Source organism: Netta rufina (genome assembly GCF_964035555.1).
Source record: "Netta rufina genome assembly, chromosome: 4".
Classification (NCBI taxonomy): Eukaryota; Metazoa; Chordata; class Aves; order Anseriformes; family Anatidae; genus Netta; species Netta rufina.
The window spans coordinates 4,513,839-4,658,017 of NC_140127.1; the positions used below are offsets into that span (position 1 = coordinate 4,513,839).

General features: G+C 44.7%; 2 protein-coding genes across 2 annotated transcripts in view; one reads left to right on the forward strand and one right to left on the reverse strand.

The window, feature by feature from the left end:
* Window positions 1–25,933: 25,933 nt before the first annotated feature.
* Window positions 25,934–83,179, forward strand: ELOVL6 (ELOVL fatty acid elongase 6; the record flags this gene model as incomplete). Its single annotated transcript, XM_084285981.1, has 4 exons — window positions 25,934–26,022; window positions 61,337–61,468; window positions 79,822–79,973; window positions 82,755–83,179. 4 exons carry the CDS (start codon window positions 25,934–25,936, stop codon window positions 83,177–83,179), a joined length of 798 nt encoding a protein of 265 aa, XP_084142107.1.
* Window positions 83,180–118,005: 34,826 nt separating this feature from the next.
* EGF (epidermal growth factor) overlaps window positions 118,006–144,179 on the reverse strand; it is a gene marked incomplete at its 5' end in the record, with an annotated part of 58,561 nt that continues 32,387 nt past the window's right edge. The window contains 13 exons of the mRNA XM_084285888.1: window positions 118,006–119,212; window positions 120,760–120,862; window positions 124,595–124,697; window positions 128,223–128,387; window positions 130,679–130,829; window positions 132,747–132,866; window positions 134,721–134,846; window positions 135,823–135,939; window positions 136,513–136,662; window positions 137,725–137,874; window positions 138,635–138,802; window positions 141,793–142,016; window positions 143,042–143,146. Of these exons, the coding sequence (XP_084142014.1) occupies window positions 118,989–119,212; window positions 120,760–120,862; window positions 124,595–124,697; window positions 128,223–128,387; window positions 130,679–130,829; window positions 132,747–132,866; window positions 134,721–134,846; window positions 135,823–135,939; window positions 136,513–136,662; window positions 137,725–137,874; window positions 138,635–138,802; window positions 141,793–142,016; window positions 143,042–143,146 (1,906 nt within the window). The 3' untranslated portion in view covers window positions 118,006–118,988. The remainder of the gene's footprint in view (window positions 119,213–120,759; window positions 120,863–124,594; window positions 124,698–128,222; window positions 128,388–130,678; window positions 130,830–132,746; window positions 132,867–134,720; window positions 134,847–135,822; window positions 135,940–136,512; window positions 136,663–137,724; window positions 137,875–138,634; window positions 138,803–141,792; window positions 142,017–143,041; window positions 143,147–144,179) is intronic.

Consider the following 144,179-nt stretch of genomic DNA (forward strand, 5'->3'; position numbering starts at 1 on the left):
ATCCGGGTATAATCAGCACCAGTGCTCCCGGGCACTTTTATGTGCACTGTCCTGCTAGAGCAGCTAATTCAGCTCTGGCACCAGTTCTGACTTTGTTAAATTCAGCTGTGGGCTGTGACTGTGAAAACCCCTTATTTCTGAGCACAAGTTGTAGCAGTGTCTGTCCTGCGACGCTCGTTTTACATCTTTTTCCTGGCGGTGGGAGTGGAACTGGGCCAACAACAACAGAACTCGGCTTTTTGGTTGAAGAAGTTGCAGTAAGTGGAGGAGTAAAGTGCTGGGCATGCAAACTTCTAAATAAGTAATGAAATGTGCTTGTATGATATGGTCTCAGCAGCAGGTAAGGAGAGAACGGGGTCTCCTGCAACGTGTTTGTTGAGGCACAGGCAGCGCTCCGTGACTCGGCTTCCTTGCCGCTGGGAAGGCACTGCGAGTCCTTGGTAGATACAGAGAATTATTCTCCCCGTGTGCCTCGACAGCTCCAAAGGGAAATTCAGCTTGTTGTACGTGTCAGCTTCTGCCCAGATGACAGTGCTCCCTCCTACCCATGCAGACAGAAGACGGGCTGCTGTCAGCGTTACGTTGTGTAACTGGCACCGTGTTTTTCCCATGCAGCTACTGCCAAAGCAAAATTGTTACTCATCTGTAGAGTAAAATGGTAACTCAGGGGTCTTCATCCCCTTAGACTGCTTAAGCTTCTTGCTGAAAATGAAGTATGCAGTCTGTGTGGGCATGGGCATATGCTTGCTGGTGCTACCAAGTGTCCAGAGGTAAGCACCATGCAGGCTTTTAGTTGGTAGCTGCTTCCAGTTGCCATTAACAAGCAGATGAAAGGATCAGCTGGAGTCTTACCAGTGCTCAAAAGCCAAAGGCAGTCACACAGTGACATTTCCATGAGCTGCCCTGTTTCCAGCAAAATGATTTTTCTTGTCTGTTCTGCCAGGCAGGCTTCCAGCGAGGTGCCTCAGCCCAGCCTGCAGAACGGGAAGAAGAGGTCTTGCAGCAGGGAGTGATGCTGAGGTGATCACTGACCACGAGCAGAAAAGTTGATTGCCATACAATCGACAAGAGAGAGCAATCTAATTCAGGAATTAATTCTTAGCTAGGCATCCCACTTACTTACAGCTGTGAAGTGGCCCTACACTGAAATATGCAGTAGTTCAAAAGTAGCCAGCCCCTGTCTCATCCAATCCAAATTCTCCTGGTGTAGGATGTCTCTTTTTTTCAGACTGAAAGTCAAACAGCAGCAGCCTGATTTCTTTGTGACTTACTCAGGAGTCTCAAAATTTCTCTGAGAATTTAGCACGATTTGTAAATGGTTGTGCTGCTATGAATGGTTGTTTGTAATGGGAAAAAAAAAAAAAAAAAGCACAGACACTGGGATGGTTTGGAATTCAAGCACGCAGGTTATGGCAGTTCTGTTTATTTTAAAAAGGGATTTTCTCCTTTTCATTTGGAAAGCCCCCCCCCTCTTCACCTAGCATTACGTATGCCAAGGCCAGGCTAGGAGTGAATCCCAGCCCCTTCCCGTTCTGCTCACAGCCCTAATGACTGCAGGCAGCACTTTGGCCTCTGCTAAGGACAGGTTTTTAAAGCAATACAAAGGATCGTTCGGGGAAATGGCCAGCAGAAGTTCCCGTGCACGCGTGCAGGGGCTCGGAGCAGATGTCATCGTTTTGGGAACGCTGCCAGCATCCACCTGAGTGCTGCGTGGGGAGCAGGCTCCCACTCTGTCCTTTTGCAAGCCTCGGGGCAGGGGCTGAAGGAGCTCTGCTGCAGTGCTGTGCTCTCCCAAGCAGCCTCTCGCTGCATGCACACAGCACCACTTGCATAACCAACACACAAGTGACCACCAGATGGCATTCACAGAAGCAAGGAGATCGGGTCAAGAGTTTTCTTTCCAATTCGTGGGTAGACACTGCTTCCAGTCCTGCATAATCAGATTCCCTGCGCACCAGCTGACTTCCTAAAGCATAATACAATTGATGAGTAGAAAATTGCTTATATTATTATCCTCAGAGCACTCCAAAGGTAAGCAGCAGCCCCTGGTATTCTCATGGTACAGAGGCAGGATGATAGGGACGTGAATTATTAGGCACAGACGCTCGCCATTCACGTGGCTCTGCAGGGCAGAGGTGTCCCCAGCTGGCTCTTCGTTAGCCACAGAGCAGGTAACGACCCAGCCACGATGTGCTGCAGAGCGGCTCTGAAGAAGCTGGATGAGTTGTGGAGTGGTGGCTTCAAGCTGGGATTCACACCACAGCAATGAAACCTCTGCAACGGGAGCTAACCCAAAAGATTTCTACCTGAGGAGCGTCTGCGCTCCTCTGTTGGGGCAGCGCTGCCTGCCCGAGTGGAGCAGTGCTAAAAACCCAGCTCGTCTGTCTTGTCAGGAGCTAACCATCGAGGTGTGCAACAGCCGGCACTGGTGGTGTTAAATCTGGTCCTTCCTGTGCCATCCCCTCAGGTCTGCAGTCTCAGAAAACCACCCTCACAGCAAAGGAAAGGGTTGTTGCTCGTGTGCTTCAGGAGACAAGGTGTTCCCACAATGTTTCCTGCTACGTGGGTTGAGAATTCAAACCCAAATCTTGACTATTAAATGAATAAAGGTGGGGATCCTGGCAGGGACTTTGGGAACAGCTGGATTCAGAGGTCAGATCTGCTTAATTCTGGGCCATCACTGATTGCTGCCTCACAGGGTGCGATAAGGCTCTGGGTCAATAAAGCCTAGAGCAGGGTCTTTAATTAAACGTTGCATTTTGCTGGGGGCAGGTCAAAGCTCTGTAGGTATTTATACTCTTTTTCAGCTCAACCTAGAGCCCCGTTTTGGCACAAAACCAATGTTGTCATCCCAAGACGGGGCCAGTCTCTCAGATATTGGTTACAAGAGGCCATCCCTCGTTCAGATCTTTGGCCAGCCAGGAAATTGCACTTTGGGTGTCTGACCTAGCCACAGCTCTCCCTCATTTCTTTTCCCTCTCCCAGCCAAGTTTCAATTAGTGCGTCATGGGCAGAGACCCAGGGTGGAAAACTCAGAGGGACTGCTGGATGCAGTGGTCCTTGGGAGCAAGCACAGAAAGACCTGAGGAGAGATGAGGAGGTTTTTGCAGCTCGTGTTCACACAGCTGCACAGAAGCCTGTTCCTGCTTGCAGTAGCTGCAGTTGTTCCTGCTAACAAGTCTCAGCCTGGTTTTACAATGGACAAAGGCTGCTTGTGCAGTGCCTGCTAGTTGAAACAGAACTAGTTTGGATATTTTTTTCTTCGTTTTAGCGCACTGTATGTTTTGTGAAGGCATTCCCCTGTAAATCTCCATTATGTAAGACTGTTTTAAAACACGCTTAAGCTCCAGGAGAAGAAAAAAAAAATAAATCTGTTTTAATTACATGATCAATTTCTTCCTTTAGTATGCCTTTTTTTGCATGTTACAGACCTCTCCTTCTACCCCATTATCTTCATGGGAGGGTAGAGAGTAGCGCTATTACTGCTGCAGGATTAGGGTTCTATAAATAAAGCATATAGTGAGAATTACCACATCTAAATAGGATTAGCATTATTTTTCCACTTATTTTTTAGGTGGATTATTTTTGTATAATTTATTCTCAGCCGTAGAGGCAAAACAGCTTCAAGCTTCTCACCCTCTTCTCGCCTTCCCCTGCCTGCTGAATGTTGTCTTGACGCAGAAGTCCCTGGATAAGGCCAGAGGCCAGGTCATACATGAAATGGGATCTGGGTCTTTTATTTTATTTATTTAATTATTTATTTATTTTTAACCACTGGCCAGGCCATCAGCAGAGGGAACAGGCTCCTTGCCTTGTACCCAGCTCTGGGGATGGATGTTTTTATGTAGTGTGGCTGGAATCCTTCACCTCGTTTAAAGCCCAGGTTGGTGGAAATCCATTTGGGATGCTCCAGGCAGGAACCTCCCCTGGAGGCGAGGACCACAACCACACCCGTGTGAGCCACACTTGCCACTATGTAGACAAGTGAAATGTTAGTTGGCTTGTTCTGAGGGGATTAGTCCCCAAAAGAGGATTGCAGATGCAGTGGGGATACTGCTGCTTGCAGGGGCAGCTGGGGAAGCCTTGAGGGCACCTGCCTGAAACGTAGAGCACCACGGGTCCATTAGTGCCACCGCGTCCCCTGGCAGATCCGAGGCATCTCAGAGAAAAGCTTTGTTAAACGTTAAAGTGAGAGAGAGAGAAACCGCTCGGCTTTCTGAGGACCCAGGAGTTTTAAATGAGCTGGTTGAAGAGCTGGGTATTTCTAAGATGGATTTTAAATAGCTCTTTAGACAAAAGAGGAATCTCTGGAGCTGTGCCAGTACTTGCAAACAGAAGATGGTATGCCCCAGATGCTTTCAACCGCTATTTCTCATTCTGACATTAATTCTGGGTAAAATATTTTCAACGAGATACAATAAAACAAATGGAGGGGGGAATTAATGGGTTTGTAATTATTACTTATTACTATTTATTAAACAGCTTCAGTGGGTGCTCTCACATTTGAAACAGATTGCTAGAGAGACTCTCAGCTGGGGTATCACCGAGGATATATTGTGCTTAGACATCTGGTAAGGATTTGGCTGCATCTTAGACAACGTTGTGAATAATAGGTAAGAATGCCACAAAATTCCCCTAGTGCGTGTTAAAAATAAGGTAGCTAACAGCTCTTCAGTCGTGGCCGTGGCACAGGTAGCTGTGAGCAAGGGTCTGTGTCTCCAGCGTAGTCAGCTGTGACTGCTTCATGGCCCTGCGCTCACGGGCTGTAGATGTGTGTCTGGAATGATATTTGTTATTGTGGATATAACCGATATGGCTTAAGGGTCGTAAGGAGCAATGTGGTTCTCCAGATAAAGTAAGAATAAGCTAAACAACGTAGTCACGAGCTGAAGTTTATTACACACATATATAATCAGGGTGGAATTTAGACAAAAATCGTGAGGGGAGGAAATCTTCCTGCTCCCCAGGCAGTGGTGTTTCTGTGAAGGATTGGAAGCAATAGTTGGTAAATCTGAGCTTGTCCTTGACAGGGCAGTCTGTAATGCAGCCCCTGGAGGTACAGACACCTCCAGCAGCGATGGCGTGAGGACTTTGTCTGTGTGCTTGGTGCTGGAGAGAGCATCGATGGGAAACTGCGTCCGCTCCTCCCACCCACCATTCAAAAAGGATATTGGCAAGCTGAAACAGGTGCAGAGAGGAGCTATGAGGACAATTAGAAAGCTGGAAAATAATTATTATGGGCAGAAAATCCTGAATCTGGGGGCTAGTCTCTATCTCATCAAGTGGAAGCTGAAGGGTGAGTTATGGGCAGTTCATAAGAGCCTACGAGGGAGGAAAGCTTTGGTAATGGTTCTGTGCTGCCATCTGGAAGCCAGAAAAATGGGACTAGAAACAAGACAGAGAATTTAACAGTGAAGTTAAAGTTTATGGCAGCAATTTGTAAAATGGTTTTATTTTTGTTGTTGTTTTGTTTTTCTTATAGCCACACTTAAATGAGAATTAAGCTCAGAGAACTGCCAGCAGTATCTCAAACAAGATGTGAGTTAAAATTGCATGATCATTCGCACGCTGCTAAATACAGGCATTGGGTCAGGGCCTTACATAAAATCAGTTCTTTTCCCTGCTTTGAAAGTTGAGGAAATTGTTCTACGCTTCTCACACGTGTATAGAAAAGAGGCACCTTTCCAGCACGCTGCCTGTTTTGTGGGATATAAGAAGGTTCGGGTGTCTGAGAGCAGCATGAAAAAGGAATTGGAAAGGATTGGCTGGGCAAAAAAAACATGGGTAAGGATTGGGGCACCATGGAGGAAATAGAAAAGAAGAGACAAAAAGGCTGTAGAGGATACAGCATGGGCACAGAATAACCGTGAGATCTGCAGAGAAAATATGTGAATCACCTCATTGAGGCAGAGGGAAAGATGGAAATAATCCAAAGGAAGGGAGAACTGTACAGAGCAGTTAGGCTGCAAGATAAGAAATGTGCAAAGATGGGAGCACAGAGCAAGTGACATGAGCCTGTGGTGTGACATAGGGGTACTAAGACTGGCAATAGCTCGGGATTTCAGGTGTAGAAATACAACTGAGGGGCCAGGCTCCACCTCTAGGAGGTCTGCTGCACATTGCCAGGCACAGCACCTGCTTTTCTCTGCTGCTTTCCTGGGTACAGAGATCCTTCTATCCCATCATCAGCCCTGTGAGCTGAAATAGCAGCCATACAAGGCAAACTTGGAGAGGCTGAAGTGGGTCTCGTAGGGCTACTCTCACCCAGACATGGGTCAAAGGACATTTGGGTCAGAATTTAGCTGGGGTGTTCTGGTATTTCCCTGGCTTTATCTGAGCTGACCTGTGAAGTGATTGTATGAAAACTGATGAGGATTTGTCTGAGACGTTGCTAGAAGTTTTGGGTGGAAACTGGGGGAAAATGAGCCCCAAAGTGATCTGGAAACCTGGGTGTTGCTTGGCTGCCAGACGGGATTCCCCTGGAAAACTTCTAGTGACATTTGTACCAGCCTTGATGAAGTGCCAGTAAAACGTGCCATAAAGGAAACCTTTCAGATGCAGGGAGATGGATTGGATGACCTACTAGGCTTTTTCCATCTTTAACTCGTGATGACTTTATGAAAGCACTTTGTCAGCTCCTCACTAACTACTGTGTACTTAGCTCTGATCAGCCCTGTCAGATTGCTGTTTGGGAAGTTAGATTTAGCTATAAATTCCTGTCTGAGTCTCTCTGAAATCCCAAAATAGAATAGTTGAGAACGTATGGGCTGAGTTATGGCTGAAATGTGTCACTGCAGGAACCAAGGACAAAATGTGTGACATTAAACTGATGTCAAAGAAAATGCCTCTGCTTGACTGTTTCTCTGCTCGCGGAGTACATTTTTCAAGCACAGAGCTCTGCCAAGACATTAGCTAATTAATCCTCACAGATGTCAGGAGATCATTATTTACACCTCCATTTTCAGACAGAAGAAGCAAGTTTAGAGAAGTCTTCCATGTTACAAGTGGAACGAGGAGCACGAGCATCCTATCTTGCCTGTTGCCCCATGCTGAAGTCTCCAGCCCATACTGCCACCTAATGCCTGTCTGATATACGTGAGGAAGTGCAGCAGGTGCTTTGTTAGGAAAACGAATGAAGTAGGTATCTTCTAACCAGTCGCAATGTATAATTAAAAATATTTGACGTATAGAATGAAAAAGAAATACAATGAAAGAAAGAAAAAGAACCAGAGCAGGTGATATAAGTCTAATTGTATTTGCATGGGAGGAATTTCTCCTGCTGAGTTTGTCAGAGGTTGCAAACAGCCTTCCCGTGCTGCTCTGGTGCAGACGTGGCCCCGAGCAGCTCAGTGCACAGCCCAGGCTCTTCCCTGCCTTTTTGAACACCGCTGATGTACTACCCTGATACCTGCTGGCTGGGGCTGACCAGGGTTTCCTCACCACTCCAGGGGCTGCACGCCTGATGTTCCCCGCCACGGCCAAGGTAAGCATCAGGGCATGAGCTCCTCCTTTCTGCCAGAGGGGGAAACTAGGCCAGCCTGTGAATCTCAAGTCATTTTGGAGACCTCAGGAGCCCAGGCACCTCAAGCCGTCACTTGTGATTACAACAGCTGCTTTGCCCGACGTGCTGATGAGGCCGCAGACTTGTCATGGGACCGCAGTGCTGAAATGCTGCTCCTTCCGTAGCAGTAACCTCTATCGCATCATCAGTCACAATTTCATCAGTTTTCAAACCTGCCACACAGAGTTACGGCCTCTATTATTCACAGATTCAGCTGTAGCAGAGCAAAAACGACAGCTGCACAGGCCCTGTGTTGCCTCTAACCAGCGTGCAGCTGCTGAAGCAGCCGGATGCATCCACACGGGTGCGAGACCAGCAGCAGAGAGCTCACACAGCCACCAGCTGGACATCTGCAAGACACCGGTGCCCTTGAAATAAAGAGATGTGACACACTTGTTGCATTGAGTTACCATTACAGCTCACTCTCAGTACACACCTACCCTCTGCACTAGCTAAGGAAACGTGCCTATAACTACGGTACACAATTAGGGGGTGCCCAGAGGCAGTAAAAAGCAATCACACCACTTTTTTCTCAAGTGCTGTGGTGGCTAGAATATTCCATTAACAGTAATATCTGCATGTTCTTGCCACTCACTCAGCAATTTTCCCATGACTATTAGATTTTAATAGTATTAGTTGAATAAATCCTGGTAGTTTGTTGTCCAGGGAGCGCGAGCAGCTTTGCCACTGAAAGAAAATAACAAGGAAAAATAAATCACTTTGTCATCTTGTTACCATTGTTATGGAGGTGAAATTCTATTTTCCTCTGGTTGATTAACCTTTAATGGTGGAAAAATCAAGGCTATACAAGCAGTGTATGTATTTAAATACAGTATACTGAATGTAGGGCTTTGCTGACCAGCAGGGGAGCCTTTCATAATGAAAGCCAAGCTTTTACCATCGGAGAATATTTCTGATTGCCTTTCTGGCCATCATTCATAAATCCCTTCTTAATGCAATTAGGGATTCATCCAAAATCAGAAATCTGTGCAGAGAAATGCAATCCTATGCCGTTGAGGATTCGGAGATTTCACAGTTTGGTTTTGCCCTAATTCTCGAGGAAAGCCAAGCCACCCTGAGTCCCCACTGCTGGCACCGAGGACATCCTTACCCTTGACTAACGTAGGCTGCATAGCAGGCTCTGCTCGAGCCTTCAGCCGTGGAAGTCCCCAGAATTTTTGCCCACCTGTCAGAGATGTGTATGCCAGGCAGTCTAGTTTCCCTGGCATCTTTTCCCCAGGGAAGAGAGCTGCCAAGTGACTGGGAAGTGGGGCAGGCAGCAGTCCTGCCTAAGAGATCTTGCTTCCCTCCTTCCTAAATTTCTCTGGCACAGGCACACATTTGCAAAGCATTTCATGTTCAGTTACTTCAGCACTGTGTAGTGGGAAAAAAAAGGGTTTTGTCTGCTCTGCCCTCCCCCCACTGGTTTTAATCTTACCAGAAAACAGCTGCAATTACTGATTATGAACTTTCATTAGAAAATGTCAAAGAGAAAAAATCCGAAGCCTAATTTTTTAAAGGTAATGACTGCAAACTTTCCCACTGGAATGTCCTTACACCAAGAAATTAGGTTATTTTCCTGTTTCAGTGTCTTTTGAAATAGGCCAAATCCAGCTCTGGAGGAAGTAACTGTATTTATTGCAGGAGAGCTCAGGCTTCTGATTGCCGGTGGTGTTTGTCCAGGACAGCTTTGTATGATGACGATGACAATAATAATTAACAATAATAATAATAGTAACAACAACAATAATGATGATAATAATAATAATAATAATGTAATAATATATTTCTTAACTCTGGATGGCAGTCCCATTATATTATGTTACTATTTCTTAGTAATATAAGAGCACCTAAGAAAAAATAGTCCCTATCTCTGAAAACACAAAACCAAACAGCCCTCCCCAGAAAAAGGGCAGAGAGAGGGCAGGAAGGGAGATGGGATCCTTGCTTGGGATGATGTGTAAAGCCAGGTGAGCAGTCATGGCCAGTAGCTGTATCCAGACCACCTGTATCCCATGTCAGGCTGCCCCAGGCTTTGCTGGCAGGATGTCTCTCTAGGGGCAGTAAGTGCACCACAGAGGTAAGGAAGAGTGGTTTAAAATCCTTTACCCTGACCCTCACTACCACGCCGAAATGGAAATGAGCACAGGCACCACTGTCTTCTCCGTATCTGTCACCTCCCTGCCACCTGAGTTTGAGAAGTCCCTGATCATTGCCAGCACCCAGCCGTGCCTCGGAGAGCCGCGCTGATGGAGCCGCCGTGCTGCTCTGCTGCTGCTGCCTTCCCGAGCGCACTCCCAACAAGCCAATTAAAGCAGACAAGATGGGTACCAAAGGAAAAAATAAATATTATTCAGCTGCCGCTTCGTTAAGGAACACCACTGAGAGGTTTCTGCAAATGTGGCTGCGCGACGGCAGCTACCTTTGCTCCCGGAGCAGCACAGAGCATGCTGCCAGCTCGCGTGGTAAGCGTAGCACTTACAGGCATAAGCGAGGGTCACAAGAAATTCAGAGATGCTGAAATCAGAGCACAGACTTTTTACAGTCTTAATGGTGCTGCCATCGTCCTTTGCCAATTATTCCCATTCAGTTGTTCGCTGCTAGACCCGAGGCAGGCTGAATTCGGGAAGAAGCAAAATGCTGTCGTTGCCTCAGAGCAGAGACAATTTCTTGCTTGCACAGTCAGGTAGCAACAAGAGTCGCTAATATGTTGGGACTTCACTATGCTAAAAAAGTCAGAGATCTATCCCTCAGAAGAACAGCCTTTACCTATAAGACAGTTTAAATATGTGTCCAGGATCAGTAAGCACAAGGGTTATGTGCTGGGCTTGATCACTTTATCACCAGCTTTATGTTGATGCTGTATTTGTATAAAGGGGTTACTAGTTTTTTTTTTTTTTGCTTTGTTTCTAAAAAACAGTCCGTAACAGTGGGATTTATGGAAATGGCAACACTGGTGTGCAGCCCCTTCCCTCCCCACTGAGCCCAAGGTGGGGCAGAAGGTATTTGGGGCTGTAATTTCAACCAAGGCCTGTAACTGCTTCTGTTTTGTGCTCACGGGTAGATTAGAAAGAACACGTACTTCTACACCTGACAGACGAAACTGAGATCAAATGATTGATCTCCTTTTTAGTGCCGGTGCTGCAACTACGTTACCTAGCAATGCAAGGGCAGTAGACACGGAAAATGGATCAGAACTTTTCCCGGGATGCCTTAATGAAACTGGGAACAAAATTGCAAACCAAACTGAGCCAGAGGCCAGTTCGATGGTGCACGCTACTTTTGCTATTTTTCTGGAGACAGAGGACTGGCCTTCGGTCCTGAAGTCAGACATTCTCGAGGACACCTCACCACCTCGCTGAATGGGAACTGCGGGTGCAGCAGGAGTGGAAGGAAGAAGCCCATTTCACTTGCAAGAGTGCAAGAAATCTGGCTGCTAAGAATAACGCACACAGACTTTTACAAAACGAGTAAAAACACACTTTCTGTTCCAAAATTCAAAAGCCAGTCTGGGTTTTGTCTTAAGTGTTGAAATCCAGGATATACTGACCAATTCCATCAGGGTCCAGCTATGAACGAAATGGAAAATGCACTTGCTTCCATCAGCATTTAATGGCATTTGGGTGACCATTAAAGCTCTTCCTTGCTTAAGCTCCTATGTCCAGTGAAGACCAAGGTGGTTTCTCCCACAGGCTGGCACCTCCACCAGCGACACCCTGCTCTGGAAATTTGGCTTGCTGCTGCTCTTCAGGCAGAGCCAAGGAAGCTGCCTGTGGCGGAGCTCGTCAAGTGAGGTGCTGGGATCATCGCTGGCACGCTCCAGTGCACACCTCACAAATTGCAGCTGTGCCTGCACACGGGTTTAATTAGGTGTGTACAGGAGAGCCCAAATATCTCAGCGCTGGCTCTGCCAGTACTTATTCCCAGCACTCTGACGTGGAGAGAAAGAGTAAGAGGGTTCATTTTCATAAGAGGGAGCAGATGAGCCAGAAAGGCCAGCAACAGCTAAAGCTGGTCAGTGCTTCCCATGTTAATATCTGCAGTGCAGCTTGAATGCTTCGAGGTAATAGCAGGGATCAGAGCCACGCACAGGTGGTGGGGAAGGCAGGAGAGGGGAGCCTGCAGTGGCACGGGGAGCACAGGACAGGCACTGGGAGCAGAGCCAGGGCATGGCTGGGTGGCCAGGAGGAACAGCTGGGGGCTTCCTCCTCTGTCAGAGGGCTGGCAGGGTGACTGAGTTTTCAGTTCAGGGGCGAATCAGGAAATAAAGATTGCAATGAGCTTGAAGCTGATCCACACCAGTCTTTCATTCATTTTTTATTTTTTTTTTTTCTAAAGAAGAATATAAAAAAATAAGAAAGAAAAAAGAAAGAAAAAGAAAACACTTCTCAAAATGAAAATGCAAACCTTCATGTTTGAAAGGTGCTGAGATGAAATGTTGGATTTCCCTAAAATATGTTACCGGGGACAGACGGGAGCATGGGATCCAACCTAATAACTGAATTCAGCTGGATGCATGTGGCTCAGGCTGTCTCGGACTGAATGCTCTATTACATTTAGCTGCATTTGCTAACAAAATTTCATCCAGGCTTGCTCTTTTTTTTTTGTTTAATAATTGAAGTTTATGGTACAAGTGTGCTCATACTGTAGTCTAGATAGGTCCCACATAGTTTTGCCTGCCTTTAATGCTACTTCTATAATTCCATAAATTTGCGTGCCGTTTATTTTTTATTCCTTACTACTGAAAAAAAAAAAAAAAAAAAATTCTGATCTGAAATAATTTTTGCTTTTAAAGAAAACAAGTTATGAAAATGACAAATTGCATGTTTGAAGACTTGATTTTGGTAAAGAGAGATGGCTTTTAAAAATGTTAGTACTGGCCATGGTCCAATTAGACAAGTCATAATTAGGATCACCTGGGCCTTTGGTACCAGAAGATCACTGAAATACTCTACCCAAGGAGTAAAAGCGCGCTTATAATCTATAAAGCAGGATTTGACCTTGAAGCGTCTTCTGCAGGTAAAGTCCTTATGCCACTTCTGGTTACGTAGTATTTGAATAAAAGAGATATCAACCAACAGATGACGGCTTCAGCTCCCCAACATCTGACTCAGGTCACCATTTGCCAGCCAGGTTCTGGAAACGTGAGAAGAGTGAAGTAAGATGCTGGATCAAGCTGGTGATTATTATGGCCAGCAGGAGGACACAGGCTAAAGATATGCTATGAAAGTCAGAAACCTCCATTTCTGTAATCATCGTGTACTTTTATTCAGTTTTCCCTGCAGCTTGAGCTACTGCACAGGTTTTTGTAGAGAGGGTTTGTCCTGCTAGAAAAACAGGGTGATGACCTTCCAGGCTGAAACTGCAGGTGAATGCCTTCTGAAAATCAGTAGCAAAACTGTTGTTAGTTTCAGCTGTCAAAAATGAAAGGCATGTCTATGGTAAATTCTGATTTATATACATAAATACATCACTGAATTCATCTCTGGAACTCCTTTATCTCAGTGTTATAAACAGGTTACGAAGTACAAAATATTATTTTATCGCACACTACATTGTATTTAACAAAATACCTAGGAAATGCATTATATTAAAGATAAGTGTCGTTTACCTTTAATAAGGTGTATCATAAAGAAAGATGCATGTTTGTCTATCACACAGGTATAGAAAAGAAATCGATCTCTTCTCTTAAGTATTTCTATACAGCAATGCTGACATAGCTGAATGAATATAGTTGTTCAAACAGTCTCCCAGGAATAATTCCACTTTTCCTTCGGTCTCCTTTCTCTCCTCTCTTCATAGATCTTTTGTAGTTGCTGCTGCTGGTCTTTGCTTTCAAACCCTGAGCATAGGTTCCTCTGTGAAGAAGACACAGGTGAGGCGTTTTGACATAGATTTCACAAGGGTGTTGATTTCATTCCAGATCTTCTTTCTGGCCACTGCAATACAAGAGTGAGGGCTGGACAACAAAGCCTAGGGGCTTCTGTAGAAATTCAGGGCTTTACTGTAAATGCACTTAGGTAGAGTGTTTCACAGGATATTTCCAAAGGTCCACCCAGGCGATACAAGCCACAAGTACAGTCTCACAGCCACTTTGCCTGAAACTGAGAATGATGAAGATCTCCTCTGAGCAGTGCTGATTCCAGCAAGTGCATTACACCTTTGAGGTTTAATGTAGCCCTTGTGAAAGCCAGGCATTAATGCCACTGGAGTTACACCAAGAATGTATTTAGGCCAATGTACTCACAAAAATTTGTGGTGCAGAAGTACAAAATGCCAAGCATGTTTGAAAGGTTCTGGGGCATGTGTGTGCAGATGGGTAGAAAGATGTGATTTCTTTCTGCTCTGTTTGGTGTTTGTTGTGTTGGTTTTGTCGTCGTTGTTTGTTTTTAATTTGGAGTAATAATTTAATCTAGAGTATGTAGTTCTGTTTGCCATCTTCATTTCCCACCTATTCCAATGTCAAGACTTGCTAGTTTGGAGTGAATTGAAAGTTGACAGGTGTCAGATCAACAAATTAGAAAATGAAATGAAACGGGAAGGGAAAGGGAAGGGATCCTAGAATACTGTCACTGTCTGAGGACTGAAGAACAAATAAGGAAAATATATTTCTGTTTCCTATTTATCTGAGTGAATCTTATCAACTAGGACCTACACCAGCTGTGGGACTGGTAAATTTCCAAGTCTGTTTATCTAGGCAGCATCCACAGCATAGACACACATAGCACCAGCTTCAGGGCTCCAGAGGGGACACTTTAGACTGTCCATAGACAGTCGGTCTGGAAGCTTTCACTTATGCTAGGATGCTATTAAAGCTATTAATATATGTTTATATATTTATATAAAGCTATTAATATTAAATTTTCCAGTATCAGCCCGCAATTAGATCAAAATCTGTCCCATCGCTGTGCACGGACCCTATAAATTGTGAGTGTGCATGAGTATTAACTGCTGTGGAGCAGCTTTTCTGTAATGAGAAGTCTCTTCTCGGAAATGCTAAACTATTCTGAGATAAATTCAAGGTGATCCACACCCCTTCTTGTGAGAGCAGAAGCTATCCCCAATTGCATATTATGTGCGTCAATAAAGGCAACTCAGAGAGAGAGAGACAGTAAGACATGTTTTATTATTCATTTTGGTCCCTAGGAGGTCTTTGCAAAACTATCTAATGAAAACTTGACTTGGCATGCTTGCACTGGATGTGAAGTTTGTAATACACCATAAATGTTTGTTCATTGTCTTTTTTATTATAAAAACAAGGAGTTCTGTTTGAGGAGCGGGAGTTGCAAGAGCTCCCTGCTGAAGTAAGGAGCTGTATAATACTTGGCTAGACACTATGAAAATTCTTTTTCTTAATGTAGCAAAAAAAGAGAACCCCCTCCCCTTCTCTCCTTCTGCATCTCAGTTGCCTCTTTTGTTCAAAGACCCTGCTGCAAAGCTCATGTAACCATCTCCTGATAAATTGCTAACCTAGTGTATCAACATCCTGCCTTCCTGTCTCACGCTGGGCCAACATGACCAAATAAAAAAAGAAGTTGAACCACAACGCTGAGGAAGACTACGGCCTTCATCTTCACGACCACCAGAGGGGCAGAGACGACCCCCGAGCAACAGAGCGCGCAGTCGCAGAATATACCAGGATGTGCTGCGTAATCCTGGAATTACCAAAATATAAAAAGGGAGGAAAATGCCACCTCCGCCGCCCTCCACACAGCTGAAGCGCTTGCACCAGAGTAAAAGTCAACCCTGGTGACTCCAGCCCTTAACCCAATTTGTCTCTCAGGAGCAAAGCGGCTTCGTGACGGACATCTCTTGGCCTCCCCCCCGACCCCTGCTCCCAGCCCGCCATTTTCCATGGCTGGGTCCAGGCCTGCTTCAGGGCCTGGCCCTTCCTCTGCTCCCTCCTCAGCTCCGCGGGCTCCAGCAGGGGGCACAGCCGCCCAGCTCAGCGGCTGGGGCTGCCTGGTTCCCGACCCGCCTCGGGGATTTCTGGTTTTCACCGAGAAAATAAAAAAACATCAACTTTGACCTCGGTGGCTCGGCTGCCACCCTTGCTCGCAGAGGGGCACGTGGGCTCTGCCCCTTTCCCCTCCATCAGTCCCCGTGGCAGCTCAGAGGGGCCCAAGCAGAAGAAGGGGACAGATTTGTGACAGCGTGTGCAGGGACACCGATACACCGCTTTCGGGGACACACAGACCAGGAGACATGCCTTCCTTACTCAGGGAGCCATCCCTCCTGCGGTGCCTCCCAACACTCGCTTTAGCTCCGTGGTCCCCCCCCGGCAGGGCTCTGCCTCTGCAGCATGATTAAAAGCCTTGAGTTTTCTCAGTAGATAATCATGGTAAGCACAGCACTGACATTACGCAACGTGGTAGTAATTAACACCTTGCTGCAGTGCCTTGGCATCTAGATCTTTCTTCACTGATGACCGCAATCACGGACAAGCATTTGGACTATTATCAAGAGGTGTATGACGCTTCGTCATTTTGTGGACAAGGCATGTAGCAGATAGGCAACTTTATAGTTATGCTTTGTACCTCCGTACCAAAAGGAAACATAACAATTGCCTTTTGAGGCTTTCCAAGCTTTTAAAACTTGATAACGAATTTAGTCTCACTATATCCGTTGGTAGTTTTGGTTTTCAGAGAAAAACTGAAGCAGAGAAATACTAGAAGTGTCCTGGAAACTTTACCATCAACCCATTTTCGGTCAATGAGTGCAAATCTTCGTTTCTCAGTTTTGTGGAATAAACTCATATATTGAGTATATTGTGCTTGTACTTGTCTGAAATCTGACTGAAGTCCAACAAATATTCTGATGATTTCAGTGATTAAGAACTCTGACCTTTGGAGCTTGGGCCATGGACTTCTAGCGACAAAATTCATGCTCATGAAGCAAGTGATAAAGTCATTTTCCTTTCTGTGTGGTGTTGGTTTGAACAGGTGAGGTGCTCAGATAAGAAATGTGTGTGTGTTCACCATCCTTTCCTCAGGGACCTCGTGAAGAACCCTGGGCAGAAGTTGAAAGACTCTTCCTTTCTCAGCTCCTCTTGGTGATCAGTGGTCATGCCTGACCTCTGCATGTTCAAACCTTCCTTCGACAATCATGATGATTATCAGAGTGATAATCTGATAATTGTGATCATGCTGGCAAACTCTTCTCTCATTTTTGTATTGTCCTGGAAAGGGGAGAAGGAAATGACTGGAAAAATGAGTACAGGGTCAAAGATAGTGATATATTTCTCTGCCTTTCTGTAGGAAGGCAGTTCTTATGCCTAGAAAGATTTTTTCCCACTATGTACACCTAGACAGGTGGGGAAAAAACATAGATTACTGAGGAAAAAATAAAAATTAAAACAAAACAAAACAAACAGCAGTTGCACATTTTATCATCCTTTCTTCATATTCAGTAATATTTAAACAGTTGTATTCACATCCCACCATCCCACCTTATGCCCATAGGACAATTTATGGCTTAATCCACAATATGAGAACTCTGAAAATCCTGATTTCCAAATCAGGATCACTTGCAACAGGGCCCTCTCTCACACTGAGTGCAGGTCAATCAAGCCAAGCAAATCCAATTTTACCTCCTAGTTGGAATAGTTGCCCCAGGGCTAATCTGTTTCAAGCAGTTGTTCCTGCTGTAAGTTTATGCTACTGCAGACTTGTCCTTGGGCAACACCAGGCCGATGCAATTCACTTCACAAGCTGTTTACTTAATTTTTTTTTAGGTGACTTATCCCCTTTAATGAGCTGAATCAGCTCATGGAGGGACCAGGGGAGTGCCAGAGGTGGGGGAGCAGGGCCGGTGCGTGACCAACAGGAGAGCAGGCAGCAGAAACTCCCCTTCTGTGGCAACAAGGCTGGCTCAACCCTTCCACCCAGGCAGTCTTCTCCTGCTGGTGTGGCAATCCATCGGGGCGCAGAGAGCAGGATGACCTGTTATTTCGGAACGCTCCCCAGGTAGCATTCATCCTCCACATGACCGGCAGCCTCCAGAGGAGTCACTCCTGTGGCACCTCTGGTGGAATGCGAACCACTTGTGGTTGGCAGGCCCAAATTGTCCCCAAATGTAGAGGTCTGCTTCCAGAGGGCGCTGGGCTAGGGCAGCCAGCGCACCCCTGGGGCTGGCAGAATGCAAGATTCAGAGGAACAGCTGCAGGAGGCCAGGTGGGATGCTGGAGGACATCTCAAAGGCTGCCATGAGACACCCATGTCTCCGAAAAGTGCCTTGAACCCAACGTGACTGATAGGACAGCTCTGACACAGCACAGCTCCATCCACACTGATAAAACTGCCTGGGAGATCGCATAGTACTGGGCTGGAGTAGAAGTGGCAGCACCTCCCCACAGACTTCCCTGTGCCTCTGAAATAATAACAGACTGAACGTACAACTGGGTACAAATGCTTCCTCTTGACCCCACTGACTTCCCACAAAAATTCTGGCGGTTATCATCTTAATTTGCTCTTATTTCTTCATGTCTAGTGCTAACACAGACCTTTTTTTTAAAAAAAAATCCAATAAAAAGTACTCCTGAGGCCAAAAAATACCTGTGTGGTTCAGAAGGTGTTCAAAGACGTATTTAAAAATTAAAGGCAGACCTTTGAAATGAGATTCTCTGTGCAACTACTTTTCTATACAACTACTTTCCTGCGTGACTTTTCTTTCCTGTACTCTAAAGAGCACATAACTCTAAATTGCAAAGTAAAGTTCTTTTATAGACTATTTTTGCACAGATTCCAGATGGCATGGAGCAAGTGACTTTGCTATGTAAAGCTAAAGATTTTAAAGGAGGTGACTATAAAGATATACTCAGCTTTTGTATCCCCTTCATCACTGACTGCGGGATTAAGCTAACCGATGAAGCAGAAGAACAAGAGAAAAGCTTAGCAATCACTTCTCATTTTTGAAGCAGCAGCCTAGGCATTTTTTTCCTTTTTTTTAATTTTTTTTTTTTCTTTTGGGGGGGGTGGAGGGGAATCACTAAAATGGAATATAATCAATATTTGTACCGTTAAACATTGCATTGTTATATAGAAGCGCGAGACCTTCTTTTTGCCCCTTTCCAATCAGTGAGCCTTTGTGCATACCTGTATGCTCTCATCAGCCCCATCAGAGGGATTATGCAGCATGACTGATGGCTGAGTCCTGTCCTTCGTTGTAATGGTCTCTGCATGGGATTTGTGTAGCACGTACACACATACACATTTGATTTAATAACAAGTAAGTAACAGTAATATTAACCATAACAGTTAAGTAGTAATTAACAGGAATTAATCCTGTTATTGCTTTCCTGCTGAGGGATTCCAGGTGATGGCTCTCATTACTCCCTGCATTACTGCCTCCGTTGCCTCAGACAGCAAGCACATTCTGCAACACATTCTGGCCCTGTCGAGGTCAGCAGGACTTTTAGGGACCACTGCGAGATACAGCACAAAAACCCATAGCAGAATCGAGTTCTCTATGTACTACAAGCTGTGATAGCTGGGATAGAGCCTGTGGGCAGTTTGGCAATACCACTCTTGCATATTATTATTATTATTATCATTATTTTTATGGAAGGGAGTGTAGAGAACTGATTTATTCAGGAGAGATAGCAATATCAGTTGTGCTGGCTCTGGAAGCAGATAAACCTGTACAGAGCAGAAGTAGGTGAAGAGTCCAAGCCTGCTCGATGACACCTTCCTAATCACTGTTGGCAGACAAGCTCTGTGCTAGACTGAAACCATGAGAACCAAGAGAAAACCCCAACCACAAGATTTTCAAGATGCCCTGCATTTTGATACACAGCCTCTCCATCCAAGCACCGGGCAGCCTTTTATGATCTCTTTCAAAAATTGTGCAAGACGCAGAAAAAAAAAAAAGCTTTCAAGAAGTTTAAAGTGTGAGAAAGTATGGGAAGTTAAGGCTGAGGTACACACACGCATCGGGGCCTTTGTATCTCTCCTCACTCCTCGCTCCTCACCCAAAATATGCACATGCCTACCCATACAGACACATATGCAGTAACAGCACCGATCACTTGAAGCGGTCCCTTCTGCTTCTGTGACCTTATTGTACTGCTGTGTAAGAATGAATTAGCCTTTAGAGCACGGCTGCACAGACCCCACTGTTTCAACCACCCTTCCCATTTTTAAGCTAATACAATTAGAAAGTAACATGTGGGGATGTCAAGCTAATACAGGTATTGCCATCCAGCACCAAGCACCATAAAAGCTGATTCCTTGTCTAACCTCTTCTGTAGACTCAGCATGCAGATTTAGGTGGTCCAGCATAAGTATCCAGCTCCAGACTTGTGTGCTCAGGTCTGAGCTTTTTGCCTTTCACTGCTCTATCTCACCTCCTTCCCTCAGAAAATAGAGCAGTTTTGTTGACCTCTTAGCAAGGAAGAGGAATTTATTTTCTCTCGAATCTACTGGTAGCATCAAACCCAGGAGTCCAGAGAGAAAGCAAGATTTCGGTGGTGTTCTCTCCCTGGCTTGTAGAGATGAGACACTGCAGATATATTTCCAGAAAATGTAGACAAAAAAAATAAAATCATGCCTTTTGCCTATGAATGAATACCATCTGGGGCATCCTCAGAACTGCTACTCATGTATGGAAAGATGGGAAATACAAAATTTCGTGATTTAAATGGAAATGGCTGTAATGTGGGAGGTCTTGCTGTTGGACTGCATTTTATGCACAAGACTTTGCACGCTTTGCAACCACACAAGGTTTTCCACTTCTTGCCACAGAACTGTGGCCCGTAGCTGAAGCACGAATCGAAAAAATGCTTCTGCTGCTCGTGACTGAAGAAAATACTGAGGGTGGGGACTGAGAAGATGAACCGTGTGAAGACGCTGCTATAATTGCCCTGCCTGTAACCACAGGGAGATGCTATCTGGCCAGTCTAAGCCATTGCCCTGGCCATCAGGAGGGGCAGATTTCCATCTGAGCCACCCAAGAGAGCTGCACCCTGGAGCTGGTGCCTGGCCCTTAAACTGCAGTTTACCCCTGTCTGTCTTCATTTCTCGTGTAACTGGCACGAGCTGCACTAACATTAAAAATATTGCAGGTGAGATTAGAGCTTGGTGGTTTCAGAGAAGTCAGATGGTTTTTAAGTATGTGATCAGGCTGTTGTCTTTGGCAGCTGTAGTGCAAGAGAACGGGAATATGTTGGGACATGGGTTATTTTATAGATCCGAAGGATGACACAAGAATTCTGCTTTAAATTCCTTTACGACACTTTAATTCTGGTTGGGGCTAGCTAGTGATTTATTACGAGCCGATGCTGCCCAAGTACAGCAGTTTATTCATGGGATTTGCTCAGCCCCAGCACAGCCTCCATCCAAGCAACTTCCCGGCTGTCAGTGGCTGAGTCCGGGCGTAATGCAGTGGCACAACACTAACCCGATTTGCAGGCCTGCTTTGACAGAGAGACTTGGGCTGACGATAAACAGCCCTTGGCCATTCTTTTGTTTATTCCCTGGCACTTGATGAAAGCTTTCATTTTGTTTCGTAGGACTGGTCAGGACCGGCTAGTAGTCCTAGGGAGGCCTCCCTTCTTCCTTCTCCATACCAGCTGCCATTGCCTTCATCCAAGAGCACCAGTGATTTTTTTTCTAGATTATGGGGTACGCAGGAACCCCCCGTTTTCCATGGCTTCCATTATTTGCACGTCGTTTTGCTTTCAAGTGGAAAGGAATTAAATCCTTTAATTGATGCAGCTGGAAAAAAGCCTTAAACACACAGGCCTCCTTCACATTTTTGTTTGTTTTAGTAATCGATGCTATGCTTAAATCACGATGCCATCTCTCATTGCCACTTACTATACCTTATGTTGGCTTGTCAGCAATATAGCACCTCATTTTCCAGCAGCTGCTAAGAGTTTAGTCCAGACTTAGCTATACATCGGTACGGCGAACTATTCAAAATTGCTCCTTACAGCAATAGAAGCCTAATGGTTTCTGTAATAATTTAACAGCGTGACAGGGAGGAAAAAGTATTTGCTTAGCAATGGCAATGATGATGGTAAGGTGCCCAACCTGATTAGACAGTTCTTTGTAAATCCTGAATGAACCTGCTTGCATTATTCAACCAAAGGGTCTTGGGCAAAATGGAAATGGCATTAATGTCTATCCGGTATAAAATGCAGCATTTAGCTGCTACACATTTTGTACAGCCTTAGGAGACACACTGAATGAGGGGAATAAAAAGTGATTCTTGATAACTGGCCGTTTACTAAATGAGACAAGGAACCCATAAGAAAAAAAATAATACAAGTATGTACGTGAATGTGCACAGAAGGACTGACTAAGGTTGTGTGTTGTCTGTCTTTTGGACATTTCATTTTGAAACTTTATATTCTCTCCACATCCCTTCTCACGCAAGGCACTTGCAAGTTTCACTTCAAGGTGCTGCTTTCATGTGAGAAGTAATTAAATTACTTTAAAAATGGTACGTAAAAGTTATATTCCCCTAAAATAGGCTATATATTTCTGCTTACTGTTTTCAAATACAACTGATATAAGCAACTAGAAGCAGGGCTTACAAACTCCTTAAGGCCATGGAGGTTTTTATACCTTCTTCCAGTGTCCGTGAATATTTGTAAATGCTGGTGAGGTTTACTTCCAGATAGCCACGTGGTAGGAGGATCTCTCAGGTAGCCCATATGGGACTGGGACAGCAAGGGAAGAAGGATGCACTGCAGATTGCTTGACCTAAGTAGAAGTCCTGTGAGCTATGGCAAACCTGGAGAAATCCCCACTGTGCGTTGGAGACTCTTCTGAATCTCAGAGGAATTTGGCATTTTGTGGCTCTGTTTCCTGAAATGGCAGCAGCTGATTTTCCAGCACTGCTGGGACTTGAATGTCAGCGCTCCCAAACGAGCCCCAAACACCACACACATCCTCTGCCAAGCCTGGACAGCAGCTGGTGGCCTGGAGATGCTCCTTCCAGGCAGAAATTGCAGGCGCATTACAGCCTTCAGCTTAGCTCTGTTACATCTTGCCAGCTCTTACATGGCCTTGGGGAAACCTTTGGCAAGGGAGCAGGTCTCGCTCAAAGCTTCTGGCTAATCTTACGCTTTGGGGCTGCTGAAGCCCATCGATGCACTCTGGAAACTTTGCACACAGAATACTTATGTTCTGAACAACTGTTTCCATGGGGGAGAAACCCCAAGCCATCAACTTCAACCCAACAGGTACTCATGTAATAATCAGATGGGATAAGCCATTAAGCCGCTCAAGTTTCTAAAGCAAAATATTTTGGACTTGCAAAAAGGGGATATTGATATTTTTTTTTTCTCAAATTAAAATTTCTGGTAACTCCAGAAATTCAGTCCAATACATTTTCCTTGTAAACAACCAAAAGGACCTGTATGGGGGTTTATTTTGGGCAAAAAGTAGAAGCGTGGCACTGTTGCTGTCTCAGAAAGTAAACAACAACAACAACAAAAAACAACTAATAAATAGGCTTGACTCAAGAATTATCGGACAAGGTTTTGCAAGAAATCAGGAGGGTGTATTACATCCTTTGGATCTATTCATCAAGATTGCCTGCCTGATTATAAAATGTGAGTTTAAGCTTGCTAAAAGAAAGGGAGTGGATTTGCTGTAACAACTCCATCTTTTAGACAAAAGAAACGTATTTTGCTGCTCATAGGAATAAGTTTACATAATACCCAAACATTTGCTCAAAGCTGGGGTCCAGATTTACTTGTTTAAGAGTCACTCCACCTAAGGAACCTGCAGGTGAACAAGTCCATGGGACCTGATGAGATGAATCCATGGGTCCTGAGGGGACTGGCAGGTGAAGTTGCTAAGACACCGTCCATCATATTTAAGAAGTTGTGGCAGTCTGGTGAAGTTCCCACTGACTGGAAGAGGGGGAAGCATAACCCCTGTTTTTAAAGAGGGAAAAAAAAAAGGAAGACCTGGGGAGCTACAGGCCCATCAGTCTCACCTCTGTGCCTGGCAAGATGATGGAGTTTCCTCCTGGAAACTATGCTAAGGCACATGGAAACCATATGGAAATACTCAAATTTTTGTGGTTAATGGCTCAGTGTCCAAGTGGAGACTGGTGATGAGTGGTGTTCCTCAGAGGTCGGTTTTGGGACTGGTGCTGTTTAACATCTTTGTTGGTGACATGGGCAGTGGGATCAAGTGCACCCTCAACAAGTTGGCCGATGACGCCAAGCTGTGTGGTGAAGTCAACGTGCTGAAGGGAAGGGATGGCAGCCAGAGGGACATGGGCAGGCTCAAGGTGGGCCTGTGCGAACTTCTTGAGGTTCAACAAGGCCAACGGCAAGGCCCTGCATCTGGGCTGGAGCAATCCAAAGCACAAGTACAGGCTGGGCACAGTTTGAGAGCAGCTCTGAGAAAGACTTGGGGGTGTTGCTTGACAAGAAGCTCAACAGCGTGTGCTTGCAGCCCAGAAAGCCCGGTCTGATGTAAGGTGCTCCTGCCCACGACAGGGGGTTGCAACTAGATGATGCGAAAGGTCCCCTCCAACCCAAAGCACTCTGTGACTCCATGATTCCTGACAAAAGAGTTAACGTACACCAGCATTTGTTGTATCGCAAATGAACGTCTCCACATATCTCTATTAAAGATATGATTCAGACACATGAGTAATATCACCTGCAGCCTTTCGTGGCGCCCGCCCTTGGAGTAAGTACAGGCACACGCCGTGATGAGGGCGCTGCCACCCCACTGTTCAGCTGGAGGTGGCATTTCTCCTCCACCGTGACGGCAAGGAGCAGTCCCATGGCTCAGAGCCCGAGCATTGCAGCTGGAGGAGCGCTTCACCCCACAAAATGTTGTCCATGGCTGCCCTGGAGATGTCTCTCTCCTTCTTCCCTCCCCGTCCACCGAAGCTGCCTGCTGGTGGACACCTGGAAGACCACTGTGCTCCTTTAGGGGCAGGTCGTTTGGAGCAGGAGTGCACACGAAGGCAGCTTTACCCAAACCCTGCTCCAACAGCCAGTTTGGTGGCTGTGGAAAGCTGATGTGAAGCTGTCCTGAAAGCTCCTCCAGCTCTCTGAGCTTCCCTTCTCTGTCTGGAAAACACGAATTCCCCCTTCGTCACGTCTCTACAGACAGTAACCTCTTTGAGGACAGGACTGCTGGACCTTGGTTCATCAAGGGCCTCTGGGTGCAGTAGTAATAAATAATAATTTAGCACCGCCTTGCTGTTTCAGTGTGAGCCGTGTGTTTTGTTTAAAACCCAAGTCAGATGATGATGTGATAAACACAGCCCACATTAGGAAAGAAGAGTTCTAATTGTCAGGGGGAAAAAAAAAATAAAAAAAAATGTCGAAAAACATGACTGACAAGCATGATAGTCAAGATGCAAACATCTTGAACATCAAACCGGTTAGCTGTTGATATCCCACAACCTGAGGGATCCTTCTCCTTTTTTTTTGTCCCAGTGGGGTCCCAGTGGGGACTGTTTTAGCCCAGCTCTTGCAGTAAAACATGCCCAGGGTGGTTGAGGAGCTCAGCTGGAGACACCAGCGTGTGGCAGATGAGGCAGGAAAGACAAAATTAAGGACACGTTGCGTGCCCAACGAGGAAAATTAAGGATGTATAAACACATTATGTGCCCTCTGAGGAGCGGAGCGGGAGATAGCTCTGCACTTAGGGTCTCCCTGAGGCGAGGGTCCAGGCTCCACAGGCCCCATTGACCCTATGGCACCCAAAAGCAGGGCTGGGGGCGCGCAGCACGTCGCCCACCTCAGGGACACCCCCTTCCCTTGCAGAGCAGGTGCATGATGAACGGGGACACCAGAAGGGCAGGGGGCTGGGTTTTATTTTGGGGAGCTTTTTTACTATTTTGGGTGTTGGTTGAGGTGTGTGTGGGGGGGGGTGGGGCAGGTGCGGCTTCACCTCATCCCGTGCTGTTTGATTTTAGGGTGGGGGGGTGAAGGGGTGTCTCGCTGTTTGGGTCGGGGGGTGAAGGGGTGTGTGGCTGCTTGGGTACGGGCTGAGGGGGGTGTCTCGCTATTAGGGCGAGGGGCTTTCGGGGGGTGCCGGCGGGGAAGAGAGGGCTGGCGTTGGGTGGTGTCTGTGGTGGCGGCGGGCGGGCACTAAGACCGCGCCGCCCCCGGGCGCTGCGCGGCGGCTGCAGAAGAGGAGGAGACCGGCGGGCCCGGGCGGAGAGGCGCGGAGCCGAGCCGAGCCGAGCCGAGCCGAGCCGAGCCGAGCCGAGCCGAGCCGAGCCGAGCCGAGCCGAGCCGAGCCGAGCCGAGCCGTGCCATGCCAAAGCCGGGGTACCGCTGAGGCGGGGCGGGCCAGAGCCAGAGGCGGGGGCTCCCCGGCGGGGGCCCGGCTCCCGAGGCGGAGGCAGCATTCGGGCGCGGGGAGCGGCTGCGCAGCCACCGGGCCAATGAACATGTCCGCGTTGACTTTGCAGGAATACGAATTCGAGAAGCAGTTCAACGAGCATGAGGCCATCCAGTGGATGCAGGAGAACTGGTGAGTGGGCAGCGGGCGCGGCCCCGCCGCCGCCGCCGCTTCACCTGCCCCGACCCCGCCGGGCACGCGCGGGCGCTGTGCCCGCCGCCCCCCGCCTCCTCCTCCTCGCCTTCATCCTCCATCAGCCTCCTCTCCAGCCTCCCTCAGCCCCCTCTCCATCCCCTCTCCCCCTCCTCTCCATCCCCTCTCCTTCTCCACCTCCTCCTCCTCCTCCTCTCCGTCCCCTCTCCTCCTTCTCCTCCTCCTCTTCTTCATCCTCTCTTCATCCCCTCTCCTCCTCCTCCTCCTCCTTCTCCTACTCCTCCTCTTCCTCTTCATCCCCTCTCCTCCAACTCCTCTTCTTCATCTCCTCTCCATCCCCTCTCCTCCTCCTCCTCCTCCTCTCCATCCCCTCTCCCCCTCCTCTTCATCCCCTCGTCTTCTCCATCCCCTCTCCTCCTCCTCCTCCTCCTCCTCCTCTTCCTCTTCATCCCCTCTCCATCCCCTCTCCACCTCCTCCTCCTCTCCATCCCCTCTCCTCATCAACTTTCCCCGACGGACACTTGCAGATGGACGCAGCCCTGTCCCGCTCTCCCCCCACCCAGCACCGGGGACCTGGCACCCCACTGAGCACCCACATCCCCCAAAGGTCCCAGGGGGGGACCTGAGAGCATCCCGTCCTTATTTCACGAGGGTGGCTTGGATTTTTTGGGGGTAGGCTAAAGGGAATGGGCACCAAAGGCTCTGTTTGAGCTCGGTAGGTGGTGAGGGGGACCCGTGGCTGTTTCGGGAGGGATGGGGGCACGTAGGTGTGCACGGGCTGGGAGTGCTGGATGCTGCCCGGTTTGCCCATGTTCCGGGAGCAAACTGGTGTGGGAATAGGGTAAATGGGTACAAGAGGATGGAGGGGGGGGGGAGATCTGAGCGTGTATTAGCTGGGTAACAACCCACGGGAGGTGCAGTTTAGGTTAAAGAACACGAGTAGGATCCAGGACTCCCCGTGTCATCGCCGGGCTCTCCCGCACCTCGTTATGTGACCTTGAGGAAATTACATAACCTCTCCTGGGCCTCAGTTTCCCCAGCTGGGAGAGACCGTGGGGGTAGTAACGCTGAAACGATGACTTAGGTAGCGTTTGCGGAGGGCCTGGAGGCCGTGGAGCACTGTCTAAACGCTAAGCAGGGCGATTAGAGCCTCCCTCGCTGCCTCGTGTGCTGCAGAGGTTAGCCAGCGGGGACTCCAGCAGCGCGAGGCTCCCACTTTCCGGGTTCAAAGCAGGAGACCATCAGCTTTGCGCCTCTGAAGAGGCACGGCGGTCTGTGCACGCATGCTTTGCAGTCTGGTTTTGCCTTCTGTAAGGGAGCCAGTGAATCGGTACGTTTCGTTCGCCTGAAAGTAGAGAAGAGCAGCCTGCCCGTGGCCCCGGAGCGTGTCTGCAAGTGATGTGGTGCTGTGCCCGTTGAGGTCTCTGTCACAGCACTCTTCTCCTGAAAATGCAGGCGAAGCTTCTTCCGAGTTTCAAGTTAAACTGTGCGTTTTTATCCTCAGGAAACTTCCTCTCTCAATGGAACAGGTCCTGTTCCAGCAGCTGATATTACAGGGGAAAACTAACAGGTAACACACAGTGGCTAAGGGCCTTGCAAGAAGGCTTTTCTGCATCGTCTCAGGATGACGCTGTACGTTCACCTGCACTGGCATCAATGGCAGTCCCTGGCTTTGTGGGCATAACTTTAATGTATGCAGCATTAACGTGAGATGAGGTTCCTAAGCAGTAATTTATCGGGATAAACACAGTTGTTTGGACTGGAAGATGGGCTAGGTGGTCTAGCTTCAGAGAATACTGTGGCAAGATTTTGTACTGTAATAGGCATTTAAATTAGAATGCAATGCAGCACCCTAGCGTGGAGGTAAACAAGCTCTATAGGTGTGGCATTTCTTATTTTGCTTCTGTTGTAGAGAAATTTCCTGATATCTTACAAAGCACCCCCAGAAGAAGGTCTGTAGCACGGCGGGGGTGACCAAGTGGCCCTAGGTGTTGAACGTGTCTTCTGAATTTTGAGGAGCATCTTCGGAGCCTGGCTCCATCGCATATGAAGAAGTAGCCCAGATTTAGGCAGGCCGTGAATCCCTTTATGTACCCTCTGGGTTCTGGGCTGCTGAAATCCTCACAAGCCCCTTTAATTATATCCGAGCAAGCCAAGAGCTGGAAAAGCTTGAACGGGAAGCCCGGGGGTAGCAGCGTGCCCCTAGGTACCAGCGGGGCTGGTCTGGGTGGATTATGGTGCGAGGAATGAAATGGCTGCTCCTCACCAGCCCGGGCTGAACCTCCTCTGCCTCCATCCAGCCTTCCCCGAGCTCCTTGGCTCCCTGGGGCCAAAGAACATCCTGCATACCAGATACGCCACCGCTGGCTGGTACGTGAGCTTTCCTCAGCACGCCCTCGTGCCAGGGTTGCTTTCCTCACTCCCACATCTTCCTCTGGACACGTTCCCTCTGAGGCCGGCGTGAACGTGGCCCCTCTGATGGCGGAGAGGTCTCATAGCCATAAATGAGGTCCCTCCTTGCTTGGGTCCTCCTTGCTTGGGTCCTCGTGTTCTCCTTCACTTCACGGGGCCCTCATCCTGCAGCGTGTGTCATGTAGGGACCTCTGTCGGGCTCGGGCCTAAATCAGCAGTGCTGAAAACACGCTGCTGGTCTGGCACCGGGGGAAAAGGGACAGCCCATGCCCCGGTGCCTGGAAGCAGATGGGTTTTGTGCCTCCCTCTGTGCTCAGCTCGGCGTGTGCCTGGCCCTGGTGTGGAGGCAGGAGCTGAGGAGCGGTGCCAGGGGCTGCAGGGGCGGCCCTGCCGCTTGCTGCTCTCTCAGGGGAGGCAGCACGAGTCGCTTCTCTTCCCCAGGAGGCTGGTTTTGAGGAGACCAAAGATCTGAGAGGTTCGTTTGCTGCCATCCAGCTCCTTACACCTCACGTTGTGGGGAGTCTCTGCGTCTGCCTGCAGTGCCACCCGTGCCACAGCTCGTGACGGCAGGTGCAGCACCTCGCTGAGCATACTGTGAATGCCCCATGGGAGTGAAATCGGGGTGAAGTCAGGCATTTATTAAAACCATTGCTTAAAAGATTCCCAGATCCAACTCGCCCAGCACCTCCTCCCAAACTTCTTCGGAGAGGGGTGAAGCAAATGGGCTGCAGGTGGATCTTTATTCCGTTTTGAACCGAGCTACCGCCTGAGGGGGGATGCAGCCCCAGCCCCTGGCTTCCCGGGGATACAGAAATCGGGATTTTTTTGCAGGAAATCTCACGGCTCGGGCCGGCGGCGCCGCGGTGCCAGCTCCCGGCTGCAGGCCGTGGGGTGGCAGAAAGCGGGCGGCGGGTGGCGGCAGCGCCGGGGTCCCCCCGCCTCGCGCCAGGTCGGGGCACGGGCAGCGGGTGCCAGTTGTTCCTGTTATAATTGCCTGGCCAATAATCATTATCTTCAGATGTCTGCTGACGAGGGGCTCGCCAATGGGGAGGCAGGAGGCCTGTGCTGACTGCGCCCGGATTATCTGCCCGAGGTGACGTCACGCCAGGGCTTGCCGAAAATCGCAGAAACTTTTCCTCTGCTGCTGCTCCGCCGGCTGCGGCACAGCCCCCGGGATGCTGTCCCCAGCTCTCGGTGCCCTGGGGATGCCGGGTGCTGCTTTTCCCTTCTCTCTCCTCTTCCTTTAACCCTTGGCAGCCGGCAGCGTGCTCTCAGGTGGCAGCAGGAGCAGGATGAAAGCCCCGTGGCTGTTCCCCGGGGATGCCGTGGGGCTGAGCTACAGAAAGTCCTTTTTTTTTTTTGTTAATCAACCTTTGGGACAGAGGGAAGCACTGTGAAAAGCCACTAGTTTTTTTATCATTATTACTATATTTTAAAAGCACTGGCATCTCAAACAGGACTGTGAAATTAACTCTGTGAGCCTCAGATGAGTAGAAATACTCGGGTATTTAAAAAGCCCCACACCCTAGTGCAGTAAGTTGTTTTTAACCTCTTGCTGCCTGAAACTTTCATCTACAAGAGTCAGCGAGTGCCTTAGAAGTTCATGTGTCGTGATTTGTTTCCAGTCAAGACTGAAAATAGTTGTGGGAGAGCAGAGGGTCAGCTAATTCGGATTTGAAGATGTGCTTGCCTTTTAATAATTCACGTAGGCACCGTCGTTCTGGACAGGTTTGTTTCCTAAATGCAGAACAAGCTTCTCTCATCCACTTAAGCTGCTCTTGCCTCATGCAAAAATCAAGAATGAGAGGCTGTGCCTGTCTCTCTCCAGGCATACGTGTGTGGCAGCCAAAAACTGATGCAAATTTCTATTTATTTATTTTTTTGTTTCTTTCCCTGAGTGCTGTCTAAATGCCAGGGGAGGACACAGAGGGATGCTGCAGTCACCCTGTCCTTCTCTCGTGTGCCACAGCGAGGACGCACAGGGCAGACGATTCGCTGCTCCTGGCCGTGGAGGCTGTTTTACTTCAGCCAATGCAGTCAGCCTGAGAAGGCAGCCCACCTTTACGTTGATTGCAGTGCCCAAAGGGGCTTTTTGCTGTGCTTACGTGCCAGCTGGCCATACAGCCGACAGGCTGAAGGATTTCTAAGGGTCCTCCTTGCAGTACAGAGCAGCACAGGTGCCACAGGAATTAGAGAACACCCCCTCCTTCGTGTTTCCTCCATCCCTTCCTGAGCAAAAGGCAACGTAGTGCAGGATCACAGCGCTCGGCCGCCCTGAAAGCACAAGGACAGAGCCAGCAGGGAGTAGCAGTATGTGTCGTTTCAGGGTTCAGATGATCCAGTATTTTCTGTGTGTTTGCTTGGAGAGGAGGAAAAAAAAAACAGAAGGGAGGGCAGCACAAAAATGTCATCCTCAAGATAAACACGTTGGTGTCCTCTGGATGCAGTCTGCTGCTGAAAGGTGGGCGCTGGCCCTTCACTCACTCACCCTGTCCCTGGAGTTTGAGCACAGCTCTCGTCCTGGGGCTTCAGGAATTGTTGAGCCTCTGGGAGCGAAGCCATCTCTTCTGCTCGGTGTGATCTGGGGATCACAAACTTGTAAGAATGGCCAGCGTGACGTAGTTGAGGAGGTTGTCGTCGTTTTCAAGAGTGAACGTGAACATTTAGGAACGCTTTCATTGAGGAGGAGATGCGGGATGCTGAATTACTGCGGCGTTTTGGAAAACGCAACTGGCGTCCTCAACCAGCCCCACGGTTTGGCAGCAGAGACAGCAAGCGGGGTCAGGAGTCCCGGGGTTGAGGGGTGCTTGCGGAGACAGACAGACAGACAGACCTTTGGCCAGACAGACAGAAGGAACCAGCCTTTGGCCTTTGCTGTCAAAATCCGGGCAGAGTTGGTAGGAGGAGGCTCCCCCAAGGCGTAGCTTCACGAGGATGGGCGAAGGCACAGGCTGCTGGCAGCTCCTAGGGGTCCTTCTGCGCCCCGGGCGAATGCAGTGGGAGCACAAAACCCTCGCTCAGCCCCGGTTTCCTTCCACTTGGAGAAGGCAGCAGCTGACGTGAGTGCAGGTGACCTTGTGCTGTACGTGCATGCCTTTGGGCTCTTCCCAGACGTTGCAGCAGCATCCCTTTCCCCACTTTCCTCTTCCAGCCATGCGTTGGTCATGTGCTGCTGTGGTTTGGGCTGCTGCATGCTCTTCTCCTGTTAGTTTTTACGAGACAGAGACTGCCTTGCTCCGAGAAGAATAAGTACAGAGGTTAAAAAGGTGGAAACTTTGTAAGGGAAGAGCTGCAGTGAGCGTGCGGGAGGTGCAGAGCTGGGATTCCTCCTTTTGCTCCCTTTGTGAGTGCCTGTGGAAGTTTCTGCAGCTTGGAGAAATATCACAGCACCTGAGGAGCTTGGCCAAAGCGGTAACACACGTTGCTTTCTGATCCCAAGTAGCGGTGCCACGTGGTACTGCCTTTCCCTCTGCCTCTTGTAGCGTGCCCCACTGCAAATCTTCAATTTCAGCCCTTGTTGACTCCGCTGGGGGCTTGTGGTTGCCGTAAGGCTTAGTTACGGACCAGGAGCACGGTGAAAGGACTCGAGAAGCAAGCTGACGTCAGGCTGGCCGCAGAGGTGGCTGCCGAGCAATCTTTGACCTCCTCGGAGCGGGGAAGAGGAGGAGGTAACACAACTCAGCAGCTTGCCCCACGCCAGGGATCTCGGGGCTTCGCAGAGGGCACGTCGTGGCTTCTGCACCAAGCAGCGCGCGGGGCAGCGAGGCCTGCTCAGCGCAATTTTGTTCGTTTTTATTTATTTTTAACCATCTCGCAAAGAGGTCCTGAGGTGGTAAGAGCCAGACGAGTAATTACGTGGTGAGATTTCAGAAACCGTGACTGCTTTACACTAATACTGTGAGCTTTACGCTTGCCCTAGCGCCGCGTTTGCCTCCGTGGTGGTGGCAGCCGAGGAGTAAGAAGAGGCGAGCTGATATCGGAGGGAAGGCAATTTATTGTTACCCTGGGGTTAAACTCCTAAAGTACAGACCAGTCCTAATTGCAGATTTATGGAAGGAATTGTCCTTCAGATAGTCCTGTAAAACTTCAGGCTCTTCAACGCCTTCTGATGGAAACTTTTAACGGGAAATTTGTAAAATTTGCTACTAATTGGTTCCAGCCTACGAAGCCTGCGAATGGAGTGCAAAAGGAATTGACCATCCGCCACGATCGTGAGCTCCTCCAACTGAATGCATTGCTTATGATATCTGATGGCCTCAGCTACCCCTGGACATGAAATCTGCGCTCAGTCCTGAGCGTGATTAAGGACGAATATTCGCCCTGTATGCATTGAGCCTGCAGTCAAATAAATACACCTAGAAAGAGCAATCCTAGGGGTTTCCAATTAACGTTTTAAGAGGCAGAAACAACGGGCCAAATTCACGTCAGTAAAAACACCAGGATGGTATTACTCAGGAGTCTGACCCTCTGGGTAGTAAAAACGTCTGGTTTTCTTTTTCCTTTTCCCTTTTTTTTTTTTTTTTTTTTCTTTTTCATTTACAGCTGTTAAGAGGTACTTAGGGCGGTAATAAAATCCCCTCGGTATAAACAAAAGCGGGATGCCAAAGTTGCTGCGCTGTCCCATTCAGATAGCGCTTTTATTAACAAATCTCCCCGAAGCCTGGCTTCTTTCTTCTGTACTTTTCCTTTTAGCTTTAATTTGGGAATTTTCCCTCTAGGTCTCCTGTTCCCTCGTGCATCTGCAGGACTTCTGTAAACATTAATGGGAGTTTTGTGGTTTTGAGCGTACGACGTACCCAGGCAGCTGAAAGCCTTGGGATTTTTTTTTATTTTTTTTATTTTTTATCCTTTTTGCTCTCCCTGCAGGGGCTGGCTCTCCAGCTCTTTTTTCACATCTCTGCCGGTCACAACGCAGAGAGGCGTTGCCGTGAGCTGAGGACTCTGCGGACACCTTAGGTTCAGGTTCCTCGCGTCGTGTTTCTTCCTCGCCCCTGGTGATTTCACCGCCTCTCCTCGCTGGGAGCTGGCATCACGAGGTCGTGTTAAGCGAGCCAGCGATTTGGGTACACAGCACTGATTGTGGGCCCCTGATGAAACACGTTACTCAAGAGGCAGTGATTTTGTGAGAGCATTGCCCCGTTAACATTTTTTCAACAGCTGTTGGCCACCATCTAAAGCAAGGTACTGACCCGGTTCAACCTTTTGTCTCTTAGTCACCTCTGTGCTTAAATACCCTTTTTTGACCTCATGCTTGATAAAAAAAAATACTATTTTTGGTACCACTCACGCCAGAGCTGTCTGGGGTGAGTCCCTTTTGCAATGGCTCTGTGTACACAAGCCATCCGTTTGTTTTGTTAAATCATTATTTGTTGTTTCAGAGCTCTGTAAATACCGGGGAGTTAAATACATTATTATTATTATTTTTTTTAATCTTGCTTGTGTTGGCGGTTGGTGCCAATCATACTGCCTTCACGCTGCCACATTTCTGGGTATCTGACGCTAACTGGGATGCCCCTTGTCCAAGGCTCTGCCCAGGTCTGCTACTTTCTGGTGGAGCAGCTTGGTCCTTGATTTCTGGAGCAGATCAATACCAAAAGAAGCAGCCTGCTTGTTTGTGGCTTTGCTCAGCCGGCCTCATGTTTCGTTATGAAAGGCAGCTCTCTTTTACAAGCCACATTCCAGCAACTAGCTGGAAAAGTCCTGAAAAAAGTCTGTAGTAAAACTTCGGTTGGCTTCAATGTGAGAGAGAGAGAGAGATCCTAAACTTGTGTGTGTTGGATGAATGTAATACAGCATCTGGTATGTAAAACGAGCGTGACAGTGTACATGTCTTTAAATAGTCATTACTGTAAGTGGAATAATTGGGAAAGATGCTAGAAGACCGTAAAGTTGTAGAGCTTAGGGATATGGTTTAGTGGGGAATGCTAGCGTTAGGTCAGAGGTTGGACTCGATGATCTTGAGGTCTCTTCCAACCTAGAGATTCTGTGATTCTGTGAAAGAGAAAAGAGGTTGTGTCTACCTTTAGTAAAAATGCACGCCAGGCTGATAAAATGGGCAAGCCAGGGAGAAATCGTAACAGCCAACAGCATTTTACTGCGTGGTGAACAAGCAGAGCTCTTCCCCGTGCCATCTGCGGTAGCGTGCCCTTGACCGAGAAGAAAAACAGACGAGGGTAAGAAAAAGGGATCTGTGAGCATCTCTCCTCTATCGACAGCGTAGCTGGGAGCGCAGATTTCCATCCCAGGCTCTCCAAGAGCTTTTCTTGCCTTATTTTCTTGCCTTAACTCTGGTCCGTAAGGTGAGCAGTTTTGAGTAGCATCAATTTAAGTGGCACATGCGATTGAGGGAGGCTCACGGCAGACCTCAAATATCTTGCCTACACTTTTCTTTTTACAGTCATGTTCCAGCCTTTTGGCTTGACAGGCCTTGTCTTGATTTCTTTTGATTTCCAGCACTTCGGAGAGCCCCCCGTGGCGCATGCGGTAGGCTGAGGCACTTGGTGCAAACTTTGGCGTGTTTTCCTTGGCCGCTGGGTCGGAGTCTGCCCCTTGAATGTCAGCCAGGCTGTGAGGCAAGAGTGCCGGCCTCCCCGTCACGCACCTTGCACAAGGAGCTGGTGTCAAGGTGGGTTGCCTCGGCAGCGTTTGCTGGCGCTGGAGGAGCTCCCTGGGGCCGTCCCCTTGCCCCACGAATCATGCCACGCAACCGTGGCTGCAATCCGGCGGCCAGGGCCAGCTGACACGGGAGGGAGCAGGTGGAGATCCGTGGAGGATGGCTGGAAATCCACAAAATCCACAAAGATCAAAGTGCTGAGGGCTTGTGTCCTGGGCTTAGAGCTGGCTGGGGTGCAATCCTCGAGTGCTCCTCTTCCAGCCCCTCTCCGTGTTGAGCCGCTCGGCGATTGCACGGGGACCCGGGCTGCTCAGGAGTCACGGCCACGGGCTAGGCAAAGAGAGCAGGAAGGGGAAAGAGATCCAAGTCCGGGTGTTGGCTCAGAGGAGGCCTTTCAGAGCTTATGGATATGTGCTAAGCAGGTATTAAATAGTTGATGCCTTATAAATATCGCTTCCGAAAGCGAGTCTCCTCCACGGCGCTGTGGCTGCTCGCGCCGCCCGCGTCTGCAGCGCCTTCCGAAGAGGCTCGCCCGCCCGGCCGGCCGCCTGCTGACTCACGCTCACGCTGCCTTTTCCCCTCTCGTTCCCTGATGTGCTGATTTTTATCTCTCCTCCCAGGGCTGCGCCCCAGACGCTGTGCGATCAGGGCCTTTGTGTTTGCGTCTGGCCGTGCTGGGAGGTGGGAGCGTTTGGAGACGAATGTGAATAGCGTGCACCCGAAAGCGAGTAACAGCGACAAAATGATTGAGCTGAAGCCCCTGTGGTGGGGGGACGGCAGGGACATTGTGCCCTGCTGTGGTGCTGTCCCCAGCTGAAAGCAATTCCGGGCTGAGCAGTGCAGGAGCCGGCCCAGGGCATGGCTGAGGAGCACGATGGAGACACGGGGACGGCAGGGCCCCGCTGTGCTGCGTCTGCCATCACTGCACAGGGAGCCAAAGGCTGGTGGGATGCTCCTAGAGGAGCTTCATCCGGCTCCTGGAGCCTTGTGCCCTCGCAGCCCGGCGTGCTTTCCTGCTTTGATCTTCCAGACGGAGCCATCGAACGATGTCACTTCAAAGGCTGTCTGCTCTTGATGTGCAATGCTCCGGTGCGGCTCACGGTACAGCTCACTTCCTGCGTATCTGCCCAAATACCATCAGCACCAGTCATAAGCAACACCCCTAAAATCTTTGAGGATGCAGGTTAACACGCAAGGGCACTTACACCTTCAGGTTTTTCACCCTTTACAGCCCAGGCTCCAAAATCTTGTCTGTGGGTATCCCGGATGGTCGCGTCCAGCTTGTCTTCTCAATCTCTTCCGATCAGGTCACCATTTATTTTTCTCATCCACCTCTAGGTTTTTAGCCCAAGCTGTTTAAGGCCAGTTTGAAGCCCAGCTCATTAAGTTACTATCCCATAACTCCCTTTTATCTTTTTTTTTTTTTTTTTTGGTCAGATGATGTCCAGCGTTTTCCCAGCAGTCCTCATTCAAGGAATGACACTGCACGGCCAATTACCAGCAAGCTAATTAGCAGACAGCCTCTCCCCTCGTGGCTCACAAAGTGTGACATGCCCGTTCGCAAGAGCTTGTGCCGCACGGGGTCACCTTGCAGCAGCCTTGCTGCGGATGAAGTGTGCTTTTCCCCTTTCCCTTTCCTGCTCATCAGCAGCGTGCCACACCAGGAGGGGACCGCCAGCACTCCCCAGTGTCACCGAGCGTAATCCAGCGCTGGCAGTGCCTTTGAAACCCTCCCTGTGTTGAAGCGATGGCCTCTGCACTCCAGTTCTTCTTCCTAAACCTTATTTATGTGCCATTAAGCTGTATTTACGGTGCTGCTTATTGCAGGTTTAGTTGCAGCGGGGAGACTTGGCCTTTGCAAACAGAAATTCGCGATTTGCAAATCCTGGCGCCTTTCCCTTGGGCCTTTTGCAAGTGCTGGAGGGCGTTAAACTCGCAGCTCCTCCGGGGTTTTCTCCTCTGAAATGTTTCCTGGTAGCAGCAGTGGCTGGTGGCTTCGTGAACCAGGCGCCGAAAGCCCTCCAGGCGTTTCGGTGGCGACGCTAAGGACTTGAGGCCAGCTTCCCTCGGCTTGGGATTTACTTTTTGTCACCGATTCTGAGTGAGTATTGGGCCAAATATGTTTGCAAGCAAGATCAGGAGGGTGTGTGCTTGTACTCCCTCGGCTTTTACTCACTGGCTCTCAAAAGCAGTGCCTGGTACCACGGACCCGTGCAGCGACGCCTAAATGATGACCAGAGCTGCAAGTTCTCCATCAGATTAGTCCATCTTTTCCATCCCAGCTTCCTCGGTGTTTCTGGTGTATTTGCCAGTTAAGTTAAACAGAAAGCTTCATCTTCGGTGTGGCACTCTGTCCCGGGAAGGGGGATCTCTCCTCCACCCCAGACGTTTGCTGTAAGCTGGGTGGAAGGGATTGGTACCTCTCGAAAGATGCCTGGGGCTATGGGCAGAGTCAGGGAAACATCCATCTATTAGTGACATCTTAGGCCAGATTTTCCAGCTTTTTATTTTACAAGCGTGTAGAGACATCTTAATGCATTCAGATGTTATTAAGTCTAAGCTGTTAAGTTAATTTTAATGACTTTAATAGACCTTTAGCATTCGCGTTTAATCCAGCACTACTTACTGGCCTGCGCGGTACGTTGATACTTTCCAAAGCTGCAGACTTGGCAGCTGCCTGAAAGGGTACTTGCATTTCCCAGCTCCTTGGATGAAATCCTTTCTGCTGCCGTTAGCTGACGTAGGGTTCAGCTTGGCATCTGGCCTGGGCTTTAAAACTGTCTGCACGAGGCTTCCTGATGTAGCTGTAAGCAGCATCGCTTGGGGAAGGGTTCCCAGGGAGCAACATCCCGCTGTTTCATCCCTTTGATTGTCCATCTCTTTTGGGGGATGCCTTCAGTGGCTGGCATCAGAAATGTGTTCAGAAGAAGCTTTTCTGTGTGTCCGTGTGGCTGCTACGCTTCTGCTGCCCTGTTTGAGTTAGCAAACCCAGCCCTGCCACACTTGGCTGAGCCAAAGCTCCCACGGCTGGCATGGGAGAAGTTTTCTTCTGTAGCAGGAGCAGCCCTAAGAGCACGCTAACTTAGAAAGACACGAGATTCAAATCCATATCAAGGCTTGATTCTCTCACAATCCTCTTATGATTTTCCTAAATGTTTTGTCAGGCTTTTCTCTGTCTTGTTTTCTTCAAAGTACGTCGGCACTAAGTGCATGCTGACCTTCCTTGGATTAGCTTTCCTTGCCTAATAACTGCAGGTAATGTGTGCAAATCCTGGGCTTTGCATATTTGACTGATTTAGGAGTAAATACCTTCCAGGCTTTGTTCAGATCTTTGCTCCAGTCTAAAGAGGTGCTGATGTGTTGCAGTCATGTTGCTGTTACTTGCATCTGACAGATTTCTCCATTGACTCTTCCCCAAACACGACAAATACTTTTGCACCCATGGAAGCACCGGCTGAGGTATTTTCCTTCAAATCCTTACAGTTTTGGTTTTTTTTTGTGGAAGGTGCACTAAACCAGTTCTGCCAGTATTAACACCATTTGCTTTTGCTACTAGTCAAGCATAATTCAGGACGCCTCCAGATTCCTCCCGGCGGTTTATTAGTTCCTGATGGGCTGCAGCGTTTTCACCGGTTAAATTCAGCAGCTAAATCGTGCACGATGAAACCCGTCTGACCAAATCTGCAGTACTCGGGACCTGCTGCCACTCTTGCATCCGTATGATGTTCATTGCTTGCTCATCGCCCCTATCAGGTTATGATCTGTTCAGCTTCATACAGCTTCTGATGTTTAGCTGGTAAAAAAAAAACAAAAAACTTTTCTGTGATGTGTCCAGAGAGGTGTCCAGCTGTACCATTCCGTGAGTGCTGGTGAAGCAGCTCGCCCCAGCAGGCACTGAAGTGTGCTGAAATGGTAATCGTATTTCTAACCCACGCCAGGTAAATAACTTTTTTTGGGGGCTCCTCACCAAAAGAGTGAGCTGCATCTCGCATCCCAGCTTACCGTGCATGGTAAAGTTCGTAAAAGTTCATTTCACTGAATTCAGAGGTGATTTCAGAGCTGACAGGGTTATTTTTTCCGAGTGAAAGGTAGAACAGCTACACTTGCTGCTCTTTTCAGTGTAACTTCACTCTGTAACTTCTATAGCAATGCATTACGACAGTCGCTTTTGATGTCGCTTGAGTAACCGTACGAGATCTGATAAGAGGTTAATTTGGGAGAGCTAAAACATTTCTTAAAGCGCTGCCATTGTAGCCATGTGGGCTGTATTGTACTAGCAAAGTTTTACGCTTTCCACTTTCATGCTTTTCTGCAGGCAGGTTTAAAAGTCAGGACCAGGTTCTAAGTCAAGTAAGTAGGAAGTGAAGCATAAAGTACAGACTTCCAGAAGCAAAAAGCACGAGACCATTTCAGGCCTTAATGAGATGTGAAATGTTCTCACCTTGCAGAAAAGGCTCTCCAAAGATCACAGTTGGCTTTAGGTTGTTCTGTGTACGTAGTTGTACTGTCTCTGCTACCAGTAGACAACACAATTACTCTTTGGTTGTAAAATAATCATTTTGCTGGGGACACCAGCACTTTCTGCCCTTATTTAGTGCTTCTCCTTTTGCTCTCCACAGAAGTGACCATAAAGCCAACCGTACAAGAGGCATAACAGAGCAAATACAGGTGCAAGAGGCTTTCCCAAGGTGAAGGCTTTCCTGTAGACAGAGAAAGGTGAAATCAGGTAGCCAAGTCCCTGAGAGCACGGCAGCTTCAGCACATTTCAGCAACAACACCTTGTCATGCCCAGCTTAGTGGGCCTGGGGTACCCAATACAGAATTACAGAATTACAGAATTACAGAATTACAATAATGCTGTTCTTTGCTATCTATCAGTACAAGAGTGGCGGACAACTCCAGCTGTAAAGTCACGTGGACTCCGATCATCTAATGACTAATGGTCAGGATAGGAAGGGGTGCACATTGAAGCCTCTCCCCTCTAGTCAAGGACAGAGCGAGTTTGAAAGAGGAGAGGCCAGCCTTTGGAGCATGGCCTGAACTCCTCTTCGCAAAACATAATTAAGCAGCGCAGTGCTTAGCTGCTATGGTGATCGCCGTGATTGGATCCCTTCAGTGCTGGGCTTCGTGTAAACAGGAAACAATTAGCCAAGAAATGTGGTGCTGTACTTCCATTGCATTTCCTGTGCAAAACCGTGGGTTGAGCCGTTTGGGAATTCTCCCCTTAATTGCAGCCTTGGCTGTGCGAGGTGTGTTAATCACCTTTTGCGTGGTGCCCCCACACACCTGCTTGGAACTGATTCAGGCAAGCCGCCTCCCGTAATGAAAGGTGTTTCGGCCCAGTTTGCCCTCTAAAAATACTGAGGGCTGAATTCGGTCTCAGGTGGTGACGCAAGAGGAGTTGCAGAGAGATTGCAGCGGCTGTGGGACGCCACGGGCTCGGCACCAACCTCCTCATAGGCATCCCCAAAGCAGGAGCCCCAGATTAGGGCTTGTGCAGGCTGGAGGTGGTTGCAGCGGGTGGTTGGGGATCCCCGGCTGCCCGCCGCAGCCCTTTGGTGGCACAGGATGTGGTGTGTGCGTTGTGCAGAGGAAGAGCTCCACGTGTCATCCCGCGAGCTCTGCGGGAGGAGCTGCTCTGCTCGCCTCGGGGCTCCTGCTCCTCGCCGCGGCGCTGCAGTGGTAACGACACGGCTCCAAGTCAGGAGAAGGAAAAGACCACCTGAGCCAGGCGAGTCTTTGAAACCGCAATAAGGGGCGGCGAAATGAAGCCAGGCCAGCGAGACATCCATAAACCCTTGAAAGTGGAAGGAATTTGTGCATAATTAATAGCAGGAACCACAGCAGAGCACCAGCCGGGCATCAGTCTCGCTTGGCTTTCTTCTAGCAACTGCTCGATATGTCCATTTTATTGACTGAGGAGTAGAGAGAGCAGAGGCAGGCTTAAATGCTATCAAACTCTTCTTGAGATGCCAACGGGAAGTATTGTCCCCGGTGAAGATCTCAGAATTGTATCGCACTTTAAGTTGGCCTCGGAGATGCAGTAGCTCAGGGAGGAGAACCGGTGACTGCATGCACACAAGCCAGAAAACTTCTCTTTCCGTGAGTGTGTAGTGTTGATTCAAAGCAAAGGTTCTTGAAGTCCCTCTCTGCATCTGCAAATAAAGGCTGTAGGATTTCTTAATATCTTCCGGATGAATAATCTGAATTATTCAACGTACAGAGCTGTGATGTATGGATGGGTACATAAATGCAAGCTTCTGAGTGACAGCTTACGTGGAGAAAAAATGAAATACCACAGAATAACACAGTAGGGGAGATACTGCCAAAGAGTGCTCTGGAAGCCACAGAAAGGGAAAAAACAAAAACTACCATGTTCTAACTTCATTATCCAGGTCTTTTTTTTTTTTTTTTTCTTTGGCTGGTGCTATGTGAACTCTTCTGCAAGATGATTCTTCTCAATATTATGGATGTACATGTGTGAAGATAGAGTGGTAGGGCTTAGACATTCCCATGTGAAGTGCCACTGTGCTCCTGCCCTATAAATTTTCATTAAATAGCATTTTATGAACATCCAGCTGACATATGAGACTGAATAGCTAATATATCCATTGCTATTTGAAAGGATGCCTTTCAAATCTACGTGCTCAGTGGAGAACTCATCTTTTATACATAGTTGTATTGGAGGGATGGTATTTAAATTACAGCCTGAAATAATTACAGGAAAGCAAATGATTACATTTATGCATCTAACATTTCAGAAGTTCAGTCTCTTACATGTATTTGCTGAATAAATGTCACCTTGCCAGATCTTGCACAATCAGGTGATGTATTCACTTGCACAATCAAGAGAAATCCAAACACGCAAGAGGACGAAGGTAAAATTGGTTTTGTAATGATAAAGCCAAAGGCCTTTATTTTTGTGCAATTAAAATTTCCCCTTGAAGTTGCGTGGCGAGTTGTTTGCGCAGCATTTCCTTTGCTTCGTCTTACCCGGAGAAGCACCCACAAAAAGATGGAGCAAACGTGTGCTGGGCTGCAGGGCGCTTGAACTGCTCTGGGCCTTGCTTTTTCCTTCTGACGAGGCAGGAGTTAAGGCCTTGTACCGGGCTTTTCATTTTTGCCACCTTTTTTTCTTCTTTGATATTTCTTCCCAAGGGCTGAGGACGTCCTCCTGTGAAATATTTTGGGTAGGCACCCATTTTGCAGCTTGTCTTGTGTCACCGAGCTGGTGAGTGCTTTGGTGTCTGGCTTTTACAGCCGACAGGGAAGAAATCCCAGCTTTTCTTTATGTTTTTCGTCTTCGGTGAAGTGCCCAGTAGAGAAAACGAGCAGGTACAGCTTGCATTTATGGTCTCCGATTACACATAGAGGAGTTCTTGGAGGTCCCGTGATTTCAAACAGCTTTTTGGAGGGATTATACTGTTTTAGGCAGGTCAGGCTTTTCCTTCCACGGAAAGGGAAGATTGGAGAAGTTGTAAACGAGTCTGCAAAGGAACTGCTGAGGATGCCCTCTGAGGAAAAAAAATTAAGCATTTATCTGGTGATTTTATCCCAAATCAGCATGTCAGCAGCAGAAAGGGAAGAAAATACTGAGCAGTACAAGCTCTTCTACCTTGAAAAGGCATGCTGAGCAAGGGCCGCTGCCTGAAGTAAAACACCGTGCGCAGCAATTGTCAGTAGTGATGAGTGTGGGTATGCACTGGAGCAAATTATTATGGGAATTGGTGCGTTCCTGTCGCTGGATTTCTTCCTCTCAAGAGCAGATGTCTGCCTGGAAGATACGCCGTAGCCAAGCCCAACTTCTTGGTCTCAGCGTAGGAGTTACTGGATTAAATCTAAGGACTTGCGATGTTCAGAAAGTCAAATTAGATTGTGGTCCCCCCTTAGGCTGGTCTGAATTTGAAGCCGAAGTAACCCAGTCCTAGTAAAATCCAGATGATTCCAATATAAACACACACCAGTAGAGGTGTAGAATTGTGTGTAGGGAGAGTGGTGGGAAAAAATGGGGCACCTTGGAAGATTTTGCCCTTTTCAGCAGTGTTTCCTGTCAGCTCTTCTCAAGAGGGTCACACCTTTACAAAAAGCATGTACTCTTACAAACGCCTGGCTAGAAGCCTGTAGCAGTGTGTTTCTGGATTTGTTTTGAATGAAACTAGGTAAAAAATATATGGTAATCTACCTCCCATGCACAGCTTTTCATTTCATTCATGCGTTGCGGGTGCTGACGGTGGCACGCAGGGAGATGAGGCTCGTTGCCATGTGAGTAGCTGCTGGGTTCCTTTGCTCTAACTTTGCATCTCTTCCTTTGCTCTAACTCGCCGTAGTTCATGGCAGCAGCTCGGGTGTTAGTTTAGTCTGATAACCACACAGTTTTGTTAGAGGAGTGGTGGTAGAGAAAATTGTTTTTTCTCTTCCAATTAAATGCCCTTTCCTCCAAATAGCTCCCAGTATCAATATATGCACAGCGTGGAGGCGTCAAAGCAAGCCTTGCCTCTTTCCCTTTTGCACAGTGCCACAGACGTTGATCTTCCGGATAGTAAATTCCACGAGCTTATCTCTCCTAAATATGTCCGTTAATAAAAAATCGGTCGTTGGCCTCTTCTGGAGCAAACACAGGCAAGTTTATGGCAGGCAGGTGACAGCGGGCTGCCTCTGGTGTGCGAGACATTGCCAAGGTCCTGCTCAGCTCGGGCAGGCTCTGCTGGGGCTCAGATCCAGCTGCCAGCGACCTGATGCTCTCTGCGGGGCTGCGGTAGCAGACACATCCTGCACAAACACCGGCGTGCTGATCGGTGAGCAGCCCAGCACGGCAGCCAGCAGGGATTCGGACACAGCTCTTCGCAAACCGAATCGTAGGCGAAGAAAAGGCCCTGAATTACTGGATATTAAAAATAAAGCAGCCAACGCACAGCCTCAGAGCAGCGTTGATGTGCTGCTTAAGATGAAGGCTGTCGCTCTCAGCGTGAGAGGTTTCTTATAACCTGATCCACTGTTACTCCATAACTCTGACTTTGACTTTTTTGAAAGACTGGGATTATCTTTTTTAACAAGGAAAACCAAAATCGCTGTGTTAATTGGCAGATTGTTTTGGAAGCAGCCTGTTTATTTTAGTTTATTGTAGGAGTGAAATGTGCAGTTAGGTCAGCAGAGCCTAGCTAAGCCTTGCAAAGCTGCTTACGTTGTATTAGAGAACCTGTAAAGTAACGGGAGGCTCATTATTTCTTCTTCAAAGTTATTTCAGGAACGTCACCGTGAAGTGCAGAAGATCCCACGTTAGACAAAGCCCAAATACTAAAAATAAAAAAAATTATCACTGCAAACAGAAAAAAAAATAATCTGTCAATAGGGAAATAGTGCCATAGCTCGCTCTTTGAGGAAATTATAAATACTGAATAAAACGTCCCATTTCTGGAGCATCAAAGCATGGCATTCCAGCAGTGCGACTGAAGCAGCACTTTTCCTTGTCGAGTCTCTGAATTAAGACAAATAGAGTTTAGCTCCGTCGAGGTAATCCTTCGGACACCCTTGGCTGGTAATATCAATATGTGTGCAGGCTGTTTGGATTAAGTACTAAAGTTGACAAACAAACCATCTGAGTGCGGCTGTGCTTAAAGAAGACAACACTGGCTGGCAGCGTGGCGGCCTGGCTGTAAGGACCAGCCTGCCACCACGATGCTGTACCTAGTGGTGGGGTTTCTGGTTTGAGCCTTTTGTAGGATCCAGGGCTTTCCCAGAGCCAGCCAATCCCAGGCTCAGCGCAGCCAGGAGTTTATCCAAGGAGCACAGGCATTATCCAAGGATAACGCGGGGAAAAGTGCAGTTGTGCACATTGGTGTGGGGTGTGGAGGTTTCTTAATGAGTTAGTGAGTTTTTTCTTTGGCTCTTACGTGTAAGGCTCGCCCTTTAAAAGCTGGAAATGGAAGGAAAATACTGCTTCTGAATGGACAAAAAGCTGGAGTTAAGGCTGATGGATGTAATGTGAAGGTCTGCCTTTGAAAGGTTCGTGGAGTGAGATGTTAACCCTACTGCTGTCTCAAGGTTTTGGAGGTGACTGTGGTTATAATACCTCCGCAGTGGGCTCCTACGAAGATCCACCTTATAAGAAGCTGGTTGCAAAAGGTGTGGAGCAGCTCCACTCTAAAAACCAGACTCACTGTGGGGATGCTGGCATCTGAAAAATGCGGGCATGTTCAGTCCCTGCCCCTGTGAAACCTAAGATAATTCTGCTCAATAAATTCTTCTTGGCTCTTTGAGGTATTGTATATTGCTAAGAAAACCCCAATCACAGGCATACACGTGTGCATCTGTAAATAAATGACAGTGCCCAGTTAGAGCAGTGACTGATTTTTATCTAAGCCGTGACTCTCCTTCAAAGAAAAAAAAATAGCTGTCTTATATAACATGACTTTTTTGGGGAAGAAAAAAAAAAATTAAAGCTGAAACCTAAGTCTTGATCCTTGTTTAAAAAAAAAAATCATGGAATACCAGCCCCAATACAAGCATTTCATTTATCTGCCATCTGCACACCCAGGCATTCGGAGGCTGTAGGCCATAACTACATTTGGAAGAGCGCTTCTGTCGTAGCATCAAATCCACACAGGCTCGAGGCGACATTCGGCAGTTTTCATTTCATTTTCCATGGCCGAGATGAATGGTGAGGATTTGTGAGATCTCTCGCCAGTGATCTCTTTTAGAAGATAATCCAGTCCTAGTAAAAGTATATTCGTAGCAGCCTACAGACGGGAAGGGAAAGATAAGGGAAAGGTAAGCTAGGGAGCTGCATTTGGGTTCTAATCAGCAGATTGATAATATTCCTCATCTGCCTGAAAATCAGTGCTTCGGGGACGTGTTCAGGGTTCATTACCTGGCCACATTTTGAGTCAATATAGAGGCAGCCGCGAGCTGGCAATGCAAGGGAATATGGTGCTGGAGGTATCATACATTTAGTGAGACACATAACCTGGGTCAAGACCATGTTGGGTCCCAAGGGAAGGGTTTCCAGCCTGGGTGTAGTGCTAGGAGCTCTGTGTTATTAGGTTGTGTGTACCCTACCTAAAGCTCCCCAGGAAAATGGGACCTGTCCCAGTTCTGTAAGGCCTTGAGCACATCATGTTGCTGCCAGGCTGTGAGGAGGTAGTGGTCGTTCTCAAGGCTTGCACCCAGCTGCCGTCAGGGTGAACTTGTTCCTTTTGGGATGTGCTTATTTATGGGGTAAATTGTATCACTACCCGAACAGAAAAGCATTGGTTTTTGGAAGCCTGTGGATGCTGCATGTGCTGGCCACCATTGAACACCCTGTGTAACCTTTTGTTTTGCTTTAGCGGTGACAGTGAACAATATACCAGGAGCTTAGGAATAACACATTTTGCCTCTGAAATGTTTGAACCTAATGAGTGGCTGGTTAAAACTTCGAAAGATCAAGCATGATCTTGTATGGGTTTTACTGTTTCTCCAGGGAGACCCGATAGCGGCCTTCCAGGGCCTACAGGGGCCTACAGGAAAGCTGGGGAGTAACAGGTTAAGGGGGAGCGGCTTTAAACTAAAAGAACATGGATTTAGATTAGATCTCAGGAAGAAATTCTTGACTGTGAGGGTGGTGAGGCACTGGAAGAGGTTGCCCAGAGAAGCTGTGGGTGCCCCAACCCTGGAAGTGTTCAAGGCCAGGCTGGATGGGGCCTTGGGCAGCTTGGTCTGGTGGGAGGTGTCCCTGCCCGTGGCAGGGGGGTTCAAATTAGATAAGCTTTAAAGTCCCTTCCAACCCAAACCATTCTGTGACTCGATGAGTTATTTTCCAGTTTTCCTTCAGGAGCACGCTAAAAGGCAACAATCTGCAGCAGTGAGTCAGAGAGGCTAATTGTGTCTTGCACAGAAGATCCACAAGCTTTTTCAGTTCAGATTATTTCTCTTCTGCCTTCGTTGAATTCGTTGCTGGTGAAAGGTTCTGGGTAAACAGTCGTAAGGGCTGAATTTTTTCTGACCACAGCTATATAAAAGTAGCACGTTACAGTGACCTTTCTCTGTTTTGCTTTTCTGCTGAGAACAAATCTTGGAGCTGTTCCTGGCTGACCATGGGCTTAATGCTACCAACTCGTCTCGTACAGATTATCGAATAGTCTTCAGGTAATAACGACCTTTGGTCACTGTGGACGTGGGCCAGATCTGAACTAACAAGCTGTGGAGGTGAAAGGATCTATATCCCATTACAAAACCTCTCTCTGGTCTTACTCATTAACATTTTAGTGGCAAAAGTTCAAATGAGTTATTTCATTAATAGTCATGAAACTAATTACGTTGAAGTGCATCTGTCAGTAGTAAAGGCAACTGACTTCTGTGCTTCTGAATAAATTCAGGCTGTGTTAGGAAATGTTATTCTGCCTCTAAATGAGAGAAATACATTGCAAATCATGAAGAGGTATTAAAAGGGAAAATGCAGATGTGTCCTAAATGTGACGTGCTTGATGCTGCAGTTCCCTAATGCAATCAATTAGTGAAATGAATAATCAGAAGCGTGTTTGAGTAGGGGAGGAGGGTCTTGGGTGATACTTTGTGCCTTATCTCCTACCTCAGACACTGGAAAGTCAGCAAGATAAAAAAGGCTGGGGGACAGAGTTGTCATTGACCTGGATAAAATCAAACTCAACCCAGCACCAGAAATAGTCCGGATACGTAGAAACGAGACATTAATACATTGCAGAGATCTGACCTGAGCCCAACAGGTATTTATTCAAGTTACTTCCATGGGATTATGACACCTGATTATGTCTGAAGACATGGTTAGATTTTCTTTGCTCAAGATCACAGGAAGCTTACAATGGAGCAGCTCAAGTTTCCTGAGTGCTAATCCCACAGCCCAGCGCTGCAGTGACTCCGGCTTGCTGAGAGCATGCGGACGTGTCCACCACGTCATCCCATTCCCAGTATAGCACGTCAGATCAGGTCTGGTCCCAGTGCCACCACTAGGACCACTGTTCACTGTTCCTGTCATCATGTAATGCAAGATCTCTTCCTTTTTGGTGTCTTCCTGAACCTGCATGCGCTCCACAGGCAGTGGTGGAGGCACAGACAGGGAGGTAGCTGCTGCCTGTAAGAATGGAACATGATCCTAGACCCTGTGAGAAATTATTTGCTTAACAGATCGAGTCAGTTATGTTTATCTGTTTCCTGGAGTAAGCAAGTAAGAGATGACAGAGAGAAGGGGGAAGAAGCCATAAATCAGCTCCTGCTAATTCGTGCCACTGGACAGCATTCTGTCACAGAAGGAACTCAAAAGCAAAGGTGGGAATGTGGCCAGCTCTGTGTTTGTACTGCTATCTCCTGTCTCTCCAAATGCACTGTCCTTTCTGCAGATGGGCAAAAAACATTAAAGAGTGTGAGCAGTAACAAGGTTACACAGGTGTTTAAGGTAGATGAACCAGTTCCTAAAGTAATTATGGCATGAAGTCAGCTGCATTTGCAAACAACCCCCTGTTGTTAGGAAAAGTACTCCATATGAGTGTGCAGTACGTGTGTGTGAGTATACAGTAAAAGTAACTGCTAGTTGTGACTGTAAATCTGTCTGGATGTTAATATCTTCATCTAGATAGATGTTGAAAGTCTCATCGTGTATTTGTTGTACATCTGGGCAACTCAGCTGAGATACTTCAAGAGACCTACGGTGAGGTTACTGAGGTGGTACAAACATGCAGTATGCTACGTGCATACTCTATCCAGTGAGCTGTTGTTGGAAACCAAAGATGAAGCTCGGTCACCTTTGCTCCTAGTAAGTTCCTCGTCTTCAGACATCCTCTAGAGGCTTGTTGCAAGATAAACCTGTGCTAGAATAACTGCAGTGAGGGAGTTGCTCAATGCGTATTCACAACACCAGCAACCTGGCACCAGTGCTAATATGGTCTTGTACCACTGCCAGTGAAACGCACGGTAACAGGTTCAGCTGGATTGGACAGGCCAAAAAAGAATAGAAAGAGGCAATTCCCTGTTGTTGCTTTTTTTGTTTGTTTTTCCTTAGTAGAGAGCACCTTGCTCTGGCTTCACTTGGAACATTTCTTAGCAGCCTTAGGTCTCCTCAGCTCATCCGGAGCTGCAGCAGGCCTTGTGGACGCCAGCTGCGTGCCGGCAGTGGGAGTGATGCAGCATGATTTGCAGCGAGCAGGAAGGCAAGCAGCAGCCATAGCCCTTCGTGCTCCCTGTCGACGACTGGCATGGGAATACAGTTTGTGAGTGGTGAGCCTTGACTCCTCCAGGTTACCAGCACTGGAATGTGGCCTGATGCGTAGTTCCCCTCGTGAGACACCCTTGTTTAACTCACCCTTGCAAAAAGGAATTTGTAGATGAGGGACAACTTTTTCAACTGTTTCTTTTTCACTCAATAAGCGATAAATAGGTACAGCGAACACACCCACACAGGGAAGGGCAGCCTTGCCAACCAAATCAGCAAAGAACAATATTGAACACACAAAGAGAGATTTCGAGGAACCTCAGGGAAGGGGAACAGACGTTTTCAGCTGTTGTCTGCCCATGAGGAGGTCACAGAGAAGGAGAGATCGCTGCAAGTGAATCCCTTAGGAAGGGTTGTTCAATCAAGGAGAGGTACTGGGAGAGGGACCTGGGGGAGCAGGAGATCAAGTCACACTGTTAAAGCTATCGAGTTTTGCTGTCGGAGTTAGGTGTGGCAAATGACAAAAGCAACATCCACCAGCGAACACGCAGCTTTCCTGAAGTGCTGTGAACTGGAAGGGAATTTTCCATTAATGCCCCTGAGCGCTGGACCAGACCTAAGCACTTCTCTGGCAGTGGGAGAAGGCTGCGAACTCCCAGCTTCTCTGCAGTTTCACCAGCTATTTTGGCAGCCCTTGGCCTCCTCACTCTGTTATTTCCCACTTGGCCTACGCAGGTAAAGAAGACGGGATACACATTTGTTTGTTATTTGATAGGCAGCAGAGCTGCTTTGCCTGCAGCATTTCGGTTTGGCTGGGAGCTGCCGAGCTGTATTTCCCAGCTGTAGCAAGAGATAGATGCTTACGCCCCGAGCAAGGGCTGTTCCCACTTTCCCCACCCAATACGTTGCAGCAACCTATGCTCCTGCTGTTTGTCCGTGGTGTATTTACTGCCACAGACGGAGGACCCTGCAGAAGCTCGGAGTGTGCTTTTCCTACACGTGAATTTATGGGAACGGACAACGGCTTGGCAGTCTGTGGGGTCCCTTGGGATGCGAGACGGCCAGAGACTTGTCGGCATCAAGTGGCCAAAACTTGTGGTCACCAATATTTCCAGCGTGACAGCCAGGCTCCCTTTCTCGCTCCGCTCTGCACACACAGCGTAGCACCAAACCCTGCACTCTTTGCTCTGGCCGTGGTCCGCGGCAGTGCATAACCGCCGATGCAAACCGAGGCAAAAACCCAACACCTGCTCTAATTACAAATGACATATTTGCTTGCAACGGGCTAGCAAATAGTTTATTGTTTCGTTACCAGAAACACGGTGTTGTCAGCCAAATCCGTGCAGTGGTGCAGCGAAGCGTTTGAGTGAACGCAAAGAAAAGCCGAGGAATCCAGGCACGGGCACAGCTCGGGCGGGTTGCCCAAGCGAGGCGTTTCAACACTGCCTCTGTGCCACTGAGCTGCTGCGGAGCACTGAGCAAAGTCACCCTCGGCTGCTCCTGGGCAAAGCCCGGGGCTTCGCTGTGCCACCAAGGGACACGAACCAGCGGGGAGAGGGAGGCGCAGCTTCCCAAGCCCCATCTTCGACGCAGGCAAACCCTTTTGCGCTTCGAAAGCAGAGTCTCCTGGAGTTTGGGTGTCCCTGTGGCTGGGAATCGCCTCCCAGCCCACAGGCAGGCCTGGCTGGCGGCTGCGGGTTTGTGCTGGTGCCAGGGATCGCACGCTTTCCTCGCCTTCCTCACCTTCCCCCTCCTGCAGGAGCGAGCCCAGCCTGCCAGGCCTTGCTAATAGACGAGTTGCAGGGACACCTTGCGAGAGCCTACCTAAGGCACGGAGGGATCCTTTTTTATTTATTTATTTTTATTTAAAGCCTGTGCAGCTTGTGCACGGTCCTTCAGATCAGCCACCCGGTGTGGGTGTCGTGATAGCTTCGTCCCAGCCTGCGTGCTGGCGACTGTCTTGCTGCTGCTTTGTTAGTTTATCATTTCATATGAATGCAAAGATCCTCAATCATGTAAAACACTCACTCCTTCCCCCTCTCCCTCCCAAATTAACCAAGGCTGAAATATAACGCCGTATTTAAGCAGAGGCAGCAAAGCCTTTTTCCAGTCTCAGAAATGGAAATGACTTGTGTAAGGCAGCTGCGGTATTTATTCTTATTTTTTTTTTAAATGCAGGGAAGCATGTTTCCTTTTCATTTGTTAATTGTAAAAGCAAATTCGCCAAGGAGAGCCTGGTTAAACAAGTCTGGCATTGACGAGAGAGAAGAAAAGGCCCTGCCTTTGCCCTGTAGCTGCCTGACTTGACTCACAGCCACGACACGGTGCGTGTGTTTCCTGGGGCTGTCTCCAATGCAATGTCCCCCAAACCCTTGGGTTTGGGGAACCCTGGACAGAGGAGAGTTTCCAGGAGAGTTCATGCTGCCCAGAATGGGCCAGCACACGAGGATAAGTTATGCCAGCATCTCTCGGGACGTCAAGCCTGGATTCTGGCACCTTTCAGTTATATTAGCTGCTGGATGATTAAGTTTCATACCGGCACATTCTCATTTTGGCTGCAGGACGTATGCCACCAGTAAAATGTTTTAAAATGTCTCTGTACGCCATGGTGGGAAAGAGAAGCAGCTGCCGGAGAATATTTTCTCCGTTGGATAATTACAGCCACTAAATTCAGATAGGCCCATCACTGCTGGCTGTTTTTGTTATTAATTAAGGTAGAAATTCCTTGGTCCCTGGGAGCTCCCGGCTCTCGCTGACTGACACCTCCTGTCATCTGCAGATTTCAGCAGGGCTGACAGAAACGGTTCTTGAGCCTTGTCAGAAGGGTGTAAGCCCAGCCCACCGTGTGAGCTCCAAATTTAGCCAAATCCTTTGAATATAGTTTTACTCAAAAAAAAAAAAAATACACAGAAGTTTGCAGTCTTCCTTTGAATGCAAAGTTAGCAGTGCCGTTGGTTGGATCTACTACCTAGGGCCAGATGGTAGCGTGCTTACCTATTTGGTTAGTGAATCGGTTTTCTTTGTTATTTATCAGGAGCACTTGGTGCGTTACTGGTCGTATTATTATCAGTCTTATTTGGTTACTATCAGTACTATAGGTAGTGTTTAGCAGGAGCGAGTGGGAAGCGACGTGGGACTTACCCTTCCTGCCATCCAAGCAAACAAGAGCACTGTGGAGGAGTGAGCAGCGTGGCACAGCGCTACGGGGAGCGTGGCGTGTACCAGCACACTATTTAAATACACCTCCAAAGGAGAAGGAAACACCGGTGTAAGTAGTAAGAGCTGGTACGGCTCTGACTGGAGTCAAAGTCAAGTCCATTGCCTGGCTGCTGGCCACGTAACGCCCTTCTTTTATGTAGGGCAAAAGCTATCAGGGTGGGGCAGGATGGGGAGCCGAGGCCGCAGCGTGCGCCCGGCACCCTTCAAAAGTGTGGAGGAGCAGCTCAGCCACCTGAAGGTTTTGTGCCAAGAGGCCTTTCTCTGCCACACCTCCCTCTGCACGGCCAGCCACATCAGCCATGCCGGCTAGCGAGAAGCAGCTTTTGCATTTCCAGGGGTAGCTGCGAGGCACAAGGGCACCCGTCTATGTTTGTCAGTCATTGATGCAGAAGCCAGGCAAATTAAAATAAATGGACAAAATAAAAACCGTGATGGGGAGGAAAGGTAGTCACTGTCACGGGCTCTTAGAGCGGGAATAAAACCTTTCTTTCCCCTCGGCAGTTTGGGTTTGAGACTGGCTGCCTTTTGGAAGACATGCTGTAGTGAAATCTTGGTGCAAACACCGAGTAATTGTGAAACTCTGCTCTGCATTTATACTGCTCTCAGAGCTGTTAATCTCAAAGCAGGCTACAGGTGAAGGGAAAGGAATAGAAAGGAAAAGCAGTAAGCATTAGCAAACTGCTCTAGGGTGTCAGGGAAGTGGAAAAACTTGTTGAATACACATTGCTGCACATTTTTCTCTGGGCGCTTGTGGCAGGCATGCAGTTGCGTTGATCGTTGCCACCCTCAGAGAGATAGCATTTGCCTTTCCCAAGGAGAGAAACTTGAAAAGCACGCTGCTGTTCGTGGGTATGGAGCACATGCGCACAGAACCAGAGTGCCCAGCCTCCAGGCAACCAGGCAAGAGGCACCAGTTTGGTGGTGCTCTTGTAAAAGCCATGGGAAAGAATGGGGTAAGGCTGAAGTGAGAACAAAAGGGCATTGTGCTATACCTTCTTTGTGACATAAACATGAATTTAGTAGTACCATGGCTCTTTACTAGAACAGTTTTCTTTCTTTCTTTTTTTTTTTTTTTTTTTTTTTTTTTTTTTTCAACGGCTTTAAAGACCAGCCCTAAGTTAGTAAACCTGCCTTGGAGGGCAGTTTGACAAAGTTTGACAAAAGCCCAACAGGTACAGAGGGAATTGGTGGTGGACTATCCAATTAAAAAAAAAAAAAAAAAAAAAAAAAAAAGGATAGCAAAACGAATATGTTTGGAGATGCAAAACAAATTTTGGTTATGTGACCTTTGGGAAAAAACAAAGGTTGGATCATTTATTTAATTTCCCTACCTTTCTGGGAGACCACATTTTGTTTTAAAAAATCTGAAGTAGTATCACTGACATGCTAACAGAATTTTCTATCATTTACACTAATTGTGGTTTGGTTTTTTTTTGGTGGTGTTTTTTTTTTTTTTCCTTAATGACCATTATCATTAAATTCTGACTGTTACGTTTAAATTGTTTAAAAAGAGTTTTATTTCCTTCCTTTGGTCTATTTATCCGTGTGCCCTGAGGAGCTGCATGTCAATTACTGCTCCCTCCTGGCCAGGCCCTTTTTCCTTCTTGCAGTACCGTGTGTGCAGCCACTTCCATCCTGGCCCAGGTTCACATCCACGCGTTTTCCTTTGGGCACATCCCGTTTTAACAGGCCCTCTCTGATCAGGATGTGCTCCTCTCCAGGTGTACATAGCACTTTAACGTTACGCTTGCTAATCCTCTAGTAACCTGGGTTCTTTATGCTGCGATGGAAAGTGAAATACTGCTAAGCAGTTTAGCATCCCATCTAATTAGGTGAGGCGGTGACTAAGGGCAGGGAACAGCCGAGCCCTTGCGGGTGGAAGCAAAAGGAAAGACCCAAACCCTTTGGCTGGGCAGAGCTGGCAGGTCCCGTCACCTCTAATGAGGTGCCTGTGCCAAGCATGAAGTTTTAGGCAGGGGTGGAAAGCCAGGACAAGCCGTCATAACCATATTGCTGACAGGATATAGATAAGCCACATTAATACCGTGTACTTTGTACTGCCTTGTGCCACTCCTGCTGCTTTATGCCTATCGTTGCAGGCTGGCTCGGGACTGCAGATAGGATGTTTGCAGTAAAAGCCTGGAAAACAGCCTGGCTGTGGGGTTAATGGAGGAAGGGGTGCTGGGGATCGCACGGTGTTTGCCGTGTTCCTGCCCCATCACCGTGTCCACCACAGGTTTTAACAATGTCATCCCGCCACCTGCATTTCATCTAAATTGGGCCCTGAGAGCTGTGACCATAACGAGAAAATCACTTCTGGTTTTCCATTGGCAGTATTTGTCAGGGTGTTTTACGTTTCCTTCCCCAGTAAGCTTATCTGGGTTCAGACCAGCTTGCCTCTTCCTTTATCTGTGCAACGGCCTGTTTCAAAGGTACTGATTTTACTGATCTCAAGTTGGCCGATTCTGGATTGCATGAGGAAGCTACAGGTCATGGCCAATGACGTGGAAATGCTGATGGGCTGGAAGTAGTAGGAAATTTATTAATGTATTACTCCAGGGACAGAAGCCTCCACTGGGATAAAAAGTGTGAAATTCTTACGTAAATAGCAGTGAAGTTTACTTCATGAAAGTGTCACTCAGTAATGACTACTGATCATTACATACTAATGATTCCCTGCTGGTGGCTGTGTGGCACAAGTGGCAGCCCGTGGTGTTGTAAGGAGGCAGCAACGTGTAAACCTGCCTTGTGGCTACTCCAAACTTCTCTCTGTTGCAAGTTTTGAGCACTGCTGAAACACCCTTATGTTTTCTCTGACCTGCTACCCAGCTATTTGGAGGTGTTCTCTGGTTTAGAGAGGTGGCTGAAAAGATTGCCCCATTTTTTCTGGTCTTTGCTAGTTTCCTGTCAGTCAGGAGTTAGGCCTGCACCTTCTCCATCGGCGTCCTTTGTCCTTAATCTCAGCAGTAGATGAAGGTCAGATGTCTTGAGATTTTATTAGATACATCAAGAAGTTCTTGACATCATGCATCAAAAGGAACTGCAGGACCGGTCAGGGCAGGTAGCTGTTCTCCAGGTGACCTGATTTTTCTTCACTGATAGATAATGAAAAATATTCCTTCGTTTCTTTCTCAGCCCCAAATGGCCTTTTTTGTGAACTCTGTTCTCTCCCATCTCCTCCACGGGTCAGTAAGTATTTAAAAGGTTAGAAAGCAAGACACTTTACTCCTCAGCTCCATTGCTGGGATGTCACTGGTACCAGTATCCCCCTTTAATCAGGCCTAGGCCACAAAATGGCGTCTCTGGCGTGCTCAGATCCCTCTCTCTGGGTCTAGGTCTTCAGATGGGGAGGAGAAGTCTGGAGAGTGTATATTCTAATTTTCTGTGCTTTTCAGGCGTCCCCCCAGTTTGGCTTCCCCGGGGATAATCTAAATTTTGCCAGCACTGAAAGAGTTATGAAGTGATCCTGTCCAAAGGTGATCACCGAGCCAGAGCTATAAGGGCTTATTTGTACAGGACACGTGGCTGCCCTGTTTCTACGGTTACACTCTGCTCCAGAGGAGAATCTGACACGTCTCTTTTGACTGGGAACCCTCTCAGGAAAATCAAAATGTTTTTTGTTTGTTTGTGTTTTGCAATCCAGTGGCAGTTGTACCAACATCATTTTGAGGTAGTGTTGCAGAAGGCTGGAAGGGAGCAACGTTTGCTGGAACGTCTTTTAGGACAGACAGAACAACAACACACCGCTTACTTGCAGTCACTTCATTTTTCCTGTTTCATTTTGAACAACTACTTTTTTTTTTTTTTCCCACTTCAATATCTTTTGAGATCCAACAGTTACTATTTCCACAACTATTGCATTTGCAAAGGCAGAGAGACCTGACCTCACTGCAGCGCACAGGCATTCCTGCAGATGCAGGGGCAAAGGTAGTGTTAGTAAAGTATTCTTGCTGATGCATTATTTCTAGTGTTGTGTTGTGTCCTGTTAAATAAATATCTGTCCCCAGAGCGGTGACTCAAGCAGCACTTGCCTATACAAATAACATTCATGAATTGCTTCAGGGGTCCTCCTGCATCTGAAGGCCTTACGTTGATGTACTACTTAAAGTATAAATGTATTAAATGCCATAGCCATTGATTCATTTGATCAGATAAAAAAGATCAAATGAGCAAGGCGATGTGGAGATCTTGTTATTTTCAGGCCTTGTCTATATGAAATACCTCCACATGCATCATCCTTAACTGCTTCCAGGTGAGACCTGTGTACAGTGTGGCTTTAACTGGGAGAGATGTAGGTTAGTAGTCCCCGAGTTCACTTGTAGTTGTGTTTGTTTACTAGCTCCAGGTTTTTACTGTAGAGGCCAGAGGTTTAAAATTACGTTGACAAAATTAGGAGTGAAAGTACTGTAGCTTTTCATCAGAGCTGCAGTGCCTGTGACCTACATTAATGTCCTAGGTCTCTGCCATCGCTTCAGCAATTTCGTGAAAGCCCCAGCAAAGCCTGGAGAAACCCACAGTGGGCCCAACAGGACACTCTGCTGCTACTACTTCTGGTAACCACAGGTCTCTGCATTCATTTCCATTCCATGTCTGTGCTAGGTAAAAGCACACAGGTGACCACTATCACCCACCATCTCCACCAGGTGGGTCCCCATTCAAAACACAGTGTAGAAGTGGAGGAAATCTGGGACAGAGCCAGAGACGAAGCTGCTTTGCCTTCAGTGACAAGAAACTTTTCTAAACCCACAGTTTTGAAACTGTCTCGTTTCAAAGCCCACAGATTGGGGGACTGTTTTCTGAAGTCTTTTCCATTTGAGGAGTAATTTTCTGTCATGTTGATGCTGATAACGTGGGATTGCAGTGTATACATTTTAAAGGTTTTATGATTTGTTCCATTAAGCCTATATGAGGTTATAAAATGAAGAGACTTCATGTCCTTTGGGGCTGAGTTTGCCTCTTCTACGTAAAAAAAATCATCCCTGAATTTTAACTTAATTTTCTCACCTTTACACAGCTACACAGCTCTTACATTTCCCCTACAAGGGGAAAGCATGAAAAACAAAACAAAACAAAACAAAAAAACTGTTGTTGTTTTCTTCACTAGCTGAATACATCGTGGTTTATGGCTTACAGGGCTCGGGTGGGTATGTCCCTTTGCAGCCAGACCCTGCCTCCCCAGAAGTTATGCCCACGCAGGCTGGCCGATGAGGAACAGGGACTATCTGTAGGTCCTCTAGAGGTATCTCTAGCCCCTGCCCAGTGCTCCTTGAAAGGCAGGTTTTGGAGATCAAGGGACCAGCTGATCACGCTGAGATGCGTCCCCGTTCACTCCCCAGTAGCCTGTTACGTCAACGAGCATCACCAGTGAGTCACCTACGCGTGTCTGACTGTCGTCCGTGCTGCTCTAAATATAAATGTCAAAGGATGTTTAGCTGTGGGAGTAAATCACACTGCCTTGGCGTGTGCCTAGCGGACTGGTCTTCCTCGTCTCCATTTCCCAGTTGCTCCATCATGAGGGCTGGCATGGTCGATGGGAAGCGAGGGCAGAAGCGCAGATCAAGCCCAGGAGCACGGGTTGTGTTTCCATATGCAGATCTGACACATCCACACATTGCGTCTCTTTGTGCTGTTCTGTCAGAGCTGAATTTAGGAAGAGGGAGAGAAAGGTTTGCTTTGACAGCGTTTCTGAAGTAGACACCCTGAGAGACTGTGAAGCGTTTTCGCACCCTTTTTTTTTTTTGTACATACAGAAGGTGTGATATTTAAACAAGCATCAGAGAGAAAGCAGCTTTGCCAAGGCTACCAGGCGCTGCTGGTGGACTGCAGACGTGGATGTGCTGTGTGATGTACACTGGTTTCGGCTGAAGCACTGTAATTAGGCTCTCAAGTTTGGAGTTTCAGTAAAATACACGATTGGTTGTTATTGTTTTTTGCTGAAAGCTGTGAGAAACAGGTAAGGAAAGCGTCCTATCTGTCATCTTACAAAGCATCCTGCATTTTTCTTATCCTTTTTTTAGTGAAATCTATTATTTCACAAACGCAAATGAAATGCTGATGAAGAATGTCAAAAGAAAAACATCAGAAGGCTGAAATTGCCTGTTTCCTTGCCAGAAGCACTCTGCTCTGGCAACTGCAGTGTGTTTTTTTTTACCTGTCGTGCTCCCTTAACAGCCTGTGCAGAAGTGGTAATGAATTTAAGAATGAGCTCTGCCGGTGCAAAGTACATACGTCTTGATAAGAAACATTTCTAAAAACCTATAGAAGGTAAATAGAGGTGGAGAACACTGCTTCACTTTCCTGTGCCCCTGCTGAATGCAGTTAGGGGGGTAATCCTGTGTTATGTTAGAGCTGATAGTTAATAGATCAGCAAAGGCTGTCCTTTGAGTGTTCTTACAAGGTTTTTCCTTAACCATTAAAGAAAATGCTTTGGAAATATTGTATTTTATAGTCTATACCTATGTCCGTTTACTCCTTAGCGTCAGAGAGAGCTACAATAGTGACTCAGGCTGCTATTTTCGGGATAAGTAAACGACAACAGTGTAGCTGGGCTGCAGCCCCTCGCCAGAGGCACGGCAATACTCAGGGCTCTCTCGCTTCGTGTCAGAGGTGCCAGGATGGCTCACGCCGTTGTGCACAAGGCTCACCGCAAGGCCTCGGTCTGTCATTTTTGAATGCTGTGGTATTTTTCATACTTACAGTATTTCATAAATCAACTTCTTCTGCCTCCCTCTTCTCAATCAGTTATTTTTTCCTTTTCTTCTTTCCTGCCTCCATTGCTCTTCTAATGAAGGATCTGAGCTCCTAAAAAGCACATCAGTGCACAAACTTCCATCCGTGAGGATGCAATAAAACACAAAACCTCTCTTCAGTGTTCACTGTGTAAAGGGAGAACCAGACACAGTGGCCTGTGGCCCCGATGATGACAGTACTGCCTGGCCCTGCTGGGGGATTTTTGGAGGACATGACCGAAGCTCTGTGCAGTGTGGGCAGCCCAAGTCCTCCGTCAGTGTGCCTCTGGGTGCGAGAAGCATCAAAACATCCCTCACCTTTTCAGCCTGTAGCTCCAAAATCTGCATTCCCCTTTTCGCAGTGATCCCCAGACCGAGCAGAGCATCCTACAGCTTCTCTAGAAAATTCCCCTGCCTCCCTTCTGGGGGAACGAGCTGGCACCTTTAATTGCAAAACATGGAGTTGTATTCAGTATAGATAGTACTTAGTCCCCGAAGTCTGAAAATGTAGGAAGGTGGGAGACAACTGTGAGAAACAGAAATGCCAGAAAAATGTGGAGGATTTGGCAGCCTTGTCTTCATGTCTACCCTGCAGCACAGCGTTGACGACAAACACATGAATGTGCTAGCGCTGAAGCTACTGGATGCGAGTCTGCCACTGCGTTACTTTGGGGGATTTTTTTTTTTTTCTTTGAAGTTTCAAGGTTTATTTACTTATATTTTTTTTTTTTTTTGCTGGTGTTCTGCTCTGTTTAGTTTCTCCAAACTGTAGTAATGCAGTAACTGTAGATAGTAGTACTGACACGCTACCGTGCAGCCCGCTCCCCATGTGCCGTCGAACCTCGTGGCTGGCAGCACCAGCACCGCGCTGTTTGCTGGGGGAATGCCTTTTACCAACGGTGCTGAACTCGTTAGAAAGCTGCTGAAAGTGACCTCAGGTTTATCTGTTCTAATTAAACGAGCTGCAGCTCTTGTGGCTGTGTAGCTGCTGACCTCATTCAACTGCCTGAATGTCAGGGGAGTCCCCTCCTGTCCCGTAGCCCTGAAGTTTTGCCTTAGCAGCTGGGCACATCAGTATGAGCAAGGTTGGAGCTGTTTGTCGCTACCCAAGCTGGTTAGCAAACATTTGCTCACCTCCAGCCGCGCTGAACTGCAGTTGTGCCATCAGATTAATGAATTCTTGAGCGTGTTTGTGTCTTTCTCTTGGGGATGCAGAAAGAACCAGCACCTCCTGGTGCACAGCCATAGTCTGCTGATATTTGTGTATATAATTACAGCTTTTGGAGAGAAAAATGTGTTCCTAAATATATAGCCACCCAGTCAGGGCAGGCCACCTGCCTTGGAGCCGTGCATTAATGGTGCATTAAGTATTACTCAGTGTAACAGAGTGATGTGTGGGAAGGAATCCCAGACTGAGTCTATTTTTGACCTCTGATGGTTGATCTACAATGAGTTACAGCAGCAGAGTTCAAATGCTTGCTGCTTATTGCTGAGCTGGGCTACTAGCAGGCGGTTTTAAAAATCAGGCTTGCAATTTTACCAGTATCACTGAGGTCCCCCTGCAGAGCCCTGCTCAATCTTTCAGCACATTCACTGGGTTTCTTGAACCAACTATTGAAAGAGGGCAACCCTGCTCGGTGTCGTCGCAGCTTCATGGGGCTGGTGGTGCTCTGCTGCTTGTGGGTCTCTTCCTATTGGGTTGCGATGCTCAAGGCCTTTAAGTGTCTTCTTGGAGGAAACAGTGGGAAAGAAAGTGGCCAGGTAGCACAAAATATGATATGGCAATAGTGAATGAGCCACGAAAAAAACAGTTGGTACAAAGTGTTGACTGTGTTGTGTTTGTGGAGGTGTGTCTGAGCAAAGGACCCGCACGGGCTATGCTGCGTCTATAATCTTCACAGAACAGTCTACACAAACTGGGACAGATGAGGAACCAAATTTGGCTCTCCTTTTCCAGGAGAACTGCAGTTTTGCTTGCAGTAATACCTAGACCTACGTGCAGGCGTGTAGGTTGGTGCAGTAACAGGGTCTCTACTGGGCTGCAGGAACGTCCTCGATGGAGTTTCCTTCCACAGAAACGCACGAGCACGCAGCACTTATCTTCTATCTGTCTGGTACTAATGCAACACTTGACAGGTGCTTTTTTTTTGTTTTGTTTTGCAGGAAGAAATCATTCCTATTTTCAGCACTGTACGCTGCCTTTATATTTGGTGGCCGGCACCTAATGAACAAGCGAGCAAAATTTGAACTGAGGAAACCACTAGTGCTCTGGTCCCTGAGCCTTGCCGTCTTCAGGTAGGCATCTCTTCACACCCACTGCTTCTGACAGTAGTCTCTGAAAAGAGTTTTGGTTTCTTCAGATGCAACTGTAGTGCTATTAAGGCAACAAACTCAGCCAGAAATGGACTTTTTTTTAGTTCTGCTGCCCAGGGCTGTGTCCTGATCCATTCCTCACCATTGAAATGGTCCTCTTTGGCTTGCTGGATCATACAGCATTAGAGAGGAGAGAAATCAATAATGTTCTTGAAGAATAAAGTTTGGGGAAAAAAAAAAAAAGTAAGAACAGGAGAAAAAGCACATATCATTGCAGTAAATTTACCACGCAAACTACAAATGGAAATAAACACATTCAGATGCTAGTCTTGTTCTCACGTGCTAGTTGGTATCAGGTTTATATGGGTGTATTTATGGAATATTTAGTCAAGACTCTGATCTCCATTACAATGAGGTAAACCTAGACCTCCCTGACTGAGAGCAAAACCTGGCTCCTGGGTATTCCATCAGAAGCAAAGAGCTTTTGAATATAGCAGAAGGGTGGCTCAGCAGGGAAAAGGCTGTGTTTTAGTACTGCACATCTCTCTAGTTCCGTGTTGCCCCTGTACCATCAGGTTTGCATTCTTCATAGTTCCTAAAGTCAGGAATAAAACCAACCAACCCAAATTCCACTTTATCTGCTTAATATATTATTTTTTAATAAAACAGAATATCAACAAACAAATGAACAAATACTTTTAAAAATAACCTTTACAAACACGCAAACTATTGATAAAATTTACAGTACACACAAGACCTGAAGATTGTCATTCATTTCAATGCCTGTTGGGAGTGGAAGTTATAGTTCACCCTACAGTACAGAAACCATTTGGAAACCATTATCAAACACTGATGCCCAGATCATTTTCTAATTCCTTTATAATAATTACTGACTATATTAGTTCACAGGTGCATAATGCAGATTTGCTTACTGAGCAGTTCTGAATGTTGAATGAGTTTTTGCAGGAAGGGAATAGTTTGAGCTGAGAGTTGTTACAGAGCAAAATGAAGAATGGAGAAGTTTGTTTCCTTCGCCTTCTTGTATTTATTTCCTCTCGTGTCCAAAATTGTTCTGTCACACTGGCTCTTCCTAAAACTCAAACAAGGGAAAATAAAATGTATTTTTAACTTGTCTCATTCAGCTAGGACCTGCTACCAGTAGAATTTTTGACTGTGTTGTCTTGATTTTAATAGTTCATAGATTCCTTAAAAAAAAAAATATATATATATATATTATATATATATATATGTATAAAATAGTGCCGACAAAGCTTTGAGCATTCTGGATAACTTTGAGAGCAAGTTCTAATACTGCAAAATGTGTAATTTTTGTTTAGTGGCATTTGGTGCTGTGCTTCTGGCTTTGTGTCTAGTAGAGTTTTGCTGTTAGTGTCCTGTACACAGTTGCCATCTTTCGCTGAATTTCAGCAAGCGTTGAATTGCTTCCCAGGTGGCATGTCATCTGTGTATCGCTTTGCAGAGTGATTTGTAGCCAGCTGGATTCCAAAGTATATGTTCCAATTACACTTTCCTATCGAGCATAGCCACTAGAAAGCAGCTGACGTTTGCAAAGCAGTTGTAGTTCAATTTCCGATCTGCAGGCAGGAAGCGTGATTTCAGAACCGCCCTTTGCAGAGGGTCACTAGCATGATTTTTAAAACCACCCTACTTCGGGGTGGCTCTGGCTGACGTGCACGGTGTGGGGCTTGGAAGCAATTTCACTAATTAGTTACCTAGCAAAGCCAAAGCAACGCGCTCATCAACAGCAGCAATAGACACTACATTGTGAAAGTGCTGCGTAGGTGGACTGAAAACATTCAGGCTGAATCAACACGTTCATTACTTGCAAACTGGAGTTTCCCATCATAATCAAATGAAATATCCATCGCACGGCCTGCAGCAGCTGCTGAGGGAGTCTGGCTAAGATCTGAAACGTGGACTTCATCTTTGTGAAGCTGCAGGCTGCTGGCATGAACCGACCACAGAGACCACCTTCTCCTGGCAGCACAGGCATGTGTGCTGAGCCCTGCTTCTGCAGGTGAGAAGCACTTACCAGGAGGGTGCAGCCTGGGAGAGTTTCACCCCTGTGGGATTTGCTTCCTCCATCAACACAAGTCGTACTGCTCCAGGGATGCCCCTGAGCACTGCAGAGCTTTCACCTTTCATCAGAAAATGAGATGGCAGGGGTGGAAAGGAGATGGAGGAACCCTAAGTGCGAGACATTCAGACTACATGGAGCATTTAAGCTGCTGGATTTGCTTTTGGAGACCAGTGGATTATAAGAATAAAGTTTTGCTCTTCTGAGGGCATGATGTTTACAGCAAGGCAGAGCACGAAACCTCCTTAGCTTCTGCAGTAACATGCAATCCCATACAAAACCAACCCAAACACAACACCCCTTCACATCTTAAAAGAGGAAGTGCACTTCCATTCAATTTTCAGAGAGAATTCAAAGAGAATTGTCATTAAAACCTGATGTGGAGAGTTGCTATGAGAAGTGCTAATTGGCACAGCGATCTCCTGGCGTTTCCCCGGGGCTGTCCTTGCTGGGGCCAGCAGTCACTCCCAGCCTTACGGGCTCTGGTAGCCAGCTCTACTAGACTTTGAATGCCATCAACTTTCCGTGTAATTTAGGTGTTACTTTCCCTTTTTTTCTGGCTCCTCACACGACTAGGTCTTTCATTTAGATACACGTAGTCTGAAAGACGTTTCTGCTTCCTTTGAAGGTCCGTTTGGATAGATTTATTTGCTATTGTTCCACCTGCAGACTCACTGTAGATCCAGGAAAATACTCCTCGGTTTTAAGTCTTCCCTGCTAGCGTTTGAAATTCTCTGACTTTTACACTACCTTTCAGAAATTGTAAGTATTGTGTCTGCCGTGAATGGTTGTAATGAGGAAGAAAAACCAGCCTGGAGAGCCCTCCGTGTTCTGTCTCAAGGTCAGAGTGAGCCTTTTTTTCAGAGTCCTTGTTTATCTCTCTTCTAACACTCTTACCATTTTACCTACTTCAGAAATCATCAGAAATAGTAACATTTAGCAGAGGCTGGAAAAATGTGTTCTGGACTTTAAAAAAAAAAAAAAAAAAGGGTAATCGCCTGCCAGGCAATGACCTGGTCCTCCTTCACAATGCATCCTGCCCGCCTTGCTCTTGCCAAGATCATTTAAATGTGGTAGCAGCTCTGGTAGGAAACTTGCCACGCCTGTACACAAACAAAACAACTACACCACCCTAGCGAGCTTGCTGAGCATTCAGAGTGAGTTTTGTGTCAACACTGGCAGCCAGCAGGATTTGTGAGGCAGAAAAGCAGCTTTATTTCCCTTTGGAAGCTATCAGCTCGTTTCGAACATTTTGTCTCTGGGATAAGGTTACTGCTGCTCCATGAATACCTCTGTAAAGGCAGCAACACTAAAGCTTGCTTTTGGCTTTGAAACCACTGTGAAAACACGATCTTGTAAGTCTTTTGTTGAGAAATTAGTTTGGGGTATTCTGGGGGCTTGTTCTTCTTTTTCCTGCTGGCAGGTTTGTTGAGCTGTTTCAGGCACTGAGGATTTGTTGCGTGATGTGACGTGGCTTTGTTTTTGTTTTTCCATTTTATACACTTTAATTAAGAGTTTGCACCCGTGCTGTTGTGCACTGAGGTTCTGCTGGGGCAGCTCTGTGCTGTTCCGTGTCAGTGGGAGCCCCGTGTTAGGGAGCTGACACAAATGCTCCTTTCTCAGACTGGTAAGACCCCAAGGAAACTGTTGCTGATCCACCTACACATCAAAGCGAGTGCCAGCTCTGTATTTCTGAATATTTCCAGCGGTTAAAAACCTGCAAAAACACATTTAATTTGAATTGCCAGTTCTGTGTACGTGCCACTTTGAACATCAAGGTAGGGTCGTTCACTGACACCAAAGAATTTCTTAGTTAGAGCATATCAAAAGTGTCATGCTGGCATCTCTAGGAATCAGCAGAGCTGCAACCGGGGCTCTCGCAGGAGGATACAAAGTCATTAACTCGTGTTTTCATTGCAGCTCAGCTGGATTTGTGTAGCTCCTTTAGTGGGCCTTCGAGTCTGTGTATGGGTAACATCGCCACCGAGCAGCTCACTCAGGGCAGCTCCTTCACGCCAGACAACAGCATGGCACAGTTTTCACTCACTCTCCATCCTGAAAGGGCTGCCAACAGAAGAATCGGGGTCAGGGCACTCACTAATGATAGCAAAATGTTGTTCTCCCTAAGGAACATGGTCACGTCGATAGAGGAGAGAAGGAAGCTAAAGCATCCAACGTGATGCTGTTGTATGTAGGGAGAAGCTAAACCCGACCATGACTGGTGCCACGACAGGTGTGAGCTGTCTTTGTCAAGCCAAACCACACACTTGTGATAATGCTATCATCATCTGAGATCACGCAGATTCCAGTCCAGCTTCAGCTGTACTTTGTAGCCACGGTGAAAATCAATTCATGTCAGCACAGGGTTTGCAGATATCTTTCTTCTTGGGAAATCCGCTGCCTCAAAGTAGTCGGAGTGGTATCAATGGCCACTAGCTGCTTGCCACAAAGCCTCAGAAGTGAAATATCTCAGCAGCAGCATTTCTTGTATTTGAAAGGGAAAACCAGAAAGTCTCCCTGGAAGAAGGTGACTCACTTTGCTTTCATGAGCCTGCTGTAATGGGTTTCTTTCTGCAAGCACAGCAGCATTTTGTGGAACGGTGTGCACTTGTTCTGCAGAGAGCTCCCAACATAACCCAAAAGGAAAAGAAAAAGAAGACTGAACATAAGTTTATGAACAGGAGTCCAATTGCTTGGATGTGTGACTCCGAAATACACTCCAGTTATCACGCCTCATACACAAGAAATAAAAGGAACAGTGATTCAAATTTATGCCCAGTCTCACAGTTTGCCATTCACAGAGCCTCGCCATGGAGATTAAAACCCAACTTAATTTCGTATGGTGCTGAGCAACCCCTCAAAATCTTAAAACATTCTGAAACTTTACGTGGGTCCTGAAAGTACATTCACAGAGAAAACGAACTAATGAAAGGGCAATATTTGCCAAATAGCATTACGATTAATGAGTGGCATTTGAGGTGAAATATCTTCTCTCTCTCGCAGTTAAAAGCACGAGGATGCCATATAAAATATTCCCCGTATTTGCAAAGCGCTGATGCATGTTTTCAACAAGACATGGGGCAGAACCCAAATTAATGAAGTGCTTAATAGACACCTAGCAATTTAGTTCAGCTGGGCCGTTGTGAGCCTGCCTGATTTTTTTATGCAACAGCTGCTGGATACATCTTTTTAATTACCACTTCGGAGCAAAAGTTGAAAATGGGGTGAACAGCAGTTCAGAGTGGTTGGAGAGAAACAAAAACCCCTTGGATGAGAACATAACAGTTTAAAAAGAAAAAAAACATTTTCTGTAAGCTAAACTGTACTCCCAGTAGGGAAATACAAACAGTGCCGTGTAGGGTGACTTTATAAATTGCAAAGAAATGCTAGCTGGCATTACAAATACAGCGTAAGGGTGATAAAAATGTACGGACTAAGAGCAATAAAGTACTGTCAAGAAGACGTATGTCCAATATGTACCTTATTTATTCCAAGTAAGAAGAGCATCCCATGACAAATGTCTTTATTCCCAGAACTGTGCTTGATGCCATGTGACAAAAAGATGCGCTCATCCTTTTCTGAAACCTCATCTTTTCGTTCATGCTGCTGTTACAACTGTGCCCCATGTTGTGTCTGTCAAAGTTACTTTGAATATTAAAAGTTTTTACTGTTTTTACCTTATTAGGCATGATTAAAAGTAAATCAGGGATTCACTGTGAGACCTGGCTGATGCTGGTTTAAAGGAGGTACGGATAGCGTTGGCTAAACAATTCCTGTGGAAAGCTCTTTTTTTCAGTGCTGCTGCACTTGCTTGGCCCTACGCTGTCCGCTCTCTCAGGCGGTGAGAGATCTGTCAGTCTGTTTGGCACCTGAAATTATATTTTTCCTGCAAAATCTTTCTGCTCCAGACCACAGGGGTGCCCTGCTCAAAGCACGGCCCCCTGGAAGCGGACTTCTCTCAGTTTTAAATTGAGGAGGGAACTGTACTAGGGAGAAAGTAGCCTCGGTGCCTGCCTCGCGTCCTCTCCGCGATCACCAGGGAACAGAAATCTCCCCGTGATGCCTTCTGAGTGAGTCCCCGACAGCTTATGCCTGTTGGATACATTCAGCTCTTCCTCTAAGCAAATGTGTTTGCTATTTACCAGCTGCGGGCACCCGGAGATCTCAGCATCTCTGGATGCTCACCAGAGCACTGCTGCAGGGAGGACGGAGTGAAAAGGGAAGAGGAATGACTCCAGGCCTGCGACTGCCGTTTAATTTATGGATCGGAGCAGCTCATTACAGCCATATTATAACTTTTAGCTTCTTTAAGCCTTCTTTATTCTGTCAAATGCTAGTCTTTATCTGTAACTTAGATTGAGTTTGATTTGTTATCTGCCTGTTTTACAGCTTTAGTGATCGCTAGCTCCATTGGTTGGCTCGATTCTCCGCTAAATCTTTTACTTTATTACATTTTGGCTTTATTTGCCCAGGATAATTTCAGACTCCTGAATACACACATTTCAATGCTATACATGATGGTTACTCTACCATCTTGATACGTTTGATCCCGTAAGTATCTTTGAATTATCCTGCAGAAATAGACACGTCACTTTTTTGGGCTTATCATTTAAATCACTGTAATTTTACAGTTATTCTAGAATTTTCTTGAGATAATGTTTGATGCTGACAATAATTTTGGTAATGACCCAGGAGCAAGTGCAAATGCCCCTGAAGCATTCATTAAGGATCGCTTAAGAGTTACACTGTGCCTATGAATCCTCATGGGCTACTTTAGAAATCCTTAGCTGGATTCCTTAATTCTTATGAGATTTTGCACAAAAAAACACAGGGCTTAAGCTGAAAATTGATTTTTTTTTATTTTTAGCAGTTTAGCCACAGTCCAAACTTGCTGAAATAAGTCTCTAAGAACTAGGAAGTGTTTCTTGACAGCAAATTACCTGCCCAAGTATACAGCCTTCACAGGATGCTTCAGCTCCAACAAGAGTCCAGTTATTATTTAGCGATGGAAGAGTGAGTTATTGCTTGGGAAATGATAGCTTTCATCACGAAATATTGTTCCTGCAAGTTCCTACCCCCCACGTGCCAGATGATCAGGGAATAGCATCAGGTAACGGCGCATCGAGGAGCACCAGAATGAATGGTGGGTAATTACTATTGATTAGGTTGTAACCAGCTCTCTGGAAGTCAGGTGAAATGCAGGGATGTATGGGTAGAGCTGAAAAATTATTTTTCATTCGTTGCAAGAAAACAGTTACATGTTTTTCAGCAACGTATGGTTTCACTGGTGTCCCTGTGAGCAAATTTTGCTATTCTCTCATGCTTTTGGGGTGATGGTTGAGTACCACTGCCCTTCAGCCTGACCACAGCTCCTTCTTTATCTCTTTAGCAAAGCCCAACAGGCCTTGCATAGCTGCTGAGTGCTCTCTGTAGGACTCTGCGCCATTTTTTTAATGCCAGCTGCTGTAAAGACCACTTGCAAGAGTCTGGTCCTGGCATTTGTTTTTCTGCTCTGCTTCCTTCCAGCGGCTCACAAAGTGTGGCTGCATTGTTTTTGTCCTCTGCTCCTCAGAGCTGCCTGCATATAGCTAATCCCAGTCATAAAGAAGGCAGGTCCGGGGGATCAAACTGCATTTCCTGGGGGGGGCAATTCGGGTTTGGTGAGGAGGGACTGGGAGACAGGAGCTGTGGCAGATTGATTTTTATCCACACATAAATAAGCCTGCTGAGTAGTAGTTGCAGCAATTGGCAGGGCTGTTGAGCTTGGCACTTTAGCAAGGGAGAATCAGATGGATTTTACTCCGCTGTGGTGTTAACGTGATTAAAATCTCCAGATGACAGTGTCCATTGATCCGGAGCCCTGCAGAGATGTCACTGTTTGGGATGCTTAATGAGGTCCCTGGAGAGGGGAGGAAATTAGCCTGTTTTTTTTTTTTTCTTTTCTAATTTTGTCAATAAAAAGGACAAAGAGCTGGTTTTAGGGACCAGGTGAGATGTGACTAGGAAGTGTGATGATGAGAGGGAACGGTTGAAGGGAGTGGCCCCATGCAGAAGGATTTATTGCAGGGGAGAGAAAGAGACTGATGCAAGGAGCACAGTATCCACCCTCACTTGAAACCATGGAGTGAGCAGTCGCTTTAACATACCTCCAATTCCTCCATTCCCTCCCAGTAATTTATCACTTGGGAAAGTGATAACTGCCCAGGCCTGTATGCATATGCTTATGGGTCTATAAACTTGCGCCAATGATATATTATTTCTTAGAGCCATGTAAAATATTTGCACAATTTTTAAATCACTCCGAGCTGGCGTGGCTTCAGGTTTTGGTCCCCACTGAAAACTCAGATGATTTGCATTGAAAAGCTTGCTGGAGAGACATCTGGATCAGATACAGCAGAAGGGTCTGAAATGTCAGGTTTGTGTGTTCGGTTCAGCGTTGGGGGGGCAGAGATGGAAGTCTCTCAAATTTTGCTTTGGGATTTTGATAGGACCGAGCCCAAACCTCAAAGTATGCGTGAACTTAATGCAAAGAAAATTCTTCTGCCAAAACCAGGGATAAAAACTGCAAGGATCAGCACAACTTCTGCTCACACACGTGGTACCGAGAGCTAGAGCACCCCATCAAAATGCACTTTCAGTACAGCTGACCGCGAGGTTTTAGGGTGAGTGAGTGCCACGCTGAGACAAGCATATGTTATTCATCACCTCCTCCTTTTCTTATTTTTTTTTAACATTACTGTAGATGGACCCCACCCTGAATCCATCACCTTTAAGATGGGTGAGAGACTCTGTGGGTTAGCTGTGAGACCCGTGAGACCCATCTGTTCTCCGTCCCAGCCAGGAGATGGGAGAGGCAGAGGAGCAGCAGGACAGTAAGACCTTAGAAAGAAGGTTTCATTAATGGGGCTTCATCAGAGGACTATGGGTACCTTATGGCCTTTCAGATACATGGGCTAAAGGCAATGAGTTCCATGTTCTTCTTAAAGTGTGAGATTAACACAAGTGTTCTTCAAAGGAAGGTTTCGTAATATTTGAAAACATGCTTTGTAAGGTGCTCAGATGTCATAGGAAAAAGGGACATCATGGGACTGAGGTGATTTTTACTTTTTTTTATTATTATTATTTTTGTTCCTGCCAATTGCAAGAGAATAATTAATGGTCCCAAATAATCTTGTCAGTAAGCTAGGCCTTGGAGAACACAGGGAGTTACTGTGCTCAAAATTATCTGCGGACAACAGAACAGTGGTAACCGAGCACAAGGTCGTCTAAACACAGTTACAAAGTAGTAAAGTATGGCAGCAGAAACCTCCTTTCTGATAGCACAGTTTTACACTAAAATTTAGTTTTACACAAAAACCACTATAGACAGAATAAGCGCATAAATTGTTACCAATTTATCCCAAACATACAAAAAACAAGCATTGCAGTCTTCTGCAAAATCCCAAGACTGACTTTAAAATAAAGCAATTTTCCTTTTTCAGTGAGAGTTTCTCAATCATGCAGGTTGCTGCTCCTGTGGTTGGCTCAATTATGTCTTCAGGCTTCATCTTCCTAGGCTTGGATAGAAGCATTTAGAAACGAGAGTCCCACAGAATCAGGTGCTGTTGGATGGGATTAAATATCTGCATTTTTGTAGTTTTATCAACTGAGGTAATTAGTTAAGGAAAACATGATTTTTAATGAACACCACCAGAGATTTTTCCACCCCACTGGTGTGGTTTTTGTACCTGCCCCTGTCACAAAGAGTTGGGCATGGCTTGGGATCCACAGCAGGGGGGTGGTTTTAAATGCCTGATTTTCTTTTGGAGTTCACTGGTGCAAGTAAAGGAATCAGCAAGGAGCATTACTACAAAACAATCACAATAATTAGAACAATGGCAGAAATTCCACACGGAAAAAGAATCCAAATATTTTCTCCTCCCACAGGGCAGGCTGCTGGGGCCTGCTTTTACATAAATGTGGGGGGCAAGACAGTGACGGTGAGATAGAAGTAGGGATGCTCTTAGAACTCATTCCATAGGCTCATGTTCTTTGCAGCTCGTGTCCAGCTGCGTCAGATTAAATCCACACCTGTATTTGCCTCGTATGCCAAGAGAAAGCACAGGGAAAGCAGGAGTATGACTGAGTCTGTTGCAGACATGTATTGGTTGTCCCTACCTGGTCTTCTGGGTAGGGCAGTAAGTAAAATATCAGACGAGCAGGTGATGAAAATGTGACATTAAGAAATGTGTGTCTAGAAACTGTATATCTTTATTTATTTATTTATTTCTATAAACTATTTATCTTTAAAGATATAGGTATGCCTGAGGTAAGTAAGACAGAGAGTAAGGGACTTGAAGGTTTAGAGAGTAACATTAAAAAGTGGGGAAAAATTTATAGCAGGTCAGAAGACTTTCTCTGAAAACTGGAGTGTTTAATGTTGTTTTAATAATACTGTATTCACTGATACAGAGTGAGGGCACACCTCTTTCTGCTTTCATCAAATGGACCTCATGGACAAGGCACTGAACCACAACTTGTGATGTTGCACATCATTTCTTATCGTGGCTCAGGCTGAGATTTTTTACAGAACATTTAAATTTCAGTTAGCCTTTCCTCTTCAAAATGAGTCAATGCTTAGCCACTTTACAAGGCTGTTACAAGAGTAAACACCATTAAGGACTGGGAAATATTCACAAACACAATGCTAAGAGCCTTGGAGACGCCAACACAGGTAGAAGAAGCCTGGAGGAAATTAGATCTGAACCTGAATTAGTTAAGAAGAGCTTTGTCCATGACAGATCTTTACACAAGGACATCTGACCTAAAGCAATTCTTGGTCTAGATACTGTTGAGGCATTCATGATTCTGGGATAGTCCAAACTGGTGGTGGTAAATCACTTGGCTGTTGAGAAGCAGACAAGACCAAAATTGTGGTACAGTAACAAGGAAGGTCTGTGCTGTGGAGAAAATGGAGATGACTTTTCGTTACAAGTAGATTCGATGCCGAGACAGGATCTTGTAGAAGATACCTAGAACAGTTCTGGGAGGTGAAACAGGATTTGCAAGTGTTTGACAAGAACAGTCTCTGCAGGGTCAGGTCTCTCTCCGTCACTAACCTTGGCATTGCTCAAAAGCAGCTCAGAAGTGTTGAAGGACAGCCTAATTATGTTAATTTTCTTTGCCATTTCTTCCAAAAATAAGAGTTGGACTGGGTCCATCAGCTGTAATTTGAACAAGTGTAATTTGATTCAAGGTAACTGACTATTTAGAAGTCTTCTCTTTTAAATGCTTGTAAAATGACTCATAAATGTTACATAAGAGTTAAGAGAGACCAAATACGTAGTCAGTATTATTATTTTTCAAACTTTTTTTTTATCATTTAGAAGAATACATTATCGCTGTGTATATCCTTCACTGACCAAAAGGCTGACTCATTTAACTGAAAACTGTAACCTTCGGTTCAACAAACTTAGCAAAACATTTTTAATCACCAGGTGCAGACATAGAAAGCTGGTTCTCCTAGTCAGTTATTAATGTACTGAAATAAATTACAAAGATTTTGTAGATGGTATCCTTGTGCCATGTGGACCATTTAGGACGTTGAGTGCCAGATCCTTTTCTAGACTACTTTTCTCTGAGATTAGAGAACATGTCCTACTGTGCTGACTTAGCCATGACTCTCTCACTAGCTCCTTGAGATCCAAATAAGATGCATTAATTCCACTCAAGCCACTGAGCAGCGGCCAGATCTCTCAGTCATTGCCCACGTTTCATTTGTAATTATTGATTGGTTTCTTACTGGATGGTTGCTCACTCTACTGTAAAAATACCAGGATTTTACAATCACAGACAGGCCTAAAGCAGCCTTATAGCATCTACACCTGTTTAAATACAAGAATACATTCCTGCCTGCAGTCATCCACTGAAGTTTAAAGGCAGTTAGTCAGGAAATGTATTTCTTGCTCAGCCTTTGCTTCCGTATTTCAGAAGGATGGTATTTCTCAGCGGGTCTCACTGGTCTCCTCCCTGCATGGGAGCGAGTGCCATTTCTGTCAGGCAGACTCTTGAAAGGTTATCGTCATGTTTTTAATTCTTCCCCCAGCCTTGAAACTGTCTGGCATGTTTACCCACAAAGGATTTGGGAACAATAGGCTTCAAACGGGCACCCAGTCACCAGTAAAAACCAGTAGGCTCAGTCCCAGCTGTAATAGCCTTTCCTTGTTTTGCACCACCCAGGTAACTGCTTTAACACGGAAATTCCCTTTTATTTCAGCTCAGCTTTAACAATAAATTACCCTCACTGCAGCCAGATGAAGAAAAAAACATTTCTTTTTTTTTTTCTTTTTTTTTTTCATAGATTGAGGGCAGGCCCCTATAAACCTCCTGATTTAACTAGTAAAATTTTGTTGGAGGGTTTTCTCTTCTTTGACACAAGGACTAACAATTTCCCAGAACACTCTGCTCCTGCGGGACCTGAAGCCAATATATAAAATCTAGCTATTATATATATATATATTAAAAAAAAAAAAACACCTCTGTGGCAGGCTTAGAAAAAAACTTTCCTTTTGCTGCTTTGCAAGACGGGTGGCCCCTTCAACATTTGCATCCTCATGAGGCACCTCAGTGTCTTTTGGGTCAGCCAAAGCTACTGTTCCTTTTCGCATGGCCAGCGCAAACTTTCATGGGAAATCTCCTGCAAACAATTTAATCTCAGGCAACATAAACCTTTAGTTTTTAAGAAAGCGGCCACCCAGCCCTTTCCCTGCTGTGTTATCTGCTTGGTGGCTATCACTGATGCCTGGTATGCTGGCACCATGTTTCATGAGACTACAGAAGGTAAGAGTGATTTCAAAGACTCTCACCCTTACCAAGTGGAGAAGAAAGCTCTATAAATACTCTCAACTATTAAAAAAACATCCTGGAGGTGCTGCAAAATTGCTTTCTCACAAACTTATTTTTAGGACCTAATCAAAGAGCACAAGAAGCAAACAGGGCTGAAAGACGTGAGCCCTTCCTCCACCTGGAGATGCAGCCACCTGGGCACACGCTGCTTGTTAATACCAGGGGGTCCTGGTTTCAGTTAGGACAGGGGGTCCTGAGTTTCTTGTCTGGTTCAGGTTCAGGGGCAGCTGTCCAGCCTTGGAGTTAAGAGCTTGTCTAATGAAGGTGGCTTTGACTGTGTTTCATTTCAAGAAACTTAGTTCAGAAGGTTGCTTCTCTTGTAGGTGCTTCCTCTGTTTGTTTTCTCCTGTATCTGTTTACATTTTATGTGTTTTCTGTTGCTCAGCTAAGCACAGAAGATATCTTTTGTTGTCTTGTGCAGTAACTGACTCCTCTAGGTGTGTTTTCAGGCTGCCCTGAGCTGCCCACCTGAGGGGAGTCCGTGCACCCCATGCACGTCCTCCACACCACCAGCACCACAGCGTGCTGCTGTTGTGTAGGGACGGCAGGTTTTCAGTCAGCAGGGCACAGAAAGGCCATTTGATTTTGTTAAGAGACCGGCTCCTTAGCAGCAGAAGGGGAACTCGATACGTCCAGCAAAGTACTCTCGCTGAACAGGACTGAAAGCTGAACACAGCTTGATTCATCACAAAGGAGGGTTAGAAAGCACCGCTTTCTTCAGCGGGGCTGACCTTTGAACATCTCTTTTTAACACAGAATGCTTCCTCTGTAAATATTTTGCATGCTAAAACAAGAGGAAAAAAAGAAGTGGCCTCCTTTTTTCGTTCTCACTGTCACACTGTGCCAAAGAAGGGCAGGCGAGGAAAGCCTGCACTGCTAGGCCTGGGCCTCCTCACTTCAGGTGTCACAAGGGCCACATGCTCTCAGCCACCCCCCAGGAGGTGACATGGGGGTGACACCTGCTGGGACCCCGTGAGGCACCACAGGAGCAGGCAGACACAAATTTGGATTTCGGCCTTCCCACAGCAAGGCCTTGCAGCCCTGGGTGCCTGGCCAGCACAGCCATGTGGGGATCAGGAGGGCCTTGCCTGGGAGTCCGTGTTGTAATTCCCTAATTTTTGGCAGCATGGCGTGGTCTTGGATGCCACGGGCTCCCTGCTGCTCTCTGCTGGTGCCACATGACAGATTACAGCACAGGAGGGCACACTTTGGAAAACAAGAGATGCCACTTTTGACACCAGGCTTCGCCTCGGTCAGCTTATTTGGGGTTTCTCAGACACAAACCTGAGCAAAAGGCTCCCACTGTGTGGTTATCACAGCACTAAAGGGCTTTCAGAAAATGTTGCTGTATTCTGTGCTGAACTCGAACTTGTCCACGGCTGTGTGCTGAAAAATGCGGGCGTGGGCTTGTTTCTCGATGTGAAAGCAGAATATCAAAATGAGTAGGAAATCTGGGTAGGCCATTACAGAGCGCAATAATGCCATTGCTGGGGGATAAATGGAAGCCTGCATTTCTTTAGCTTTCTTTGAATATTGTTTTTTAAAGCTGCAGACACATTCCCTGCTCATTGCTGCCATGTTGATCCTGGGCTGGGGTGCCAGTAGCCAAGTGCAGGAAAGTACCTGCATGAGGAGGAGCTTGCCAAGCCTGCCACGCTGACAGCCGGGTTTGGACAGAAGAACTACCTGCCACCCTCAGGCTTCTGAGAAACATGTGCTTCACTCCCTTCTGACAGCAGCTTGGAGCAGTGGATAGCCTGCAGCTGCTAGCTGAAGCCTACCATGTCCTCCTCTGTAACATCAGATAGCTCCCGACCCTCTGCTTCCCTCCTTCATAACTGCTCTCCTAACCCATGTGTGTGATGGGTTTTGAGGCCTTCATTTGAAACTGAGTTTGTGAGGAAAAAAGTTTAGATTTTATTTTACTCACAGATATATTTTGATCACATTATAGACAGTAAAATATCAGTTGGGTGTTCGTTAGTCTACCAGAGCAGCCACTGCCTGGAGGGAGGCAAATGTAGGACATTTTGAGTCTGAATAGATGAGAAAGCTGCATTAGCCAGTGCAGTTTGTTTCTGATCAGTCTCTCTAGTTGCAAAAGGCTGTAATTGTACAGTAATTCACTGCTACCTTATTTCTAAAATCCCTGCGGATGATTCGTGCGAGACAGACTGCTTTGGTAAGCAGTTCATTTCAATACCTCACAAAAGCTACAGCACAGAGCAGGGCGAGGACAAAATGAAGCAGAAGTGATTTACTGAGCAAGCAGTGTCATCACTCTGCTGCACATCATGTCTTTGCAAGATAGAAATTTGTTGGTCGATCTTACCTTACAGAGCAAACAAGGTTAAGTGGCAGAGGCATAAACAGGCAGCAATGTCTCTGTGTGTCCAAGGCGTATTTTCAGACTTGTGTTCAATCTTTTTCTCTCTCCAGGGGTGTGTGCTTGTCGGCAAGTCAGTGTTTTGCGTGCAGCACACCACACAGGCAGCTATTTTCCCATGGCATGTGTTTAGGTAGTTGAATCGGTTGCTTCCAGTCTGCCTCCCTTGTGAATTATGCTAAAACCTAACTTCTTCTTTACTGATAAAAATTTCAGACCAGTTTGACTCACACCATGTAGAGAAGTAGCCGTGTGTGTGTGTGTGTGTCCACACCAAGGAGAGCTCTGCAGTTGTTGCTAGACAGAAAGTCAGGAAGAGTTACATCCTCGCAGTCCCAAGGACAGCAGAGTGAAACTGTGCCATCCCCACAAGGCAAAGACTCTTCTGCTCTCTCATCGGTCCAGATTAAGCCCATGGCCATCCACACTGAGTCACCTGCAGTTAAGTCAACATCTGCCTGTTGCTTGAACCAGTGCTCTTCTTATCTGAGCATGTGCTCATGGCACAGAATTCTCTTTGGCTTTAAAACTTCAAAAATATATGGTATTTTAGAAGAGCAGTATAGTTTCCGTGCAAGCAAAGGCCCATTACTTGCAGCTATTTTATTAACTTAAAATTAATTTTAAATTTGCAATTTAAAAATTCCTATTTTTTTCCCCATTTCCCTATTTTCCCCATCTGAAGTATTTGCTGATGGGAGAACTAGGTTACCGGCTGTGTATCTTTAGCTATTCTGCCCAATCTTCCTCCACCCAGTTTTGCCACCACCCAAAACGCAAGAGCAAGCAGCAGCCTGCCCTGGCCAAGTTGAGGAGTTCACTGCCTGGGGAAGTGATCAGATTGTATCTCTGTGAGGATCTCCTGTCTTCTTGGGAACGAGAAATGCAGCTCCTGGGAAAACACAGCCTGTGTGAAATGCTGAAGAGAAGACACAGAACAAGTTGCACCCGGTTTCAAAACTCCTACAGCAGGCTTGGGCACTCTGCGCAGTGAGAAGGACTGATGCCAGACAGACATGAGAAAAGCATGCACAGACAGCATTTCTGGGAGGGAAAAACCCTCTGTGGAGAAGATGCACTACGGGCTGCGTAGATGCTCAGAATACTTCGCTTTCTCTTCTCTGTGCAGGGCTGGATGAATCCAAACTCTATGTGAGAGACTGCAACTGCTGTCTTGCCTAAGCATAACTAAGCATAATATATGCATAACTTTGGGCAGTGCTGTTGGGAAACCCAGGCTTACCTGAACTTTAGTAATCCTGTACCACAGCAGGATGGGTTTTTTTATTTACACATAGCAGAGGAGGACTTGGCTGGCAGTAGAGCCCACAAGCAACTACCGCCACACAAACAGCAGCTAATAATAGTAGCTTCTTGGGAGAACTGAGCAATGTTGACTGTTGTCTGCATTTCTTGGTGGTGCAGTCAGACCTGATGCAACAAAATGCAGTGCAGGAGCCAGGACATAACACTTCTCCCCATGCACAACAGGGCTGGAGAGCCTCCTAGCGTGGTGCTCCGCTCGCCTGCAGAGTACATGCTGTGGACAGGAGCCAGCAAAGGGCACTGCTTCTGCTAACAGCAGTCGGGCTAGACTGGTTATATTAATAATGCAGATTTGGAAATCCAAACACTTTATGCAAATAAAAACTTTGATCAATAGTTTTTATTCTCAGCAGCTGTACTTGAACCATTTACTCTGAATGAGTAAAAATTGCCATAGACCACGGCTCTGAGGCTGCCTTGATGATTTTAAAAACCATTTTTTAAAGAGTACTGGCTTCACACGACAAGGACAAGTGATAGGGAATCTGCAGCTTCAGATGAAGTGTTCCTTTTTTCACCTACTTTGCGTATTTGGTAGCTGGCATTGTCCACATGTGTCAGCACACATCAGTTTCAGGTGGCTTGGTTGGCCTGCTGCCATGCCACGGTCACAAAAGACACCGAGGCAGAGCAGGAACCAGAGAACTCGTGAGTAGGACAGGGCCACAGAGAAGTTAGAGGGGAGATCAGATGGAGCTGAGCAGAAGCAGAGGGATGTATGATATAGGCATAAAGATAGACTCAGCTCCTGAGGAGCTTGGGCCTTTCTTTGCTCCAGTTTTCTGAAAGTTTCTTGTTTCACCCATCATGATTTTTGAAGGCCAAGCAAACCACAGCATTAAATAATGGGCAAGCATGTTCTTGCTGTAGAGCAGCAAGGCAATTACTTCTGCAAAGCGCCTCGCTGCTGAGACAGAAGCTCCTTACGTCAGCTGCCCGTCTTTTGTTATCTGAACCTATCCCCTCTGTAATTGCACCAATTAGTATCACTGCAAATCTCATAATGTTCCTCATTTACAAAACACTGTTACCTCGCGTCTCGCTTTGATGAGGTGAGAGTGAATCTGTGCTGTTTACAACCATTCGACCCGTCGGCTCCTCTGTTAGCAATGACCCCTTAAGAGACGAAGCCAGCACATGCACCAAAACGCCAGCCCTGACCACAGCACCTGTTCGCTCTTCCTGTGGATGTAATATGCACGAGGAGAGACAAGAGAAAACTCAGGGAAAAACCAGAGGAGGGAATCGGTCCTGGTTATGCTGCTGACAGCTCTTTATTAACTCGTTTCTTGTAGTCTTCCAGCCACCAGCATCAAAACTCTGCGTGTTGTTTGCAGCTGAAGTTGGGGTCTCCAACTGGTCCTGAAAACTGAAGGCTCATTCCTGTAGTAATGAAATAAAAACCACTGAAGTTACTGTGCCAGACTTTCAGCAGGGAATACTTTATTACTGCAATCCACTTTGCAAATATGAGTTCAGAACAACTTCCTAGAAGCCGGCAGAGTTACTCCAACTTTAAGGCTGTTAAGCTTATTATCTTAGCACATTTATGACTTTTTTTTTTCTCAAAATGACTTGAAGTGATGGCATGTAGATGTCAAGTATCTACTCAACTTTCTTCATTTTCTTTTTTTTTCCAAGTATACTTGGTGCTGTTCGAACTGCTCCTTTCATGCTGTACATTTTGATGACCAAAGGCCTGAAGCAGTCAGTGTGCGACCAGAGTTTTTACATTGGACCTGTCAGCAAATTCTGGGCATACGCATTTGTGCTAAGCAAAGCACCCGAACTAGGTGAGTAACCTCTCTCGCTTTTTCTCTCCATGCCTGTTTAGAGCAGCATGAAGAGGGCATTCTCTAGATGCCATCAAACTCAACGCTATTCTTTCTCCTCTGCCTCTGTCAGTCCTCCTGGAAAATAGCTGGGTCTTTGCTATTGTTTTGAAACTGCACGTTTGCAATTCATGTTGCCCTAGCAATACGGGGCAGTCTCAGGTACTTGTACATATAATCTAGGTTGCTCCAGGTCTCCACAGTATGACTCATTTAGGCAAACCTTCAAAGCTGGAAGTACAGCTCAGCTCTCGGAGTTTTCTCCTAGCCTTTGTCAGCATACCTACGATGATGCTGGCTTCAGGTAACAAAAAGCATGTAGGTCCACGTCCTCAAACGTGAAGTTCACTAAGCTCCAGTGTATTTAAAGGACTGGGGTGTGCCTTGTCACCAACCTGTCAATTAATTCATGTAGCCCACCTGCCAGCAATGGATTTTATCTATCCGTAACAGCAACGGGACATCGGCCATTGATTCACAGCAGCAAGGCATCCTGTAAGTGGCAGAAGGTTTTCCCATTCCTCCTCAGAGCTCTGTCTGGTGCACATTTTCTTCAGCTGCAAGTGGCCATGGCTCAAGGGTATTTGGCTTCCCTACAGAGCAAGAGCTGTGGGAAGAATGAAAACCAGGAAAAGCTAATAAGTCTCCATCGAGAAACCGTAGTTAAAGCTGTAGTTTGAATTCCAGAGAGTTTTTTTCAAGTCCCCAACAGTTGGCCAGGAATTCACCACCACCCTTTTTATATCTGAGCCTGCCAGTCCAGCACGCTTCACATGCTTTGTTGGTTTTTTTTTGCGTTTGTCAGTAGCAGGAGACACAAGTCCAGTAGTGGTCTGAGCTGGGCTCTCACGCTTTGCAAGTTCAGCCATGAGCTCTGTAGGTCCGGGCTCAGCCCTGAGGGACTGGTCAGCGTTATGGTCATGATGCAGTTGATGAGAAAGCATCACATCCCTTTTGCTCCCCATGAAACTTTTGTGAGGACATGTCCTGATCCCACAGCAAAGGATAAATTGGCATTCCCCTCAGCATTACCAGGCCTGGCCGATTGCTTCCAAAGCCATCAGTGATTACAGACAAATCTGAACAGCAGCAGCAGCAGCAGCCACTCACCCCATGGATATTGAAGTGAGGGCTGGGCTAGAGCAGCTGTGTCAGCAAGTGGCTTCGAGTCAGATCCTACCTCTGTTCTGCAACATTCATCCTTAAATACACGTGTGGGCGTACAATTACGAACAGTAACGTGCTTCCTCCCTGAACACTGAAAGCTGTGGCTGTCTCCAAATAGAAACCAGTTTCCCACAACATCTCTGGCTTTTCCAATCCCCATTCCAGTGTGATGTGGATATTTATAAACTGTTGTTTCTCCAGCGATTTATTTGGAATGATACTTACTATAGACTTGCCAAAGCCAACTTCATACCCTGTCTGTAGGTGTTCTTATCCCACAGCTTATTAGTGTAAGAGAGGATTGTTTTAATGGGAAGGAGGAAGGAGTGATTTAGCAGCCTTCCAGCTTTCCTTTCAGAGGATGCCCTTACGAAACCTCAGAGGGCTGCAGAACTCACCGTGTTCAGGTGTACAGCAAAAATAAGTCTTTACCTTTCAGCAGAGGATTTGATTCAGCAAGTTACAGCACGGCAATTCATCAGCATAAACGCAGCGAGGGGACAGACACCAGTTGTTTTGCTGTGTCAGAGCCCTTTGGTTTCCTGCTGCTTAAAGTACTGCAAAACCACTGAAATCAAGTTTGGTTGAAACTAGAAAATGTCAGCTAGAGCTGCACGTCAACAATAAACTGATCATGTGATTACTTATTAAAATGTGAATCAACATCTTGCAGCTAATGAGATAAACAGAAGCATTATGGCTTACTGCAGACCTAGTGCAGACAGTGCAGTTTCAGTTCCAGCCATCACTATTATTCATAGTTCGGATTTTCAGGGATACGTATATGTAGAAATAAGGCCCCTGATTCAAAGCTTAGGGATCTTTTTGGAATCACTGTACAACAACAAACAAATAGCATACGTATATATATTGTATCTAATTGGGATGCTCAGTGCAATCACAAGAAGCAGAAGAAAGAAAAAGGCAAGAATTTGGAATAAAATCTACTTTTCTACAACGGTAACAAATTTGCAGAAAAGGATATGCATTTCATCGTGAACAAATCTCTTTCTAAAAGCATTTTTTCTGGCAATTACATACCTTTCAATAACACAGGTTGAATATGCAATAGGTTTTTGCATAGGAACTCACAAGACGCTGTTAAATGTAATCAGGATTGGCATGCAGGTAGGCACTTGAATGGCAGGGCACTGCTGCTTCCTCCTTGGGTTTTCTGCTCTCTGTTTTTCTCTTCTGGTCAGTGTGTGTCAGTCTGACAGCCTGAGGTGATGCACGTACATCCACCTGCGTCACTTCAGGCTTTGCAGGCTGTGTTTACAGCAAAGACCTGTGGAGTCTTCAGGCAGGGGTTGTCCACACAGCAAAATGGGGATGCTCTGGTTGGGCATAAATCGCAGAGAGATAAGACCCGAGTAGGCTGTCAAATCAGACAAGCTCTGAGGTCAATAGCTGAGGTGTTTTTTCGTGCTCCAAAAGTGTATACTGCAGCAAGAGCAATGGGAAGAGAGCCTTGCAGAATTCAGAAACTGTGCAATTGTTCAATATGTTTCTCATTTCCTCCCCTCCCTTTTTTTTTTTTCTTTTTTTTCTTTTTTTTCTTCTTTTTTGTTACAGGAGATACAATATTCATTATTCTTAGGAAACAGAAGCTCATCTTCTTACACTGGTACCACCACATTACTGTGTTACTTTATTCTTGGTATTCCTACAAGGACATGGTGGCTGGCGGTGGCTGGTTTATGACCATGAACTATGGAGTGCACGCCGTTATGTACTCTTACTATGCCTTGCGGGCTGCTGGCTTCAGAGTCTCACGCAAGTTTGCCATGTTCATCACCTTGTCGCAGATCACCCAGATGCTGGTTGGCTGTGTGATCAATTACCTGGTCTTCTCCTGGATGCAGCACGGCCAGTGCCATTCCCACGTGCAGAACATCATCTGGTCCTCCCTCATGTACCTCAGCTACTTTGTGCTCTTCTGCCATTTTTTCTTTGAGGCCTACATCGGCAAAACGACAAAAGCAAAGAAGGTTGAGTAGGGGTAGAAATGAGACAGAAGCCATAGCTCAGGGTCATCAAGAAAAACAAAATTATAAGAAAAGAAAATGGCACAAGGATACACATATATGTATGGTGCAGATCAAACATGGCAGCTTAGGGAAAGTTAGCTTGGTTTAACCCAGTAAGTTTGTGATCCTACCATGGTGAGGACTCACTGAAATCTACTCTATCTCAAAGGACTGCTGATGAAAGACTTCTTCCTTCTTGTACCTGTCTGCTCTTGAAAAGAAAGGAGAAAAGGAGAAAGGAGAAAAGGAGAAATAAGAAAAATAAAAATAAAAAAAAAGGAAAGAAAAAGAAGAGAAAAGGAATCATGTTGAGGGGGGAAAAGTACATGAAGTAAGCTTCCCTGGGATGGAAGAGAGACTTTTATTACGAAAGTCGAGTTTCTAAATCCTTTCTAATAGTTTTTCAGTGTTAAACTTGAACAAAACAAAGCAGAGAGGTGACAAAAAAAAAATCTATCTACAATACCAGTAGGATTGCAAATTTAAAATCTTTTCCATAAAAGGTTAATACCTTTAGCCAAAACCAAACCCAAAAGGATGTCACGGACACCCGTGTGGTTGAACGTCGTCATGGTTGTGAACGGAAGCGAGACGAGATTGATTTCTCCGCTCTGTACCGTGCCAGGGGAGCAGAGCTGGAAGGCAGTCACCTCGCTGGGGTGGCAGGAAGGAGCAGCACTCGTACAAGAGCTTGATGTGAAAAGATGCACTGTTGCAATACATATCTCAGCCGAGTGCATTTTCCAAGTGCATTTTTCAGCTAAAAGCAAGGAATTTCTGCAGCAGGATAAGTCATAGAGGGTTAAATCAATCAATATTTGCTTAATTACCAGGGGCTAATAGCAGATGAATGTTCAGGAAGGAGGGAGAGGCGACTCCCCGACCATGATTTTTTAAGAATTAGCCGCTAATCTCAAATTAACCCGCAGCGACACGGAATCGAATGGGGGAAATGAGAAGCCAGCCCAGCTGGCGAGCAGCGAGCGACGTCTCTACCCACTGACTTCAGAGCAGAGCCCGCGGTGCTCACCCACGGATGCTCGCCCTGCGCTTCTGTGGCTCTGGGAAGAGGCAAGGCGACCTGCCAGGCTGGGCGAAGATGTGCCAAGAGCCCTCCTCTGGTCATGTGGAGATACTACTACAAAAAGATGCTCGGAATAGGTTTTTCTTGAGATTTGTGTAGGAAATCAGGCTGAATGGAGTGATTTTGCTGCAACGGCTTAGCTCTAATGTCCAGAGGGAATCGTCCTTCACTAAACGTGCATCTCTCTCTCTGCAGAGGCTGTACCATCAGACTGACCACTTAAGAAGACACGTTTCTTCTCTGAAGTCAGCTACAGAAATAAGGAAACGTATTTCACTCTGAACCTTAGAGAGCTAGTTGATAACAGCCATATTCTCTCAAAGACGAGTAGATTGCATTATCTGTGATATTCCAGTCCTTACGAAGCCAAATAAAACGTGTAAAAGTTCCTAGTATTTCAAAGACGCAAGTATGTAAACTTGATGTTAAATGTGTTAATGTAGTACTCTAAATTGTATCAGTTAGGTAGCTTAACTAAACAATTAGAAGAACTAGATCAACAAAATAGGGACTGCTGTTCTGCGTAGGATATACACACCTATAACTACACCCATATACACATCCTGTGAATTGTCAACAAGAAAAAAAGCCCAGTGGCAGAGAATCACGTTTCCTGGCTAATGCAAAAGATTGTCATTAATTTCCTTGCTTTAATTTGAGATTGTACAGTGCAAAGGGTTTCTCTTTTTTTTTTTTTTTTTTTAATTATGATTTTTAGCTTTAATTGTGCTGTCATTCATGAAACAGAGCTGCTTTAGTATCTTGTTAAGAGATGACAAGGGCTTTTGGTGTCTCATTATATACAAAAGAAAAACAAATAAAGTTACATTCCATGTTATGTGAATGGTCTTACAAATCAACAAGCCTCCGTAGGCTGAAATCATAATTACAACAAGCAGAAAATAAGTTTACATTTGTGTTATTTAAGTTATTGATGTGCTGACGTTATTTTTATGGTACACAGCAAATAGCAAAATGTGATATTCCGTAATGAAGCTATGATATTCATTAATAGGACTACTGTATACATGGAAATATTAGACAACGCCAATTAAATGTGTAAACCATTTTGTTTTACAGCTTGGGAGTAGATAATTATAATGCTGAATGAGCCTTTTTCCTCACGCTTAATTTTGCCCTGGCTAAGAAGCGGGTTATGAAGACTGAGTAACAGTGGGAAAAGGCAAAATTCGAGTCACCTACCTTTAGATGGGAAGTGTTGGTAGAGGCCCCATTGTGCCATGCACGGAGCTGCACACATCCCCTGCTAACTGGAGGCTTGCAGTGAACAGCTTAAAAAAAAACAAAAAACAAATAAACCTTACAAGTATGAAGCAACTCATAGCTAGGTAAAGAGCTGCAGCCAAAGCTGAGCGGGCAGCAAACAGGGTGGGTTGCTAATGAGTGCACAATCAACCCACCGTGTTTCATGCACCCTTTTCCTTGATTGCATAAGAAAACAAAGAAACAAACAAACGAAACAACCAAACAAGCAGACAAAAAGCATTCTGTGCGTCCCTGATGGCAACACTGGCAATGCCGATACTGACTCCAGTGGAGCAGGCGCTTCACCCCCCGTTAGTCCATTCTCCAAAAGCCCTCGTGGGTGCCTCTGTACTGTTTGCTCCCGACCTGCCCGCCTCCCTGCGAGCCTTTGGGGGGCTTGGAGGAGTCCCCAGCCATGCCAAGGGCCGTGTCCCTTCTCTACTGCCTGGGCAGTGGCTGCAGTGCAGGGACCGACCCACCAGGCCCCCTCCAGACGCAGTACAGATGTGCTCCGGATGTGCAGGGGAAAATGAGGCTGAATTCAGTGGGAGTCCAAGGGGAGGACAAGTCTGCAGGCGAGCACACATATAGGGAAGGGGCAGCAAGATCAGACAGGTAGGGGACAAATGAGGGTTCACCTCCCATCACCCTAGACATTGGGTGTTGTGCCACCACTTGCTTCAGGAGCTGGTGTCCCAGCACCCACAGCTCTGCCCTTGCTGTCCCACACCATAGGGATCTCCCTCCAGTGTTTTCCACTGGAGTCAGATGTGGGAACTGGCATTATGGAAGTTGAGGGTAAGACCAAAGCCAACACAAACTGGTGTCTTTTTTTTTTTTTTTTTTTTCCTAGCAAAGTGCACGCATGATATTTAGACGTCACATCCAAGCCCCTCACATGTACCTGAACAGCCAGGCAGCCAGCCCTCAGGCGGTGACACCTCCGTAATATTCCAGCTGATCCAACCTAAACACGGCTAATTGGGTCCTCCTTACTCCTGGCTGGAGCCGTGGGGGTCACACTTCCGCACTTCTCTGTCCCCTGGCAGGGCTCTCATTTTCCCTAATGATCCTCAGAAAAGCTGCAGTTGTGCTGCATTCACACACACCTTGGGGAACGCAAACTTCACACGGCATACCAAAAATTACAGGGCCTGTGGCAAGGAGCACAAATGCTGGCAACTGCTGAAGTCAGGAAAATTACACCGACAATAAGGTCAGTCTGCCAGGCCAGGGTCTGTGTTTTGTGTTCTGACACATTGATCCAGTGTACCGAAAGAAAAATAGTGCAGTGGGTACAGGCCTGTGCTTAGGCAGTTGCGAGCAATATTTGGTTCTTCCCAAGCACTGCTTCTGTGCAGTGAACATTTAAAGGAAAATATTTTCAGCTAGTTAGGGAAACTACACGAGGCTGGGTAGTTGGGAAGCCTCCTCAAGCTGTGCCCGTGATGAGGGGGAAAGCTCTCACGCTGGCAGACCTTGACTCAGGGCCACAAGTGATGTGCGTCTGGGGTCACTGATAACACCAGAGTGGCTGCTTCCCCAAGACATCTCTCACCAGACTTCACAGGAAACGAATAAAAGTCTACTCACCAGATAAGGGCATGAGCCTGCAGAAGGCTGGAGGCAGAGGGGGGCGAGACCTTGCCCCTGAGCCGAAAGCTGTGGCTGGTTCGGGGGAGCAGAGGCCTGAGCGGGTGTTGGTTTTCTTTCCCTTAAGGAAAAGCCTGGGAGAATGGCACCTCGGGGATTGATACAAGGCTGTCGGGTATGAGGCAGTGATACCCGAAAAGCCTGGGAATTACACCTTGGGGATCGATGCCAGGCTTTTGGGTATCAGGCAGTGTAAGGCAGCAGTTACTGTGCCCGTGAAACAGCCACCTTGTGGGCACGTGCCAGATGTAGCACATCAGTGCAGTCGTATCTGCAGTATTTGGCACTCTGTGCTGTGCCTCAGCACGAGTAACAGAAGCAGCTATATACAACTCATAAACGTAGATACGCTCCGAGTTACAAAAATGGCTTTGGTCAAGGGAGGAAGCTCAGCAGACTGCAGACCCTACCTCGCTAGCTCAGGACCTGGCCGAATACCCCCTGAAAATGAGGTGGTTGGTGAGGTGCCCACTGCTTTCAGCGAGCTCTGCTTTGGCCCATCACAGCCCAGTGGCGGGGCGATGCCAGACCTAAAGCCCCCTGAGTTTGGCTGATGGTGCCACGAATCACTCGGGGCAGCGCTCAGGCCCCGATGTCGATCCTTAGTCATATTTTCCAGCTTCACATCCGTGAGTCCTCTAAAAGAGAAGAATTACAACTTGTTGGTGTGTTTCCACGCTTTTACTTCCATGCATTTTCCATTCCATTTATTTTATTAAAAGCAAGCTAAAGGACAACTCCCTGTCCTGCTGCCACAAACGCTCCACTGCAGTCAGTGCAGCCACACGCGGGCACAGAAACCTTTTGCTTACGGGGGCAAGGGCAGGATCAGTGCCTTCTTGCGGACTTTATTTTCTAGCAGAGCAACCACCGCAGAGTAGAATATGATTTCTTAAGTTAAACACAAATAGGACCAGCTCTGCACAAGAGCACTACAGCTAAGGGGGACCAGGGGCCTCCCCAGTGCATCATAAAGCTTGATAAAATGCTGCATGAAGTGGGATTAGAGAGCATTTCCCAATGGGTAAAAAATAATATTCCCCTGAAACAGCAGCTTCCTGAGAAGTCTCACATCTGTCCAGCTCTGGAGAGCTTCAAACAGGCCTGTCTGCTGAAGAAACACAGCTTTGATTGACTTATCTGCTTTCTCAAAAGAGCCACTACATGCTTTAGGCTTTAAGGAGCCTTAAAGCTCAAGCTAGATTTCTGTTCAGAAAATAAAATAATAATAATAAAAAAAAAAAAATACAAAAAAAAAAATACATGTACAATAGCTGGGAGAGAATAGTATGAGAAATATCTTTATTTTACCATTTTCAAATGGCTATTTCACTACATAAAAGGAAGTTTTTATTTTTATTTTTTTTGGTATATTGATATTCCAAATAAAATTTTAACTTTTGGTTCAAAACAAAATACCTCTCTGTGTTTTATTGATCTGTAACACCCATCCAGATCTCCGTGCTGCCAGCAAGCCCAGCTGCCGAGGAATAGGAGCCATTCCCTGGCAATGGGACTACACCGCAGCTACTCTGCCTGTCGCTTCCCAGCAATCCTCTGCCCAGTTCATATTTTCACGTGCCAAGCAGAAGCATTATCTGCCTTTTCTTTGTGTTTTTGTGTGTGAATCTGTATGAACTGAGTGTAGCTCAGGCAGTGCTTGGATGTCCTGTTTATTTACATTTACACTTAGGAAATCCCAATCTCTGCATCTCCCATAAGAAACAAAACCTGAGCCCTCACGAGTCCCTTACTGCATGAGCATCACTTTTACCCTGTGCCCTTCCCGGCCCTCGTGATCCCTTCCTGCTGCCCAAGGATGGGAAGGGCAGATCCCTGCCCAAACGCTCACATCCCCACCACAGGCTCCTGAGCAAAGGCACTGTGAGCTGGAGGTGGAGGCAGGAGGGCAAAGCACGGGGGGAGCCCGTGATGGGCACATGTGGGGCTGGGAGATGAAGAAATCATTGCTCAAATCCTTCCTGCTACACCAGCTCAGCCACGGTACCTAGCTTGCACATCCACCAAACCAAGGGGCAGGTGATGAAGAAAACTGCACTCAGGTTCCCCGCATCCTACCTGGACAAAGCCATCCGGAGCCTCTGGGAAGAGGGAAATTGCAGAGCGTGGTGTTGCCTGTTCAGATCACGCTGTTATAATTCACCATTCACAGAGGTACTGCATTTCCCTAAAAAAAAAATTAAAAAAGGATGAAACACCAACGCTTAACTGCATGAGCTCCAGTGTCAAACGATAAGAAATTTAGCTGCACCTGTTTAAAACAAGCCACGTGGCTTCTTCTGTGTTTTACATCTAACTCACCTAGCCTTCAAACTGGGAGTGGGTAAAGGAAATAAAGGAAACTAATAGGAAATATTGATTTTGGAGTGTGTTACACAGTGTAATTTATTACTGCTAAAAGCACTTCAAAGGTCCCAGATAAAGGGTTTGCAGGGGTGGGGGAGTTGGTATTTTTCTCCTTTGGGATTTTACACAAACTACCAGGCATCCTAGGTTTGGTTCAGCCCTGTGTTTGGGGTGGCTGGGAGATGTACAATGCTGGCATTTACACCCCGGTGGTGGCACAGGAACTGCTGAGGGCATTTAAACCCCTTCTCCCAAGTGCTCCTTAGACAGGTAGCTAAATACAGTTTAACAAAGGCCTTGCTGGTCACCTCTTCTGCTCTCTCACTTGAGATCTTTCGACTTTCTTTCAACGTGGCCAGAGAGCGCGGGTGCAGGAGGTGTGCTGGTCCCAGCATCGTGCAGGCATAAGGAAAACCCATCCAGGAGGTGTGTGACACAGCTGGTGGGGCAGGGCAGAAAGCTGTGCGAGCTAAACATTGGTAATTACAACTGTACTCACGGAACAAACTTCCAGGTTGTCTGCTCCTATTGCTGTATCTCTCTCTCCAAGTGGACACTTCCAAGCCGATATATTCTCCGCTTGATCTTGGGCTTTTCTGACGTAAATCAGGCAGAGCCTGTTCCTTCAAGCAGAAGAAGAACACCTAAAATGAGAGGTGGCGGCGTGCCAGGATCATTGCAGTCAGCATATAATTGTGTTGGGGTGTATGGATTTACATACAGAGGCGGGGGACACCTGCCCTGCTCCAAGTGCCTGGATCAGAGAGCAACCCCTGGCAGACAGAAAGTTATGGGCAACAGAGCTTTGAAGAGAAAACAACAACGACAACAACAAGAGAAAAGAAAAGAAAAAAATAAGTATCTGACCCAAAGTCTCTGTTGCACCCTGGAAAAAACAACCACTGCAGTGCCTCCTGCAAGGTTTGGCACTGGCTACCTTTACTGTTCAAATTCCATAGAGATCAATAAAACCTATCAAAAGTACGCGTACATTCATGCACAGAAACACCAAAATATATTAATTGCAGAGCTCCCAGGTGAATATTTGGTGTCTGTTGGAGCTATTTTTTCTAAAAGGTAGCACCTGAGTTTGCTCGTAAAATCAGAAGGCTTTTAAGGGAACATATAACTGGCATTTATTTATTGTTCACTGCTTGCAAGTATCTGCTGCAGATCTTGAATTTGTGTTGCAAGCAGAGCTGTGAAATTGCAACCAAAGTATGAAGTGAGTTTACAAAACATGACTTTTTTCAGGATGCTACCTTCAAAAGGCCTTGTCCAAGCCAGCATGCAGCATGCACTTGCCACTGCTCTGTGGATGTGCTGAAAATAACTCAGCAGTGAAAAACCCACAGCCTGCAGCATGATGGGTGCTCACCAGACATGAACAGCTTGCTTTTACGCAGGTGTCACTTGCTTTTTGAATGAGTGAAACAATAACATCGGTTGAAAAGAAAAAGTCCAGACCATTGTTTTAAGTAAACTGTCCTTCAGTCCTGCTGATAAGCTTAATGCTACAGGACGGCAGGCTCTGCGGTTTTAAGAGCTGCCCTGCACTTATGTAGACCTTCCTTTGCAAATACATCAAAGAAATGAAAGTGCTCGGGATAATAACTAGCAAAGACTCAGCACGTGCAGAAGCCAACAGAGCTGAGAGTGTAGCATTGCAATGTATCGGACCAATTCATTCTCCAAACTCTGGACATAGGATAGAAATAGCCCATCTTCGTGGTGAGATGTGTCTAAGTGCTGTAGCCGGTCAGCTGTAAGCCTGCTGTTAGCCACAGCATGTTTGTAGATGGATTTTAGTGTTGTTTTTTTTTCCCCCTCCTGATAACACTGGGCTGAAGTGCAGTCACTGATGAGCTCTCAACACCGGTGGCCCCATTTACATCAGAACCAAACCCCGTTATCTCTGTCCTCACCATCTGTCTGAAGTAAACACATTGAAATTTTCAAACTTTCTTGGTTTTACTGAAATTGCCTACATAAGACAGACATCTTCTGGGCAAGGCAGTGGTGGTAGTTTTATGGGTCTCCAGAGCTTGAAGTATTCATTTAACATTCATTTATTTAACATTTCCTGCAAAGTTCTGCTCAAATATCTGCTAGCTATCCCTTTAATTCATCATCTCTTACTCTTTTTGTTGGCATTCTCCATTTAGATGCAGAACAAGCCTTCACTTGTTCAAAACTGTACAGTGGTATTATTCACTGACTTCCATAACTCTTTACAAGGGCTTCGAGTGTGAAACTTCCAGTCCCGTTGCCGCTTGGCTGAGCTATTGCAAGGCGTGCTCGCCTGTATCTATTCCTGTCCGTGGCAGCAGTCATAAATTGCACCAGAGGAGTACAAGCAGTCTTCCTTGAATTCACGCAGACTGTTTACACTGTTAAGCAATGTATACCTTACAACGATTCTAACTCTGTAGAGGGAGGAACAATTAAAACGACGAAGTCGAGTTAAATTATAAAACTTTAAGGAGCAGTATTCATTAAAGAGTGACTCATCTGTTCTTTCTTTAAGCATCTTCCTCAGTTGCAGCGTGAGTCAGATATTGTTATAGTTATTACCAACACGGAAAACTTCTAAAGCCAACACATAGAAAGACCCAAATGAAAATGTGCTGGTACTTTAACTACAGCTGATCTCTTCATTGGTCATGTAAATGGTTAAACAAGAGACGATCTGTTCCATATATATATATATATTTCACCAGCAGGACCACTTTATGAATCCTAAACTTTGGAGTAACTACTACTTTAGCACTTCTTAAACTTGTTTTCAAAGCCACAAAATGCAAATCTCGATGTCCTAATTAGAGGGTAGTACATAATTACTGGGCTTGTGTGATCTCATCCTCCAAGCACGATTCCTCTTCTAGCAGAGCTCCTGCTGCTCGTTACCTCACTCAGGTTTCGCTCAAAGGCAGCTGTCCTCGCTCCATGTGGAGGTCACCCAGCAGACATGCACAAGAGATGCCTCGAGGAATCGCTCCTGGAGGGTGGGAGAGTGTGCTGGCATTGCCAGCCTCCGCTCTGCAGCACAAAATGGCCACGGATGCTCAGCCCACGTTCAGGCTTTTCACTGACCTGCCTTTCTCGGTTGCTGCCAGCCCTCACAAAAAGGGGGTGAGAGGGCTCTGCGGTGTCCTGTGAGCCTGCGTCTGGATTGCACCTGGCTGCCCCCTCTCTCCAGACATGGTGCTTCGCTGAATGAGGGGTTATTTAGCTTCCTTCTGCCTGCTAGACCTGGAAACCACAGAAAAAGATTATTATTTTTTCCCTAAAAACTTTCTGGAATCTGACATTTAGGGAAAAGAAAAAAAAAAAAGATCACAGCTTTCACCCCAAATTGAGATCCCAAGTTACTGTGTTTTCAGCTTTCTGGGCTCGAACTTTAATGGAAGCTTTACCTTGTTCTTGTGCTAACTCCTTTTCCCACTCCTGAGGCATCAGGATTCAAATAAAGCAATTTTTAAAAAAGGGTATTTGTTTATAAAATAAAGGAAAACAACCACCATCCCAAACCTGCCTGGGGTTTTGCTATCACAACTTGGAAGGCAAGGACGTCAGTGCTGCAGCCACGCTCTCCCAGGGTGGTTATTTTGGAGGAGCCAGGAGGGCCGGGGCTGCTACTGCAGGGGAAATGAATACCTCGCCCAGGCCATCCTGTGAGAGGAGGCCAAGAAAAGCAGGGCACAAACCTCTGAAGCAGGTATCAAAGGATTTGTAATTTGCCTGCCCTGCTGTCATTTCATATTCTGTCTCCTCACAGTCGCAGAAGAGAGGGAACACCACTTCCTCGGGCTCGGGACAGGGACTGTCGTGTGTTTGCATCTGCAGGAGCTTGCTGGTGTGCAAAGGGGTGTTCATGGAAAGTGAGCACTGGTGGAAGGAGGCATGCAGATACTCAGTGGGGAGCAAGCAAAGGATTCCTCTTATGTTCCTCTTCTTCCTTCCTTTCTGTCTGGGAGGAGATGAGGTGCTGAGATGCCTAAAGGGTTTCTGCGAGGCCCAGCTTCTAAAACACAATGACAATTTTTAAAAACAACCTCTAAATTAAATGCTAAATATTTTTTTTGGAGAAGCCATGGGAAAGAGCCCTTTTCCTGCACGAGATTCTCAGTGATAAGCACTGATTTTCCTTTCTGAGCACAGAAACCAAAATAAACAACCCTTGCTGGTGCAGGGCGTGTGACCCACGGGCTCACTGGAGACATTTAGCTTGTACTCCGAGATCAAATGGCATGAACAGATAACCCTAACTGAGGTTTTCTGGACAGAATTTGAAGGAGAAAAAAAAAAAAAAAAAAAAAAAGCAAGTTTCCAGCAGGAGCACCATGTTGCAATGAACCTGCAGTGTGGATGAGGCATAATTCGGAGCATGTTTCCACAGGGCAGCGTGGCAGCTGCAGGCCGTGAGCTGAGTGCTCAACAAGGGAATGGGCAAAATGGGAGAGAAAATGCCTGGGAGAACGAGGAGAAAATGCCTGGGAGAGTGCCTGGCTGCCAAAAGTTGCAGAGATGCTAGAGGAAAGATACCTGCTTGACAGCCCTTTCAGACAGGCTAATAAGGGGAAAACCCTCCCAGCCCCTCAGATTCCTGCTCTCTAGGCAAGAACTAAGATCAGGTGGGAGCAAGGCAGGGACTGCAAATGAGGACATCAGAGAGATACAGGTACAATCATCAGAAGAAAGTGAATGTCTCTGTGGCTTTCTTTAATCACCCGGGTATGTAGCCCTAAAGAGGAGGCCAGCAGGCATTCTGAGAGGGAAGGAGTGCTGGTTTTACCCTGCTAAAATTAAAAAGTGATGGATGCCACACGGTGCAATGCTGTACTCCTCCCTTACACTATTGTGAGACAAAACCTACCTGATGCTTCCCGACTACCCCCGGAGATCAGTGTGAGCGAGGTGCACGGTGCTGCTGCAGAAATGTGACCCAAACCTGAGCTAGACAAAGAGGGGTCTGCCCAGTGAGGCTGTCCCAGGTAATGTGGTGAGAGACCAAAGAAATCTCAGCAGCAGGACAATGTTACAGGCACTAAACACAATGGATTCAGGGACAGGGACCATGGCTGGAGTGCCTGCTCCTGTCGATGCACTGGGTACATGAAATAGAAGGACTGTAGTAGGAAAGAAAGCCTCTTCTGCTCACTTTCTCTTCAGCTGCTGGATGTGTGGCAGCTGGTTCAATCCAGTGGTTCTTCAGTGGTTCTTCAGCCGTGGGGGTTTCTCTGCCTTGGAAGCTTGATTGCCTGCCAGTTGTTCCCTGTGCTGTACACATGATTTGGAGGAGATCAGGAGGCACTCACCTAAACTTGTAGATTTCCAAGTCAGCACAAGCTGCTAGCAGCATCAAAGCAACAGACCCAGTCCCTTAGACCTGGGGCCAGCTGCTAAGCCATGGCTGACAAAATTTTTGCTCATACTGCACAAATAATACAGGTCAGCCAGCAAGTCAGTGGGAAACACACGTCCAACGCAAATTGGGAAAGATGACAGCACCCCCCTGAGAAGACTCAGAAAGGTACATGAGAGCAGAGAGACTCCTAGGCCAGTTTCCTCCCATCCCCTAGGGATTAAATGCCCAGAGACACTTTTCCTCTGAGAAGTTTTTAACATTCAAGCAAAACTTCTTGATATTTCATAGATTAACACTGTGTAATGCTGTAAAATTTTGTCTTTGAAGAAACTACACAGCAGGCAAGCAGCCCCGAGGGGCAGAGAAGTCCTTAGGAAATGGGACAAATCCTGAGGGATCCTGGTCCCCTGGAGTGAACGGGGGATAGCTGTGTGAGGAGGCACCGCAGGCCTTGCCCAGAACCAGCCCTGGAGCAAGCATGAGGTCTCTTCCCTTCTTCTGAAGCAGTGGGAAATTGCCAGCAGGGTTCCTGGGAGGTGCGTGTGGGGATTCTGTATTTTTTGTTTTCTGTAATAAAATAAACACAAAACCAAATGTGAACGTGTTTGAGAAGGAGAAGCTCTTGGGAGAAATTAGTTTGCAGAAGTGCTATGGGACCTAACTCTGTGAAACTGTGCTGTCTGCCAATCCTTCTGTACATCACTTGTCTATTCCAGGCTAATGAATTTGTAAGTTTTTCAATTCTGCCAAGGAGAGAAATGAAACAAGCTGCTGAAATACCCGCGCTGTCTGTGAATGATCTTTTTTCTTTTAATTTGAGTTACAGCACAGGAGGACAAAACTCCTATCGCAGGACTTAGTTCAATTGATTCAGGAATTAAGGTCACTGGGAAAATAAATTACTCTGCTAACATAAAATGTGGTAAACAAGAACAAGAATTAATGTGACTGTAAGTGATCAATGAAAATAAAAATTAAAGAAAAAAAAAAAAAAAAAAGAAGAAGAAAGAGAGCAATTGAGACTTACCCAGAGCTAATGCTGAGTCCTGGGACTGACCCAGTGGCTTCACTGGAAGTGATTCCTCTCTTTTTGCAGCATGTTTAAAACAATGATGTAAATGATATAAGGAATTTTTGCAAGATTAAATTTTGTTTTGTTTTGTTTCTGAATGAGGGAGCAATCCTGGATCCTTCCCTCCCAAGCAAGGACCAGTGCACGTGTCTGCAGAGGGGCATGAATGGCACGCTTTGCTGTTACCCCGTGTTGAATGCTATTTGACAACATCAGAGGAGGCAGAACGAAGAAATATGCAGGTTGCAAACCAGTTCAAATGAAAAAAGCATTTATAGCAAGGAAAAACAAGTACCTCAAACAACAATAAGTACAAAAATATTAGCACAACTAGGATGTTAGGCTGAGCCTGCCTAGAATACTTACAGTTGTATATGCAGCAGCATATAAAAATCATAGAAAATGAATGGTTTGCGAGCAGCAGGAGATTAAAATACACATTGCACAGGGGCACGCAAAGCCAGTGGGAGTCCTGTCTGGATTTCAATAACCAGTGTCTCCCTGCCGCAGAACCCTTCTTAAATTGGCCATCATTTCCCACTCTGCATCTAAACTGGCCTGTACGTAACCTTCAATCACGCTAGAAATACCTGAAAATAGATATTTTTGGTCATGATTCAGATCTACCTCTGCATGAAATAAAACAGCTTGGCTTTTCTTTATTTATTTTATTATTTTTTTTTTTAAATGGCTATTTTCTAAAGCCTGGTCACGACCAGGGGAGAGCTTGCCCACGGCTCTGCCCAGAGGCAGGCTGAGCAGAGGAGGAGCAAGGAATTGTTCTAGAGTGCACACTTTAACATTTACAAGTCTGACACGTTTTTGGGATGTATAAATGAAACCTGAAAGGCAACATGCTTACAGAGTGGGACTGGCTGCAAGGAGCGGAGTTTGAGCAGTCGAAAGCATGGTCATAAGCTTCTCTTCATCTTCAAGGCCCTGTTTGCACAAGTGACCAAATTTCATTTCATAGAGCTTTAATTTTCTACATGCAGACCACTGGTTTAAACATCAAACAAGACATTTCAAAGTAATAAATAAAGCTTATTCTCTGTTACAGGGGGTCAGTTCCAGGTGTCTTGTAAATTCAATTCTAAAACCTTTTGAGGTTTTAGATTAATAATTCCTCCAAGATCATATCCCTGGCACTATACTTCAGGGTGAGCGCATTTTTTAGCACTTACTGAAACATCCTATGATTGGGAAGGTGGAGAGGCAAAGAGGGAACATTTTGTTATCCAACACAACAATTCTGCACCTGCCGCCTTGAGATGCCTCGTCCAGACACAACCAAGAAATGCCAAAAGCCTCCTGCATCACAAATTTGCTCTAATAAACCCACCAGCGTGTTTATTTGCTAACTGCTGTAAGCGAATTCTGGTCAGACTGCTGTTTTCTGATGCAGGAGCACTTGCACCTGGGTGCCAGGAACCGCACACATGAGGCCGCTGCTCCTCTGTGTCAAAGCACCCTCTGCTGGACCAGCCGGACATGTGAGTGATTCATAACCCCACAGCATCATCCCTCCTTCCCCTGCCCCAAAAATGGACAAGTAGGTGAAGGGGTTGCCTTCCTCCAGCTGCATCCTGGCTTCAAGAAAAGGCTCCCAATTGCCCCTTGTCCATGCAGGGGACCCACACCCCGTATCAAAGCTGCCCCCAGGGGTGGCGTCGATCCAGGCTCCCTGTAACGCATCGGGACATGAGTTTATAAAGCTCTTATCAATACGTGGTTGCCTGCAGCAGGATAGCTTCTAGCATGCAAGAAATGGAAGACCTGTGAGTCCCAGCTGGAGAAAAATTGATGGCATTCCCACCAGACTTCACGGTAAACCGAGTTGTGCTGTAGTGTCAGCGTGAGCTTTCCTGTCAGGCACTTAACAACCTGTCGTTGAGCACCTAGTCTGACCATAGCAGTCACTCACACAGCCTGTGTGAGAGTCTTCCTTATGGCCAGGGAGACGAGCCCCTTGTTTCAGACCTAACCAAATGGATTATCTTTGCCGTGCAATGTTTTACAATACCTACTCAAAACGACGTTTTACACAAGCATGTAAGTGAGAAGCAGGAAAGCAGCCACTTGCTCTGACTTGATGGAGACCAAACACAACAGCAACTTAAATAAACATAGGGGCTGTGGTTAGTTTGCAATAAATCTCTCCTAAACACGGCTTGCTGGAGCAGTGAGACATCGTCTCACAAAGACTGAAAGTAAAGCATACCCAGTGAGCAACGCCATGAACTGGGGAGGAAGGGATCCGAGCTTTCTGAAAGCGAGAATAAAAAGTAGGTGAAACACATGATTGAGGAGGAAGGAGCTCTGTAATTTTGTAAGGGTTTAAGTGAAAAGAATGTGAGGCAAAGGTACTCAAGGAAAGGCTTACACCTATAAATAGCTTTGCGTATGGACTCATTAGCAGAGGAAGGAATTTAATTGACGTTTTTAGCGCAGGTAGGCATCAAGATGTAATAGGGAGTGATCAGTGCAGAAGAGGTGGCACAGTTTCAGCGAAGAACACTATAGGGTTGGAGACTTAGAAAGAGATGAAGGAAGAAATCATACCCTAAAGGAAGGTAAGAGAAGGAGCAGTCTGTACAGCTGTTCAAACTATTTGCAGTGAACCATCACTCAGCAAACTTCCTTTTTCCTGGAAAGCGATGAAGATTAATAACGTCCCTTTCCTTTGAAAAGGACATTGTAAATATGTATTCAAATCTGAGCCCTGAAAAGACTTATTTTCTGGGATGTGTGTTCCGCGTGGCCTACAGCAGCTACTGTTTCCTGCTTTACTGCTGCAGATATCATCTCTCCCTGCCAGTCTGATTTCAGGATCCAGGTGGAAAACACGCAAGTTAGTAAAATCTTCTTTGAAGTGTACTTTTAAAGCTCACTAACTTTGACAAAAAAAAAAAAAAAAAAAAAAAAACTCACAAGCTTTGGTTATAGATGTTAGCTAACATCCCATTTCCTGACTTCTGTCTTTAAATTCCTGGAAATGGAAAACTGATGAAAAATCAGGCAGAAGAGGCCTTGCCCAAAGCTTCCACCACAACTTAGCTCCCTTAACTCCAAAATATTTTCTCAAGTCTGAAGCTGTGCTGCTAACTTTATCCTTTTGTCTCCTCCTTCTTCCTGTGCACTCTGAAAATTTGGCTTTTTCATTCCCTCCAAGCAATTACCTGCTCAGACCAAGGCTGAATCAAAGTGAACTCATCCTGGGCTGTTATCTCAATTCAGCCATGTGGAAATAACTTTTTTTTTTTTCATTTTCTGAGCTTTCACCTACTTGAATTTTAAACCTCACAGTTATGGCTCTGTGTAATTTTCCATCAGTTTAAATTCAGTCTTTCATCCACACCTGGAGCTGGAACAACTCATTCTCAACGAGTAATGCATCCAGTGATGGATGCATCCAGTCTCTTTTAATTTGCAGGATATCTGAGACTAATTGCAATTTCCTCAAACGTATTTCTTGTTCTACCATTCCAGAAAGAATTATTTTGCTCCTTAAATTGTAGTTGTAAGCACCATCCTGCAAACATCCACACAAATGTTTAATTTACCAATTATTTCAATAAGTACATGTATAATTATCTACCAAGTCAGTTTGTAAACAAATTCTTATTTTCCAGACTGAGACTTACTCAGCTCTGATGGGTCATGCTTGGGACTGGTTCCAGCCCTTGGCTGGGAGAGCAAAAATAGTTGTGTAGCAAATATATGTTTCTGTTTCACTGAGTACTTTTGCATCAGAGTTTGACTTTAACTCTTTACAAATATTTGTCCCTATAGAGTTTGTTACCAGAGAGCAGACAAACTAGCTGCCTGAACTCACTCAAATTTTAATTCATGGCATACATATTTTTGCAATACCCACTTTCAAGGACATGGCTCTACACCCTCAGCCAGCCACAAAGCCTCTCATTGAGAGTGCTAAGGCCAAAGTCTGTACGATTAAATTATGGTGTTTTCACCAACCTCCTTCAAAGAGAGTAGGAAGGCTTGTTAACAGGTTCATAAATCCAGGTGAAAAGATTAATCCATCTGTCCTGACATATATGTTATTACTGAATATATATGCTATTGGAACATGGCAAATAGATTTGTGTTTACTGTTATGTGCTGATTGGTGTCACTGTTTCCCAATATATTTGGGGATACGAGATCCTGAACACCTATCAGCGTTATATTCCAATATATCTTTTATTCTACTGGCTCTGGTTAAACATCTCCTGGATTCCTGGTAATACCAAGCACTGGGCAAAATTAACACATGAAGAAATCAGCTATCCATGCTAGCACTCTGCTAGACTTGCTTTTGCACTTATCAGAGGTGTCACTGCCCTGAACACATGCTCATTGCTCTCCTTTATTTAAATGCTCATTTTTTTTTTCCTTTAAATGTACTTACTTTTGAATAGAAGTCTGAAGAACAACTGGTATATCCTAATTTAACCTATGTAAAATGAAAACCACCTAGCATCCCTCCAACAGAGTTTAGAGCCCAATCTCCTGGTCCCTCTGCAAGAAACACACACTGAAATCTTAAGAGACACTGAACACCTAGGCGAACTAAACAACGAGTGTTTGACAGCTTTATCAGAGCTGCAGTTTGCTCCTCACTGCCCATGGGCAGATGATCCAGGTTGAGGCTCAGCAGGGTCCTGCTTTCCCACCAAAGCCTTTGGCCACCACTCAGGGCAGCGCCACACACAGCCCCAACTGCCACACCACCTCCTGTGGTTTATAGATGCCGCCGATACCTTCCAAAATCTCTTGATAAGGTTTTCAAAGGTGAGTGCACATAGCTTGTGGATAGCCAGTTTATATAGTCTGTATTATCTGTTTTCATGTTACCCAAATTATTTCCTACTACTCTGTAAGATTAAGAAATGACTGTGGCAAACAGTTTTTAATCTGAATATGAATAATCAAATTTTATTGTAAGAAAAAGAACTTATTTCTAAACTAAGCCCCCTAAATCCTCATTTCTTTTCTCAAGTCACATATTTCAGTGTGGAAATTAAATAAGCTCTTTCTCTCTTCACCTTTATATCTGTCACATTCAAACAATTGCTCTATTCCCTATTCCTCTTGTGCACATTTCAAGAAATTCTTTCACAATTGATAGTTTGGGGAGAAGATGTACTACTGGAGATGAAGAAGAACCTGTGCAGATCCTTACTTGGTTTTCACACCTTTCCAGTATCTTCTGGCACATTGGGAATTTTGTATGAAAACAAAACAAAATAAAACAAAAAAAGCTGTATATCAAGAAGGGAAGGGAAGGGAAGGGAAGGGAAGGGAAGGGAAGGGAAGGGAAGGGAAGGGAAGGGAAGGGAAGGGAAGGGAAGGGAAGGGAAGGGAAGGGAAGGGAAGGGAAGGGAAGGGAAGGGAAGGGAAGGGAAGGGAAGGGAAGGGAAGGGAAGGGAAGGGAAGGGAAGGGAAGGGAAGGGAAGGGAAGGGAAGGGAAGGGAAGGGAAGGGAAGGGAAGGGAAGGGAAGGGAAGGGAAGGGAAGGGAAGGGAAGGGAAGGGAAGGAACAATTCAGCACAAATTCCCAAGCATATCAAAGCTGTTGCTACACACATTTTCAAAGATCCATCAAATTGCCAAATTCTCATAGTTCTTCCCCAAAAGTTTAATATGAGCTTTAGGAGAAACACTGTTTTTAAGTTACGTGAATTAGTTTACAGGTCTTTGTTTACTGGCACTGTCTGGCAGCACTTCAGGCTGAGGTTTTTAATAGTACCTTGTTATGCAGCTTCACAGAAGTCCATCACCTAGTTTTGCAACCTGAATTTGTGCATTTTGACTTGCTAGGCGTCAATAACAGACATGTTTATCTCTTGGGAAAAATGTAGGAGAAAACAAGATAGGAAAGAGTTTGTAGCATAAAGACATCAGTAAACTCACCTGAGAGGTCTCCACCTTCATAGTGTTCCTTCTGCTGCCTCTGGGCAGTCTTTCTGGCACTCAGGTTAAGCTTCAAATTAAAAGGTTGCAGTGGTAATCCAGGAACCAGAGACAGGGCCTAGAAAAGAAATAGATACTTCCTCAATAACAGTGATATAAAAATGTACTGCCTTCTGATGCAGTTCACTGAAAGCCCCTGTTGGAAGAGACCCTGTGCCGTTGCCTTGCTGGACAGTCACTGACTGGCTGTGATCCTGACACGTCTCCAACATCAGACACATGCTCCAGCTCCCTCAGATACACTTCAAGAAGAAGGAAAAAAAAAAAAAAAAAAAAAAAAAAAGGCTTGGTGAGCACACTTGTTTTCAGGATGATGCTACAGGGCCTGTGATGGGGCTGCCGCAGCTCCTCTCTCTCTTCTGCACTTTTTTTCTGGCAACCAAAGGCTGCCAGCAGTGTGGGTGTGTGCCTGTCTCGCTGAGAGATGGCAGCAAACTTGGCCAAGTCAAGCAGGAGGCCTCGGGGGGCTCCCGATTTAGGCACCGCTCCTGGTATCAGGAGTGACTTTTTGTCCACCATGCCTGTTTGTGGAAGCCGCAGCCCAACCAGAGAGCAATGAAAGCACTCCATGAAATCTGCAGAGAAGCTAGATGACTGAAAGAGCTTGTCATTTGTATTTTAGGTGTGAGAGTACCGGGTACTGGGAGAGAGCAGGGTTAAAGCTGATGCGACCCAAGAGGGTGCTGTTGCCCCTCATGGCACCAAACGCTGTCCGTGAACCAAGAGGCGAGCACACTACATGTGGCAGGAGAACCAAACCTTGCCACGGGGAAGAGGAAAAGCGTGGGCTGGGTGCTGCATGCGGGGCCCGGCTGCAGCTCCTTCCCTTCACCCACACGAGCTGGCCGGGGAGCCCGCGGGGCCCCACCACCGAGAGGCTGCAGCGTTGTGTGAGGCCCAGGGAGAGGCATCGGCGCCGGGTGAGGCCTCCTCGCAGCAGCCTGCTGGCTCCTGTTGGGGGATACGCAGCAGCCCTAATGCATTAACTCCACAAAACAGCTCCCTCGCTCTCCGCCTCAGGTGCCCTATTCATAAATACAAATAATGTTTCTCTCCAGCCAGGATTCATTAACATCAGTGAAGCACTTAAGGGTTCGGATGGAAGTGTTTTCTCTATAAATAAAAATATAGGCCAATAATATTGCACACTGAGCTACCATTCCTTTAAGAAATGTAACTGAAATACACTTAGGGAAGTAGAAAGGTTTCTGGGGGATCTACACACTTCTAGAAATTTCGAAAGGGCTCAGAGAGCAAAGGCTGAGAGCTGGCTCTGCTCCATTAATGTAAGCCCTGCTCCATTAATTTTGGTCTCACTTTAATCAGGCAAGTTATCGGATATAATTTTTCCAAGACAGCGCTGAACACGTAACCCAAAATTTTCCTTTCTGAATGTTAACAATAACAGTCCCTTTTGCCAGAAGCTCTTTACAAATGCACACGAAAGAAAACAGCAACAGTAAATTAAAAAAGTCTGTTAGGCACCTCATAACATTAATTGGCATTTTATGGCTCTTTACATGTTCAAAGCAACATGCACAAATTACCCAATTAATCCAAGCTGCTAGGGTTTCTCCTGCCCCATCGCACCAGCCAGCTCTGTGCCTGCTGCATGGCCGGGACCCCATGCGAGCAGAAGATGGGTGGCACGACCTTGCACTGGCCAGCTTGCCTCCTTGTGTGCTGGGCAAAGCTGGACAGCAGCTTGCAGGAACTGCTAAGTACCCTCACAGGGCCAATCGGGCCCTGGAGCAGGGAGAGGGCCATGGCACGGCATCACAAGCCCACACAATGTGGCCCCAGAGGGAGGACAAAGCATTGCCTGAGCCTCAGCAAATAGGGAGGGATGGGGTTGTGATTCATGCAGCGTTCCCCCCACATCTTTATTCCCAGTTACAGGTGAGGAAGCTCTTCTCCAAGAGCTGAAAGAGCAGAGTGCCCACACAAGCAGCAAGCGCTGTGGTGGACAAGTCCCTGGTTGCCTCCAAACAGTTCCGTGCATCACTGAAGACCACTGAATTATCAGCAAAGCACGACTGGAAATCCAGGCCTCTGAGACCACACACAGTCTCCCCAAAGCTTTGCCACTCTTACCTATACCTAAACATGAAGTTTCTTTTCCTAATGCAAAATACAATTATAAACAGGTTAAACCAAACAAAGCTCAAGTGTCCCCTCTTCTCCTCTGGGGAGAGGAGAAAGAGTGAGGTTTTCTCCCTTCTCTCAACAAACAGACCTGTTTGGGCAGCTAAATGGGTTAATGCAAGTGGCTGAACCACCGGGACTATCCACATGGGAAAAGTGAAGCAAAAGCTTTTAGCCTAAACCTCTGCAAAGGAGATTTGTCCTGTCAATGAAGACTTTGACTAATGTGCCCTATTATCTCCCCTCACACCCCCATTTCACTGCCAGCTGGGTCTCATTCTGAAGCGTTATGCAAAATGCCGGTACATGTTATTGATCTCTGGTTGACTCTCCGTGTTGAATACATTCAGAGCTACAGACAATTCTCTTTTTAAAGATAGAAATTATTAAATAACTGAAATGATAGCCCATTAAGATCAAAGGCCCAATTACCTTTGATTTTAACCACCAATCAGGTCTTCATGTGGTATATATCAATCCACAATAAACTCACGAGTTTTAATGATAGCGATTAGCTAAGGTAGGAAGCACTTGTCTCAGATCTCTAAAGGTTCCTTCAATATGAGTCCTCAGATCTGTCTTTTGTGGGTGTCTCACATTAGATCACTGCCCCATTGCACCTACATCTGCTTTAATCTCGTAAGAGTCAGTGGTAGTGCAGAACTGTGGTGTGTTGGGCAGGGAAGTAGTGTTTAGGATTTCTAATTAAACCTAAATAAACTTTAACTGTAGCGCAATCATTTAGGAATGTCTAGCAAAGTCATTGAAATATCCTCAATCATAAACAACTCAGGCTGCACTAAAATTCAGGCCTTCAGATTAAAGCCTGACAGATTTCAGGGACGTTTTGAGTTACAGCACCAGCTCCACAACCTGGGCTGCAGAGTAGATCCCAAACCCAGAGGTACTGGGAAGCTGCACCCCAAATGCATCTCACACACCATACCAGAGGCGAGTCCCAACTCTCAAGCAGGTTCAGTGACATAGTGCCCGACTTGCACAAGGACTGATAATTTCCCTCAGTCCCTCCAAAACTGATGACATCAGTTGAGTTGCACAAACTCCTCTTGGACAGGTAGACTAAAGAAGATGAACATGCACATTTTGACCTTTTCTTACTCTTATTTAAAAATCAGTGCTTATGCAAACCAGTTTAACATCCCTACTGTGTCTTTTTCCCAAACCAGCAGGACAGAATTTTATATTAAAATTTAAAAAAAAAAAAAAAGCCTCATTTTCTCTAGCTTATGGCAGAGCTACATCATTGTACTCTTGTTCTAATTCACCCTTTGCATTTATATTTTCTGACAGTGACATTTTCTGAAAGCACAAATGTAGGCTGGCTGCTTAAAAAGCAAAATTAAATACATGATTTTTTTTCTTCATCTCTCTTTTCCCCCTTCTGTCTTCCCAACAAACCAACCCAAAGCCTTAAACTCAAGCCTGCAGCACCATCCAAGAAGCTTCTGGCAGTGCATTAAGTTAAATGCCCACATAAACCTTTCCAGGGCTTGTGGTCTTCTGTACTCAGCATTATATGGACTGCAGAAGCAGGTGAGAGCAAAGAATGGTGGCCGACACCATTTAATTTCAGCACAGTGCTCAGCCACTACCATGTGGAGGGCAGGACTGCCATTTCTGCAAGCTTGAGGTGAGCTGCCGAAGGCTCCCTGCTGAGGCAGGTGTGGTTGCTAGCAGGGCCTCACATGTAATAGTAGAAAGTGCCTCGCTCAAAGCATTTTTTTGCCTAGTGCTTTCCTTCAGGAGGTTTCTTGCTCCTCATCACTGGCGGGAGGCGCACTCCCAGCAGCTCAAAAGACTGTTTACGAGACACCACTGGGCAGTCTAGAGGGAAGTCATAAAAAATGTATTTTTGTAGCTCAAAAGCACTTCTGTCCAACTAAAGCCTGATGGTGGATTTGCCTACTAAACCATGCAGGAGCTCTTAGTTAGAGGCACACACGCAACGTGACTCCGTCCTGACCTGGGATTTCCCTCCAACCTCTCTTTTGCAGTAGCCGCAGACCTTGCAGAGCAGCAGGGAGGCAAAGGCCAGGCCAGCCAGTACCGTCCTGGTGCAAAGGGTCTAAATCTGCCCAATCCAACAGGGTGTACCACTGACAGACGGTCTAAACCAATGTGAGGACACTCAGCCTGTCTCTCTCCATGCTTCAGTGATCTATAGACACACATTATACGTGGCTAATCCCTAATCATGCTTACAAGGGCTTCATACTCATTATTCAGTGAAATATAAAATATTTCTATTAAAACTTTTCTATCCGCAATTATTCCCCCGGGCACAACAGATAACGAGTCAGCAGGCACAGATTTAATTATCAGTTTTTACTGTAAGATGATGATGTTTATTGATATCGCTATCAGACAGACACTGAAATGAAGCAGATGTTAATCTGAGGTTAAGCTCCAGGAGGCGCCTAGCAGTCTGACCAAAGGGACTGATGTTCATCAGATAATAAAAGAGAGAGGCTCCTTCCCTCCCTCGCGAGGCCTGCACAGAGCTCACAGAAGTACCGATGTGCTTTGCAGATTCCTCCTCACACCATTTCCAACCCATTCGACAAGCAGCGTGCCCGCTAATGCAGAGCTTTCAGTCAGTCCTGGTAGACTGTTTAACCTATCATCCTATTTTGCTTACACAGGAACTTTGGGGTTGGTTTCGGTTTACTTTCCCAGCACATCCTGAGACGATGATGAAGAACTAGAAAACACAAGTAAAATAACGACAAAGTTGCTCTGGTGCTGCTGTTGTGATCAGAAAGCCCATCACCAGTGCCCTTTGTGTCTACAGCTGCTTCAAATAAACCCACAGCAAGACAAGAGGCAAAATTCTGCTCTCCAATTTGAAAGGTACCATGATGGGACCTTCACTGTGAAAGGAGAGGATGATGAGACAACAGCAGCTTTCTATGTTTCTCAGTCTGTTGTCACCTTCTAGTGTTGAGAGCGGTGATGTTACAGCGTATATACTATTAAAAATATCTGGACAGCTGATTCTCACTGAAACATACCAATGTTTAACATTAGAACATTCAGCAGGACTAATGAGCTGATCCAAATGATCATTTAGTTTGGTAATTTTCGTAGCTATTTCAGTGATACAATTTTTTCCCCACCAAGGACATGCCTGCCATCATCAGTGGAGGTCAAGCGAACCAAAAATGATATGCTATTTTCTAGCTAGTTGCTAGTGCTGCATCCTGCAGCAACATTGTACATTTTATTTTCATTATTACCACGTGTGGATAATTCTCCGGAACAGCTAGGGCATTTACCACATCGTCCAACATCAAAGAGCAGTTACATGGTGAAATTGGGACCAGAAGAGAGAGTTGCTGCACTGCGTTGGTGCATGAAGTCCCTTAGGCCATGTCTGTTGTAGTAAAAGTCAGAAAGTTTGAGAGCACATGAGGATGCCCTCCTTGAGGCCTGCTCTTACTACCACCTGCGACTTGACACTTGGTAGCAAGACCTTCAACAAGCTGACATTGGTGTATGTTTGAAACGATTTTAAAGGGTTGCTTTAACCCGCTTTGAGGAGAGATTTTTTTTTTTCCAATTAAAAAGAGAAAAAGAGAGAAAGACCAACCTTTGGAATTTCAACATGTGGATCATTTGCAAGAGAGCCACACTTAATCTCCATGCCTAGCTGAAGGGAATTTGTGGTTTCATTGCGGGCTCTTTTGGACTGTTTTTCATGTCAAAATTATTTATTTGCTATAATTTGTCTCTCTTCCAAGAATTACCGAAACAAAGGAAACATTTGAATGAGATTTGAGACAACTTCTTTCTCACCCGTCAGGAAGGTAATCCCCAACCTTCAGATAAATGAGGGCATGTGGTTTCCAGTATTCTCACTCCATATGTCTTCGCAAACACCAAATAGATCTAATGTAATAGGACCTTTCTTTTTTTTTTCTTTCTTTTTTTCCTCATAGATTAAAAGGTTACAGTGATGGACCTTGCCCAGGATGATCCAGACTTTCATCCCTGCAATGCCTTTATTTTCACTCCCTGTAGAAGGGTGGACCTCCTGGCACAGAAACCAGGAGGCAGGCTGTAGGCACTAAGCCGTTCCAGCACTCTCCACTTCAGCCGTATCAGCTGTGAAGTGAAACAAAAGCATAACGCCCAACTTAGGAATTGAGCTTTACAGGTGAAAACCTGCAGAACTGTGACTGCTGTAACTCTGAAATGAAGACACTTCACTGTGGTCGCTTGTTCTGAAAAGTGATGTCAGATGGTTTGTGTCAGCTCTCTCCATCTCTTGCTTTTGTACCTGTGGGTCAGTTTTAAGTAGCTGTGCCAGAGATGGAGAGCTCAAATATATGACAATCTTAATTTTTTTTTCCTTAAAATAGGCAGCTAGGGAGAGGAGTGAAGGAGCCAAAACAGTGTTGCTTTATGCGGAAGGTTGTAGCCTGTGTTCAGCTCTGCTACAAGACACCAGAGTCCACATGAGTAAACACTGTGTGTATTAAATCCACTGCCTACGTGGCATCCCACTTATGGGTGTGAAACCTGCCTTCTTACACCTATGTTCTTACCAGCTTTGGGGAAACATCAATGAAAGCAGAGGGAGCAAAAGGAGAGGTGGGCAGAAAAGGCAAAGGGGGAAAGGGAGAAGGGGGTAAAAGTGTTTCATGTGGGATTTTCCCCATGGGGAAGGACATGGAGTGTTTCTTGGAAAGAACTGGACAAGAGTTTCTTTGAAATCCCATTGACACACAGAGGCAGCATCCAGTCCATATGACACGCTGTATCATTTCTTTCTGCCTTAAGAGGACACAGGTGATACATAATGCAAAGCCATAAATGCGGACAGACTTTCGCAAGAATGTTTACATTCATTTTTCATAGCCCTAAGAAATTGATCTGTAAAGATATCCCATAGGAGACTGTGTTTGGCCTTGAAATATTGTCCTAAGAGACTGTGTTTCTCTCCTCCATCTGACGCATTTTGCAGAGGGTATCAGCATATGGATTTGCGCCTCAGCTGTGTCATGAGCAAAGAATTGCTATTGTTTTAATATGCTATGCAGGGACATTTAAACATTGATATTGTCAGGTACTACTTTACAATTCCCATTAGATTTGTTGTAAAGCACACATTTATGAAATAAAATATTGCTGTATTCACCCATAAAACTCCATGTTATAACAGTACCAAGCATCTGGTTTCGATCAGAAGTCAGGAAATTCACAGTTCGAGCTGGAACTCCATCCTTCCCTAAACCCATTGCACTTAATTCTGCAACTCACATGTGAGCAGGTTCTGCAGTCTTCATAAAGGCAAAAACCTCACTGCCCTCAGCTGAAGGCTGTGCACAACAGGCCTACAGGTTTGGAGTTAGGTGATGCTCTGGGGGCAATCCCACATTTTGAGGCTTCCTGCTGAAGCAGCTTGAGCACTGGTAATAATGCAGAACAAGAAACAACACATCATTGCTAATAGTCCACAAAATGGTGTTAATTTTGTAAAGCACATTTGTTTTGTACAGCATCTTGATGTTCAAATGCAAGTTCTACCTGAAAATAGGTTAATACTTTTTAAGGTTCCATTTAAATTATTTTACATTTCCTTTCTCTAAAACAACAGTAGAGATTTTTCTGGTATAACGCAGGCAGGATTGAGAACCAATATCATTTTTCTAGTGTAAATCTATTTTTAATAATTTCGTTCATGAGTGAAGCAAAAATCCAGAGGGAGAAAAAAATAAGTGAATGTAATGCATATAAAAATGGGGTTTCAATTCGTGTTGGACAGGCAGTTTTGAATACCACATTTAGTAATTTTCAATTGATCAACTTTGCTAGTAAATAAATGGATTTCCTTTGTGGGTTTTTGTAAGTGTTCTAGCTGTAAATCTAGCATTCAGTCATTCATTTCAATCTAGTCTTTTTTTTTTTTTTTTTTTGCTCTGCCTCCAGAGCTGAGGCTTGCCCTTAGCTAGAAATTTGATTTTAAAAAGTGGAGTTTTAAAAAGTACAGGAAAGTTTTAAAACTTTCTGAAAGAACAGCAAGTTTTAAATGAATGCAAATGCTTAAAGCCTAAAAACAATTGGAGAGTTCTACACAACCATGGGCTCCAGTGGCAATTAAGGGAACCTTAACGAGCTCCTTTCAGCTAAGATGCTGCACAGACACATGACTCTCTGAAGCTTGGCCAAACCCCCAGGATCTGCACCAGGCCTCTCAGTTTTTGCAGGGCTGATACATCTGGCAAGACAGAGATGCTGCTGCAGATTTACCTTCACTTCTCTATCCATCAGCCAAGAAGACCAATTATAACAATTTTTATTTACAAAATAATTGACACAATATTTATCCATAAAATAATATTTACCTTTTACATTTAAAGAAAAATGCGCCACAGCTATGAGTACCAGTAGATGGATGCCACTTTCATCTAACATCTGAAATACTGAAGCGATTCAGTGCTGCATCCCTCTCACCTGATAGGAAGAAAAAATAATAAATTATGTTTTATATTTCTGGGAATATCTAAAGTTCCTATTTGAGAAATTGTCAGTCGTCATTGCTTCTTAACCATGGTGATGAAGGCAACTGGTCTTCCTATGTAAACCTGTGTGGTTCAATGGGGCTATGTGGTCACTCAGTAAGATAGTATATGGTAAGGAGATATCAGTTATCCAGATATCCAGAGTTACTGGGGTGAATCCAAAGATGCAGCCTGGGACACATTCATCCACAGGCTGAGGTAAGAGTGAGAATCTGTACCCTTGGAAAGAGCGTAGCTCCTCTGAACTCCAGATTCAACTTTGTGATACTCCTCTGATGTATCCATTGGCCAGTGGTAGTTTCCCATATGGAAATGATAGAAAGAGAGGTCTATAAAGAAGAGCTTACAAGATTTTATGTCATATGAGAGATGATTTAGATTTGTCTTCAGGAAGTCCTGTTATAATGAACCAATGCCTTTAACCATTGTTTCTTCTTTCCCTCTTCTAGAGCATTTGCAGAATAAATAAACTCCCTATTCCATTCTTATTTTTATGATGAGGAGATTTGAAACCTGCCAGCCATTCTCATTTAAGATGTTTCCTGTCCTTCCAGGCATTTGTTTGGCTTTCATGTTTTTGAAGAAGCAGACTGTGGATGCTTGTTATCTATGCATAGCATGCGGGATAAATGTGAATGCTTAGTAGCGGACTAAATATGCCTCTTTGTTTTTGCAGATGGGAAACAGAGGCCTAGGTCACAAAGCCATCAAATATAAGGCTGAATGACCTGTAATAGAACAATGGATGGTGAGAGAAGTAGCAAAAAACAAACCAAAAGAAAAAAAAAAAAAAAAAAGCACATTAAACTGGAAAAAGGTGAAACATGAAATCTATCCCTTTTCTATAAACACATGTGGAAAGAATAACACCTAGACTTTTTATTCTTAGCTTCTTTTTTTTTCCCCCCTGTGCATTCCAAGGGAAGATCTGCCAACTTTGGGCTGTATCCGTTTCTCCTCTGTTGTTTGCCAGAATTAGTGCACTCTAGCACACATTCTTTCCTAAGACTTCCAAATGTGTCATTTGTTAAATCTAACTGTTTAAAGAACCCAGCCACCCTTGCCTCCTTTGCTCATAGCAAGCTGGGTGGCATACAACATACTCGCATAACCCAGCTCACACGCTACAGGTCTGCTTCAAACCTGTAACTGAACAGACTCTTGAACCAGACTTCACACTGCATGCTTTGTGTTACTGTAGATCAGAAGACCTTGCACTGATACATTTGAATGCTTCTAATGCTCTCCTTATCCTAAAATATACACTGAGGCAAACATACCTGTGTTTTGCTAGTTGAAGCCTCCTGATGTAGAGCTTCAGTACTTCTGTAAAGCATTTCTAAAATCTTAGATCTGGGTCTGCTTAGCATTACACACATAAACAGAGGGTGAATTCACAAAAGGTTAGCACAGTTTCGCTGGCTTAGGGTATGAGTTGGAAAGTACAGTGAATAGGCTCGAGACAAAGGGCTGTGTTTTACCAAGAGTAGTTAATATCATTCAAATAAAACATGGAGTGAGTTAGGATGCACAGTAGCCACCCTGTTTGTATAATAATGTGAGAGTGGGGATAGATTCAGATATAAAATGAGTCAACATTAACAATGTTAAAGCAATGCCCACTTGAGCTGGGTCTTAATCTGGTTCTGAAGCAGCAAGAAATGTAAATCTCAATTCAATGTTAGATTTGTTTATTAGAATAGCCCTTCTATGGGAATCTCTTCCAGTGATGAAAAACCATGTCACAGTAAGAACTAATAGGATATAGGTAAGAATTTTTATGTTCCTTTCTCTGTCTCTCTTTTGGTCTCTCTTTTTTTTTTTTTTTCTCCCCCAAGTAGCAATGTGCAAGGACCTGTTGAGTGTTTTTTCTGATGCTCCCCCATGAGCAGTGAAGTGAGGAAGAGAACCACATGCTCCTGATTACTCACTACTGCTCTTTAATGCAGCAGTATCCTCAACCACAAAGCTCTGAATTTACATTTTGAGGAAATGTTACATGGGATGCAGAAGAGTAGGGAGCCACTGGCTGGACAAAGACCTTAGTTTTGTTTTATTATTACATCCAGCCACAAGGCAGACCAGATCCAGTTCCAACTTCCTCAGCAGTTGGTAGTGTTCAGTTCTGGGGTCATGGTTCATTTGCTATTACAAAACTGAGCTCATAGCTTTTTGATGTACTCACTTCCTACAAGTGATGAACATTATTAAGTTTGAGAAAGGAGAAAAGAACTATTAGGATTAAAGCACAGAATAAGCAGTAGGGGCTGCCTTGTTACATACCTGAGTCCCCTGGAGGTGACGTTTAGCACATTTCTGGGTTCAGGCAAGCAAAATTCTCTTCGAGGTCAAAAATGATTGTATAGCAATTAAGGATACTGACAAAGCCAAAGAATGGACAGTTAATACTATGTTTAGCCTCCCATTTAGGAGATTTTGCAGAGAAGAGTGTTACTTAAAACCAACTGATGTTGACCATTGCAGAAATGAGGAAAGATACTATAATCTTATGCAATCCCAGTTTTGGTCTGTTCCCTTGACCTGGATTAACCTTTTTCCTTTTATCTGTATTTTAATTCCAAACACCTCGCTCAAACGCGACTGTATCCAGGTCTCTGCTAAAACCTTTAATGAGCAACACTAAGGTCAGCGGAAATAAGTTTGAACTCTATTATTATTTCATACAAATACTGTAGGGATCCTTGAATCTCCCATAATTATTAGCGTTTTCAGTCTCCAGTGAGATGTTCAGCATCTGGCTATATTTAGTTTATTGATTGCTTTCTTAAATGGTTACCTTTCAAGAGCCATTTAAAATACATGTTTCTTCTTAACTTTTACTGTTTACAGGCACACAGTGCACAAAGGCTGCACAGAAATGGGCCCAAATTCCTTTTGCAAACAAACAGCAAAATTTTTGTAAAATCTTAGTCTAAATAGTTTTAATTGAGTTGCACTGCAACAAGATTATTTTAGGTTACACTTCCTAAGCAGCATCCCTGATTACCACCTGCAAACATCTATAGAGGATCAGAGCAATAATAATTCACTCACTATTTCTTTCCTGGGTGGTAGAAGAAAACACAACAACAATAAACTTACATCTAGCACACTTTCAGTACTCTTACATAATGATTAACTACTGTTAATGAAATATCAACGGTGCATTCTCTCCCTTTGTTACAGCACTCTCAAACATATTATTTTGTGCAATCAATATAAACAAAGATCATGTCCATTAAAATGTGCACAAAGTTATGGAGGATGAATACAGCACATAAAACTTGTTGGCTTTAATCAATAAAAAGCCCAGAGCTGCACAAAAATTGCTAGGTCATGAAACTACAAAGCTATTAACCTGATTTTTTTTAAATAACTCTCTTCTCTAAATGGGCACGAGTAGCTAATTCTTCTATAAATTATTAAGTATTCTTTTCATTGTTTGCATCATATTAATACCTAGGGGACTAGTCCAGGACTCCAGCTGCTCTGTTTCTAGTAGCTGCTCACATAAAAGTGAGAAATTCCTTTGCATGGTGTCTTTGACTCTCTTTTTAAAACCATTACAAACTGGTTTGGATAAAGGTCATGTGGGTGAGGCCAATACAGCTACATGGACTGAAAACTGGATGGTAGACAGATCTGGTATGGGTAGATCCTATAACCCATACCAGGCGTATGGTGAGGGCCAGACTGACAGCCAGATTAGCAGTAACATGGACAAGACCATCTACAAAACAAAGCTCCTGAAAGGCATGTAATTTGAAGTTGGATGCCTGGAAAGCTATCAGTGGCATGTGGCAGTTGGTGCAAGCACAGACAAGGATCTGGGACTCAGGGGTTCTTAAGATTCACCTCAGACTTATTTCAACTTCTTACCTGGTAGAAAAGCTGCTACCGGACTTCAGGGTCCTGATCTATGAAGCATAGAAATTCCTCCTGGTCTTTGGTTTAGCTCCTGTTTGTATCTAGTAGAATGAAAGAGTCAGAACCATCCCCTCCTGAAAGAGAGTAGGCAGAAGACATTTTGGTTGTAGCATCTAGGCTTGAGAAGAACATTGTCATAGCAGCCAGAGTCCCAGTACAAAAGGGTTTTTGCATCTTTTAAGATTATTACTGCAACATTTGCTTCAAAAGTCAAGGTCCAAAGCCTTTAAATTGCAGGATGTTGATGGCCCCTATGGCTGGCCAGGAGGGAGTAAGGCTTTTCACCGGCCCGAATCTAGTCCACCTCGGTACTGAGGAATGCCTGAAAGTTAATCCCATGATGAATGGTATTCACAAAGTTGGCTGTTCCTGGTCCACATCAAAACTAGCATTAAACAGCAGTCTCTATAAAAGATCACAGAGGAACGTGAGCCAACTTAGGCTATCATCCTTCCAGATTGTGTTTGGGGTGCATTCCTGGGGCTCTGGGGGAGTCTTCTAATGCCACTAACCTCTTTTCTTTTCACAAGCACAGAGATAAAGATGGCAAGTTATCAGGCAGCAAAGCAATAACACCAAGTGTGTCCTGAAGACTAACTGAACAGTGTAGGCATCACCCCGAAATAACATGAGATAAAATTACTCCCAATAAGACAAAACCACAAAATATATTAGCAAGGCAGAGGTTTTCCTTAATCCCATTCTCAACCGGTACGTACTTTTTTCATAGAATTTTTCTGAAATACTTCCATCCTGAAATAGACTCCCAGGGTGGAAAAATTTTGCTTGAAAAGATAACGTTCTGCAAGTTGCAAGTGACTGCAAATAAGGACTTAAAGTGGGATGCGTCATACATTCCCATGACTGGGAACCATCACATTGCCTTTGCCCATTATGAATATGAATGAATCATTCCTCATTCATTTATGATGAAAATCTGGCTTTGGAAAATTGAAATGTCAAGTTCAATAAAGTCAGGATTTACTAAACTAAACAAACTCATTTTCTCCCCTGCCCTCCAGAATTGCCTAATAGTTTTCTCACTTTGGGCTTGTCAAGGTTTTTCCCACTGTTTCTAAATTCCTCTTTTGCAGCTTATTATAACACACATTAATTTCATTTTTAAAAGTCAGAGTCCACCAACAGAATTTGAGGTCAATACTAAGTTTGCTACATACCCAGAAAGTCTAACAATTTAAAAGTTTTTGAGATGACGTTAAAAACAAACAAACAAACAAAAAGTTTAACCAAAAAAGGTACCTCTAGCATTCTACCATTTGATTTCATCTGACTTCCATGTCAAGCCTGAGAATTACACCTTGGAGGCCAGTTTGAAAACATACTGTGAAACCATCAGTAATATTTCTAGACAAACAAGTAGCAACATTCATAAGAGAGCCATTTCAATGCACACAAAAATGAATATATGGCTTCTACTTGTTTATGGAATAGTATAACTAAAGTCATAAGTAAAAACTTACCATATTTAAGCAGAGATCTAACTGTGAGCTGCAGAAGATTATCCTCATTTGTAAAGACCCTTTAAGTGGTGAAGGAAAAAAAACATGATACCTGCATGTGCTGTACCAACACATGACACTGTGGCTGGATGAAACCAATGGAGCTATCGACAAGCATGACATGGTTTAACTGAGGAGTTTTGTACACACTTCTTTTAAAACAAGAGGGACACCAAGCATCTTTCTTTATTATTATTTTTATAAATCAACAGTTTTATAAACATACAAATAAACCAAATATATTATATTTATGTTGAAATATCATCTCAAGGTTTTAACATTAAAGATTATTTTGAGTTTAGTGCTGAGACACTAAATAGGAAACATTTAAAACTCATAATACCCTAATTATTAAAACATGTCATTTTGATTTTCTTATCTCATTCTCTAAAGAACACTATCAAATTTAAAATTTGATCCTTAGAGTGAAAGAAAGCAAAGTAAACAAAACAAGGGGCAGAATATAAAACTAATTTGTAAGGAGTCTGAAACATCTTTGTTTAGACAAGATTCAAAGTTAAAAATCTTTATTTTCTTTGATCAGGGAAACATCCAACTAAATGTTAACTGTCATTCAACACGGCACTTTGATTTTAAGCACAGAAACATATTTCACCAGAGATAATCAAAGTGCAGGGATAAAAATCATTTTACTGTCTATCTCTCATAAAAATAAACTGATTTACTGAATCAGCGCCTTTATAGCTGGACTCTCTTCCCACCAACATGCACAAGATCCCTGATGGACTGTGGAAGATGAGGGAACCCAGCCTAGATGCTTTTAACAATGTTAATGAAACAAAACTATGCTTAACTCAAAATCCAGTCTACTAAATACTAATGGTCCAGTCCAGTGGTTGCCCTCTTCTGAGCACAATCTAGTAGGTTGACTCTCCTCAATCACTTCACTTCTCATGGACATTCTCCATTTACATAAGAGCTTGTGTCTTCCTTACTGCTAACTCCAACCACCCTTTGGAAATGCCTATTTTAGAAGTTCAGTCTGAATTCAGAACTGACTTAGTAATTCAAAACTACCCACAGAAAGATCATTTTAGAAGGATAAACAACTATCCTTAATTGCTATCCTATGTACAAATCAAGGCCTTACAATTTCTGTAATTCAGACACCTCAGGCTCAGTGTTTTTATTGCTTTCATCAGCACAAATCAGAATTCATCCCTGGAAGTGTTCAAGGCCAGGCTGGATGGGTCTCTGAGCAACGTGGTCTAGTGGAAGGTGTCTCTGCCCATGGCAGGGGGGTTGGAATTAGGTGACCTTTAAGGCCCCTTCCTACCCAAACCATTCTGTCATTCTATGATTACAAGATTTAACTCCACAAAGTTACTCAAGCATGCAACTATTTTGGACAAGAGATAAGAACCTTGTAACACTCTTTTCCATCACTGGCATACAGAGCTAGCAACCAACCTACAACACATCACACCTTCCTGGTGGAACTCCAAAAACAAACAGCAGGATCTTAAACACACAGATGAATACCATTAACAACTATTATCCAGCTAACGAATTATGAGGAGCGCTAGTAGTGGGCACTGTAGTGGAGCTTAGAGAAGGTGTCCAATAGTTATAGCAGTAGACTTCACACACAGAGAACATCCCCTACAATGAAAACATTAATAGTAACATAGCTGATTTCCAGATATCTTCCAAAACATTCTGAAAACAGCCTCAGAAGTTCAAGACCAGTGGTGAAAATCACTTGAGATGATACACAACTAAGCTACAACTCTGTATATGACAGAGCTTTATAAGCAAGTTAGTTTTTCTTAACAAATAACTGGAAGGGAACCGTAGCTGTTAGAAAGTCAGTCTCAAGAAAAATGGGTGTTGTTTTCCAATCGATCCCATGGATTTTGAGGCAGCGCAAATCAGTGACGTGGATGTCAGTCCAAACTGAGGGGGCATTTTGTTCGTTTGTCCCACTTCTCGTATTCTTTTGGAACAGGAACTGGATGGACTTCTTCTGCCACACTAAGTCCTATATAGAGAGACAAATTTTGCTGCCAGCCACAGTTCTGTGAGGCAAAGAAAGCTCCAGCACATGCTGCCTCATAGGGCTGAAAGCAGACTGAGGCCTGCTGTCCCTGTCCAGCAACAACCACGTGATCCTCCAAAGAAATGGTGTAGAGTGGAAAATTGAATGGAGGAATCACCTAAATTGCTATAGATGGGACTATCATTAATACCATGAGCTTATAAACAATCTTCCAACCCACCAAATCTGAGAAACACAGGCCCACATCTGGTGCTCAGTTACAGAAGAACTTCAGTTACAAGAACAACCCCATTGAAGTCCCAGATGTTACATTGGCCTGACAGCAGTGCTGGGGAGAGGCTTGTAGTGCCCATGAACAGTATTTTAACAAAAAGATTCATTTGAACTCATTTTCCTGCATCGTCTTCCATTCCAGTTGCTCTGCAGTTGTCCCTTATGACCCACTTTCTGGGCAGTTTTTCGGACTCATCTATGTGTAAAGACTATCACTTGCAATAAACTCCTTTAGAAAATGTTTACCTCTAACAAACCACCCACTGGTCTGTTTTCCCTCAGTGTCGTTTTAGCTGCCAGTTGATGAAATTCGCAGTGTTGACCCTTAAAGTGATACTTGTAGAGTAGTGGTGGTTAATGCATTGCTCACAGCAATTCTTCCAAGCAGAGATGGCAGGCAAGGAGTGGCAAGATCTTCCCTGCTCTGTTCGGTGTTTTTGTTTCCTTTTCTTTTTTTTAGTGCATAGCTTGAAGAAAAAAATGAGGGTTGCTTCAGTGCTTTGCAAGTTCCCATTCTCCACTGACTTCATCCTTCCTCTTATTCCTGCTCAGCCCAAGCTTCTTCTAGTCCGGCTGCATCAGCAGGCTGGCTGGGGCAGGCAGGCAGGGCTCCCTTCCCGTCAGGGGCTTGGGGTGGGCTCCCCAAGGAGCCTGGGGGGGACTGTTCTCTGCTCCCGGGGGCTGAAATGATTTCTCACCACCAGGAACCTCTTGTCGGCAGCCTTGTTCTTTCTCCTCTTCTGCCAAAGTCTCTGCCGCTTTGTCATATGTTATAGGCTGTTCTTCTGCTGAACAAAATGGATATATGTTATTGAAAGCCATCTGGGAAGCTTCACAACAACTAGGCTAAAGGAAAGTTAATGACAGCTTTGAGAGGAAAGCTATGAAAGGAAGCAAGGCATCAAACACAGAAAATTACAAAAACAGCTTATGTCAAAAGGAAAGAAAGAGACAGTACAGAACTTGCTTCAGATTTTAAGAAGTGACTTGTCCAAGGAAAATGTCATGTTTTTCTATTCTAACACCTAAGAACAAGAAAAAGGCATGCCCGAGACAGGAAGACCACCTGCCTGGTGAAATTAAATTCCCTGCTCCAAAGTCAAAGGTCTTAGAATTATTCACTGACATCTTAGAAAAGATGTCAGATTATCTACTAGTCTTGTTCTCTAAGGCAGTTGAACCACTTTTGCTAAAATTTTCAATTAGGGGAAAAAAAAAAAAAAAAAAAAAGACACCTGTCAGGGGAAATTTCTCTTCCAAAAGCTGCATCTGATAAACCTATAAATGAGAACAGAGTCTCCTAATGGGAAACATCAGGCTTCTTTCACTGGGCAATACGGTTCTACACATGTTCACAGTATTATTTCAACCAAGTAAACGTGAGGCATGTTTTCTGCTGATGAATAAACTGATTTCCCAACATATATCTAAGGACAGGATGGGCAATTATGAAAATCTTGCAAGATGCCTGCCATTTCAATATCCTTAAACATTTGTCTTTGGGTATTTCTAAATGGCCGATGCAAACCAGGCTGTCTGGTAACTTCTGAGAACAGGCAGTAAACACATTAAAGACAAATTGCTAAAGGATATCGGTCTTTCCCCATCACTTCTCACCATGTGAGCCATTAGGAAATTCAGCTGCCTCTATACAAGGCAGGATTTGCTAAAACTCAGAGTGATCCAGCTGGTAACCTGTGGGCCAGGGAAGCCTGTTGTGTGTTCCTGTGTTGCCTGCTGACTTTGCATCAATGGTGGGAGGAATATCTCCTTCACTCATCTCTTCTTTGTTTAAGCACCAAACACTCCCCAGGCAGTCAAACATCTTGTTTAACACACAAAAAAAATGAAAAAGCAGAATTGCTGTTGCTTCTACAGGGCAAAAGGTCTGGACTCTTCACACCCTGACAGTTTTCCTGCCTGAATGCATAAGGACTGTCAAAGTATATCTTCTCAGGGACACACTTTTCCAATCAGTATGATACACATAACTCATTGCTATGAAGAAAAAAAAAAAAAAAAAAAAAAAAAAAAAAAAAAAGAAAGAAACTATGAAGTTTTACAAAAACACAAAAACATGATATTAGTGCTATCATGAGAAGCATCTGGCTCCTTATGTTTGTGAAAGCACTGTTGTACTGTAATTTCTCATGAATAAGCTGCAAAGTGAAGGATTGAATGGTCTCTTCACAGCAATGCAGACATGGTTCTTGCGTTGCACAGAGCTCTAAACAAGCCAGTGGTATCCTTTGGTTTCTCTGTCTCCTGGACTAGCCACCACTGCTGCTGGTGCAAAGGTGAGGAGAGATATAATAGGGAAGGAAATCCTACTCACCATATTCTGAAGGACAGGCAGGATGAGGGTCTGCTGTCTCACACTCAATTAGATCAACCGCTTTAGTCTCCGGAGGACTGTTACACTCCTTGACAACCGCAAACTGCAAATATGTACAATATGCACAAAACACAGAGAGCCCAAATTAATATAAAATGAACCAGTTTTCTGAAACCCAAGAGGCAGACTGGAAGGGCCACACACTCCAACCACAGGAGGGGGAAAAAGGTCGTCCTGGCTTCTGGGATGACCCTTCCCCTGCAGATAATTAAACATTGCAGTTGATGACAGCCCTGGTCTTTTTTTGGAAAGCGTGCAGTCCCAGCCTAGTAAAGAAGCACCCACACTCTTGCATTGCAAATCAACCTTTCCAGATGCAAGAAGAAAAGTACATGAAAACCAACCCTCTCCACAGTATCTGGGCCACTTTTAAAGCATTAAAGAGGCCCATAACCAGACAGCAGGAAAGCCTGCCAGACACGGGGAAGGAAGCAAGCTTCCCTTTCCCAGCTCTGAGCAGCACCTGAGTGGTGCAATTCCATCGTCCCATGGTGACAGTGGGAGACAAGCTACACCATGCCTTGAAGCCAGCACCCTCTGGGGGACTGTGCTGAAAAGAGCAGAGAAGAAAAGAGGAAAGCAATGTGCTGAAATAGGATAGAGGGGAACAGAGAAACCCAGCTAAGGAATAGTTAAAAGGGGGCATTTAAAGAGCAGACACAAGGAAGAAGAGAAAATGTCCGTAAGTAAGATGTTCCAACAGAAGATTGTTGGCAGATTCATGGTCTAGGTGGAGAACCGGGGAATGGTATGAACAGGCCACACATGTAACAGCTGTGAATATTTAGGTATCAGTTCATTTGCATAAAATCTGTATGCTTACAGCTGCTAACCTACATGTGGCAGACCCCCAGAGGAGATCCAGCTACACACAGTTCTGCAAAATATCTTTGACTATGCAAACCTCAACACTTGCTGAGTGACAAGTCTCAGAATAGCCTCAAAATCCACAGAATCATCTAGGTTGGAAGAGACCTCCAAGATCACCGAGTCCAACCTCTGACCTAACACTAACAAGTCCTCCACTAAACCATATCACCGAGCTCTACATCTAAATGTCTTTTAAAGACCTCCAGGGATGGTGATTCAACCACTTTCCAATGGTTGAGGCATGTGCATCCAGGCATGTGCAAAAGTTTACCAAGGTTTCTGTATTCCTGGGACAAGCCTAGCCTTGCTTACAGATTTCTAACACAAATGTGAGAAAAATACCCACACATACTCTTACCCAAATGTAGCTTCCTTTGGCAAAATAGAAATAAATTAAAAAGTGAATGACCTTTGGGCAAATTGTAGGTATTCTTTTGGTATCATGATACCTGGCGTTTGGTGTGTGCAATAGGGTAAAATTCATTATCCTCTACATCAGCCTAGATGGGCACTATAAAGAAGTCTTTGCACTTCTCCCTGGCTACACAAATGAGCAAGCATACTACAGGTTACAAAAGGAGAGAATTTAATGAGCTCTTTCCAGTTACTTCACCCAGTCCTGTATGAAATCCTTCATTACAATTATTAATGCTGTGTACATCAATAGCACCCAAAGACCTACACAAGTACCGTAAGAGTTGAGGAGCTACAGTTTTCTGCCCCAATGTAGTATGATGTTATATTCTTTTTCTTTTTCTTTTTCTTTTTCTTTTTCTTTTTCTTTTTTTTTTTTTTCCATCACAAAGCTCCCCAGTAATCTCCACTTAAAGTGAACAGTAGTAGACAACTTCCTGCTGCTTTTTGGCAGCTCTACAGTTTCTAACTTGAGTGCATGCATGAATGAAGCCCCAGTGAACTTAACACTCATGGCTGCATCAGCACAGAGAAAATCACATGCATGAAACCACAGGAATCCATTACTGTGTGAGAAGCAATAATTAGCAAAGGGTCACTGATTTCCTCTTCCAGTCTGCAACAAGCCATTTGCAATGAATTACTTTATTAATGTATTTGATGTCTCCCAGTAGAAGAATGCGTGGTGAAATTCAACCCGAGTGTGTAATAGATGAGTAGGTAGGATTTGTTTTTGTTGACTCAGTCCATTGCTTAGCTGTCTAATTAGTCCTATATTCAGCAAAAATGTCATTAACGACTAGCATTAACTGTGGGGACACCAGCAGGTGGGGACAGAAGTGATGAGCTGCAGGCCTCCTAGAGCACTGCTCCCAGGCAACAAGCTGTTCTCAGTCCCAACAAATGTTTCTGATTTTTGCCAGCCACAGATATTTTGCAAACCATGTTTTTTGCCTCTGCTGTGAACAAATGATGGCATCACTAAGATTCAGCACATTTGCTGCTTACTATCTGGAGGAACAAGTGCTGGCCAGGTCAGCAGCTAGTAATAAAAGGTCCACAAGACCATGTGGCAGACCATCAGTGGAACTATTTCATGTTATATCTGGGGTCAAGTCAATTCAGTATTCCCTGCACATGTCTAATAGTGTGTTTCAGCAGCTACCCACTCACAAATCCTGCCAGATACTCAATCTAAACCATCTGAGAGGCATTCTTCTGGTTGATTTAAAAATGCTCAATTTGCACTATGGATATTCCATGATATTCAACCCCTCAAACAGCCACCCCCAAGCAGAGCAAATTCATCCCTTTCTGGACCCAAAGATCTGGAGCAGAGTTGAACTTTAAGCATAGATGAATAAAATCTAGATTTAAAGCTAAAGTATCCATTATCATTAAAGTAAATGTATAAAGCCAAATTCTTTTGCAACCCTGACTATTCTGCATGGTTTTTGTACCCTTCCAGCTATGGTTGGTTGTGAAAGGCTTTAAATCCTTGCAGTAATACCCATGCTAGAAAAACGTGCATGCAGTTACCACAGTAAAAAGGTAGGTGCATCACTGGAGTTTAACTCCAATCCTGTGCAAGTATAGACTTTTCCAGAAGTCCGTTCCACTGACGTAACTGTGCTTATTTTGGAGAGCTTATATGATGCTACTTAGACATGTACAGTGACACCTGCATTACAGCAGCTTATTCAGTGCTGCATGATGCGAGTGTACAGACGATCTCAGGGTAAGCAGTGCCATTCTGACAGAGCAGCTTCAGTCTGGGCACAGAAGTAGCCACAGATGCTCACTACATCCTTTTTGCTGACTTCAGGTTCCAACTGCAGTCACCAAGCAGCATAATGACATTTTAATGCCAGTGAAAATCAAGTCCCTTGATCAGATCTCATGGGGCCAAAATCTCTAATGCAAATTCAAAACTGACAATAGAAACAGGCCAGAGCAAGCAGATCATGATGGCTCTTCTACCTACACCAGTGCACAATTAGTATTTTAAATTCCCTCCCAAACTTCCTGATAACATCCCGATAGGTTCTCTTTACAAGGCAGCAGCTTCTAATACCAAGATATTTAATTGCATCCACCCCCAAAAATAAGGTTCGGCATCTCAGGTAGCACACACAGCACTTGGCTTCCAAGAAACCTTTTATACAGAGGGCACACTTTCCTGTGAAAATAACTCTGTGATATGCCATGTCATCACATTGCCATTTCCTTAATTTAGAACACAGTTCCCCAACTGTTGTGTTCAAAGCTAACAATAACACCAGCTAATGGGTGCAATACATCCAGGCAGCTGTGAACTTTGAGGGATAACAATGAGGTAAGATGAACTAGGGTTCACAGCAAAGCACTTGATGACTCTAGCACTTATTTAATGTATTTAAGATGTGAATTATTTGATGGATAATCTCAAGTGGATCCCTAACGCTCTTTGATCCTTCCTACTTCCCTTTCCACTCCACATTAATATACTTACCCGAGACTTGTTGCAAGTAAGTGTCACGTTCTCATTGTCAGTGTGGCTGCTGGCATCTCTTATCGCTTCTGCGTAGAGATTCTTCTTATACAAGTTTTGACTTCTGCAACAGAACAAAAGCTGAAACAAATTATTTCACTTCAGGAGGAACAGATGCTGCTTCTTTTCACACTTCATTCTGTAGGTATTTACAGAGGGGACATACATTTTCTTTTCTTTCATTCCTCTGAAAGGCTGTATTAGTGTTAATTACAGCACAGTGGTTAAAACAAACAGCTTGCCAGAAATAGAAGTCAGTAAGAAGTGAATACTTGTTTTAATGTGCCATTTGTAAAGGGTCATTCGTTAGGAAAAGAAAATAATTAAATTTAATTTTAAATAACCCCTTCTATTTTCTTATATTATTCACTCTATAATACATTCCCCTTACAAAGATTTAAGTTTTACCAATACAATGAATAGTGTGGGTGAAGCTCAGAAATAAAAATGTGACTGTATTTTTGTACATCATTTGGTAATTACAATTATAAAATCACTTCTGCATTCAGCTGCATCATTTGCAAAAGACAACTTTAGAAAATACTATGAAATAGATAAATTGAAGTCCTCAAAAAGCTTGTAACTAAGATATTTCCTCGAAAAAATAAAAATAAAAATGCATGACTAACGCAATTAGCTCAAACAAGGGGGAAATAAAGCCAGAGTTCAATCTTGAATTGGAAAAAGGCTGTGAATAGTTAGCTCCAAGTGGCTGGTTCCATAAAATCAAAATCTGTTACTTTTGAAGTTAAACAGTGATCACTTGTAAGGCAGTATTAAAATCCTATCTAGGCCCCTACGCAGAAAACACAGTCATAAGAAAAAGAGCTCATTTACACTTCTTGAGATTCAAATCAGTACATTTTTACTGACATCACACACACAATTATTCATCTCCTAGACATCAGATAACAAAAGTAATGTTTCACTCTTCAAATTCCAGAAGTGTCAAGTTATAACTTTCTTTTACTTGATCTATTTTAAATGAAATTCAATCGACATCTATCTAAGAAAATAGGAATTTTCCTTTTATTCCTGCGCCACAGTCATACACTAACTGGGAATATATATCATGCCATAATTATCATATCTTATTCCCTTAGAGAAAAGCCAACAGAAACAAGATTTGGCTTCTGTAAGAAATAAGAAAGACCTGTCTGCACCATGGATTTTCTCCCCAGAATCTCTATAACACACTCCTTCCTATGCCTTCAACCAGAAAGAACGATTCTCATGGTTCCCAGCAGAGCGTAAGACTGGGACTGATGACACAAAATCAGGTAGGTGTCAGATCTGAGGATAAGTCCCCAGAACAGAACGCTGAGCCATAAGGTTAAGTTACTCCATTTTGGCCTTCCTGGCACTGCAGCATGTCTCCTGTTTGTGTTTTAACCCTCACCTGGATATGCCCCCTCGGTACTGCAGCTCAGAGCACTGACAAAACCCAACTCCAGCCCGTTACTCAATGGTTAAAACCCCCCACGCAGCACATAGGCACTGTCCTCAGCAGGATGCCCTGCCCCAGAGGATCCTTCTAATTCCAGGGCTTACTTCAGAGCACGCAGAACAGCAGATGCCAGGTTGACACGGCGGGCACAGGGGTCTCCATGAGCACAAGCGGGAGGCCGCGGTGAAATCCGGTTGACTGAACGCGGGCAACAGGCCAAGAATTTCTCAATCCTAATCCCAGCTCTACTGCTAATTTTTGCATGACCTCAGCCAATTTCTGGGTGTTAAATCTGTGGTTCAGGGTGCTGTTTTTTTTTTGTTGTTGTTTTGTTGGAAGAGAAATTGCTTCCCTCCATCCCAAGTAAGAAAGGAAACGTGGCATATTGTACATTCAGACTGTGTAAACCTGACGTGAAGATTAACACAATGCCCTTCAGCAGGCCACAGCCACTGAACAAACACAACACTCTGGTACCCTTGGCCTCCAGTTCATGCAGCTTTCGAATAGGTAGGTGTAGCTCACCAACGTCAGTTCCTCCAGTTAGAAGGAGATAGGAGCCTGCATCTTGCAGGGGAAGGAACAGGATTGTTATAGGCTTAATTGGTACATTTCAAAATACAGTAGATCATGGCAGGGGGGAAAGCAGCAGAGTGATTTCAAGCCAAATATTGGTTTCCAAACTCTGGTTAAATAGGGATTTTAGATCAGTGGTTTCATTTTGATCTAGTTAGGAGAGTAATAGCTGCAGTACAAATGCAGTCGAGCATGTAATTGAAAACTTGTTGTTGAGGTAAATAGTTATATTGATCAAAAGCATTTGGCAAGAAAGAAAAGTAAATCAGGGAGAAATGACAAAAGAGAGAGGAGGGAAGAGAATGAATATCTTCACACCTTAAAACCCGACATACTGTGGCTATTCTCCATGGCAGTTCGAAAGACAAATATGGGAAACACAAGAGTCTCATGATCTGTCTATTCGACATATATCATTCCAGTGATTAGCTTCTGAATCCCGGGTCATGAGAACAAACCAGCTTGCACTTAGCTTTAACTCTTGAGCTCTACCATTAGCTAGTAGAAAACCAGAAAAGTAACAGCTTATCTACTTTTATGGGCTAAATATGCTAGGACCCATTAAATAAGAGTGGAAAGTATTAGCTTTCATAGCTAACTTCTTTTTCAGCTTAACGTTTTATGCCTGGGAGATTCTAATGTTAAAATTAGTCTAAACCACAACCAAAACCTCTGCATATTGAAGGCAGGTAGGCATGCAGCGGGAAACTGTAAATTTGGCTGCTCTGGCTTTTTGTTTGTTTACTTTGTTACTTGCTAAATAAAAATATACATTTAAACAAGAGCCTCTGGGAACAGTTGTCTGCCAAGGTCATGGCCAAAAGACTAACTTATTAAATGCTGAATACTTTCCAGTCCAAGGGACATCAACAACATTTAATTTCACATCAGGCTGGGTTCTTAAATAGTGACTACGGGCATTCTTTTTGCCATGAGAAGAATCTCAAACCTGCACAATTCATTACAGCCATGGAAAATGCCAGGGAGTACTCTTACAACAGATGTGCCTTACACTCACATCCCTGATTTTACTTTCTACTACCAGGAAAACTGCTTTCACATTCATTGCTGCAGACATCACTGTACATGTAGAAGTGTGCTACTGGAAGGGTAACGCCCTGCTTTTCTCCCTTGCAAAGAAACATTCAGGTACAGTTCTACTCTGAAAGGGTTGTAAAACAAAACTGATGATAATAGCTAGCAGAGAAGAGGAAAGCTTTACCACAACAGTTTCAGACATCTAGCTCTCTTAAGGGAAGCTAAGTAAATAGCATGCTCTTTAACTCTCTCATCAATACAAATTATGGCTCCTCTTCAAACCTAATCAGGTCTATTCTCCTCAGGCACACGTCACTCTAAAATCCGTGTGAGTACTGCAGGGAAGGGACAAGCCAGAAAATTTGTGAATTCTTCACAGAACCCATTACAGAAAAGCAAAAGAGGAGCGAGGATGTGATGGCAATTTCTACCGGCTGAGGGACAGCACATGTTCTCCTCCATGAACCACCTGTGACAGCACCTCGGTCCCTCTGCCACGCGTTCCCAGCACGTGTCGGGGAGCAGTACCTGGAGCAGTAGGCGGCCAGGGTCCCCAGCAGGAGCAGCAGGACCAGCACTGCTACGCACACGGCGATGGTGATGTTCCGCACCTTCACCCTCTCAGCATGCTGCTGCTCCCACCACTCCAGGTCGCTGAACTGGCACCGCTCCCCTACGTAGCCCGTCACACAGCTGCCAAAAGGAAGCACGGGCACTTTGTAACTGGCAGCAGAGAAAACAACCCAAATCATCGCCTCAGTCACCTTGAGTATTGATTTGTCATTGGCAACCCCTATGGAAATATCTCGTTAAATTTGTCTGGGGGTAAAGGCAAAATGGCATTCACGGAATGTCTGCCAAATCCTGTAAAATTCACTATTAAATGCTTTTAAAATGTAAATCTATTGAAGCACTCTACAGAATTATACAGTGAGATTATACTTCCCAGATATCAGTAGATAAAGCATTAAAAAAAAAAAAAAAAAAAAAAAAAAGAGCAAATCCACAGACTGTTTCCATCAGGTTTTCTATTTAACCCTTTCCAGCAGCAAGGTTCCCGTTTCTTTGAACGAGACAAAATACAATTTATCAACTTTTTGAGAGTGATTTGGTTAAAGGAAACAAATTTTAATCTGAATCCTTACTAAGAGGAACAAAGGTGTTTTTATAACTTGTATGGGTTAGAAATATCTTCAAAATTTAGTTTTATTACAAGTTACTTCTCTCAGTTTTTTTTTTTTTCGTTTTTTTTTTTTTTTTCTTCTCTTAACACTGTAAAAATCCAACACTAAAATATAATTTCAGGGCATGAAACCCATGTATCAAAATGACTATAAAGTGAAAAAAACAAACAAAAAAACAAGCAAAACCACATAAAACTATTGATTAATTAATACACTTGGCAATGTGTGAAAAAGTGTGAAAAACAAAGTTTTGCCATGACTTCCTTCTGCTATTTTAATATATCACAGCCTACACGAATGAATGCTGCCATCTAGTGCACACCGTGAGGAATCAGATAGTTCAACACAAATCTCTCCGGCAGATCACAGCTAAGCAAGGTTAGGCTTTAATTTATTTAACAGCTTCCACTTCCAGTACTGAAAAATATGGAAATTTGGGTTCTTATTATGGACTAACACTTAACAAAATTTAGAAAACATGGATAGACCCTAATTTAAAAGTTCTGCAGTGGTAGACTCTGCAGTTTCAGTATGAGGAACTCAATGAGGGAAAAAAAATAGCTTTTAATGACTCTACAATTTATTCTAAAAAAAGCACAACACATGCCAGAAATAAACATAAGCCATACGACCTCCTACAGTGGCTGTGTTGATCTTAGCAAGTCCACAGCACAAAGCATCTACTTTGCATGCACATAAAAATATGCTCGCCACTTATTCCTGTGGGTACAGAGGTCTGTGGGCAGGGGAAACCACTCACATTAATAAATAATAACAATTAGAATCAATTAAATACAAGCCTCAGATTTGATGATGCTTGCAGGAATGGCCTGGAACAACAAGGTGGGTCTGGGGGAATTGTGATGAAGGACTTCTCGTCTCCCCACCAAGCTCACTCTCCTCACACAAGAGCCACAAAGGAACGTTTCCCTAGCACAGAAAATCCTCTATACAGGTCCTCACATACCCGGTCAGACCCCAGGGAAGGGGGCAGCCACTGGATTTGTCCCACTGTAAACACAGCACTTATGCCGGATTTTGAAGAAATGTGTAACAAATATTGAGATATAATCAGTTAAATTCCAGCAACAACGGCTTTGAAGAAATGATTACCCCATGGCTTTAGGCTGTGACATTGACCAGCCGAAGGCTGATTTTCGGAAACATAAGATTTTCTTTGCTTTTATCAGTAACTACATTCAAGGATCAGGGAATTAGGCTTCACAAAACATCCTCAGGAGGAAGGAAATCTTTTTCAGATCTAATTGCCATTCTCCCTGCTTTCAAGAGGACCATCAGTATTATGCACTTTCTGCCAGGGAGAAAGACTCTTCAAACTGTAAGGGAAAATGCTAACACCAGATTTCACCTTCCTGCTCCCAGACAGAAAAGACAGGACAGTGGTGTCCTCTTCCACCCCACTGAGTGCTTCAGCAGGTGACACATAAATAATATATATAAATGAGCAGCAAGGCCAACAGGGAGGAGTAAGTTAGCATGATACATACAGGAGAGAAAGAGAGCAGGAACCTAAAATGCTATGAGCCCTAAGTAATTTAACAATTTACCTCCCGTTTCCAAAGCAAAGAATCAAGTGTTCTGGAAACAAATCCAATCTTACTATCAATTGCATTGGGTGTGAATGGAGTGATCGCTTACAGAAAAGACCAAAGTCTAATGATAATTACCAGCAGGGGGTGATGAACGGAAAATTTATGGACAAGTACTTCATTGCTTCCACTCAACTGTGCCCTAAGGACACCATTCATCAGCACAGACAATATAAAATTCTGTACTTACTTGCAGGCATAGTCTTGTAGGTCAGAAACATAATTGCACACTCCACCATGGAGGCAGTATGAATCATAGGAAGGAGGGCATCCCATGGAATCACCTTGCACAGGGTGTGTAGAGTATTCATTGCTGACAGCAGTAGGGGACAAAGTAGATTCTGAAACACAGGATTTCACAAGGACATCTCAAACTGTTTGCTGCATTGGCAATGTGATCTTGTGAAAGATTTCCAGCAGTCCAAGATAGGAAAGTAGGTAAGAATTTCTAATTTCTAATTTTTTTATCAAATTTCAGTACACAGGTTTTTAGATTAAAATAATAAATATGGTTGATTCTAGATACACGGTGAAAAACACAGAGGTTAACTGTGTTCAGTTTATTTAGATGCGTGAGTACAGCTCTGGAAAATGAAACTATATTGACTGTCTAGTTGCTTATAATTGAATTATTTCTGCAACATAAGCAATTTTAGGGTACAGTAACTCTCTACCATTCACAAGGTGTCAGAATCAGATGCACAGGTGAAGGGTGACTGCACTTCTTGCATCTGGATCCTGGCCTGAAAAGTTTTCACGTGCAAACGGACATTTTTGCACAGATGTTTCTGTTCTTCTGCCACCCAGTTGACCGCACCTGTGCATGAGTGCAGACCACATTTTTGATCTAGCTTGTTTAAAGGTACAGGTAACAGCTTCATTGGCAACCAGAGCACTCCATTGACCCAATTCCTCAAAGGCTTCTGTGAAGCCTGCTCTGAATTGCACACACTGTCGCCTACAAAAACATCCAAACAAGCTAGTTTTACAGGTAGCCCTGATATCTCTGCACAACATGACCTGCATTGCAGAGATGCCTTTATAGAGCAGGAGCACTTTTTTGCCTACCGAATCGGCAGGCCAGAAACCAGCATCTACATGGCAAAGAATTTCTAGCAGTGTGGCTTAGCAGCAATAAACCTAATCGCTCCCACGCATTTATGGGATCAGTTTTATGACTCACACCAGTTTTATTGCAACATGACCTTTAATGACATTTGTTTTTTAAAATGTCATTTGCAGGAAAACTGTCAGGGCAAAGAGCCCAAACTGGAAAGGACTGAGTGATTTCAGTGAAGCCTGGGTGTTCTTCATTCTGCAAGGAAAATTTCAGACTGCTAAAAGAGCTTACTAGGCAAAGAACTAAAACAGTGTGCTAGCACACACAAAGATGTCTAGGATCATATTTACAGCTGAGGGATCTATAAGGCATTACTTCCAAGTCATACATCATTTAAAATCATCATTTCCTGAGTGACACTTGAAACTACTGAAAGCTTAAATGACTGAGAAGGAGGGTGAGGATCCTGATAGATGTTCTACTTTAAAAAGCCATAATTTCCCTCTGTTTTTCTGCAGAAAAATATCTGTGACAATCATACAGTGTCCTTCTGTCATCAGACAGTCACTTGATCTGGAGTAAAATTCACCCTGATGACGAGGGCTGACACAGAGGAAGATGATGTGTCATGGCTCTGAATTTTCAGAGAACGCTGCTGTCACAGTGAGGCACTGAAACAGGGGTCAGATATTATGAGTACTGAAGCTTCTGCTGCTCCCTTCATTGTATTAGCAACCAGATTTTCTGAAGCATTTCAGAGACACTCTGAAAAATTAGCTACTGGATCTGAGGACTAGCTTATTCTGAGGAATGAAATGGGACTTAAATTATGTGTGGTCCAAGTTTGAAGAATGACACAGCCCGAAATCAGCGCCAAAACATCATCCCCAAGGAGCATTTACTTCTGCTCTTGATTTTAAAGGCCATTAGACAGATGTGTCACTACATCTAGACTGTATAAATTAGCACTGAAACTTAACGTAGACATTTCCAAACTAAACTCAGATCCAGTCTCATTAACCCACCTCAGAACAGCTGCTTGGAAAACAACCTCCTAAGGTAATGCTGAATTCATTCACAAGCTGCCCGGTATGTCACTACGCGGTCTTTCTTTAATTTCCCAGTATAACAATTCAGCTGAGGGCACAGATCTTAGCTAAGATCCACTTTATTTTAATTGCTCACTCCATTTACTCACCACAACCCATGGTAGTTCCAGAAGCGCCATTAGCACAGGAGCAAGTGAAGTTTCCTTCTGTATTTGTGCAGGTTCTGTTCTCTCCACAGGTGTGGGTTCCCATCTTGCACTCATCAATATCTGTCACCCAAACAGTCTGCAGTTAGAAGAACGAAACACCTCAGAGCATCGCTTAAAAGGGTGGCAGCAGCAGCAGCTGCATTGCAGCCTCCTGGCAGAGGGGAAAAATGCCATAGACCTTCCCTCTGCACATTTGGTAGAAATTGTAACAGAAGAGTATCCAGCATGCTTTCTACACCAAGTGATCACAGCCTACCAAGCCTCTCAGAACACGCTGCACTGCTGCAAGAGCTGTCTGTAGGGAGAGGGCAAGGAGAAGCCACACCATAAAATATAATGGGTACAGAGGAGTTGAAGAGAAGATTCACTTGTGAATCATCTGCATTCTCCTGACATTTCTAGTCACAGCATGCACCCTGGATGTGTACTAGAGTACAGTCAGTTGGCATTCTTGCATTAAGAGAACAGGAGGATTTTAGGATCCAGCTCAAAACAGCACAGAAAATTCAAAGCACTTTAAAAAATAAAACCAGAGGAACAAAACTGTTGAAGTATATTCCAAAAAAAAAATTAAAAAAAAAAATGATGAAACACAAAATGAGTTCATCCTGTGCCATCTCTGGATGTACCAATAAATTTATAGACAGTGTTCATGCTAGCAGGCATCTAAAACTGAAGTACAAAACCCCTTACACATCAGTTTTTGGTTTTTACAGCACATTCCAATTCACCAAATGCAAAAATAGTTTCAGTTTTGTTTACATCACAGCCAAATCTCATCATTCCTAAAATGCTGTTAAAACATATCTGACCATATCCCGGAGTTAAAGATAATGGATTGGTTTTCAGTAACAGTGGTAGGTACCACAATCACTCTAGCTGATCATCTATAAATCACAGACAGTGAGAGCCCACAGCTGCCTGGGGACATGCCTTGTAGGTCGTTGGGACAGCAATAGGAGGTTGTGACTTCTGTCTGCACTCCCGAACATCCCCAAAGACTTGTCTCTGACCTCTGGAGGCAGACCCCCTGTCTTTGACACTTCCAACATTGTACCCATAATAATATCGGACTTAATTTTTCAGTCATTCTTGTCTGCATCGAAGAACCAAAGTCCAGCAAAGACTATGTAAGTATTGGGTCAAATTTTACAGGCTTTGAATTGGGCTATAAAGGAGAAAGAAAAAAGAAAAGGACAAAAGAGAAGTCAAGACTCTTACGAAGCTCTGAACATACCGTGCTACTCAAATATTGGAGGAAAAAAAAAGATTCCTGTTCCTTCACATTTGCTGCTAAAACGGATTAAAAAATAAGAAACATAGGGAATGAACTGAAGACCTGGCATTAGAGCTGGATGGGAGAATCAGCAGGTCGAATTATTAACAAGACTCTAAATGTACTCAAGCTGTAAGTGTCAACACCCTGAACCTCATGCCTATTAAACCAACCTGTAATTATTTGATGAGTATTATGACACACTCAATACCTGCTTTCGTTTATATTCATGGCAACGATTTCCAATAAAGCTCTACTGGTTCACCTCCATTTCCCTCCTCCTCTTTACTCATCCTCTCTCTCCTGCTGTAGCTACTAAAAAGAGGGCAAACATGGAGAGAAAGTATCCACTGACAAATAGAGGCTCGGAATATTGATCAGTTGCTGAGGTTGCCACACTTCAGACAGGAAGGAGAGGATCAAAAAGAAAGAAATGCTAAATGTCAGCTGTCTGGGGGAGCCACTGTTAGGATCCCTGCCCTTACCAATATTTCAAAAAGAGACAGAACAGATCATCGTGGACACGAGTCAGCTCCACGGCTTGATGCAGATCTAGCCCAAATCATTATCTGTGTTTCTTGTTCATTCCTCCTGCCACAGCCTCCCAGAGGCAGCACAGCCCTCACACACTCCCATACCGTAGCAATGGAGCCCGTCTCCCGTGTAGCCCTCCAGGCATTTGCAGACGTAGCCCCCTTCTGTATTGATACAGCCTGACACGTTTCGATTGCAGCGGTCCGTATTCGCAGCACACTCATCAATATCTGTGAAAAGGGACACATGAAACCATCAGACAAATCACTAAACAGAAACAAAAGTTATTTGGTTTCTAAAATAATAATAATAATAATTTAAAAAATCACTAGAAATAAACCAGAAAACAACAACAAAAAACACCTAGAATTAGAAGTACCCCCTGTTTGAAGGGAACTATCCTATTCAAAATCAGTCTTACATCCTTCTCATCTTAAACCCTACTCAGAGACAAATTTCATACTGAGCAAGAATAGGAGTTTAAAAAAAAAAAAAAAAAAAAAAAAAGTACCACAGCTCACGGAAAATAAAATTTACACCAATTCCACCTTCCACCTTCCTTTTTTAACCCCCTTTCCATGACAACATATACTCCTGTGAGTCTTGATGCTTAGCCACCGAAGTGTAAATTGTTCTTTCTCATGCGTTTCTCTCTTGGTCATTACTATGAGAGAACAAAGCATTTCCATTTACACCGTATGTAAATGTTATGTTAACAAAAAGTTATTTTAAAGACCACTCCAAGCAAAGGGCTGTCTGATTGTTAAAGTCTCTTCCAAGTGCTATTAAAAAAAAAAAAAAAAGGCAGCCCTTTTATATAATTATTACAGCAGGAGTACTAACTTTAAAAGATTCCCTAGTACTTACTTCTAAATTATATATCAACTATCAGGTCTACGGACTGAGCATTTATAATAAGACAATTTTTACAAATAAATACTTTATGCTTTTATTTCTATTATCCCATTATTGCTCATTAATATTAATAAGATTAATGCTTATGACTCAAGGGAAAATAAGCCATGTGATAATCAGCCATTTCATCTCACATGCTCTCTGCTCATCATCCCTTTCAAAACAAGCAATCCTGTTGACCTTTCTGTGATGGCTCATGAAGCAAAGCTGCCAATGTGAAAAAAAGATAGATTTTCTTTCTCTTCCCACTTTTACATTTTTCCTGAAGGTTTTATTTATGTTTTTCATTACCATAGCATGATTTGCCCTTCCTGGTAAATCCTTTCAAACACTGGCACACAGCACCATCTTCTAGCAAAACACACTGTGCGTTGACATCACATTCCAGTGCAGTGCAGTCATCTTGATCTATAGCACAAAGATAAAAAATGTATTTGTACAGAGCAAAGAAGGTACTATATTAAAAAAAAAAAAAATCAATAAAAAAAAACAGAGCATAGGGTCTTAGTTTGAAGTATAGCTCTCCAGGGTTAATGATGACAAACCACTACAATCATCAGGCTGTTGTCTTTGTCTGGATAGACGGAGTTGAAGTGGCATTTAGTATTGGGATTTCTGAATATTGTATGCAAAACCTATTGTACAATTTTATGAGTTAGTGTCATTGAACATATGTAGAATTCAAAAGGTTTTATTGCATTTTTTTTTTCAGAGGAATTTAACATACTTGTAAAGGAGAGACTTTCACATGTTTTTATAGGATAGAAATGTTTGTTCTTTAGGCCTGGATAATAATAACAAGTTTTGTTGACAAAGCAAAGCAACACGGGAACAAACAAACAAACACAGTTCTACCTGGCACAATTACATAGACCAAAGTTGTAAGAGGAGTAAAATGAATGCCATCAGTCTTGACATTGAGCCTTTCTTCCTTTGAGACCTACAATTTCTATTTGAAGGAAGGAAATCATCAGACTCTACCTGATATCATGATTTCAGCCATCAACAAAATGTTGGTTTTCTTCTTTTTCCCACTGTCAATATCCTTGAAAATTGCATTGCCTCGTGTGTTCTGGAGCAGGGTCTCTGGTGTTGGCACTGGCCCTGCCTCCTTCTGCACAGAGATACTTCCTGAAAAAGACAAGAAAAAGAAGACACAGACTATTTAAATCTACTGAACGAACATTTTGATTTTCAGTGACTCTATGATCTACTTTCCAGTAATCACAGTGGTTTCATTTTAAAATAAAAAAGTTTCCTCCCACACTAGCCTGTTTCTGGCTTCAAATTATTCCTGAAAACACTCATAGGTGGGTTTTCTCAAATGCAAAGAAAAGGAAGGCAACTCATGTCAGCCCTGCAGGCATCTTTCTCACTAACAGTGTCAAGGGAAAAACGAAATAGTCAGACTACATGGTATTGCCCCAGAACAACACCCCAGTGCTTCTTACAGGAGATTTGTTCTATTTGCTTCTGGTGAACACACTAAAGCATTCATGAAAAAGCATCTTGGATGCAATAGTCCCTCAGGAAGGAGCGGCATGTTCAGACAACAACCAGTGCATCAGCTGTTGGCAACAGGAAGGAGACAGAGGTGGACAGCAGAAGCAGAGCTGCCAGTTGTGAGCCCAGGGCTGTGGTTCAAAAACACAGAAGTACAAAGACAGAGTTGGAAGGGGTGGTTCATTCCGACAGATCTACATAGGAACAGTAAAGCAATTTCTACCCTCACACAAGCTTTATCACTTCATCAAATGCTCTACTCTTCTTCCTGTAGTATGTACATCCAAACTCAAGTGACGTACACCTGAGCCATATCATATCAATTAGCTGTCTGTTTTACTAGCGGAGCTTGTGAAGTTTCTTGTAAAAGTCAGACATTGTTCTAATTATGACATCCCAATCAAGGATATGAAAGTGACACCATCTATGCATAGGAAAGTTATGTCAAAGAGCTTGAACAATTCAGCCTCGAGATGAAAAAAAAAAAAAAAAAAAAAAAAAGGAAAAAAAGAAAGGAGGGAAAGAAAAAGAAGGTAAGCAGCAGTGTAACTAATGCCTGTAAAGGAAAATACATAATATTATAATTCTTCAGAGAAGCTGTCATTCATTTTGTAGAACAAGGTGAATATTTTTCAGTGTTATCTGCCAGGGTCCTTAAAGGGACCTTTGTCTGGAAGTGGAGGATTGTACCTGCTGTTGTGTTGGAAGCATCCAGTGCACGACAGGTTTTTCCATCTTGAGTTTTCACAAATCCTGGATGGCACATGCAATGGACAACTCCAAAATTGTTTTCACAGATTTGGTCACAACCTCCGTTCTGATAAAGGCAAGGATTTGTCCCTAGCACAGAAAAACAGGAAATTTAACAAGTGGATTCTTCAGTCAAGTTGGAGCATTTGGAAAAACAATAAGGACTGACAAAAACTAGAAGTTTTCTAGTTTATTTGTTTTTTAATTAAAAATAGATGTGTATAGTAAGGTATAAATGTTATAACCTACCCTCTGTCAGGAAAGCAGATTTGCATACCCTTCATCTAATAAATGTATCACTTTTTATTTATTTATTTATTTATTTATTTCCTTATTTATCCCTCCTTTAATTTTTAGAGTCCTAGCATTCCCTGAAAGAACATTACAAGGACATAGGGAGCCCATGATTACCTTCTCTCTGTCATGGTCTATTGAATTACTTGATTTTTTTCTGCTTACTGGGAGATTGTTCCCAACAGAAAATCAAATAATTTGGCCCAAATTAATGTATCTTACAAAAATCTTTCCCTATGTCATTTGTTATTATTCATGCATGAGAGGGGTGCTAGTAAAGTAGGATAAGTAGGAATTACAAGACTGTGGTAGGCCTGTGGAAATTGGTCAGTGTATATTCTTGAGCGTGATTATAAATGCATAAAATCTTTTTGTATTCCTGGACTTATGCCCAGGTGAGGCTTTCAGTGAATGCTGGCAGAGCTACGTGAAGCCTTTAAAGAACCACTTGCTAAAAAATTATTGTCTTCCCAAGGACAAGAGAACATCTATTCTACTGACATCAGTGAACAAGAGGAGGCTGGAAGGGAATGACTGCTTAATTTTTGCAGTATACCTGGTTTCGCCAAAGGATGAACTACAACCATTGATGAGGGTCTCAGCATGCTGCCTCGAAGACGTACCCTGTTTTGGCCGGTCTTCTTGTCCACTCTCATTAGTGATGGCCTAGCCCAGTCAGAAAACCAAAGGTGATCCTCAAACACTGCTACATCAAAGGGGCGGCCTACAAAGAAATAAGATTCTTCATTTCCACATCTGTAGAACACACATAAGAAACCACGTAAATAAAATCAGTATCTACTTCTATCACAGTGGCTTCTGTACTTTGATGTCTCATGGGGAGGAATAAGCATCCATGAATGAAGGACCATGGGCATCACTCATGCTCTTAGCAGAGGAGACTGCAATACCTGCCTGGCTCAGTCCATTCTCTAGACTGCTGGTGACCTCCAACCAAACCAAACCCACAGCATGCTTCTATTTCAGACATAATTTCTTGAAGTAGCATTGGGGATGTTCTTTCAGAAGTGGAGTGCCTCCCTCTTCTGCCAACAAGTGGCCCAGCTCAGAGCTGCTGATGTACATGTCTCCACGGGCAGCTTTCAGGTAGCCAGTATGCCAGTATGTCTTCTCTGCAAGTGCCAAGAGCACGCGCAAGGGCAAGACAGAGGTCCACATATACACATAACCATGCACGTTCACTAGCCAATTCATCACAGAGCAAAATTCAAGAGGGAAATTCATTTTCCTTACTTCAGCCCACTAGCAGCAGTAGGCTGTGACTTGTTAGCCACTGTCAGCTAGCTAACAGCAGCAGCTGATACAAATCATAGGATGCAACAGATCGTTTGGGAAGCTTCTTTACTTTTCATTAATTACTAAGGGAATCTAGACACCTGTTTAGGCCCCAAGTACAGAGTACAGCAATTTTTCCTTGGTAACCTAACATTATCTGGACTAGAAATCTACAGATGTCTTTTAGACACATGATGGTATGATTAGTGCTTTTATATTTGGATGTAGGTGTCAACTAGATGATATTTAACCTCAGTAATGAATGTGAGACCCTAAAAGGTATTAGTTTTTAAAAAGACAAAACAACAACAACAACAACAACAACAACAAAAAAAGAGCTAATAAACAAAACAAATTAAATTGATAAATTAGAACCTTGGAGAAATGGTATGCGTTGGTATATTTTAAATAAACCACAAATGAGATAAAATACCACAATCCTACATAAGAAAAGTTCTAAGACATTATTTAAATGTTCTTAAGTATTAAGTTTAAGAGCATATTTTTATTCTGCTAGCACTTCGCCACCTCCACGGAACTGTGCTTGGTTACTGGTCATGGTTCTTAGCTCTTCATTAAATTTGAGCAACTAGTCCAAGATCTACACATTGTCTCCGTCCAAACATTCATTCACATTCAGAGGATCTATAGCTTGCACTACCAACAAAAAACACCCCATTTTGACCAGGAATTCCTTAAACTCTCCACTTATAAATATATTAAGGATTAAAAAAAAAAAAAAAAAAAAAAAAAAAAAAGTGCAATGTCATTAATGGAATAGAAGGAACAGGAGAGTTAATAGTCACATGCAAGCAGAATCCTTTCCAAAACAATGCAAACCCGAGCCATTACATAAATAAAAAGAATGGTTGTGTTGTTTAATGCCTTGGACGAGTGCTTACAAGCTGTTTTACTTATAGCTAAAAATGGGGTTAGGAGAAGAACAGAACTAATCTTATTTTGCATGTAGTTATACTGAATGAATTCTCAGTACAGAGGCACTAGAGGGAGCTGGTGTAGTAAAATTCGTGCTACAGCAGTGTGTGTATGAACAGATGCTGCTTTCCCTTCTTCCAGGTTAAAGCTGTCAGAGAACACAAGCTGAATTCTGGTCTCACTAACAACTTTAGCATAACTTCAGGGTATCAAGTCTCTCTGCCTCTCTAAACTCACTCCCCTGCTGGTTTTCACTTCTTCTCTTTCACACCTTTCCATACAGGCATCGATGTCCTTTTCTCCCACCTCCAGTCATCCATGTATCACTGTTCAAAACCTACACCTTTCCCATACCCTGTGGTTCTCCAGCGCTCCTAGCTCTCCTTCTCTGTTCTCTCCCCATAAGACACTGTCCTATTCCTAAACAAAGTGAAACATTCAGCAGGCTTCCAGGTCCTCCTCACAGGTCAGCTGCAAGGCAGAGTGTACACCAGAGCATGTGCAGCAGCGGAAGAGGAGTGTGTCAAGTCACTGCTCAGGGCTCTCAATGTCTTATGGACTGCAGAACACTCCATAATCCCTCCAAAATCTCACTCTGCACACCTCCAAACAAGTGAGGGGGCATCTGGCTCAGGAGATGAACACAGTCCTTCACAAAGCAGAGCCTAGAACAGCATCAGCTTAACAGGAACTGTGAAGTCTCTACCCATGCCAGTCATGGTATTGAGCCAAGAGTCCTCATTCTGCCCATGTTTTGTAAGTACACCTACAAAACAAGTCTGGTCCCCAAAGAGATGTCAGACACAAAAAGGAATTAACCACTCCAGAAATTAATTTACTATGTATGAGATCCTTAAACATGTTTTACTTAAAATGCGATACAACATCAGTTCTTCATTGCTAATACTTCTGTTTTCTTGCTCCAAAAAAACACAATTACATGTCAAACAATAGCAATATCAGAAATAACAACTACCAGCATATTGCATAAATCACTTTTCCATTCAATGCCTATTGTGTATTTAGAATCGTTCCAGTGTTCAGCACTGTGCAGATGCAGGTTCTTTGCTCAAGGACCTTAACGGCCAAGATCAATTCTCTTCCAGTTTACGTCAATATAACTCGCTGGCATAATAAACACTGCAAAAACTGAATTAAACTAGGCAGTCATGCATGGAACAAGCAAAACACGTTTTTAATTTTTTCCTTCTTTTTACTTCTCTGGTGAAGGCAGAGGAAACCTCTGTATAATGCTAAGTGGCTGATTTGTAAAAGCAGAGAGTGTTAGAAAGGTGTTCTTTTGCTAAAATGAATATGCAAAAGTCATCTGGGTGACAGAATGGAAAATAAAGTGATGCCATTAACCTTAACACAGGGTTGCAAGCACAGCCAGTGATGGGTAATTCACGTGCAGAGTCACATTAGCACACACACAGGCATACCGACAAGGGCAGTAGGTAATTATCAACCTCAAAGCCTCACCTACATCATTCTGTGCAAGAATTCGACGATCAGAACCATCCAGGTTTGCACTTTCAACCACCGACAGCTTAGCATCACACCAGTACAACTTGTTGGCTAAGTAGTCAAGAGTTATCCCACTGGGAGATGCTAGCCCAGTGCCAGCTATAACTCGACGATCGCTGCCTTCTAATGAAGAGCTGTCAATCCGGGGACGGACCCCCATTTCAGTCCAGAATAATCTCCTTTAGAAAACAAAATGCACACAAGAAGTCAGTAAGGAAATATTTGTCATCTGCTCCACTGAGTTCTTTCAAAGCAGGAAGATCAGCACAGCACAATGCAGGCCTGAGGCATGGGAGAAAAGGTATGTGCTTCCAGCAAATATATTAGCTTCTGATCTATTAAAATTTGCCATAACTTTTGCAGAATCCCCACTATGTTTGTTGGCACAAAGCCCTTGAGAAACAACTCACACTTTCTACCAACTCCTCATACAGGACTTGCATTAGCCAGCTGTTTGGCTAAATGACAGCAATGCACAAACACAACCCAAGTTACCCACCACCTATGGAAAGCAAACAACAGTCCTCATTTTTTTTTTGTTAAAAAAAAAAAAAAAAAAAAAAAAAAAAAAAAAAACGGTAACAAGTCTCACCTCTTATTTTAATAAAATCCCATTTCTCATGGTCTCCCTCTAAAGTCATCAGTGTTACACAAGGAATGCTGAATCCCACTGAATATTTTTCAAGGAACAACACAAGATAGCAGCTCAAATCATAGATAGCCAAAACCACAAATTGCTTTTGAATTTTGGATTCCAGCCTTCCAAGGCATTAGATGTCTTTGTCAGGTTTACAGGGACACCCATAGATTTGCTTAGCTTTGTTTACAGAAGTAATTTTGCTGTAGCCAGTGCAGGGATCAGTATTCTTGATAGTCTTGCATCTGTCTCAGATTCCTCTTTAGCATGAACTTTACTGTTACGGACATTGTTGCTGCTTTTGCCATTAACACTCTAATAAAGGAGGTTTTAGTGATGTTTCCTTCTCTGTTTCCATTCTGATATTTTTTTAAATCTATATGGGAAATGAACATGTCCCAGACCACAACAAAAAACTAGCAATAAAGCACTGCAGTTCGTATTACTCCACTGTCTGAACCTGAGGCTTAATGCATTTTTTGTCTGCCAAAAGGGCAAGGCTGGTGTGCTCATTTTGAAGAAACCTCCCTAAGTATTACACAATTAAACACGTTTATCACTCCTTACTTCACAAATGGGTGAATGGCAATCCCTCGGGGCTGGGAGATATCCTCCCAGATGATCATTTTTCTTTGCATTCCATTCAAATTGCTCCTTTCAATGCATGCCTTCCTGCAACACACAGAGCACTGTTAGGTCCTCCCTGATATCTTTTTAATTACCTTCTCAGGCAGAATGTACTAAGTTTTTGCATTGCTTTAATTTAGCACAAAACTATAATAAATAATTTTGCAAAGACAGTAAGTAATCCTGCTGCTGTGGAGTGTCCAGTTGTTTTATCTACAAGTAATTCATGTTACAGCTTCATTATCTGGTCCAGGGCATGATGATAAAATACCTGCTATTCTACCAAGGACCTGAAGTTCTCCTATTTTGGGCAAATAATGAGTTGGAAGTATGATCACTAATAGATTAATCTAAGCTTTAAAGGGAGTCAAGAAGAAAACCAGCTCCTAACTAAATAGCATTATCAAATGTGTAAAGAATTTTTGTTTTCAATAGCATTTTTCATCCAGAAATCTCCAGACAATTTACATAGCGTATCTATTTTACAGGGAGGAATGAAGCAAAGGTCCTTATGATCACTCATCTAATCTACAGCAGCCAAATATAGAACCTATGTTGCCTGTTCCCCAATCCATTTTTTTTTTCAGAAAACTGTATAGGCTCATTGCTAGAAAATTCACCTTGCTGAATAAATATCAGCCTCTACCTGAAAGCTAGCCTATAGCTTTCCATGTCAAGAAAACCCACATGAGGATGGAAGGAGAAATTTACATACACATATACACGCGCACACACATTTTCTATATATGTGTAATACAAACAAGCAAACCCAGAGAGTGAAAAGAAAGTGGCAGATGCAGATTCATGGCTCCCTCCTTGGCTCTTGTCCTATGGAGGTGAGCAGCACAATTTCCCATTTCACTTTTATATGGGAGTATGACCATGCAGAGAAGTTTGTACCTAACAGCAAGGAAATGGCCTAGCAGCACCTCTAACAAGGAGAGGGAAGGCACTCGGGACTTTTAAAATCACCTTTTATTAACTGATAAAATATGGGCTATACTGAAGCATCATGACTGCTCTTCAAGGAGTCATCACTGCATGTCCTTATCTGACTCTGCCTTTTCATCAAAGGTGA